The sequence below is a fragment of the Magallana gigas genome, chromosome 9 (genome assembly GCF_963853765.1).
Source record: "Magallana gigas chromosome 9, xbMagGiga1.1, whole genome shotgun sequence".
NCBI lineage: Eukaryota > Metazoa > Mollusca > Bivalvia > Ostreida > Ostreidae > Magallana > Magallana gigas.
In genome coordinates, this window is record NC_088861.1 from 12,145,470 (window position 1) to 12,289,648 (window position 144,179).

The window sequence follows — 144,179 nt, forward strand, 5'->3', positions numbered from 1 at the left end:
AAACAAACCGATACGATAACAACAAATAGGTTAACAATCGGCTTTTTCAGCAGTATATACGTCATGCACTTGTAATCTTGACAGACATTTCATATACCCAACCCGTGTACATTTTACCTATATTCATAGTTCCAACAAAGTTTTAGTGTCATTTATCAAATTATAAGAGAGTTACAGAGCTCACACATCTTTACTGTTTTTCAGCAAGACTAGCGACGTGTTTTATCTTATCTCTTAAAAGCATTTAGTCTGTAGAATGAATCATTATAATACCATAATGTTGTTGCTTGTTTCCTTTTTGGTGATTTTACCAGACAATGAATAATCGTAAACTATAAATAATAAGCATGTTCTTTATTTCATGATATATTAAATAGATGTATATGATTCTACACTTTCTGATAACTGATATTTTGTTATCACGTTACATGGTATAATGAAATGCAAAGATAAAATGGTTGTTTACAAATGTTATCATAAAAGAAAAAAAATAAAGATAATAAATCAGGCTATTGAGTCTTAGATGCTTTCATTTGTACAGGTTAGTGATCACCAATGGATTTTTCTGTTTAAAATGCCCCTTGAAATACTTTTATTAGGCGACTGATGGCTTTCTTGATCTTTTTAACTTTTTTGGCTAATCTGCAAAAATTGAAAGGAAATTTGGACATATGATATGACAATAACATTTTCGGTTATCAAACGAAGCATATTACACCCCTCCAACTTTCAAAAAAGAAGAAAAGAACGTTTTAGCGTAAGTTAATTTTCTACCTTTCACTTGACAGTTGATCAACCTCCATACTCCATTGTTGATGCAGTAGCAAAGAAAGCCTGACTCCGGGCAATTTGGTAGTGTCTTTTCGTGACCGGGCTATTTCTGAATCTGTATTCACAAGTTTCAAAGTATTATATTGTTGTTGACTTTTTATATTTTATCATAAGAATCAAATGTGTAATATTTAAACATTCCTATAAAGAGACACAAAAACCAATAGACTATAAATACATAGTATTGCAGCTTTCATCCAAAGGATTGTTATTTCTAAAAATGAACATTGAACTAAAATTACGTTTTAAAACTTACTTTTTCCATATGTCTTCTTGACAGCCTTTTGAGATGTATTTTTATTGGGACATGGCTCGGATTCCACTTTGAAGATATCTTCTGTATTCAAGAACGTTGGTACTTTTTAGAATTTGCGGAATTGCAAACACGCACACATGCACAAACACGTGCACACTCACACACACACACACACATATGGATAACTACTAGTGTACAGTTACACTTAATACTTGCGTTTATATTTTAAGTAAATTTCAAATCAATTTAATTATCTGCGTTGTACCATGCATTTCCATTCCATTTGTAGTAAAAAAGTTTTGAATTTGTATTAACATTCAAAAACTATATGCTTGACTCAATACTCACCTCCACAACAGCCAACTTCCTGATCATCTTGGTATCTTTCGTGAACACCTGAGTTTTTGCAGCAAATGTGTGTTATGTTGCGTTCAGCCTCTTCGCTGCTTTCTTTTTCTTAAAGGTCATATGAAACAAATTTTAACACTGTGATTTTCTTTCATAATTATATAAAGCTTGGTATAAACAAATGTTAAAATACGTGTAGTAAGATTTTTTGCCTTTAACCGTGAAAACACAGCACCTGAAAAAATTCTTCCCCGCTTATCGTTCTTCATTTTGTGGATGTATGACGTCACAGAGACCCAACAATGTAAACAATGCATTAAATCTTCGTAGTACAGATGACTTAGTTTTAATTGGTCGTTAATTTAATGAACGAAATGCACCAATAATAACAGCTAATTAATGAATTATCCTAATCCTTTTGAAACAGACACATCCTTCTTCTTGACTGAGTTACATTTAAAGAAGATTAAAATTTTTCAGTTGATTTGATTTATTTTGTCATATGAAAAAGTAAAAGACAGGACAATGAAAATGTTTGAGGCATTGTGTACAGTTTGGATTTTAAAGCTGCTATAAAATACCGCAAAAATATTCTTATTAATTTTAAAAATTAGATTGACAAATTCTAATTAATCTGGCCTAAATAGTTCTGACTTGTTGATATATGTTGTGTACACGTGTATTTACATATCGCGGAAATATGGCATTTAAGGATTTGAAAATGTACTGGTAAAATAAATCGGTTTGAGAAAAATCAAATGTGAAAAAATGCGTAGATAATCAACAGATTTATTAATTAAGAAAACGCATCAATAAATATAATAAAAGAACGAAAGCAAACGTTAAGGAAGAAAGTGAGATAAAAGGAATCTGTGAGTAAACACCGAACATACACGTTGTAAGATTAAAACACCGCACATACAAATACACGTTTTAAAATCAAAACATTCAAAGAAATTAATAATTAAATGGTATTATGTTTCTGAATTTTAAAACAAAACAAACAATTCAATCTTGAAGTGAATGAGGCAGCATTTGTTGCCTATAACATGTGTAGAAAAAAAATCATAATGAATTGCATGAAACTGCAAATGAGAAAAAAACCCCGATCAGTTCTTTCTGAGTTTGACAATTTCATTAAAATTAATTGAAACACGACATATATACATGTACATAAAGATATTAAAATCAAATTATAAATACATGTAAATCTATGAAGAAAATCATTCATTCTCGAGTCTCTAATATAAACAAAATATATACACACTATTAAATATAAACGCAAACGATTTAATTTATTGAGAAGAAATACTGTCATGGTTGATTATTGTATGATTTTATAAGATTTTATGTAAAATAATATTTTTTCTTTTAAAATACTGGAAAATGACATGGATATTTGTATTCACTACAGAGCTTTATATTAAGCAAGGGAGGTAAGCCGCGTTAGTCAATGTTCCTTTTCCCGATTGAGTGATGTTGATAGACCGTAGCGCTAAAAGTATTATTATACGTTTTATCATTGTTTTTTTGGACATTCATTCATTTTTGTTTGCAGTTAATAATTCTAAGCATTGTAATTTATATCTTACCCCCACAACAGTCCATTTCCTTGCCTTGCTGAAATTTTTCATGGACTCCTGATTTTCGACAGCAGATCTGTGTTTCCGGGTCAAACTTTGCTTCTGAGATTGTGTCCTTTTCTGTATACACGCACTTTAAATCTACGATAACTAAAAACACTTCTAAAGTTATCATATGTTTACAAATAGTTTTTGTTTAAATTTCATACCTATATCAAATTCTTTAACCACCTTTTGCAATAATTGTCTTGCTGAGAGATGCGACTATCATCAAATAAAAAACGTTCATCTTGAGGACTTGTAGACTTATCAAATGTTGCTTCAAGCTGATAGCGCCAAGGCCCTTGGAATTGGTTATGTTCAAAACAAGATTGAGATGTGATTTTTAAAGCAGTATAAATCGGGGTTTTCCTAGGTATTGTTTGCTTGATGAGTGTGGGCGAAAAACTTTCATGATAACAGAAATGTGCATACTATTCAAAATCATTCTTTCATTTACGTTAACCACGTGCACATCTCCTTGCTTTTTTTTTTTTATATAAAACACTTTTCAGTTTATACTTGCAAGTAATTAAGCCTATATGTTAGGAATATATTGTTACTAAATGATAGTAATTGAGAACCTGTTCTACAAAAATTATCGATGATACTTAGGTTTTTGTGATTCTTGACAATTATTTCTTTTAACTTATGGTCAACCAAGGAAGGTTATATATCTCACATTACTGATTGTAAAGCTTTACGATTAGGAATACTGTTGTTGAAATTGATATTTTAAGAGCATTTTTAAAATGTTTAAAGACACAATACTGGAAGGATTGCATACTCTTTGTATTAAAAATGGATTATATCGGGCTACATATCAACAACCTATTGTAGATTATAATTTTAACTGTAAAAATGATATTCATCCAATATTGTCGTATATAAATTGAAAATTTCAAATTTGACAAAATGCGCCATGTCCCTATTAGCACAAACAATTTAAGGACTTTTGAGGGGGAAGCACGGAAAACCATCGAAAAGTTCCACTTTTTATTTATCAGATTTTTTTCTGTGACAATATCTGCATAGATAAATACATTTGTCGGTCAAACACCTACGTTTTTTTCTTATTTTAGATAAAACTCATGGCTGTTTTGGTATCAGCAAAATTATTATTTAACTTAGTAGATACATAAACTATATGAAATGTATAATTTGACCATAAAAAATACTACTGCTTAATTCTAATATACAATTTGACATCTATATCGGGAATGGGAGGGATTGGTTAGAAAGAAACTTGCATCAACATATTTTGTGATAATTCTAGTTCTATACGTTTACAAAATTCAACTATTAAAAACACCTAGCATGCTGAATTGTCGAATTGCTGAATTTCACATATATAAGGTAAAATGAAAAATCATAACTGCAAGAAGTGAATAATTGTCAGCATCTTTTTTTGTTTTTTTTTACTTTATTGTCCTTTTTAATTTTAAACAATATTTTGATTGATTCATTGGTTTTAGTGCGCACTGAGGGCTTTCACACCTATTATTAAAAATAATCCCCGCCCTCACCTGAGGTTTAACACCCGGTGAATCTCAAATTTTAAGTTGTTAGGATGATTATTTAAGTATCAATAAATCATCAACTAAAGCATGCGATTTCTAAAATTACGATAACAGTGTGTCTTGTGATTCGGCGCTGTTGAGTGAAAAATATTGACTTAAAGCTCAAAATATAACATATGTGATTTCAGTAGCATTAAGTAAATAATATTGAAAAAAACCAGTCAAAAGCCGTACAGTGGATATCAGGGGCATGCACAGGGGTATACAATGGCTTACAGGGGATGACAGTGGCGTACAGGGGGTGACAGGGGCTTACAGTGGCACACAGGGGTTGTGTACAGGGGCGCACAGGGGATGACAGGGTATACAGGGGCTCTGTACAGTGGCACACAGGGGATGTACAGGGGATGACAGTGAAAACACAGGGGGTGACAGGGGAAGACAGGGGATTTTCATACGGACAGGGGTTTTTAAAGCCAGTAGTGTAAATCAATGATTAATTCCATTTGTATTTCAAATCTAATCTAATATCTTATTCAGATGTCCTAGAATTAGATATATATAATCTCGCATCCACAATCCCTTGTTGCTACATATATGAAAGCTTTTTACATCGAAATGCATTTTTTGATTTTATACTGGTTCACCAAGCGTATGGGTAAACGTCATTGAAGCTGTCTTACAAATAGAATACTTGACTCTGAAGCAAGAATATCTTCATTTCCAACAACTATACAATTAAACTTTTCTTCGTATTATAGGTATAGTTATACAAAAAGTATTGTCACATTTATATTATCATTATCAAATGTTAACTGCAAGATATAGTATATATTTAACATTTCTAGTTTAAACTGTAATTTCAAGGAAATTAATATATCAATTCTCTGTGAAATCTATGAGATGGGTGAATCTTGAAAACCATTTACTTAAGCCAGTACAGCAATTATCTTAATTAGTTTTCATCTTGCTACCTACGCGGAAATAGACACTGGTAACAAATCCACTATCAAGCAAAGCAAGCAGTTTCAAATGAATTGCTCGGTACCACAACCTTGTTCTCCTTCTAACAACTCTCCTGAAACTTTTGAAAAGTATTGCTATAGAGGTTACAAAAAAGGTCACCACTAACCGAAGGAGGGAATTTCCACTTTATGTTCGATGCTCTCCGGCCAACTGTTCATCGCTAGCCAGGGGAGTGTTGCATGTGCATCTAGTTTTAACTCTTACATGAATAACAATAACGTCATTCAGGAAGCCGTCGAAGCAGCAATTGAAAAACAAACCGATACGATAACAACAAATAGGTTAACAATCGGCTTTTTCAGCAGTATATACGTCATGCACTTGTAATCTTGACAGACATTTCATATACCCAACCCGTGTACATTTTACCTATATTCATAGTTCCAACAAAGTTTTAGTGTCATTTATCAAATTATAAGAGAGTTACAGAGCTCACACATCTTTACTGTTTTTCAGCAAGACTAGCGACGTGTTTTATCTTATCTCTTAAAAGCATTTAGTCTGTAGAATGAATCATTATAATACCATAATGTTGTTGCTTGTTTCCTTTTTGGTGATTTTACCAGACAATGAATAATCGTAAACTATAAATAATAAGCATGTTCTTTATTTCATGATATATTAAATAGATGTATATGATTCTACACTTTCTGATAACTGATATTTTGTTATCACGTTACATGGTATAATGAAATGCAAAGATAAAATGGTTGTTTACAAATGTTATCATAAAAGAAAAAAAATAAAGATAATAAATCAGGCTATTGAGTCTTAGATGCTTTCATTTGTACAGGTTAGTGATCACCAATGGATTTTTCTGTTTAAAATGCCCCTTGAAATACTTTTATTAGGCGACTGATGGCTTTCTTGATCTTTTTAACTTTTTTGGCTAATCTGCAAAAATTGAAAGGAAATTTGGACATATGATATGACAATAACATTTTCGGTTATCAAACGAAGCATATTACACCCCTCCAACTTTCAAAAAAGAAGAAAAGAACGTTTTAGCGTAAGTTAATTTTCTACCTTTCACTTGACAGTTGATCAACCTCCATACTCCATTGTTGATGCAGTAGCAAAGAAAGCCTGACTCCGGGCAATTTGGTAGTGTCTTTTCGTGACCGGGCTATTTCTGAATCTGTATTCACAAGTTTCAAAGTATTATATTGTTGTTGACTTTTTATATTTTATCATAAGAATCAAATGTGTAATATTTAAACATTCCTATAAAGAGACACAAAAACCAATAGACTATAAATACATAGTATTGCAGCTTTCATCCAAAGGATTGTTATTTCTAAAAATGAACATTGAACTAAAATTACGTTTTAAAACTTACTTTTTCCATATGTCTTCTTGACAGCCTTTTGAGATGTATTTTTATTGGGACATGGCTCGGATTCCACTTTGAAGATATCTTCTGTATTCAAGAACGTTGGTACTTTTTAGAATTTGCGGAATTGCAAACACGCACACATGCACAAACACGTGCACACTCACACACACACACACACATATGGATAACTACTAGTGTACAGTTACACTTAATACTTGCGTTTATATTTTAAGTAAATTTCAAATCAATTTAATTATCTGCGTTGTACCATGCATTTCCATTCCATTTGTAGTAAAAAAGTTTTGAATTTGTATTAACATTCAAAAACTATATGCTTGACTCAATACTCACCTCCACAACAGCCAACTTCCTGATCATCTTGGTATCTTTCGTGAACACCTGAGTTTTTGCAGCAAATGTGTGTTATGTTGCGTTCAGCCTCTTCGCTGCTTTCTTTTTCTTAAAGGTCATATGAAACAAATTTTAACACTGTGATTTTCTTTCATAATTATATAAAGCTTGGTATAAACAAATGTTAAAATACGTGTAGTAAGATTTTTTGCCTTTAACCGTGAAAACACAGCACCTGAAAAAATTCTTCCCCGCTTATCGTTCTTCATTTTGTGGATGTATGACGTCACAGAGACCCAACAATGTAAACAATGCATTAAATCTTCGTAGTACAGATGACTTAGTTTTAATTGGTCGTTAATTTAATGAACGAAATGCACCAATAATAACAGCTAATTAATGAATTATCCTAATCCTTTTGAAACAGACACATCCTTCTTCTTGACTGAGTTACATTTAAAGAAGATTAAAATTTTTCAGTTGATTTGATTTATTTTGTCATATGAAAAAGTAAAAGACAGGACAATGAAAATGTTTGAGGCATTGTGTACAGTTTGGATTTTAAAGCTGCTATAAAATACCGCAAAAATATTCTTATTAATTTTAAAAATTAGATTGACAAATTCTAATTAATCTGGCCTAAATAGTTCTGACTTGTTGATATATGTTGTGTACACGTGTATTTACATATCGCGGAAATATGGCATTTAAGGATTTGAAAATGTACTGGTAAAATAAATCGGTTTGAGAAAAATCAAATGTGAAAAAATGCGTAGATAATCAACAGATTTATTAATTAAGAAAACGCATCAATAAATATAATAAAAGAACGAAAGCAAACGTTAAGGAAGAAAGTGAGATAAAAGGAATCTGTGAGTAAACACCGAACATACACGTTGTAAGATTAAAACACCGCACATACAAATACACGTTTTAAAATCAAAACATTCAAAGAAATTAATAATTAAATGGTATTATGTTTCTGAATTTTAAAACAAAACAAACAATTCAATCTTGAAGTGAATGAGGCAGCATTTGTTGCCTATAACATGTGTAGAAAAAAAATCATAATGAATTGCATGAAACTGCAAATGAGAAAAAAACCCCGATCAGTTCTTTCTGAGTTTGACAATTTCATTAAAATTAATTGAAACACGACATATATACATGTACATAAAGATATTAAAATCAAATTATAAATACATGTAAATCTATGAAGAAAATCATTCATTCTCGAGTCTCTAATATAAACAAAATATATACACACTATTAAATATAAACGCAAACGATTTAATTTATTGAGAAGAAATACTGTCATGGTTGATTATTGTATGATTTTATAAGATTTTATATAAAATAATATTTTTTCTTTTAAAATACTGGAAAATGACATGGATATTTGTATTCACTACAGAGCTTTATATTAAGCAAGGGAGGTAAGCCGCGTTAGTCAATGTTCCTTTTCCCGATTGAGTGATGTTGATAGACCGTAGCGCTAAAAGTATTATTATACGTTTTATCATTGTTTTTTTGGACATTCATTCATTTTTGTTTGCAGTTAATAATTCTAAGCATTGTAATTTATATCTTACCCCCACAACAGTCCATTTCCTTGCCTTGCTGAAATTTTTCATGGACTCCTGATTTTCGACAGCAGATCTGTGTTTCCGGGTCAAACTTTGCTTCTGAGATTGTGTCCTTTTCTGTATACACGCACTTTAAATCTACGATAACTAAAAACACTTCTAAAGTTATCATATGTTTACAAATAGTTTTTGTTTAAATTTCATACCTATATCAAATTCTTTAACCACCTTTTGCAATAATTGTCTTGCTGAGAGATGCGACTATCATCAAATAAAAAACGTTCATCTTGAGGACTTGTAGACTTATCAAATGTTGCTTCAAGCTGATAGCGCCAAGGCCCTTGGAATTGGTTATGTTCAAAACAAGATTGAGATGTGATTTTTAAAGCAGTATAAATCGGGGTTTTCCTAGGTATTGTTTGCTTGATGAGTGTGGGCGAAAAACTTTCATGATAACAGAAATGTGCATACTATTCAAAATCATTCTTTCATTTACGTTAACCACGTGCACATCTCCTTGCTTTTTTTTTTTTATATAAAACACTTTTCAGTTTATACTTGCAAGTAATTAAGCCTATATGTTAGGAATATATTGTTACTAAATGATAGTAATTGAGAACCTGTTCTACAAAAATTATCGATGATACTTAGGTTTTTGTGATTCTTGACAATTATTTCTTTTAACTTATGGTCAACCAAGGAAGGTTATATATCTCACATTACTGATTGTAAAGCTTTACGATTAGGAATACTGTTGTTGAAATTGATATTTTAAGAGCATTTTTAAAATGTTTAAAGACACAATACTGGAAGGATTGCATACTCTTTGTATTAAAAATGGATTATATCGGGCTACATATCAACAACCTATTGTAGATTATAATTTTAACTGTAAAAATGATATTCATCCAATATTGTCGTATATAAATTGAAAATTTCAAATTTGACAAAATGCGCCATGTCCCTATTAGCACAAACAATTTAAGGACTTTTGAGGGGGAAGCACGGAAAACCATCGAAAAGTTCCACTTTTTATTTATCAGATTTTTTTCTGTGACAATATCTGCATAGATAAATACATTTGTCGGTCAAACACCTACGTTTTTTTCTTATTTTAGATAAAACTCATGGCTGTTTTGGTATCAGCAAAATTATTATTTAACTTAGTAGATACATAAACTATATGAAATGTATAATTTGACCATAAAAAATACTACTGCTTAATTCTAATATACAATTTGACATCTATATCGGGAATGGGAGGGATTGGTTAGAAAGAAACTTGCATCAACATATTTTGTGATAATTCTAGTTCTATACGTTTACAAAATTCAACTATTAAAAAGACCTAGCATGCTGAATTGTCGAATTGCTGAATTTCACATATATAAGGTAAAATGAAAAATCATAACTGCAAGAAGTGAATAATTGTCAGCATCTTTTTTTGTTTTTTTTTACTTTATTGTCCTTTTTAATTTTAAACAATATTTTTATTTACGTTTTTGCTACACTGTTTAAACTTTTGGTTAAACACAAGGTATTCATTGGATATTTCAAGCCAGTCAATTAAGTTTGAATAAAGAAAAATACATCATTTCATGCAAATTTAACAGAATGTTTGTTATCGCTAAAACATTATCTTTGTGGAAGAAAACAATACGGTTGTACAAATTTAGGAAAATTTGTTTACTTTCAAATTGACCAGATTAACTGGTAGTAGTGTGGTATGTTGATGACCACGATTTTCAATTGTGACTTGACTAACGAATATGATTAGTTTTTTGTGAATTTTTCACACTGTTTTTGCGAAATCAGCTAAACACAGATTAACAAAACACGAATTAATGTGATAATGATTATATTTAATGAATTATCAATCAAAAGTTGGTAAGCTATGTCTAATATTGCAATGGTTGTTCTTTAAAATAATGTAAACCTACATTATCTCATGGATATTGTATTTCGGCAGTTTAACATGCCAAAGTTTATTTTTTCATTCATGGCTCTCTGTTAATGCAGATAAAACTTTAAAGAAGGAGATTATCTCATCGCATATTTCATGATTTTTTGAGGGGGAGAAAGGTTAAAAAAATTGAAATTTTGATGGAGTTTTAGAGATGCCAATCAGTAGATTGGAGAGTTCTATCTACTTCTTTAATGCATATAGTAAATATACCTACAAAACAATATAATGTGACATGTGAAAAATTTAAAATCTTTATGATCCATTAAAACAGCGTAGCCCGCTTTACAAAATTTTTGTGGGGTTTTGAATGAAGTTTATGCATTTAAAAAATAGAATAAAAGTTGGTATTTTTAAATTATCCTTCAAAACATTACATGTGCTACGAATAAAGACACTAAATATCCATTCACCTATATACGTGCCTTTTAAATGTTTTTTGGACATGTCATCAGTTTTGCTTACGATCAAATTATAATTTTATCTGCGCATTCCAAAAATCGTGACGGTATTTGAAGCCATTCTTTAAACGTATGTTAAATGGTTCAGCAATCACTTGTAGTGAGGTTAAATAAGGATTTTGTCGGGAGATTTTGAAATTTAACTCGGAATTCTCTAAGAACTGGTAGAAACTAATAAATACAATTATGATTCGTTAACAACTAACAAGCGTGCCTTAACCATTTTCAAACTTTATCAGCAAATATTGTATAAAAGGGCGACTTGTTATTTATTAAATTTAATTTTTATTGCAATAACAGTATTCTTTTAAAACAACCACATTTGAGAAAGATTCAATATATATGCAGATAATCAACATATCGATTGAAATATTTAGTTATTATAAACCTAAGCAAACAATACGTAATCAATGATGTCATAAAATGTCAGCAAAGTTCTACGGTCAGGAGATGTTTATTACTAAGAAAATATTTTAGTATTTGTATGTGCATTGTTTATAAGATCAATACCACGCAATGTAAAAAGACTTTCCTATATTGGTTGTTTTTGCTACATTTTGTAATTGACATGTATTTATAAGTTGCATTCGGATTTGTTGGAATACAGAAGATATAAGATATTATCGGATCATATAATTGCATTCAATATTATTGATCAAAATGGTGATTGAAAGAATTGTCTACTAAAGTATCCATGTCTTCTGATAAAAAGCTGAAAGGTTCAAAAGGTATTTCTGTCCTTGTATTATTGAAAAAAACTACCAAAATATTTTAGTTTGATATCTTAGACAGTCTATACTTTGATTATATACAATGCCTCTATCTGCCAAAGTAAATACCAGTGTGAAGGCTGCAGACCACGCCAGAAATGCAGTAAAAAATAAGAAGCAAATCAAAACGCATGTTCTTCAAAGAATGATAGTATTCTGACTCATGTTTTGAATGTCCAAGGCATGACAATGTTTTGGCAGTCATCATCGACAGAGTCACTTTACAAGGATGTGTGATGGGGAGAATCGGACCAGAAATAGAACGTTCCGCTATTTTTATACATGTTTAATGCACTTTATGTCCCAAATATATCAAAAATTCTAAACATTTCTGCTATACACTAGTATAAATGTACCTGCATATGTTAAAACGTATATCGGTCAAGGTTAGCGTGTTCTTTCCCATAAATTTAAAGTTATCGTGTCAGCTAAACACTAATGGCGGCTGCGTATATATTTTTTTTTACAAGCAATTCTTATATTTGGTTTTGACAAAAGTTGAAGAAGGTAATACATATATACTTTAAATGTATCCACAAATATCAATGACTCTCACTTAAAAACATTGCAGGAACCAATACAATGCAGGAGAGAGAGAGAGAGAGAGAGAGAGAGAGAGAGAGAGAGAGAGAGAGAGAGAGAGAGAGAGAGAGAGAGAGAGAGATTAGTTACATTAGATATAAATTAATGTCTTGGTTGAAGCTCATGGATCGAATTTGTTCGAGAAAACTTTATCAAAAAGAATGTAACTAATATATGCAAACAATTTTATATAAAAAAGTAGGTCAGGACATCCCCAAGTCATCAAGTCCAGTTTATTTTCGTATTCGTCATTTTTAGATGCGTTTTCAATAAACATTGAAAATCAATTCACAACCATTTTTACATAACATTAAAATCTTAATTATTTTTTGTCTGATGTAAATATACGCGATAAAATAAGAATGGACCTTTCAGTTTTAAACTCTTTATGTTGTATAGGAAAATGATATCAGTCCAACAGACTTGTAAGACAAACATTACTGCTAGTGTCAACACTTAAATACATTAAGATATTTACAATTTTTAACTGTCTTTGATAATATTACGAATCATTTTTTGAAGCTTATACCCTAATAATGTTTTAAAGATGAGTGGCACAAAAAGGGGGATGTCTGATAGCAAAACGTAAAAAAAAAAAACCGTACTGACTGCGCCATATAGTAATACAAAGCATTTGGATACTATATATGAGGTGATAATTTCGGTCGAACCGTGGTCACATCTATCATAAAGCCACTCTGGCTCTATTATATTTGACCATCTACCGACCAAAAGCATCACCTCATAATACTCAAAGAATGATTCCTTGTTCCTTAAATAAATTAAATTAAAACAAAAAACATTATATGTATGGTTGAGCTTTGTCCTTTAATACTTGAATTATTTTGATGACACATTACGGTTAAAAAAGATTGATTATCTGTTTGCGTAAACCAGGACAGTTTTATAAATTCAGTCACCTGTTAAGGTATGTTTAAATACCGTCCTTGAAAAGAACATGCAGGTGTCTTGTTGAAAAGATTACGCGTGTGTTATGTACTACGGTGTAATGCCTGTCATATATCAATGAAGTGTTTAGTGAATCATTTGACATGGATTTGTTTTAGAGCACAAAAGGATTGTTTGGTGAAATATCAAAAGTAGGATTGTAAAAACATTAGGTGATTCTAAGAGTAATGCAGGTTTTCTCTCTTTTCGCGTATGAGCTCGAGACAAGAATCATCACACAAACACTTAATAAGATCAATATATTATTTAATATAAATTACAACACTTAAAGGAAGTCAGTTCTGATCTTTGATTTTTATGTTTGACAAAAACGAACACGCTTGTGTAGAACCAATCGCTTTCGTTCTTTAAAATCTAGAGAATTATTGAGTATGTAAAACTGCAAAAACTAAATACAAAGCTCCTGATTCATTTTTTACCATCTGTACTGAATATGGCTTTTAACAAATGCTGGCGTTCATTTTTTTCTTCCACATATTGTACCGATCATGTTTAATTTAGGCTTTAGTAAATATTCGATTCATTTCTATCATTTGCCATTCAGAATATGATATTTCTGACAAAAGTGGCAATCGTTTTTTTAGAATTCAGGTAAAGTAAAGTGGTTAAATACATTTTTGCTGATATTGTTATGTGAAGAGAATTTATATCAAGTTGCAAATATTTTTACCCGATGTAAACCTATTAAATATTAAAACCATTTATTTCTGTGTGAACTTTTGAATGACTCAAAATGATTTCCGCACGCGCTGATCGTTTTATGGTTGTATTATAATGAATATAAAATCACGGTTATATTTATAACTCTGAACGAATAGCCTTTCTCAAACGTAAATAAAAGTAATAAACAACAGGGTTAAAAAGTTCACTAGTTAAACTTGGTCAGTACGTGGTCAAATCTTCTGGAAAACTTTTCGAGCTTTAGAGGATTGATCAATAAACAATAAACAAGTTCATATTCCGGTAAACTTTTTAATATTGCTACTTATTTTTCAAATACTTTCTTTTACCAATATTGTGACGCAAAACAAATGTGATATGTATACAAAATAGTTCACACATTCAATTTAAATTAATTTTATTTGAATATGAAAAAACTCATTCAAAGCCAATATGTAAGGACAAAAACTATTTAGGGATATTTTAAGTCTCAATAGAAATTAATATCAAAACGTACGAAATCACTCAATGTAAGTTCTAAAATTTTATCATTGGTTACAGTAAAATTATCATCAACAGTGTCTTTTTCACTTTCGATTTTCCTAGCAAAGATCTCAAATCTAAAATACTCTGAATCTCCTTTCGTCTCTTGTTGCATCTACAAGAAGAATTTTTTGTTAAAAAAAACATAGACTTTGCAGAAGTTATCTTAAAACATATATTTCTTTCAGCTGCTTACATATTTGAAAAAAAGAGAGATTTGCAAACTAAATACCTTTTTGATAAAAGTTTAGTAGTGGTACAACAGTTTTGATGCAATGTCGATTTAGTTTTGTCTTTGCACAACTTTACAGTGCTTTTCCTCTTTTCCAAGAGATCCGTCCCTGAAAAACCCAACATATTTAAAAATGTAGATTATTTGTTTTCCTACTTTAAAAAAAACTAATGAAGTATTTAATACTATTTTTTAAATCAATCTATCTAATATACAAACACAATCCCTGGTAAATGAGATATTATACAAATCAAACGACTAATTCAAATCATTTTAACGTAAAATTGAATTAAAAGGACTAACAACAACAGCTACATGTACACATATTCATAATTACATTTTTTACTGTAGCATTATAGAAATAGCTAGATTATATCGACACATTACATTTACCACAATGACATGTAAAATGTCGAGATTCGTTGCTACTTATCATGTTTTTAATATGTCAAGAATAACTAGCAGAGCATTAAAGCTTTCAATGGCTTCGCCACTTGGGCACCAACCTGGGCTTTGCTCTTGACCAACTGGGGACCCTAAGGCGGTTCCAACCCCCCTTTTTAGTTTTTTTTTATCTCTGTATATTTATTAACTATATTCCCGTTGACATTTCCATTGCTGAGTTATCTTTCGTTGCTCTCTTACTATAAACTTTCCAAACGTTCACTTAACTATCAAATAAATGTTTGAATAACAACATGTAATGTATTATATTGATTCAAAACATCCAAATCCATGGTGATTTGATTACCTATATATGATTCAGATGCGTTCAAAATATTTCCGTGCGTGTTACAATTCAAGTCGTGATTTCAAAGCCAAGATTGCAGTACGAGAAATAATGAGATATAAACGATAAACAAAATAAATGATTGTATATATCAAAATTGAAAACTCATTTAAGGTAGACTTCAGGAAAAAAATTGCACTTTAGAGGGAAAGCTAATGTAAATTTAGGGGTTCGTGTATTTCATTGTATTAAAAACGACCTAGAATTAGTTTTCGGTTATTTTCAATGTTTTTTACAACTTTAAATTTAAAATATGACAATACAGCAATTATATTAGAGGGAAAAAATTCAAATTTGCTCACAAATCAAAGACAATAACTAATAAAGGTTGATTGTTTTATATAATCTGCAACTATAAATCATCTTTAAATGTGGAAATAAACAAAAGATCATAAAATGTTTTTGATACACTTACGTTTGTCACAGGTTTTCATTATTATATCCATCATAAGTACTTTGTTGTTGCAGCAGAGATCCACTCCTAATCTGTATATTCCTTCTTCAATTGAAATAAATGGTTCAAAATGAAGTATTGTAGAATTGACTAGGTTAGAAGCAAACAATTAGAGCCTGAACGTGTTTTATTTTTTTTCTTTGAATATTTGCATTTGTTGTTAATATTACACTTTTAACAATGATACAATTTTTAAAATTAATTGTCTCATTAAAATCTATCTTTTAGAGTGAAATTGGAGAAAATATTTTTGTAAAATATGTACGCTTATTTTTACCTCCACAACAGTCTACTTCCTGTCCTTGCTGATACCTGTCGTGAACCCCTGATCTTGAGCAGCAGATCTGTGTCGTGTTATCAAATTCTGTTGAATCTATTGTATCGTTCTGTGTGAAAACGCATTCTCCACCTACAACTAGACGGCATTTAACGTATATTATACAGCATTTATAGAAAATTATTTTTATGAGATTTTTGAAATAAGTATGTATGGAAATTTGCTATTACCTTTGGCGACAGCTTTACCGTAGAGGACCCCCAGTATCAGCAAAATGCAGGCTGACATTTTCAGAGTACAATTCATTCCTTAATTATTATATATAGACCTCTTCAGCAAAATTCAAAATGGGCTATATGTGAGCGCTGTTTTATATATAACATGGAAAAGCAGAAAGACCAGATATCAGCCCCCATATTCTTTTTTGAACCAGGATCATTCGGTATGTGTAGATCTTCGGGGTTTTTAAAAAAATGCTTTGTGCTATTTAATGCTATTGATCTTGCATATGATACCTGATTTTTTTTTTTACTTATTTATGACGATTTAAATTTGAAGTAGAAAAATAGCTACTATTTCATTCAATTATTTTGATTACGTTTTTGACATGCTTTTTAAAAAAAAAAAGAATAATTTTTATGTAATCATCTACGTCGTGGTAATTAGTGCCTTTTAATTCGTGAATCCATTGATATAGTTTGTTCTGAGATTTAAACATTATCAAGCATACGTTTGCATGCATTTTCTTTTGAAATTTTGCACTGTTGATATTGTATTGGCATTTTAGCATTAAGTGGTGATGACATTTTTATGTCTGATACAATCTAAATTATATATTTAGTTCAAGGTATTGATTTCACTCTAAACTTAATTTTGATATTAATCAGAAAAAGCTGCATCTATCAACATGCACATGCATGCTTTTGATCATTCGCTGTGTACATTCTGTTTTTGAAAAAAAAACCTTTTCAAACTTCTTCAATTATTAAGGAAATGCAATTTCTTTTTATAGGTACTAGCATTAAGATCTAAAATAGTTTACGTGGGAGCCTAGCAAAACCTATTAATTGTTCCATAAAAATGTAGTGCTATTAGTTTGTATATTTATCAGACAATATTTAAATTTATTATGGTAAACTCCTGCATATTCTAATGACCAAAAAAGTATTAATGTATGTGACAAAATATATTTTGGTATTTCAAGCAGACCTTTCCCATATTACTGAACCGTTTATTACCTGATATTAATCGGAACAGACTGCATTCATTGACCTACTTACAATTGATTTGTTCTGTGCAGATATTAATCTATCATGTGGCCAGGATATATACATGTATTAATGTGCACAGTTTTCAATACTTATTAATAAGTTATTGTTGGAATATTCATAGGAGTGGGTTCGTAGAAGTTTGAAATAATAAGTCACAATGCGCAAAGAAATAATTTTGTCAGGCATATCTTTGGAATGTTTTGTAATTAAAGGAACCATTAATCTGTATCGAAAACCCTAGGTTAAAAAAATTAGTTGTGTTGTTTGTGCCCAGACTCGCTGTATAACTTCACACAATTAAAGGAGCATAGTCGCGATACATGTATTAGTTATTTTGTTTTAAAGCTTTCAATACTTCAGTAGGGCATTTCTACATGTAATAGACAACCATAAGGTTGAGTGTCAGTCGTTGAGTCATAAGCTAGTTAAATAGCCCTTAATTCGTTGTTATTCTATGTAAAGCAAATCATTTTATGCTTGAGTCGAATAAGTAGATAGACAAATCAGCTTGAAAAAGATTGCTTGCTGGTATATTTATCCTGTGTAATAAAAAAAGAGATTATTTACATGACAAAGAATTATGATTCCTGTATCGAGCTTATAACTCTACAACTGATTTTAAAATTTCATTTGATCATTATCAATGCATTTTTAAAGCATTGCAAAAAATAAAAATACAATTTGATCACAATCGTGACGTGGCCTTTTTTTTTTAATTTAAATGTTTTTTTTTCAAAAATGTAACAAAATACATGTATGTTTCATAAATCGTTTAGTTTCTTGTTTGCACTAGTTGTTTACATCCACAATTGTTTTGCCTCGGACTAGAATGTCGCGACGTCATTGGATGAAACGCGTCACGTGGCTGCCTTACAAATTTCTTTAAAAGGCAAGCGTTAAAATTTATAGCGCAACATGGCGGACATAACGTTATTTGAACTGATTTTCTACACAAACGTTTGTTTACATATCAAACTTTAGGACCTCGACAAAACAAAACACTTATTAGGTTTGTTACTGACTGTTTAAAGAAATTTATGGGGTCGGTAAAGTCCATAGAAGGCTCGGCTCCGCCAGCAACGGACAATTTTACTCTATAATCTTTTCAGTTTGTGTGTGCTGAATATTAACTTTAGGTTGAGGAAAATGATACACCGTATAAAAATTTCATTTACATTTTGGCTGCACCGTGTCATTTAAATTTCAGCTTAAACACAATGGGCATTTAAAGCTTATTGGTTCAATTTCAATGAGGAATATCACTGTATAGAAAAGTGCAAATTTAACAGAGGTTTTCTTGCAGTAACAGGTAAATATTATATTTGTGAAAAGAAAACAAAGACGTTTGTATAAATGTAGGACAAACGGATTAGCATAAAGATGGCCATGCACATTTTTTATAATTGGTAGTAGTATAGTATGTTGAATACCAATATTTTCAATTGTGAATATGACCAACGAATATAATCAATTTTTGTGATATTTTGCATGCTGGGTTTTTTATAATCAGCTAAACACATATTTCCCAAACACAGCGTTATTCAAACAGGCCCTAAAAACATGCTAGAATTCATTTTTTCATTCACGGCTATCTGTTAAATGCATTATCTGCTCACAAAAAGGTATTAGAAGTAATGATATTCAAAACAGACGTAAAATTTTACAGTGTCATTTTGATTAAGTCATTATTAAAGCACCTATTTGAATGCCCATTTATGTAACATACATTTAAAGTACGTATCATTTTAATCACGAAAATAGATTCATATTATGACAGTTTAATTTCACAATAAATTCCAAGGCATTCTCCATAAAGATGCCGCATACCTACTATTTAAAAGATTTACTGCTTGACACATCCTAGGGGTTTTCCAAACTGGGGCGAGGAAATACGGAAACGCGATGGGTAGTTCAGGGTACATGTACTTTAAACTCTTAACTTCTGAATTTTATCAGACAAAATTAAAATACCGCATGCTTTAGATTGTGTAAAATGTAAAATACTGCGTTTTGCATTTATCTGTCCGTGTATATTTTTATGTATTTAAAGTATATTTCATCTTACATGTTAACTATTAATATCGAATACATTCAAATTATAAATCTAAAAACAAAAAGCATTCATTTAAATGGAGCAAATAAGGTTCTTAACCATGTGTATATATTGTTTTTTTTTTTTGGGTGTTGTTGTTGTTGAAATTGAAATTGTTGTGTTGTTCTAGAGACACATGTACCAATACATGTAAGTAGTTAAGAGATCTCTGACTACTTATTTACTGTTTGGAATATATATACTTAAAAACTGATGTAGAATGACCTGAAAAAATTCAACTCTTGATGATTCATTATTTCAGCTTTGCTCGGTGTGGTAAATACTTGTGATTTTTATGAATAAAGCTTGTGCATTTTAAGAGCAAAATAAAATTTGATATTTTTAACTACCCTTCTATATTACCTGAAAGACTCTGAATATCCATTCACCTATGTATGTGTCATTTAAATTCTTCTCTGTAGATCTCACCATTTTTGCTTACGATCAAAATATGCGTAATGAAAAAAATCAAGACGGTATTCAGAACGATTTTTAATCGAATTGAGAAAACGCCTGCATGTTTTTTCGCGGCTTCTTGGATTTATAAATCAATCAGCACTTTATAATTATAAGATTGTATTTCCAGAACAAGCACATTTGCAACATATTTATTATTTCTGCTTCTATATATATTTATCATATGTTTATCTCAATATTTGATAGATGTCACTCCTGGAATACATTTTTGATATTCAACTGTGTGTTCCTACGCCACGTGACATCATAATTAAACATTACGTAACTTTAGGCAGATTATGGACGTAGGATGAAAAAGTAACAAAATAATTCCGTTGAAAAGCGTAGATTTATAAATGTGTAGAATTTAATGCTGTTTCAGGTTTTTTTTTAATAAATTGATAAAATACCAGGAAATGACATGTTTGTTTGTTAATCTTCAGATATAATATATATATATATATATATATATATATATATATATATATATATATATATATATATATATATATATATATATATATATATATATATATATATATATATATATATATATAACACAATCAATCATGCTTTATTACAGGCAGTGGGAGTTAGTAGCTAAAATACGTTGTCAGTTAATGCACTTATGCTGTTGATAAGATCATAATTAAATAATTTAATTCAAAAGTTATAAGACTTTACTTATTTATTGTTTTTACTACTTTATGTAATTGATATAAATTCATAAGTTGTATACGTATTCGGAATTGTTGGAATATAAATGGATTGGATTATATCGGATCGATCATACGCATTAAATATTATTACTCGTAATAATTATCAAACGAGTGATCTATTCATTTCTCTTTCTCATTGCATTAATTAAAAAAATCCATAATTCTTAATTTTATGCTTTCGACTTAAAATATCTACAATGACTCTATCTGCCAAAGTAATTGTGGGCTGCAAACCATGTCATCAATCCTATAAAATGATTATATAAATAAAGGCAAAGTAAAACGTTTGTACTTAAAAAAAAGATAGTATTTTGAATATACAAGGTATTACAAGTTTTTGACAAAGTCATTTTACAAGGAGATATGAACAAGTTCAGACAAGGCATAGAAAGTAACGTTTTTTTGTGCCTATATTATAAACCTAATATTTAAAAACAGCCAAATGCGATGTATTTATTAACTGTGTATGTCAAAAAACGTATATCGTTCAGAGTTCACGAACTTTTTCCCATAAATTTAAAGTTATTTATTGTGACAGCTAAACTGCTTCGTCCGACGCCAAATCTCATCGTACTCGGGAAATATGAAAGAAAAGTTTAACAACTGCATTCGGGTAATGATTAGATTTCCCAAAAAAAAAATGTCATTGAAAAACATTTATTAAAAATTTTCATATTTAAATTCTAAATGTTGATTTTTACGACATACTTAAATACAAATAGAAACAACAACGTAAACTGTGTCTTAATATTTTTATTAGCTCCAAATCAAACTCTTATAAAAAAGGAGTTGCCACTGAGTATGGATATTAAAATATGTTTTTTGTTCATAGATTTCGTTGTCCGTAGTTTCCAGATGCAAAACAAATTTTTAGAGTTGCGTGGATATTTCTTTCTGCACCTACGTACAAAAATACACCATGATTTTCAAGACAAGTTTTATAAAATTACTTTAAATCTTTTAAAGCTTGGAAATTGTCTATTGTATATTCAAATTGAAACATTCATGAAAATATTTACTTTTACCTTTTCTCCAAACTGTTCAACTCTTTCCAACGGTTTTGACGAGTCCGTGGTGAGTAACCCTTAGCTGCACCAGATTTTATTCTATTCTCGTCCTTCTCAAAAGTTGATTTTCCTATTAAATGAAAAATAGATGACAAAAGAATTTTTAATTTTTATCATGATGATCCGAAAAAGAGACTAAAGAGATATTTTTCAAAGCACGAAGATTAAATCTAAACAATAATTCGTTTTATTATGTATTCATTTTCGATTTCTTCCTTTAAAATGAAGCAATTTAATGTTTTGGAATATACCCATGATATATTCTTGACAAACTTTATTTACTAGTCAATTTTTACTGTATTTAAAAGTTATTTTCTTGTCAAAGGCTAATTTGAATGTATAAAATCTAGTGTTTGAAACGACAAGAGTATATAATGCATTATAAAAGGATTACTTACCACACTTACAATCACAGTTTGTTTGCAGGTCCTTTACATACACTTGCTCGTTACAACACAACTCTATTTGAGGTTTGTAAATTCCCTCTGAAATCAACAACCAACGACTTCAATTCACATGGGATAACATAACAGAAAATAGTACGACTATAATGTTTTCTTGCATAAGTTTAAAGCAAAAAATCTGTCATATTCTCTCTTTCCCTTTTTCATATTCGTGAAAAGTAGTCCGTATATAAACAAAATTTTGAGTTGTTTGAACACTTATTAAAAACTTGCCACCACAACAATCAATTTCCATTTCCTCTTGATATCTCGCATGGACACCGGATCTCCGGCAACAAATCTGTGTTGTTTGATTAATCTTTGCGCTGGTAATTTGGTCAATCTTTGAATATACACATTCTCCATCTACAACTACATGTACATTCCAGGTCAAGCAATCTGCATTTGCAAATAGTGTATTGGTCTAAATTTTCAAAGGTTTTTATACGTATGTATGTACCAGTACATACCTTTTAAATCCGTAGAGTTTACGACCGTTATTATGAGACGAAAACTTAGCATCAGGAATGTAAACGCCTTCATATTCTTCTTGAAAAATATTGATCCCAAGGTCTCTGGACTTCTTTGCTCAAGAATCGGGCAGTGTGTATTTGTTTAATATGATATATTAGAGTATATCATAGCATACTCCTTCATATTCGGAATTTCCTTGCATATATCAACCCACGGGTTTTATCTTCTTTTGGATAGAACTTGGGATTTGTCATTTTGGATTTTCCGCTATGTTTAATTGGCCACTAATCTGTGTCCGATAAAATGCATATTGTCAGGTAGTTGTTAATTTTATCATCGTTTGATGGAATGTACATTGGGCAGCAACATTTAATATTTTCATGTACTTTATTAATTTGACTGGTTAAAATGGACTGAGTCTGTATGATTTCATAATCTTCATATATAAAGATATCAATTTTTTTGTTTTATAATAAAGGATCATATTTAACATTCAAACAATTGAATCGAAGAACGTTTGGAACAACACACGACGACAAAACAACACATATCAAAGCAATGAAACAAATGGCAATTTTGTTGCAAAGTGTAAGTCAGAATTTAATGATTGTTTTATATTTATTAAAATTCCAATGCTATATTTGTTATGTAATGGTACAGGACATAAAATGTGAAACATATTAGTTAAACAAACAACCAAGAAAACGCTATAGTGAGGATTAAATATACAGTGCGCAAAAATATGTGAACGGTTCATTCATGAAAGTCCAATCCTACGAAAAAGATATCGTTGAAATCATTAATTTAAAGAGCATTTATAAAGTATTTGCTTGTCATAAATACTGAATGAAAAATTTATAGGACAAACTGTAAATACAAATCTGGCATGATACACTTAAAAAGAATGCTGAGGTTATAATTACCTTGACTTTTTTTATGACACATTTGTGTGCATTGAAATCCGGTATCTAAAAACGCGTATCAGCAATTATATATCAATGAGGCTTTAGAACACGATCAAAGCTCGTTTTGAAAACATTTTTTGCCTCACATCGATTAATTTATCATATTTATCTACACTGATTAAATTACGAAAAAAAGGCTGGAGTTGGAAAATCTTCTTTAATCATAAGGGATTATAATTATTTAAGAATATATTTAGATGGTTGTGAAAAAGAAATAAGTACATGTACCTACAAAACCCTTTTAAGTTTAAATAGGTTATCTTCAAGAAAAACTGCGCCAGTTTGGATTACTTGTAAGCATTCTCTAGATTTCTACCCTCATTCATATATCGTCTCAAATGATGAAAAAATCTAGCATTTCAAAAGAAAAATATTTGCGTATTTCTTACGTTTTTTTAAGTTAAAGGTGGAAATAAATTGCAATGAACAAATTTGAATTGAAAATTTGTTCAGCACATCTATATTTATACTTGATATCCACTAGATCTAAACTATTACCCAAGAAAATATGAAATGAAATTAATTTTTAAAATTTTCAGCTTTATGATGCAGACGATCACTAACAATATTACACAATTCAAGATCAATGTCCCCTTATCTTGTCAGATAAAAAATGTAATAAAAAAACCTTTGTTGTTTCTAGTAGGCAAATGGCTTAAATATGCAATTTTAAATTAAACTTCTAGTTAAAACTGTTAAGCTTTAATATGCTGACGATCACTAACAATATCACACATTTCAAGATCGATGAATCCTTATCTTGTCAGATAAAAAATGAATTAACCAATTGCCGTTGATATGTCAAATGCATTACTTTGGGTAGCTGTGGGTATCTACAACATTGACGAAGCCTGCATGTATTCATAACCTTAATGGTGAGTTGATATTTTGATGACACTGCGTATCGGAAACGCCACTGGGCCATATATTGTTAAGTAAGACACTTGTTTGAAATTTAAAGACTTAAATTTATCAATCTTGGTCATACTTTGATAAATAAGGAAAAAAATATTTACTCCACCAAGAAAGTACCTTTTCCCCATGGTTCTTATAATTAAGGTTACTATTTTAAGCTCCTTCAAGTTGTCTTAAATGTTGCGCGACCTACTGCTGCATTATTTACGTTTATATATAATGTTACTTATATTTTGAAATGAAATAGAATGTACGCACTACTTGCAAATCTGTAAGTCTAACAAACAACACAGATTAGGTTACTTCGAGGATTACCCCAGGGCGCAAAACTATGTCAATGATTTAATTCACAAAAGTTCGTTACGACAATTCATACCTACATGAAAGGTATCTTTTCAATCATAAATTTAAATAGCAATTACAATGCATTGCTCATTACAGTTACTTAATAAAAAGTTTCACATGGCAAACTGAGATTTAAAATCTGGCATTATACATAAATAAAGAACAATGTGGTTTACCTTGACATTTTGCAAAGTTAAGTGCATTCGTTTGATTATTTGTTGGGTATATTGAACAAAAGTATCTAAAAAGGCGAATCAAAAGTTGTATATAAATGAATCTTTAAAACACGATCAAAGTTCCTTTTTAATGCTTCCTTCACATTAAATAGAATATTCTATCATATTATCTGCATTGATTAAATTAGGGCAAAAAGGATGGTATCGGACACTTTGTCTTGAATCATAGGGTTTTTTTTAAAACTTATATTTGGATGTTTGTACAAAAAGTGAATATCTGTCAAAACCCTTTTAATTTGAAATAAGTTATCGTCAAGAAAAACTGTGTCAGTGTGGATCACTCATATGCATTCTCCAGATCTATACCTTCATTAATGCACCGGATCAAATGTTAAAAAATCAAGCATTCCAAATGAAAAAAAAATATGCTTATTCCTTATATATATTTTTTTTTGGGGGGGGGGGGGGTAAAGGCAGAAGATAATTTACAATGGACAAATTTCAATTGAAAAAAAATTCAGCATATCTATATTTATCCTTGATATCCACTAAATCTAAAACAATACCCGTGAAAATATGACATAAATTTTTAAGCTTTTTCATGCAGACGATATCTAACAATTTTAAATGTGATTCATGCCTACAGGAATGGTATCTTTTCAATCATGAATTTAAAAAAGGTTGGTAATTTTTTGTCTGTTTTGTTCTTTCAATAATACGATATCTCAAAAAATGCACAAATTATTTTCGATTTAAAAAAAATTATTGATACCATGCATAGAAGATCAAATGGTCTTCTACAGGAAAGAATTACATTTTTAAGTCAGTATAGAAACTTATTCGTTCGGCTGTTAAATATAAGTTTGTCCAAAAATCTTTACCCTTGTTTTCGTACAAAATTAATGTCTAACCCATCAATATTAAGACTTACAGATATTTATAAATAAGCTTTTTAAAATCTCTGTATTATATAATAATCAAATATTAAATGGGCATGGTCACGATCTAGTCATTTTTTATATTGTTTATTGTTAAATTGCTTTCGTCATCCTCTTCTAAACAACCAAAACGTGGATGTCAATTAAAGAGTGATAAGCAAACATATATCTCACAATAGCTCGTGCCATATTTTTGTGTTACATTAGTTCAATAAACCAGTAAAAATTATATTTCAAGCTGATTTTTCTGTCTGCTAAATCGTTTTGAACAAAAATAAACGGTTTCAAGCATATCCATTTTAGGTCTAAACCTTACATATTCTTGTCAACATTCAAAGGAAAAAACCATACAGACATGGCCTAAACTTTGTTTATATACTAAACACTTATGACTCCTGTATCTCTCTTAAATCTCGTCGACTGCCACTCAAATTGTGATTGATTTGAACGGCTTACCAAAGCATTGTGACCATGCCAAGTTACAACTGAGGTTCTGGTCACTAATGAATTAAGTACTTGGATGCGTTATTAAATTTCTAAATAAACCAATGCCTTTATTGATAGGAATTTGAAAGAGTCAAATTCATTTATTTATTTTACAATAGAAATACTAACATTTTTCACTTGCCAAAATTATCACTTGTTTAAAATTAGAATTTTCTAAACATTATCTGAAAGAAACGTTTTGGCCGTTTGCTTGCTAACAAGTTGAATGGGTTATCTAATGGACTAGCTACAACGGGTTCATGTCTTTATCGTGCTCATTGTATAATCTGCGCTTGAAAATGAGGACATTCTGCCTATATACACTTCTTTTGCTATATAAATACACCCATTACACACACCATTAAATTGGCTGAATAAACTGGATTCTAAAAATATGTAAATTATGTATTCAGAGTTCTGTGTGTTATTTTATGAGTTCACTTGGATTTAATTTAGGACTCGGAAAAAATTTTTGGGGGGCGATTAAAGAGAGAGGTGTGGAAATCCATTGGGCAGTTCAGAAAGCAATTAACTTTTTTTTACCACACTTCAACACAAATACGCTAAACTTGAAAAAAAAATCATTATCTTGGAGCTATTAATTGTAACGTTCATACATGTAATGTAATATATTTGACATAAAGCTAAAACCCTGATTGAAGAGCACATACAAAGATTGATAAAAATACTTAAATGTTGATATTGAGTCAAGAAAAGAAATGTTCACACTTAATTGAACTCAGTTCATAATTATAATTACTAAAATAAGCATAATCATTTACATGCACAATTTATATCAACGCGTGAACATTTATGCAACTTTTTTAATTTATGATAAAAAATCGCAAACTTTTTACGCATTTCAAATCGATTTTTTTTAGTATTAACAGTTTAATAAAATTTTATAAATAATGATATCAAGATATCAGCCTAGATGTTTCAACGTCTGTAAATTACAAATGCATTTTGTATGTTGTCTATTATTTTGTACTGAACGTCAACTACACAACATAATTTTGACAAAAATCAGTATTTTATTTTACATAAATACAAGTAGTATATACATTGTAAATGCTGCTCTTTTAATCATGTAATAAGAATCGGTAGCTTTTAAATACCTTTGAATAATACACGATATTACTTTACGACACTTCAACATTCTTGCTCTGGTTTTCAATGTCTCCAGAATCGGACATAAACATTTTAATTTTTTTGGCCAAACAAAGAAAGTATTAGTCAGCTGTGAGGGGGATGCATGGAAACCCAATGGAAAGTTTCAACTTATTTATTGAACTTTTTTACACTAAGCCTCATGTAAGGCGTTTAAGAAAGATCTCGGTCAAATAGCAACAAGCTTTCCAAAAAAAATGTGTCAGCAAATAAAGGTTTTTCTCCTTGCCATTTCTGTCACATTTTATTTGCATCATATATACGTTGTAAACAAGAACCATGGATTTTATGGATTGACTACCATTAGGACATTCCTTATTATGCAAAGAATAAATAGCTGAAATATTCGTGTTTTCATTTTGTCGTATATAATTGCACTGGTGTGCTCTCAAGCATTTAAACTATGATTAATAACTCAATTTTAACAAGACTACTTTTCTTTCGTATAACATAGTTTAACAGCCCTGAAAGCATTTGCTGCTTCACAGGTAAATGTAACTTTACCCACCATATCCCTGTTATGCGTTTAGAATTCAAATGAGACAAATAAGTAGCATCAGTTTATCTGTCAAATCTATATTTATATACCAAGAACTAAAATAGATCCTCTGCATGTGGTAATTAGACATTTGGACTAAATGCTTGCTAATAAAAAGGTTAGTAAGATTTAGAGAGCACAATTCAGGCACGATTAACATCGTTTTTGAAAGGGTGGGAGAGACTGATCCAAAATTGTGACAAGCCAAATAACAAAAAATTAAAGGGGGGTGGGGGCAACTCTCTCTTTTTATACGTATTTTTAAGACAAATGTTTCCTGGGGGAAAGCGGGGCCCAGTCGTTAACTCACATATATTGATTTAGAAGTATTTAATTTAGCAGATCAGTAAAAGCATGCGTTCTATATAAATATTGTTTTATAAAATGAGTAATGCTATATAATTCTTGTAGTTTCCTAAAACTATTCATAGGAAACATTTTCGGTGTAATATTCTGTTTCACATTAAATCTTGGTGATGAGAACAATGATGAGTTTGCAAAATACGACTTGCAAAATATCTCTGAGTAGATCACATAACTCTTGCTGGAAATTTTCAAAATAGCATAAAAATAAATAAGGCTTTTAAAGAAACAAAGCATGACTTGTATCGTGATTAAAAAAGTATTCGTTTTTGTTAACTGAACTTTATCTTTAAAAATTTAATAGACAAATTTTACAACTTATTTACCTTTGCGTTATTTATATTCTCTGTGATGTTGGAATAGTTTATTCGGTCTGCCAAGATTAGCTGTGGTATTTCCAACAAAGAGTAGTTGAAACCACGTTAATATTTCTCATACTGTGACGGATGTTAGTATAAGGTGGGGGGCATTAACGTTGCCGGAAGCGAGAGCAACAGGCGAGAACTCACGTGTCCATGCGGGCGACTATCATTACCTTTCATATACAACTACTGTCTATCAAAGGGAAATGCCTTGGGTTGCAGGGATTGTATTGTCCTATATTGACACTCAGTCATAATTCCATGAGATATTCATTTAATTATATATGAATAAAAATATACTTAAAATATCAAAGCTGATTATAAATCAAGAAAGTTAAATAAGTACTCTTGCTTTAAAATTTAATTTTTTCAGGATGACAATAACTTGACAGTCACTGTTGAAAATGCAAAAAAACTGTGTCATCTTTCATGATGATATGTAGTTGTTCTTATGTATCACGTTTTTACAACATGTCTCCGATAAAGAGTTCAAAACAATTATGGGTCAATAATATTCTTTCCCATAATTAAAAGATATACCCTGTGTCAGATAAGCCAGTAATACTGAAGTCTTGTGGGTTTTTTTATGAATGAAGTTTATCCATTTAAAGAGCAGAATAAAAAAAGATATCCTTTAATATAAACTTAAAATTATCTGTGCTACGAATAAAGACTCTGAATACCCATTCACCTATATATGTGTCATTTAAATTCTTTTCTGTAGATCTCATTAGTTTAGCTAACGATACAAATTCTGTATGCATAATCAAAAAATCAAGACGGTATTTGGAGCAATTCTTTAACGAATTAAAAACATAACAAGCAAATTTGCAACACATTCATTACAACTGTTTATACAAAATTAACAGACTGAGTAAAGGCTTTGTTTTTATGCCTGTTAGCAAATATTACGAAATCAATGATGTTATTTTACAGTCAGTGGATGTTTATAGCTAAGAAACATTGTCAGTTAAGCGTTTATAAAAAAATACGATGTTGATAAGATTTTAATTAAATTAATTAATCTTAACGAATGATTTATTTGATTCTCTTTCTAAATGCATTATAAATCCCCAATAATTCTTCATATCATGTCTTAGACAGACTCAAACTTTTTACAATGAATCTATCTGCCAAAGTAAATGTAGGCTGCAAACCATATCAGCCATGCTATAAAATGATTATATAAAAAAACTAAAACGGTTGTACTTCGCGCAACAAAGTATTCTAACTCATATTTTGAATATCCAAGGTACATGTATCATAATATTTTGTAATCTTTACCGACAACGTCCTTTTACCAAGAGTCATGAAGGCGAAGATCCGATTAGACATAGAACGTTAGGTTGTTTATATGCGTATTTTATCTTCCAAATATTTCAAACCTTTCAGCTATGTGTGATGTTTTAAATGTGTTTGTCAAAAACGCATATCGTTCAGTGTTCAGGTTCTCTTTACCATTATTTAAAAGTTACTCACTGTATCAGATAAACCGCCTCACCCGACACCAAATATCAACGTATATTTTTGAGACAGCAAAACATTACATTTAAAGAATAACGTATTTTCTAAAGAAAAGGTAAACAACTGCATTCCGGTAATGATTAGATTTTCCAAATAAAAGTCTTTGAAAAACTTTTATTCAAATTTTCATAGATTTAAAATGTTGATTTTTACGATTTAATTAAATACAAATACACACAGTTGAACAACGTAAAATGAATCTTCATATTTTTATTGGCTCATAATTAAACTCTTATAAAAAAGGATTTGCCACTAAGTATGGATATTAAGATATGTTTGATGTTTTTAGATTTCGTTTTCCGTAACTTCCAGATGCAAAACAAAATTTTAGAGTTGCTTCGATATTTCTTTCTGCACCTACGAAAATATATATTGACATGAATTTTAAGACAAATTCATTATAATTACTCTAAATCTTTTACAGCTTTAAAATCAATCTATCGCATATTCAAATTGACACATTTATAAAAATTTTTACTTTTACCTTTCTCTCAAACTGTTCAACTCTTTCCAACGGTTATGACGAGTCCGCAGTGAGCCAACTTTAGGCACACCTGATTTCACTCTGTTCTCGTCCTTCTCAAAATTTGATTTTCCTATAAAATGAAAAAATAGAATGACAAATCAAATTAAGATTTTTTAACATGATAATCCGAAAGAAGCCTTAAGGGATATTTTTGGAGAGAATAAAGATTAAATGTAAACAATAATTCTTTTTATTTGATATTCATTTTTGTTTTCCTTTTTTTGAAATGATGCAATTAAATTTGTAAAAAGAAATAACCTCAACAAACTTTACGTGCTAGTCAATTTTTACAGTGTTTGAAAGCTATTTTCTTCGTCAAATACTAATTAAATGTAGAAAATCAAATATATACACTGTTTGAAACGACAAGAGTTATATACTGCATGATAAAAGGATAAACTTACCACACTTGCAATCACAGTTTGTTTGCATTTCCTTTACGTACACTTGATCGTTGTAACACAATTCTATTTGAAGTTTGTAAATTCCTTCTGAAATCAGCAATCAACAATTTCAATTCACATAAGATAAAATTACAACAAAAATATAGTACAAAAATATTTTTTCTTCCATAAGTTAAAAGCCAAAAATCTTTTGAATATTCTATCTTTCCTTTTTTTCAAATTGCGATTTGCTCACGTGAAAATTATTCCTTATATAGACAAAATTTCGAGTTGTTCAAACATTGTTTTAATACTTACCACCACAACAACCAATTTCCATTTCCTCTCGATATCTCGCATGGACACCTGACCGACAACAAATCTGTGTTGTTTTATTGAACTTTGCGTTGAGAATTTGGTCAATCTTCGAGTACACACATTCATCGCCTACAACTGCAAATACATTCCAGGTCAAGCAATTTCCATTTGCAAATTAAGTGTATTGGTCTAAATTTTCAAAGATTTTCATACGTATTAATGTACCTGTATAACCTCTTGAATTCGTAGAGTCTGCAATCGTTATTATGAGGGAAAAATATAACATCCAGAGTGTAAGTGCCTTCATCTTCTACTTCCAAATGCTCAAAGTCAAAGACTGAACTTCTTCGCTGAAGCATCGGACAGGGTATATTTGTATAATATGTTACATTAGATTATATTATAGCTTACTCCTTCATATTTGGGCTGTCCTTGCATAATTATATCAACCCTCGGGCTGTTTATTTCGGATAGAACTTGTGTTTTGTCATTTTGGACTTTCCACTAATGTGTGTCCAATAAGCTACGTTTAGTCAGGCAGTTCTCTACTATATCATCTTTGATGGAATGTACATCGGGTATCAACATTTAACATTTTCATGTATTTTATTATATTACTGGTTAATATTCATTACTTTTGGGCATCTCCAACACTGACGCGCCCTGTAAGCATTTATAGCATTTAAAATTGATTTGATATTTGATGACTCTGCGAACCAAAACACAACTGAGCCATATCCTGTCAGGCATTGCTATAAAATTCAAGACTTAAATCTTTTTATCTTGCTAATGCTTCTAACAATAATAAAAATAAGAAATAATCACTTACATGTACAACACCGATAAAGTATTTTTTCCCATAGTTCTAATCTTTAAGGTTACTTGAAGCCCATACAAGTTATTTAAACGTTGTAGGACCCACTGCTGCATTACCAACGTGTATACAAAGATATTCATTTTTAATTGTTTTTTATTAACGTATTATGCTTTACATTTGAACAGTTGAATCGAAGAAATTTGGAACAACCTACAATACAACCACAAAACATATCATAGCCATAATAAGACATTAGTGAATTTTGTTTTAAATTCTTACTCAAAAATTATTGGTAGTTTAATTTTCATTTCAATTTCAATGTTATGTTGTTTTTGTAATGTTACAAGACTTATATTATAAAATGAAGTTTAATGTGTTCACTACTTACAATCTGTAAGTCAAACAAACAGTCTAGAATATGCTACCTTGAAGATTACTCATCCAGGGCGCAAAACTATGTCAATGATTCATTCATAAAAGTCCGTCACGGCAATTCATACCAACATGAAATGTATTTTTTCAATCATAAAGTTAAAGAGCAATTACAATGCATTTGCTCATTACAATTACTTCATAAATAATTTTCACACAATGTGGTTTACTTTGATATTTTTTTATATTACTGGTTAATATGCATTACTTTTGGGCATCTCCAACACTGACGCGCCCTGTAAGCATTTATAGCATTTAAAATTGATTTGATATTTGATGACTCTGCGAACCAAACCACAACTGAGCCATATCCTGTCAGGCATTGCTATAAAATTCAAGACTTAAATCTTTTTATCTTGCTAATGCTTCTAACAATAATAAAAATAAGAAATAATCACTTACATGTACAACACCGATAAAGTATTTTTCCCCATAGTTCTAATCTTTAACACTACTGTAATGAAAAAGCCCTGAGAGTATCAAAAAACCCTGAGGAAACCCTGAGTGGCACTGAGAAAACCCTGAGAGACCCTGAGGTTGGCACTGAAGGTACTGAGGAAACCCTGAGAGACCCTGAGGTTTGCCCTGAGGGTACTGAGGAAACCCTGAGAGACCCTGAGGTTTGCACTGAGGGTACTGAGGAAGCCCTGAGAGACCCTGAGGTTGGCACTGAGGGTACTGAGGAAGCCCTGAGAGACCCTGAGGTCGGCACTGAGGGTACTGAGGGAACCCTGAGAGACCCTGAGGTCACTTTTAATAGGAAAACGATATAAATTAGTTGATTAAAATAAAATGATACAAGCTAATAAAATTAATTTTTATAATGACTATTTTGATTTTGTCGAAATTTCTTTTTAGCAACTCTGAGCTCTAAGTCAGAAAAAGAAATCATGTTCGCGTATGAACCGTATTATATTGTCTGATTATAGTAACGTTTTATTTTCAAACAAAGTGCTTATTTTTTTGTTCAAACTACAACAAAGATATTTTTCTTTTACAATAAGCATGCGTAAAAAATAATATCTAATTTAAATATTACATTTATTTCAAATTGACATCTGATTAAAATAGAACTTCCCCTGTACTGTTTTTCTTAAATACTGCATATAACTTTCTACTAAAACTTCCTTTGTGTATATCAGTTGTCAATTCTTTTGTTTGCCCATGATCAGAAAAACACTGGAACTAACACAGAATATACAAGATAAACACACGCGAGTTCGCTGCATGTAATGAGCAGGTGCCCGAGGCAATATTTGAAATATATAACAGGTGTGAAATTGTCGTGGATTGATTCAACTAAAATGTCAGTTATGTATATCAATATGTAATTAATTATTGTGAAAGAAAAACTATAAAGTAGCAAACAATATCAAAGTTTTAACACAACAGGTTGTTAAATGTAGTGTACCAGGTACCCGGGACGATGTTTGAACTATTTTACTTTTTTAAAATAAGATGTTTTTAATTTCATTTACATGCATTTAGTTACATCTAATTAAGATACATGCACACATTTAATGATGTTTATTAGCTAAAATGTGTTTGTTGAATTAGGATTATCTAGCTTCAAAAAGTAAATAAGCGAATGGGTTACATGTACTTTATATTGTATAGTTTTTATGTAAAGTAGTATATCTATTTTGAAAATGTACGCCACCCCTCCCATATATAGAGACATGTATAGATATAATTTTTTAACGATTTTGAGAAGTTGTTTAATTCTCTATATTATGAAGATTTTTTGGATAAGTTTGCCCCCCCCCCTTTCAAAACGATGTTACGTGCACCCTATTTCTTATTGAAAAAGATAAACAGCTTTTCTCGACTACACATCCAGCACCAATTATAAAACTTGGCATTGGTTTATTTTTTAAGATCCATGCGAGTTGAAATTCAGAAGTTGTTTTTTTTAAAATATTGAACTTTTCGAATTAGAAATATTTTCCACCCGATTGAATTTTGATATTTCATGTTACCGGAAATGCCGAGAAAGGGGAAGGGGAATTCTGAGGTTTGCCTGTCTTGTATAATTTTAATTAAAGGTCAAGTTAATGAATTTAATTGTAACGCTAAATTGTTGTCCTTTGTTTTTTGACAAGAACATAACTTCAAATGAAATGTGAAATTAAAAAGCAACAGTGAATACGTGCATGATCTAACACATGAACATCTTTATGTAATAAAAGGCGCTTTCAATAAGCAAATGATTTCTTACTCTTTCTCTCTTTCAAACTAAGAAATCTTTATTATATTTTAACATGAAACAAACACTCTCTCTCTCTCTCTCTCTCTCTCTCTCTCTCTCTCTCTCTCTCTCTCTCTCTCTCTCTCTCTCTCTCTCTCTCTCTCTTTACAGATACTTTATATGTGTTCAGAACTACTAGTATGCGGTGATGTGACAAATGTTTAAAATCATGCATAAAAAATCCCGTTATACCCCCCTCTCTCTCTCTCTTTCTCTAAGAGAGATAGAGATACTTTTTTTTTATTTCAATCCTTTCTGGTTTAAGTTCAATCTATTGTTAGTTACGGTATTTTTGACGAGGTTAATTTCACAAAGTTATAGTTTTCCGTTACTGTACTACATGTATTTTATAATCAAAATGAATTTCGACAAGAGTTAAAAATTATCTGATCCTGAGAATTCACCGAGATGCTACAGCTGTTTTGAACCTTTCCACAAGAGAATTTGTATTAATCAGCACGTTATTCACGGATATCTATTTTTGGATTTTATTATGCGCAACAGAGACTGAGAAGTTGAATCAAAATTTATGCTTATATCCATGCATATAAACTCCTCTAATTAATTGTGTATGTCCTTAAACGGAAACAAACCTGATGTAGATTGATTTCGCTTTTCCTATAGTATCATCAATTTAAATAAGTGACAATAATACAAAGTAACTTTGAATTAAGAAAAATTGGACACATCGTAAAATATCTTCATGTCAAGTCAAGTTCGGTTCACAACCCCCCCCCCCCCTTTCCTCCTCCGTCATCGACCAAATAAATCGCCGCCCAAATGCTACCTTCCGACACACACTCTCTCTCTCTTTCTCTCTCTCTCTTTTCTCTTCTCTCTCTCATGTACAAATACTTTGTACATCAACTTTTATTGATCATTGAAAAACGTACCGTGTATGATAGACGATGTACTGTCTCCTTTGTGTACAAGTTTTGAACACATTCTTTTGTTTGTCTGGGATCAAGAAAAACCTCGGAACTAACAGACAAGGCCCAGACTATACACGCGACAGAGTGACCGCGGCGAGGTGTGAATATTGGCCACCTGTGTATTTGTCTTGTAGCATCAAAATAAACAGCTACAAACGGCGGAGAATTACACCATATACCAAAAGAGTTTGATCCGGGTCTGCATGGAAATCAAAACATAGTAAATTTTATTGAATATATACTACATCATTTATAAAGTGATCGCTCAAAATCGGGATTTACAGCAAATATGTATAGCGATCAAAATCGGTTTATTTTATATTTAACTCAGGGCTTGTAAATAAAATTCTAATTGTAATGTTCTGTTTCGTTTTCCTTACCTACGGAGGGAGAGAGAGAGAGAAAGAGAGAGAGAGAGAACATGGAGTTTTATAACCTTCCACCACTTTACTGTCTAAGCATTAAAAAAGTTTACCGATCTATATGTGCACAAGAAGAATTTTTACGTATGGGATATATCATCCTTTGGTTAAATGCCCATACTAGCTAGTGCTTAAATATATTGTCCCAGTATGTTATTGCTATTTCATACTGTGCGAGAATATGCTATATGATAAAGCAAAATAGATCTACATTTGTTTAAAATTAGAAATACCGGTAATTGATTCTGCGAATGTTCACTAATCAAATATGTTTTGTTAGGGCAACTAAAATAATTAATTAAATGAATAAAAGTGAACATGATTATTTATTTTAAAAACATTACATTTTACGAGCGACTTGTATTTCATTTCGGAAGAATACTAGTACTTTAAATGTTAACGGGTTTTTTTTAAATATGAATAATAGATTACGTAAAACATGTGGCCTCTCGCTTGTCACATGTATAACCAGTATACAATGTACATATAATAAGTACAGAATACATACTTTTCCTTTGTGTTTCTGTATTTTCCCTTTACAATTTATTAAAGATGCTGTTTAAATGAGAAAGTCTGATCATATGCAGTAAAATAAATTTATACCAATGCATTGTTACTCTATTTATATTTAAGAGTACGCCAATCGTTAAATAATTATGGAGTTTTTAATTTTTCGTATTAAGTGCCGACCTCAGGGTCTCTCAGGGTTTTCTCAGTACACTCAGTGCAGACCTCAGGGTCTCTCAGGGTTTCCTCAGTACCCTCAGTGCAGACCTCAGGGTCTCTCAGGGTTTCCTCAGTACCCTCAGTGCAGACCTCAGGGTCTCTCAGGGCTTCCTCAGTACCCTCAGTGCTAACCTCAGGGCCACTCAGGGTTTTCTCAGTATCCTCAGTGCTAACCTCAGGGTCTCTCAGGGTTTCCTCAGAACCCTCAGTGCCAACCTCAGGGTCTCTCAGGGTTTTTTCTCAGTGCCACTCAGGGTTTCCTCAGGGTTTTTTGATAGTCTCAGGGTTTTTTCATTACAGTAGTGTTAGGTTACTTGAAGCCCATACACGTTATTTAAACGTTGTAGGACCCACTGCTGCATTACCAACGTGTATACAAAGATATTCATTTTTAATTGTTTTTTATTAACGTATTATGCTTTACATTTGAACAGTTGAATCGAAGAAATTTGGAACAACCTACAATACAACCACAAAACATATCATAGCCATAATAAGACATTAGTGAATTTTGTTTTAAATTCTTACTCAAAAATTATTGGTAGTTTAATTTTCATTTCAATTTCAATGTTATGTTGTTTTTGTAATGTTACAAGACTTATATTATAAAATGAAGTTTAATGTGTTCACTACTTACAATCTGTAAGTCAAACAAACAGTCTAGAATATGCTACCTTGAAGATTACTCATCCAGGGCGCAAAACTATGTCAATGATTCATTCATAAAAGTCCGTCACGGCAATTCATACCAACATGAAATGTATTTTTGCAATCATAAAGTTAAAGAGCAATTACAATGCATTTGCTCATTACAATTACTTCATAAATAATTTTCACACAATGTGGTTTACCTTGATATTTTTTTATATTACTGGTTAATATGCATTACTTTTGGGCATCTCCAACACTGACGCGCCCTGTAAGCATTTATAGCATTTAAAATTGATTTGATATTTGATGACTCTGCGAACCAAACCACAACTGAGCCATATCCTGTCAGGCATTGCTATAAAATTCAAGACTTAAATCTTTTTTATCTTGCTAATGCTTCTAACAATAATAAAAATAAGAAATAATCACTTACATGTACAACACCGATAAAGTATTTTTTCCCATAATCTTTAAGGTTACTTGAAGCCCATACACGTTATTTAAACGTTGTAGGACCCACTGCTGCATTACCAACGTGTATACAAAGATATTCATTTTTAATTGTTTTTTATTAACGTATTATGCTTTACATTTGAACAGTTGAATCGAAGAAATTTGGAACAACCTACAATACAACCACAAAACATATCATAGCCATAATAAGACATTAGTGAATTTTGTTTTAAATTCTTACTCAAAAATTATTGGTAGTTTAATTTTCATTTCAATTTCAATGTTATGTTGTTTTTGTAATGTTACAAGACTTATATTATAAAATGAAGTTTAATGTGTTCACTACTTACAATCTGTAAGTCAAACAAACAGTCTAGAATATGCTACCTTGAAGATTACTCATCCAGGGCGCAAAACTATGTCAATGATTCATTCATAAAAGTCCGTCACGGCAATTCATACCAACATGAAATGTATTTTTGCAATCATAAAGTTAAAGAGCAATTACAATGCATCTGCTCATTACAATTACTTCATAAATAATTTTCACACAATGTGGTTTACCTTGACATTTTTTTTAAAGTTAAGTGCATTCGTTTGATTATTTGTTGGGTATATTGGACAAAAGTATCTAAAATCGCGAACCATCAATTGTATATCAATGAATCTTTAAAACACGACCAAAGATCCTTTTGAATGCATTCTTCACATTAAATCCAATATTCTATCATATTATCTTTATTGATTAAAGTAGAGCAAAAAGGGTAGAGTTGGACAATTCTTTTTGAATCATAGGGGGTTTTATTTTTTTTTTAAACCCTAATATTTGGATGTTTGTACAAAAAAAGTGCATGTATATCTGTCAAAACCCTTATAATATTAGATAAGTTATCGTCAAGAACAACTGTGCCAGTTTGGATCACACATATGCATTATCCAGATATGTATCTTCATTCATGAACCGGATCAAATGTTTAAAAAATCTAACATTCCAAATTAAAAAAAATACTTATTCATTTTTTGTGTAAAAGCAAATAACCTACTTAAGCTCATTTAAGTTAATCAATAATATCTGCAATTATTTAATAAGGACCAAAATCGTAAATTTGTTTTTTTTTTTTGCATTTTATGGAGATTAAGCGTTTGGCCTTTGTATGAAATTTTTTACTATTAACCAATGCTTATAATATATAATGAAAATACATGTACAGGACTATCAACAAAAGTAGGAAATAAGGTTCAAAGCAATCAAAATAAATATATCTATTGTGAATTTCATTTTGACATTTTAATAGCATCCAATCTTAGATGGTTATGGCAAAACACTTACAACAGACGTTATCTTTTCCAAAACATTTGCCATCTTGGATTAAAAACAAACAACAATTCTTTCTTTTTGTACCGTTATGCAAAAGAGTTCTGGATATGATTTATTAAAATCGACTATTTCTTTGCGATTTTTAAAAAAGAAATCGATACATTTGTCTTGGAAGAACAACAAAAAGACAATTTCGAATAATTCATTTCAAAAATCACACGAATCGTTTGTTGCAGATTTTCTAGCCACTGATGCGCTCATTCTTGCCATTGGAAATTCTGTGCCTGCTTTGTTCTTTTTATTAATACGATATCTCAAAAAATGCGTAAATAATTTTCAAAAATTTATCTATAATACATTTTTTAGATACCCTATTAGATGAAATTGTCTTCACCAAGAAAAAACTTACATGTAAAAGTCAGTTTAGAAATTTGTCTACACTTTTTTATACCTAAATTTATTATTTGTTTGGCTGTTTTTAATTTTTGTTTGCCCAACAATCTTTACCATTTATTTAAAATATAATCAGTGACCTGTAGACATACAATATCTGGACTGATAAAAATAAACGAATAAGCTTTTTTAAATATCTGTATTATATAATTATCAATGTATTTAAAGAGACATGGTCACGATTTGGTAACATTTTATTTTTTGGTTATTATTGTTTATTATGCTTTGGTCATGCTTTTCTAATAAACCATAATTTGAGTGTCAGTCAAAGAGATACATGTAAGATATAGAGCTCACACTGGCTCGTGTCATGTTGTCTTTACATCGGTTCAATTTACCGGTAGAAATTCTTTTTCAAGCTGATTTTTCTGTCTGCTTTTTCGTTTGAACCTAAATACACGGTTTCTAGTCTATCAATTTTAAGTCTAAACCTTGCATTTTCTAGTCAACATTAAAATGTAAAAAAAAAAAGACCTGTTCTTTATTTACATTCCAAAGTCTTATGACCTCTGAAAAGTGCTTATAACTCGACAACCGACACTTAAATTTATGTTGACTATTGGAAATGCCTTACTAAAGCATCAGAAACAATAAAAAAGAAAAAAAAATACAGAAATCGTGACCATGCCTTTTTAAAACTGAGATTCTGGTTATATACGATTCATGTACGTGAATGCGTTTTTCAATTTTTAAATAAATAAATGGCTTCATCATACGGAATAAAGACAAAAATCAGATTAATTTATTTATTTTACAATGTGAATACTTACGTTCGACCTTCAATTGTCAAAACTATAGATTGTTTACACTAAGAGTTTAAATGTTTTTTTCTAACACAATAATAACATTCTACGGGATCATGTTTCTACTGTGTCCTGTATCTATTTTGAAGTTTACAGTTGATAAAAAATTGTGAACGCTAAATAGTAAGGATTGTTAAAGAACTTGATGGCCTTAACTTATTATATATATCATCGTCTGTAAAACATTACAACAAATCGTATAGGTATACATCGGTATTACTAGTATCTATTCATATGAATCCAGACAGCTGATCTTCATTCACTTGTATTAGTCTATTTAACGAGGCCGAGTACAGAACGAGTACGCACGCTTTCGCGCAGCGTTTCATTTGGATTGTGACGTCATCGTTTTGCTTGGTTGACGCCATGGCGTGATAGTTTCAACTGCAGATATTCAGCGAAATTTGTTGAAAATAGCTCGTTTGATGCGTAAAATTAATGTTATACTGTGGAATAAACATATATGTCTCGAAGTATAAGTATATTTGGGCTCGGGTCGAAAACATGAAGAGGATTCAGCAAGCCTAGCCCTCTGTCACGTTTTCTTAACCCGCATAAATATAGCTTAATCCATATATTTCAAGACAGTAACCATGTATTTTATACTAATGACCCTTAATATGTGATGTTATGTATCTTTTTATTACTTAAATATGTCTAAATGTTTTAATAATACTATATAGATCACCTTTTCCGCCTTTGTCAAATAAAAAATAGCCATTATCTGACGAATCTGGGAAATTGGGCATACAAAAATCAACTTTGATAAGACCCCTGAAACAAACCAGCAGGTAAAAGGTTTTTTTTATTTGACCATTTGATGCCTTTTAGCAATAACTTTAATATGTAGAACAGAAAAAGAAATCCCTAGGGCAGAAGTTTAAAAAAAAATGTAAAAAATGTGCAAAATTGATACATTTCATGCAAAATCCCATAGGGGCCTATGTTAAAGATTAAAAAAATTTGAGATGACCCCCTAAACAAACGGTGTGGTAAATGTCTTATTTTTTAATCTTAAAATAATAATTATATCAGTAGAAATTCATGTAAAAAATTTCATCCAAAAATCTAGGGCAGAACAAATTAGACCCGGCCTCGTTAAATACATGCACAGTCATTACACACATCATAAACCCGACTTTCAAATACTGAGTGCGTTCCGCATTCAGCGTTTAATATTTATTCATCATATGAGTTCACTTGGACGGATTTCTTTTCGCATTTGAGATAAAGGTATTTGGGGGCGATTACAGTGGGAGGTAAGAAAATCCAATGGGCAATTCCTAAAGCATTAACATTGTCTTGTGAATCAGCTGCATTGAATTCCATATTGTTTTTTGCTAAATCTGCAAAACATTCATAAAAAGTAAATACGGATTATAAAAACTGAAAAACATTGAGACAGTAAGCTTTTATTGAAACCATATGTTTTTGATACACTTTCTCACAAACAACATTCTTTCAGATTTTAGCCGGGCTCTGCTGAAAGCAGAGTCCTGGCTATAGGCAGGCAAATCGCCAATGTTACTATAAATATCACAAATAAACAAAAAACCAAACAGCGTCAAGGTAAAGCTTCCGCTATACCAAATAGTTACACAAAGAGCCATGTTTTGTCAAAAGTGTTGGCATTTTGTTTCTTTTTTTTAAATTTCGAATGAATTGTCTATCTTTTTTAGTTTTCTTATTAATAACGTGCTTATAAAACATCACTATGCATTTTGGACACATACAATGCGCATGAATTTCCATGAATTACTTTGCTGCGCGATGAAGAAACGGGGATTGAATATACATGTATAATGATTGTTGCAAAATTCAAGGCAGCAACTGATAAACTTTTTAACTTCTACTAGACAGACATATTTTTTGTTTATAGCCGCTTACAAAATTTGGTCGCTCTCTGATGCTTTGAGAGAGAGAGAGAGAGAGAGAGAGAGAGAGAGAGAGAGATTTTTGAGTCCTTACTACACAATATGCATAAAGACACATTAAAAGAGCCCGGCTTTCAGTACTTCAGTACTTTGATTTAATAGTGTCCTTAAACGTTTCCTTTTTGAAACTTAAATCATAATACTTTATAAAGCGTTTTCAAATTGGCTATCTTTTATGTAATGTACACTTGACTTAAAATAGTTAACGTTGTTAAAACATTTGTTTTAAAACAGTGTTTTTTTCTTTGTCTTATAACATTCATAACACCAGACCGAATTTGTACACTAGGTATCATCTACACTTGAAAATTCTACCTTCATAGACTTCTTTTTACTATATAAATCCTCCCATTACACATACCATGAAAACGGAATTTCAAAAATGCAGAAATTATGTATTCAGCGTCTCGTGTATTTTTTATGAGTTCACTTGGATTAAGGCTAGGGCTCGGAAAAAATTTTTTGAGGTCGATTAATGGAGGAGGTAAGGAAATTCTATGGGCAATTCCAATAGCAAATAACAGTTTATTTATCATACTTAAACACATATACATTATTTATTTAATTTTGTCGATTTATTTCAAAACTGCAAAACATTCGTAAAAAGTTACTAACTTATATAAAAACTGCAAAGATATACACATACAAGCAATCATTTCTTTGCAAGCTTTTAATTGTAACGTGCATAAAGTAATATATTTGATATAAAAAGAATTTAGTCAGTAGTTATAATAACCCTGGTTTGGTAAACATGTCATATCACGCTAATTATAAAATAAATTGGAAATCTTTTAATAATTGGTCAATTCATTTCATTAATCTCAAATCATTTACAACCCATACATGTTACATGATACAAATATGAGTAATTTCTTAGAGAAAATCTCAAAAATATCATCATTATGTATATTAAACTTACGTAAAACAATAGCAAAATTTGCACTAGACGTCAACAACACAAAATGATGTTTGACAAAATTCAAAACTTTTTTCAAAAGTCTCCGGTATGCATCATATTCAAACTGTAGCCGATAATCTTGGTTTTTATGGATTTGACAACCTCATTATGCAAAGAATGAAAAACGGAAATATTTTTGTTCCCATTTCGCCGCATAGAATTTTACTGATGTGCATTTCAGACATTTAAACTTTGACAATAACTCAATTTTAACAAGATTTATATAGTATCCAGATAAGGCTACTTCTCTATCGTACAAAAAGGTTTAACAGTGCTGAAAGCATTTGCTCTAGCACAGGTAGATGTAACTTTACCCATCAATTTCCTATGCGTTAAAGCCAGTACATAATTCAAATGAGAAAAATATTTAAGTATAATTTTATCTGTTTAATCTATCTTTAAATACCAAATACCAAACTAGCTCTGTGTGTTGAAAAAAGAGACAATGATATAAAAGTTAGGCAAAATGCTTGCTTACTCATTTAATCAGTTTTATGCCATGTCTACACTTTTGGAATCTACCTGTGATATTCAACATCCCATTTGGAAATTAGTCAACCAGAAAATTTGTGTCGGTTGGATTACTCGCGTATTTCACAGATTTCTTCTTTTACGACACTGTTTTATTTTTTTACAATGCTCGAGGAATGCATTTTTAATAACCATATACAATTTGAGAGTCAGTCGTAGGGTTATATGCAAGATAAAGAGCTCACAATTCTTTGTCATGTAAACAAGGCACGTGACATGTGTTTGTTTATATATGATCAATAAACTATTAAACAATCTTTGTAAAGCTGATTTGTCTAGATCTCCCTATTCATTTTAAGCATAAATAAACAGTTCTTAACGTTTAACACTTTCATTTTAGGTCTAAAACTGAAATTGTTACAGTATACGTCAACATTCAAAATGTGAACAAAAGATTTGTTTACACAACAAAGAATTGTAAACTCTGTAACTCACTTAAAACTCAACAAAGGACCCTCAAATTTTGGTTGCCTATTTAAGATGCCCTACTGAAACCTTGTAAACATTAAAGTTGGAAAATAATTTTTGACAAAAATCGTAACCATGCTCCTATAAATGCCCCTTTTTACAAACAAAGCGTTATAATTGTATCGAAGGGGTACAATAATTAAACGCCCTTGTTTATGGCATATTTTTTTATTATGACAGTCGATTTCAATTTGAGCAAAAACAAAAGCCTTTTATAAAAGGTGATTTAATTATTATTTTAGAATTGATTCATGTGTATCATCCAACAGGACTCTTTTCTCTTAAGAAACAGAACATGTAAACAGTGGTCTAAATTTTGTCGATTAACAAAACCTCATTCTGGTTAAAACCATCCCCTTCCTTCTTACATTGGTCAAAATAAAGTGAAAAACGAAACACATATTTGATGTGTTTGAATTAACTGTAAAAGTATTCTTCATTGTAAAAGTAACATCAGCAGTGACCTATTCAGTTTCGATCTTCCTAGCAACGATTTCAGATTCATTACATTCTGTTTATTATTTTCGTTTTGCTACCCCTTTAAACAACCACCTGTGTGCACTACAGAATGTGATGAAAAAAAGTAGTTAATTAGCTGAATATCGTCAAATGTAATGAATGAATAGATCGCTGCCTAAAACGTATGACCGCATTTTTAAAATCCCATCTGTACATTTAAAAGGTCAGTGTTAAGACAATGCTTACTATGCAGTGAAAAATAATGGCAGGACGCGGTTTTTTAGAACTCTAGAAGCAAGACAGAATGCTCAACGCTCGAAAAACTGGATAATCACTCAAAACAAGACTTGCAATCGAAACGTCTTAACCCTTGACTGTAATGCGCAACGCGCTGTCATTGTAAGTAAAAACATAATTATATTTAATCTATTAATTAGAAAAGGATATGCTACTTCTTTTTCACTTTTCTATTACTAGTCAATTGCCAAAGAAAAAGTTAACTTGGGAGATGTTAAATGATGTTCATTATAGGGGGCCATTTTAGGCCCATATCATTTATATTCCTTTTCAATGTTTTTCTCTCACAATTTAATGACTCTTGTTTTTAAACATTTTATTAAGGAATATTAATAGAAAGCAAACTGTAGGTCGTTGACATGAAAAGTCCGCTATATTTACTTAAATTTACATAATGTGCAATATTTTCTCAAAAATCCACCTTATCTTAACTTTTAATTTTGATATATATACAATCATTTTATTTGTTGAGCGTTTTATATATCAACTCCCGTCGCATCAACATTTGTCTTGTAAAACAATTCTGTTTATGTAATTACGAGTTAAACAATATCCGGCATGGAAAAAAAATAACGTATCTAATTGATACACGTAAATGATCAATGCATAATTGAATCCCACCGATTTTTCTTTCAACATTTTAAACGTAGTTAGGTGTCATTTATTTAATGAGTATGTTTCTTACAAATGAAATGTACAAATATAGTGACCTCAGATTGTGTTTTGACAAAAGAAATTTTACTTTTGAACATTTCCTGGATAGTTAAGTTATTGTCTAAAAAGAAAATAGTAAGAGAGCAACGAATAATAATTCATCAATGGAAATTTATGGCTATGGTGAAAATCATAAAAACATATTTAATGATCATAAATAAGTGTGGTTGATGTTCCTTTTATTATCAGAAAATTGATTTTATGATTTATGATGAAACGAATGAAGTTTAAATAATTACTATTAATATTCAGTTGATTTGTATATATATATGATATACTTTTCCATGGATTTTGTTTAATATTTGCTGAAATGATTTAATGAAAAATTCTTTATGATCAAAATTTTTAAAGATACATGTATTATGGGATGTTTTTTTTCTTTGCAGAGACGGAGTTCTTGGAAAAGTGGAAAAGCATTGTGTATAGTTGTGCAAAAACAAAACTTGTGGCTCTTTGACTAAACTTTTATCAAAGAAGTATATCTTTTGTGAATCTATTTTTATATCCGCACTTTCTAAAGAAAGTTCGGGTATATTGTTGTTACCCTGTTCCGTCCCTGATTTGGAGTTTGATTTGGGGTGTCATGTTGTTTTGTAAAAAGGTTTCAAAAATTCTCTGGTAGTCCTGGGGGTCAAATAATTGATAAAAATTACGGTTTTTTTTTACCAGAAACAACTTCTTCCTCGAACTCCTCCTACATTTTCAACAGTAGACAAATCATCTTTTGAAATATGTTTTAGGGTATCCTATAGATGCGCAATAAAGTTTTGGAATTTTTAGTTTTGTTTTCGGGGTCATTTTATGGCTGAAAAATTACGGTTTTTAATAACAAAAAACTGGTCTCAACAACGTCATTTTTTGCAGTAGCCAACTGATCTTCTAGAATATAATTGATGGCGTTATATTAAAGTGCGATCAGGTTCAAGAAAAAAAGTATGTCTACCAGAACCCCTGAAGTTTAAAACGTTAAGTACCATTTTTACAGTAGAATCATAGCCAAATTCAGCACTGATGTTGTAAAATGTGAACCGGAAGCATTATGTTTAGTGTGCAATTATACAATCACAAGAAATCTGTAATTCACCTAAGGATAATACCTTCTCTTAAAAGCATTTAGTCTGTAGAATGAATCATTATAATACCATAATGTTGTTGCTTGTTTCCTCTTTGGTGATTCTTTGATGATACCGGTTAGTTATGCACAAATTGTTCATTTTTAGCTCACCTGACCCGGACACAAGCTCATTTTGGCAGGATCAAGGTCACTGGTAGGAAAAGTGCAAAATTTGTGTCCGGTCCATATATCTTTTTTTTATAAAGAAACATTGGAAGCTGTTACTTGACACAAACATTGCTTATGACCTGATCGTCTGTAATGACCCGGACACAAGCTCATTTTGGCAAGATCAAGGTCACTGGTAGGAAAAGTGCAAAATTTGTGTCCGGTCCATATATCTTTTTTTTATAAAGAAACATTGGAAGCTGTTACTTGACACAAACATTGCTTATGACCTGATCGTCTGTAATGACCCGGACACAAGCTCATTTTGGCAAGATCAAGGTCACTGGTAGGAAAAGTGCAAAATTTGTGTCCGGTCCATATATCTTTTTTTTATAAAGAAACATTGGAAGCAGTTACTTGACACAAACATTGCTTATGGCCTGATCGTCTGTAATGACCCGGACACATGCTCATTAGGGCAAGACCAAGGTCACTGGTAGGAAAAGTGCAAAATTTGTGTCCGGTCAATATATATTTTTTATAAAGAAACATTGGAAGTTGCAACCTTACACAAAGATTGTTTATGTCATGAGGGTATGCATTTTTCCCGAGGTTCTTTGGGCAGGTTAAAGGTTTATAGTGTTTTTATGGTGAAACATCGGAAGGTTTAATTTCTCATAGAGTTTGCTTATGAAACGAGAATTTGTCATGAACTTGACCCAGGGTCAGTTATATTAAAAAAAATGCTTAATTCTCGTTTGAGCTATTTCTTGTAATTGAAAATGATTAAAAGCTAAAAGGACTATGTGCGGTATGGTCAAATATCTGCCCCCGATTTCAACCAATTTTTAAATAGTATCGTATGAAAATGAAATCTTCACAAATCATTGTAAAGAGGATGCCTATAACTTTAATCTTGATTTTAGTCATCATTGCTCACTCGCTGTTTATCTATGACGTCACTTAAATGACCTAATTCCCGCAAATTTGCAAACAAATGAAGATGTTTTTCGTCAGATAGTTATACATATTATACTAAAAAATGGTACTTGAGCAAGCCTGCGCTCGATGTTTCCCAGTCGAAAAACCATCGGAAAACACCCATATTTTGCTACAAAACATCAATTTATCAAAATAATGCAATATTCATGACGTCATTTCTACATTATGACGTCACTGTGGTGATAACCTTTTACACCTTTATTTCCAATATGATTTTAATTATCTTTCACCTTATTTTATAGCTTTTTCTAGAACTTTGATTTTGGGGGGCAAAAATTGCATAAAACCGCACTTAGTCCTTTTAAACAAAGATTGTTTTGACCTGTAAATGTGTTTTTACTTTAGCTTTGGTCTTTTTTGCAAGTTCAATATCACTATAAGAAAAAGAAGCAACTATTATTTTCTAATAGGAAGGTGCTTTAGTTTCCATACTTTCTTAGCGGGGAATATCATATGTTAAATGATAAACCCTGGAGTTAAAATTAATTGTATACATTAGTCTTGTAAATATGTTTTATAAAGTCTTTTCAAACAAATTCGACAGTGTTTTTACTCCAATCGTCGATTCATATTTAAGAGTGACAAGTACAAAGATGCATCGTATACAATCACTTACGGGAAAACTATAACATCTTTCCAGTTAATTTTATAATATTAATTTCGTTAATCTTTGATTTTATATGAATATGTTTTAAAAGGAAATTTCCACTTATTTGTTTTGATATTTATTTCTTAGAACCTTTCTTTTAAAAAGTTAAATCTTCGTAATGCGTATCGGAAAAAATAATTTATTTCGTTTTGATTTTTTATTAACATTAAGAAATTTGATGAAACCAAATTATACCTGTATAAATCAATAATTTATTCCATTTAGATTTCAAATCTAATATCTTATTCAAATGTCCTAGAATTAGATATATTTAATCTCGCATCCACAATCCCTTGTTGCTATATTTTAGAAAGCTTTTTACATCGAAAATGCATTTTTAGATTTTATACTGGTTCACCAAGCGTATGGGTAATTGAAGCTGTCTTACAAATAGAATACTTGACTCTGAAGCAAGAATATCTTCATTTCCAACAACTATACAATTAAACTTTTCTTCGTATTATAGGTAGAAATACATAAAAAATATTGTCACATTTATATTATCATTATCAAATGTTAACTGCAAGATATAGTATATATTTAACATTTCTTGTTTAAACTGTAATTTCAAGGAAATTAATATATCAATTCTCTGTGAAATTACTGAGATCGGTGAATCTTGAAACCCATTTACTTAAGCCAGTACAGCAATTATCTTTATTAGTTTTTATCTTGCCACCTACACAGAAATAGACACTGGTAACAAATCCACTATCAAGCAAAACAAGCAATTTCAAATGAATTGCTCGGTACCACAACCTTGTTCTCCTTCTAACAACTCTCCTGAAACTTTTGAAAAGTATTGCTATAGAGGTTACGAAAAAGGTCACCGCTTACCAAAGGAGGGAATTTCCACCTTATGTTCGATGCTCTCCGGCCAACTGTTCATCGCTAGCCAGGGGAGTGTTGTATGTGCATCTACTATTAACTCTTACATGAATAACAATAACGTTATTCAGGAAGCCGTCGAAGCAGCAATTGAAAAACAAACCGATATGATAACAACAAATAGGTTAACAATCGGCTTTTTCAGCGGTGTATACGACATGCACTTGTAATCTTGACAGACATTTCATATACCCAACCCGTGTACATTTTACTTATATTCATAGTTCCAACAAAGTTTTAGTGTCCGTTGTCAAATTGTAAGAGAGTTACAGAGCTTGTTTCCTCTTTGGTGTTTTTACCAGACAATGAATAATTTTAAACCATATATAATAAGCATGTTCTTTATTTCATGACATAAAAAATAGATGTAATACTATATGATTCTACACTTTTTGATAAGGGATATTTTGTTATGACGTTACATGATATATTAAAATGCAAAAATAAAATGCTTGAATACAAATGTTATCATAAAAGAAACAAAATAAAGGTAATAAATCAGGCTATTGAGTCTTAGATGCTTTCATTTGGACAGGTTAGTGAACACTAATGGATTTTTCTGTTTAAAATGCCCCTTGAAATACTTTCATAAGGCGACTGATGGCTTTCTTGATCTTTTTAACTTTTTTGGCTAATCTACAAAAATTGAAAGGAAATTTGGAAATATGATATGACAATAACATTTTCAGTTATCACACGAAGTATATTACACCCCTCCAACTTTCAAAAAAGAAAAAAAAGAACGTTTTAGCGTAAGTTAATTTTTTACCTTTCATTTGAAAGTTGATCAGCCTCCATACTCCATTGTTGATGCAGTAGCAAAGAATCCCTGATTCCAGGCAATTTGGTTGTGTCTTTTCGTGACTGGGATATTTCTGAATCTGTATTCACAAGTTTCAAAGTATAATATTGTTGTTGACTTTTTATATTTTATCATAAGAATCAAAATATGTAATATTTAAACATTGCTATAAAGAGACACAAAAACCAATAGACTATAAATACAAAGCATGCAGCTGTCATCCAAAGGATTCTTATTTCTAGAAATGAACATTGAACTAAAATTACGTTTTAAAACTTACTTTTTCCATATGTCTTCTTGACATCCTTTTTTAGTGTTTTTTTATCTGGACATGGCTCAGATTCCACTTTGCAGATATATTCTGTATTCAAGAACGTTGTTATTCTTTAGAATTTGCCGAATTGCAAACACGCACACACCCACCCAAGCACCCACCCACACACACACACACATATGGATAACTACTTGTATGTACAGTTACACTTAATACTTGCGTTTATATTTTAAGTAAACTTCAAATCAATTCAATTATCTGCGTTGTACCATGCATTTCGATTTCATTTGTAGTAAAAAAGCTTTAAATTTGTATTAACATTCAAAAACTATATACTTGATCCAATACTCACCTCCACAACATCCAACTTCCTGATTGTCTTGGTATCTTTCGTGAACACCTGAGTTTCTGCAGCAAATGTGTGTTATGTTGCGTTCAGCCTCTTCGTTACTTTCTTTTTCTTAAAGGTCATATGAAACAAATTTTAACACTGTGATTTTCTTTTATAATGATAAAAAGCTTGGTATAAATAAATGTTAAAATACGTGTAGTAAGATTTTTTGCCTTTAACCGTAAAAACACAGCACCTGAAAAAATTCTTCCCCGCTTATCGTACTTGATTTTGTGGATGTATGACGTCACAGAGACCCAACGATGTAAACAATGCATTAAAACTTCGTAGTATAGATGACTTAGTTTTAATTGGTCGTTAATTTAATGAAAGAAATGCAATAGTAACAGCTGATTAATGAATTATTCTAATCCTTTTGAAACAGACACATCTTTCTTCTACGATACGTATGAAGACTGAGTTACATTTAAAAAAGATTAAATTTCTTTAGCTGATTTGATTTATTTTGTCACATGAAAAAGTATAAGACAGGTCAATGAAAATGTTTGAGGCATTGTGTACAGTTTGGATTTAAAAGCTGCTATAAAATACCGCAAAAATATTCTCATTAATTTTAAAAATTAGATTGGCAAATTCTAATTAATCTGGCCTAAATAGTTCTGATTTATTGATATATACATGTATATACATGTAGCAATACCTTTAGAAAATACTTTGTGTACACGTGTATTTACAGATCGCGGAAACATGGCATTTAAGGATTTGAAAATGTACCGGTAAAATAAAACGGTTGTTTGAGAAAAATCAAATTTGAAAGAATGCGTAATCAAATGTGAAAGAATGCGTAGTTAATCAACAGAATTATAAATGAAAAACAAGCATCAATAAATATAATAAAGGAACGAAAGCAAACATTAAGGAAGAAAGTGAGATAAAAGGAATCATTGAGTAAACACCGAACATATACGCTGTAAGAACAAAACACCGAACATACAAATACACGTTTTAAAATCAAAACATTCGAAGGAATTTTCTAAGACTAAAAATAATTAAATGGTATTATATTTCTAACTTTAAAACAAAACTAACAATTCAATTTTGAAGTGAATGAGACAGCATATGTTGCTTATAACATGTGTAAAAAAAATCATGAATTGCATGAAACTGGAAATGAGAAAAAAAACCCGATCAGTTCTTTCTGAATTTGACAATTTTATCAAAATTAATTGAAACACAACATATATACATGTACATGCATATATTAAAGTTATATTATAAATACATGTAAATCTATGAAGAAAATCATTGATTCTCGAGTCTCTAATATAAATTTAATATATACACAATATTAAATATAAACGCACACGATTTAATTTCTTGAGAAGATATACTGTAATGGTTGATTATTGTATGATTTTATAAGTTTTTATGTAAAATAGCATTTTTTTCTTTTAAAATACTGCAAACGACATGGATATTTGAATTCACTATAGAGCTTTATAAGACCATTGGGTCTTACTGGCGTATTAAACAAGGGAGGTAAGCCGCGTTAGTCAATGTTCCTTTTCCCGATTAAGTGATTTTGATAGACCGTGGCGCTAAAATTTAGCATAAAAAAAAAACAAAAACAATGCCAGTCTTATTGAATAAGCACTTATGAACTCATTCCCGTGTATAACTCATTATTGTCAGGATATCGTTTCATATGACCTTTGATAAATGTAAGAACATATGTATATCATTAAAGTTTTGTGTTTGCGTTAGTTGCTTACATCCACAAATAAAAGTATTATGCTACGTTTTATCATTGTTTTTTTGGACATTCATTCATTTTTGTTCACAGTGAATAATTCTAAGCATTGTAATATATTTCTTACCCCCACAACAGTCCATTTCCTTGCCTTGCTGAAATCTTTCATGGACTCCTGATTTTTGACAGCAGATCTGTGTTGCCGGGTCAAACTTTGCATCTGAGAGTGTGTCCTTTTCTGTATACACGCACTTTAAATCTACGATAACTGAAAACACTTCTAAAGTTATCATATGTTGACAAATAGTTTTTGTTTAAATTTCATACCTATATCAAATTCGTTAACCACCTTTTGCAATAATTGTCTTGCCGAGAGATGCGACTATCATCAAACAAAAAAAGTTCATCTTGAGGACCTGTATACTTATCAAATGTTGCTTCAAGCTTATAGCGCCAAGGCCCTTGGAATTGGTTATGTTCAAAACAAGATTGTGATGTGATTTTTAAAGCAGTATAAATCGGGGTTTTCCTAGGTATTGTTTGCTTGATGAGTGTGGGCGAAAAACTTTCATGATAACAGAAATGTGCATACTATTCAAAATCATTCTTTCATTTACGTTAACCACGTGCACATCTCCTTGCTTTTTTTTTTTTTTATATAAAACACTTTTCAGTTTATACTTGCAAGTAATTAAGCCTATATGTTACTAAATGATAGTAATTGAGAACCTGTTCTACGAAAATTATCGATGATACTTATGTTTTTGTGATTCTTGACAATTATTTCTTTTAACTTATGGTCAACCAAGGAAGGTTATATATCTCACATTACTGATTGTAAAGCTTTACGATTTGGAATACTGTTGTTGAAATTGATATCTTAAGAGCATTTTTAAAATGTTTAAAGACACAATACTGGAAGGATTGCATACTCTTTGTATTAAAAATGGATTATATCGGGCAACATATCAACAACCTATTGTAGATTATAATTTCAACTGTAAAAATGATATTCATCCAATATTGTCGTATATAAATTGAAAATTTCAAATTTGACAAAATGCGCCATGTCCCTATTAGCACAAACAATTTAAGGACTTTTGAGGGGGAAGCACGGAAAACCATCGAAAAATTCCACTTTTTATTTATCAGATTTTTTTTCTGTGACAATATCTGCATAGATAAATACATTTGTCGGTCAAACACCTACGTTTTTTTCTTATTTTAGATAAAACTCATGGCTGTTTTGGTATCAGCAAAATTATTATTTAACTTAGTAGATACATTAACTATATGAAATGTATAATTTGACCATAACAAATACTACTGCTTAATTCTAATATACAATTTGACATGTATATCGGGAATGGGAGGGATTGGTTAGAATGAAACTTGCAACAAAATATTTTGTGATAATTCTAGTTCTCTACGTTTACAAAATTCAAACATTAAAAGCACCTAGCATGCTGAATTATTTCACATATAAAATGTAAAATGAAAAATCATAACCGCATGAAGTGAATAATTGTCAGCATCGATTTTTTTAAATTTATTGTCCTTTTTAATTTTAAACAATATTTGTATTTACGTTTTTGCTACACTGTTTAATCTTTTGGTTAAACACAAGGTATTCATTGGATATTTCAAGCCAGTCAATTAAGTTTCAATAAAGAAAAATACACCATTTCATGCCAATATAACATAATTTTTGTTATCGCTAAAACATTATCTTTGTGGAAGAAAAAAAGACGGTTGTACAAATCTAGGACAATTTGTTTACTTTCAAATTGACCAGATTAATTGGTAGAAGTGTGGTATGTTAATGACCACGATTTTCAATTGTGACTTGACTAACGAATATGATTAGTTTTTGTGACTTTTTCACGCTGTTTATGCGAAATCAGCTAAACACGGATTAACAAAACACGAATAAATGTGATTATGATTATATTTAATGAATTATCAATTAAAAATTGGTTAGCTATATCTAATATTGCAATGATTGTTCTTTAAAATAATGTAAACCTAAAGTATCTTAATGATATTGTATTTCGGCAGTTTAACATGCCAAAGTTTATTTTTTTTCATTCATGGCTCTCTGTTAATGCAGATAAAACTTTAATGAAGGAGATTATCTAATCGCCTATTTTATGATTTTATGAGGGGGAGAATGGTTGAAAAAGTTGAAATTTTGATGGGGTATTAGAGATACCAATCAGTAGATTGGAGAGTTTTATCTACTTCTTTAGTGCATATAGTAAATATACCTACAAAACAATATAATGTGACATATGAAATATTTAAAATCTTTATGATCCATTAATACAGCTTAGCCCGCTTTAGACAATTTTTGTGGGTCTTTTTTATGAATGAAGTTTTAAATAGTCCTTCTAAACATTACATGTGCCACGAATAAAGACACTAAATATCCATTCATCTATTTACGTGCCTTTTAAATTTTTTTTGAAGATGTCATCAGTTTTGCTTACGATCGAATTATGATTTTATATACGCATTCTAAAAATCGCGACGATATTTGAAGCCATTCTTTAAACGTATGGTAAATGGTTCAGCAATCACTTGTAGTGAGGTTAAATAAGGATTTTGTCGGGTGATTTTGAAACTTAACTTGGAATTCTCTAAGAACTGGTAGAAACTAATAAACAACCACATTTGAGAAAGATTCAATATATCTGGAGATAATCAACATATCGATTAAAATATTTAGTTATTATACTCCTTAGCAAATAATACGTAATCAATGTTGTCATAAAATGTCAATCAAAATGGCGATTGAAAGAATTATCTACTATAATATTCATGTCTTCTGATAAAAAGCTAAAATGTTCAAAAGATATTTCTGTCCTTGTAGTATTGAAAAAATCTACCAAAATATTTTAGTTTGATATCTCAGACAGTCTATACTTTTATTATATACAATGACTCTATCTGCCAAAGTAAATACCATTGTGAAGGCTGCAAACCACGCCAGGAATGCTATAAAAAAGCAAATCAAAACGCATGTACTTCAAAGAATGATAGTATTCTGACTCATGCTTTGAATGTCCAACGCATGGCAAAGTTTTTGAAGTCATCATCGACAGAGTCACTTTACAAGGATGTGTGATGGGGAGAATCCGACAAGAAATAGAACGTTCCGCTATTTTTACACATGTTTAAAACACTTTATGTTCTAAATATTTAAAAAATGCTAAACATCCCCGCTGTATAAATACCTGCATATGTTTAAAACGTATATCGTTCAAGGTTAGCGTGTTCTTTCCCATAAATTTAAAATTCTTTATTGTGTCAGCTAAACACAAAGGGAAGCTGGGTATATATTTTTTTTTATAAAAGCAATTATCAAAGTGTTTGTACATCAAATTTGGCTTTGACAAAAGTTTGGGAAAGTAATAAATATATACCTGAAATGTATGCTACAATATCGAGTATTTAATTTATTTGATAAGTTATATAAAATTATATTAGAGCTTACGCCTTCGTATTTGGTATTTTCTGGAATATATCAACCTACATGCTATTTATTTTGGTTTTACCTTGCAATTTGTCATTTTGGACTTTCTGCTGTTTGTGGTCAGCCACTTATTTGTGTCCCTTAAAAAACGCTTAATCAGACAGTTCTCATGTAAATCATCTGTCGATCTATGATGCATCGGATAGCGCCACATTTAACAGTTCATGTATTTTATCATGTTAAAGGTTTAAATGCAACTATGTTGGATATTCAAAACATCGATGCGGCCTGTATGAGTTCATCACTTTAAATTTGACTTGAGATTTTGGAGACCCTGTGTACCAATGACAACAATGGGGTATACATGTATCGCATTAGATAAGTCACTGCTACGGAATTTAAAACTCAATGATTTTTTATGATACTTTCATCATCAATTCAAAACACTGAAACAATCGCTTTCACTACCGAGAACGTACATTTCCCCAATGGTTCTAATACTCTAATGTGACTTTTTCAAGCTCTTACAAGTTTTTGTAAACATTGCAGGAACAATTGAAATAAGAGAGAATAGCTTACACTACCAAGAAAATACCATTTCCCATGGTTTTATTACTTTAAGGTGTCGTTATCAAGTTCCACACGAATATCACACGTTGCAGGTGTATTTAAAACATTCATTTTAATGTTTTAATTTAAAAGATTATTTTCAACATTTGTCAAATAAGAACTTTAGAGCAGCATCGGACACAAAAAGTCAACACTTTTTAAAGTAATGAAAAAATTATGATTGTCTCAAATTGTAAAAACAAAAATAACTAATAGCTTAATCCTACATCAAATTTCATTTTTCATTAGTTATACAGTACTGCAAGGCAGACATTGTAAAACTAGGTCAATTGAATGTACGCACCAGTTACAATCTGTAAGTATAAAAGCAGTAAAAAAAAACTGCTACACTACAATTAATGGCGCAAAATTATGTCATTAATTCATTTCTTAAAGCCCATGAATGTGATGCATACATGTACCTATATGAAAAATATCGTTTCAAACATAAATTTAAAGAGCAATCTCATAGCGTTTGCTTATCACAAGTACTTATTTTAATTTTTTAGAGTGCAAATTGAGATAACATATCTGGAACGATATAAAACCAAGTTCGTTTGCCTTGACATTCTCTTATAAATGTTGAGTACATTTTATTCAACTTTTATCTGAAAACACATATCAGTAAATATACAGTTGATGTCATTGAAACAAGGCATTTACCGAATAATTTATCATTTTATCACTGTAGTATCAGTTACGTTTTCACTCTTTACCATTGCATTTAATTAATGCTAAAATACACGACAATCCACACTAGTAGAAAATAATGTGAATAACAGGCAAAATCAATCTGCTATTTTAGAATTTTTAATGTCATATTTGATTGCACTCAAATAGTTGTTGTTGAATGCAAAACAAGAATTGCAAACTCCATCTGTTGTAAAGCAAGTATTTGTTTTAGTTCATTACAAACAATTATGACTCCTACATATAGTGTTCTGCACATGTATTTCGACCATACAAACTAAGTATTCACATATATAATTGATACATTAATGTGAATAACAGTTTAAAGGTACCATTTTTGGTTTATGCTACTTGTCGTTGAAAGGGATTAAAACAATTGTTCAGGTTCTTGGGAAGATCTTTTTCCCTTTGGGGGAACAGGAATACGTCTTTGACGTCGAAATACAGAAAAAATGCCAATATCAGGTTCCAGTCGTTGATTTGCAAGTTGTGCGTTCCCACTAGGGACATGTGGCATCTGTGTAAAAAAGAAAGACATCGATCTGCATGAACTGTTTATAATTAAAAAGGAAGATGACGTTATACAGAAAAAAAAATATTTATCAAGAAAATCCCGCTTAAAACAACACTGTCACATCTGTTCACACTGAATGCACATTTTCTCTGCATGAGTTATATTGTTCTTTGTAAAGACATTTTGCACAATTTTCATTATTACATGTAATTTGAATCAAATGTATTATACGTTACCTGGCTTACATTTCTCATACTTCTGAGAAAGACCCCTAGAGCCTAAAAACAACATTTTGTGTAAGGTAAAACTGCCATATACAATATATAATGGTTTACAAAGTTGTATATTACAAGTATACATATTTTCATAAAATCAGTATGCATTTACATATAACATTATGCCGAAATACATATAATATATGGTGACTTACTTGTTCTTGCATATAGCCTTACAAATAGCCATGTACCGACAAAGATTACAACTGCTATTGAAACCACGGATATAACACCGATTCGGATGACATAGGCACTGTCATTTGGCCTGAAAACATTGCATTTAAGTATTAAAAAAGCATAAAAAAATAAAAAATATTTGGCCTGTTTAATCGACGACAAGATAACGCATTTTCAGAGTAAATGACGACACAATCTCAAAGTGTTGTAAAAAAAAAAAAGCAGTTAAACACAGTAGATATCAGATATGCTAGAGCATATACATTCCATTAAGAGCTTTTGGTTTTGAATTCAGTTGAAAACATAGAATATGTATCAACATCTCAAAGTAAACCTTGAAAATGACAAGCTTTGAAAAAGTTATACCGAATGTAGCAAAGGTAATAATAATGTAAACAATAATCATTGTACTTCATTAGTTTTATCTATGATGTGACTTTTTATTATTAAGTACAGTGTATCTATTACATAATTAACATTCCTGTACTGAATTATGCAATATAATGTGAAACAATCTGTCAAGAATATTCTTTTAGATAAGGTATTAATCAATAATGAGGGTATTTCCTTACTGTATATCATTGATTATCTGTGTCATGAAAGTTGGAGTTGGGGGATTGATAATAAGGCTGCTTACTCTAACCTTTTATTTTTTTCCAAACTTTTAGACGTGTTGTTCAGGTTGTCAAGTTGGGACGGGACCTTTGTTGACTTTTCAAATATGTGATTTTTTACAAGGTCATAGCAGCCAGTATCTAAGAAAATAAACATTATGTCAACAGTTTATGCATTCTAAAAAAAGAGATTGTTTAATATTCAAATCAAATTGTGTTGAAAATTTATTTTTCATTTTTATTGTTTAAAATGCTGGTGTAACGTAAATGTATTGTTAAAGCAAACTTTGAATGTCGACTATAAGGTAACAGAAGAGGAATGGTGCCAACTATTATAACTGTTTACAGCCGTTCTATCTATATTGGTTAGAAAATCATCCAAATCAGAATATCATGATTGTTTGTTTTTAGGTATCTGTAAGTTTTAAACATACTTAAATATTGCCTAATGTTTGAATGAACACTATAATACACGTATTATACTTGATCCAGCAACCAAGATGATATTGTACATGTAAGATCTAGACCTGTGTACAAAACAACAATTGTGCCCTTTGTATCTCACCTGAAAATTGGTAAATGATATTTAACTTTTGATTGACCATTACAAATATCATTCTTATGCATTTTTTCGTTGCAAATGAAATAGTTACTTCTCAGATTGTAAAAATGTCACTTTCACTAAATAAAACACAAATTTGATTTTGACGTCCAGTTGAAATGTAAAAATGTAATTATGCGCAAATAAAAAGACTAAAATGATAATTTTTCTCGAGTTATGAAAAATATTTTAATATATGTTGTAAAACATAGAAACTTGTTTTTTAACTCAGATAATTGAATATTTTAATTTTATATCAATAAAATAGTTGCAATTATAACTCGGTCATTGACCCGTCAATATTTAAGAATTAACCGTTGAGTTGTTGTAATAGCGTTAAGATTTAATTCATAACAGTTAAAAGTGCACATTTATCTGTTTTCACTTACAGAGATAGGCATCAGTAGATATATATCGAGCTGCACAAGGTGGATCTACGTTGCTGCATTTCAAGCGATAATGTGGTTGAATTACAGCCCCATATGTATTATACTCTGTGCAAAATCCTGTAAATATTTTGAATTTTATAATATATAAGCATCGTAAAGCTTATTTTGCATTCATTACGATCGAGATAAGGTTTTTAAATTTAAAGTTTTCTGCTGAGAAAATCATTTCAAACAATACAAAGCTGGAATATGAACATTTTTGTGTTCAATATCATTTGGCTGATATTTCGCTAAACCTATGATCGAGTAAAAACTTAATTTTTGCATGTTCGAAAACTTTAAACCTTATCTTAACATTTATTGAAGAACTTCAAACGTAGAAAATATTTCATACTGACAGTAAACGTACTTTTAGTTTATTAACTATGTGTTTTATCATATTTCAGGTCGGCAAATATTCTCAGGATTTAATATTTCATACTATATTTAAACATTATTTCGATGTAACGTAAGAAAGTATCAATGACGTTTACTAAGAAATTATTTTCATGATTTATACTTTAAAACCATTTTTGATTTTTTTTTAGCAACTTACATGTAACAACGGAGTCTACAAAAACTGATCATGTTCAACAAGTAACAATGAAAACAAACACCAACGCGTGTGAATATATGCTTTAATCGATTACATCTTTACTGATTTGTACCGGCATCTTCAATAATCAGAAATGAACCATATTGTAGACGAAAATAGGTCATTTACTGACTACGATATACCTTTTTTTTTAAGCACAGAAACGTTTGAAAACAACTATTTATTTTAACGGATTGTGTTTTCGTGCCATAAAGGTATTTGAAGGTTATGAATCTTTCGAATGGTATTACATGTAGTTTATGATATTAACAGTTTTATTATTGTTAATTGTTGATCACCGATTTACTTAACATATTTTTTAAGAAATATATACCATAAAACGTACCAAATATGTAAAATGAAGGTGCACATACTTCAACGAAGGCATTTTGAAATTCATTCATGACACAGTGATATTTGAATATATCTGGCGTTGAACAATTCTGAATTGCCGCCAATGATGTACAGTTCTTCAGGGTTGCCCGTTTTGCCACCTCTGACCTCGTTTTTGGACAGGAATTGACAACATCTAGCGTATGATTTGACCAGACACAATACCTGCTATCTGAAATCTAATTTAAAAACTACTAAGATCTAGTGGTTTCTACGCTTACCTGAGCAGCAATGCCTAAACTGACCTAACATTAAATTTAGTACATCCCATTAGGAAATGCAACGAACAAAGCAGTGACAGGAGTACAACAATTTTATATAATACACTTCTTCATATTGATCAACTGTAATTAAACGCATTTTATTTTAAGAAAAAATATATGTTTGAATTTTAGACCCCATTGAATTGTCATTCCTGTACTTCTCATGGATTTCATCAAAAATACGTTTAATACCTATTTCTTTCGGAATCTAGGCAGTCAATATTTAAACAATCTGTGTTTATCATTTTCTTTCCATACATTTTTTTCAATGTTTTACTAATTTCTTTTATTCTTTCGGAGTAAAGGCAGTTCATATTTAAGTAATATTCCTTGTATTAGATTTTTTTTCTGTTTTTTAGCTAATAAAAATGGCTGATAAATGCTATTACAGTTCCATTTAGTAAGTGAAGAATCCCATATGACTACATTTCGAAACTTTCCATTTGTATTGCATCTGTGTTGTTTTCACGTTCTCCAATTCTTTCAGAGTGTGTTTCTTGTAATATTGTACAAACTCGGTTTTAGAACCCTATGAATTCCATGGGACCAGAAAAACATTTAGGCCAACATGTATTCCTCCTTCGATAACTGTTGAAATCAAAAACCATATAATATAAACTTTTACAATGTATGTAAATATTGTTTTCCTCTAATGGATTTAATTTTTATCCTTGGACTGTTTAATTCTACAATCAATTTATTTGAATATTTATTTTGCTCTTCAAGTAAGTTTTAAAACATCATTTTCCTTATTCATCCTAACCTACAATTAGGTATGTTTCTCAAAACCCTATGATGCTATGTTTAACTTTTAGTTGAAATTTTTTAAGTGGTTATCGGGAAAAAACGCGATTCAAAGGTGATCAAAAGTTACCTTAGGTTATAAATAGTTTAATGGCATATAAAAGTTTTTAAAACATAATTTGTCTAGTCATCATAGAGTAATATGAACTTAAAAAATACATTGCTCCGTACTGATTTATTGTCATATCAGATATATGAGCATGTGCAGATCTGTTACAATAAACATATTAAGTCATTATAGTTATCTGTTTATAAATATCTTAGTTCAAAAAATCAAAGACAATTGAAAATGCTGAACATATATTTGCATTCTTCAAAATTTTGCAATTAACCTCGATTAATTCTGATGATATATACATAAATTAACGACAAGTTGTTACTGACCATTGTGCATTCCGTCCAGATAATAAAAGAAACTGTGATGGTTGCTTTGTAACCCATTATCCACATAAAACGTATGTATAATTCCTGGTATTTAAGCCTTTGCCTACAAAATAGAAGAAAAAAACCCATTAAACATCCTATAAACTAATATCACTTAAAATAATCCATTAAGTTCACTTTTTAAATTTTGGTATTTTCTTTTTTTTTATACATAGTGCTCTTTTTATAAGGCAAATGAATACAAGGGATAGGAAATCAATCCAAATCAATACGACCATCGAGCTCGATTAAGAACAGCAAAAAATAGATGCAAGACTATTTTCTCCCAAACAAATTTTCAAAAATTTAAAAATAGTATGTACAGCAAATCTTGTGATTTTTTAATGTACAATCGTCTTTAGTATGAGGACCATTCTTTTATCTAAAATCATAATGTAGGCTAAGCAGTTTATTATCTATAAATACCAAATGAAAATGTTTATATACACACTTAATTCTAATTCTATTGTTATGTTACGTTCATTACTACACACCCTTTAAAAAAGGCCAAGATAACTACTCCTGCTTCACCACATTCAGTTATTACATTTACCCAAAAACGTTATATTTGACGAAAAGTCATGTAAAAACTCGTTTTGTATATTGTATGACAACCACTGAACTGGTAAGGGAATCAAAGCAAAATGCCAGGTCATTGTAGAACGTATTATGTGTCATACATGTAATGTTATATTTTTATTGCATCAACGGAGTATGAGTTCCTCTATTTCGAACGGAAACTTGTAACTCATAGGTCTGAATAACCTCATAGGACTGAAATTCAGACGCTCCGTTTATCGATTGGTCGAAACCGACAGCAACCTACGAAAAATCAGGGACTGCACAAAATAATCACAATGATGTCAGACTCAAATTCTCATAGAAGACGATTTGACTGTTTCGTTTAGCTAATGGACTGATATACATTTGCGGTAAACTATTTATTTTTTCATATTTTTACAATCAATACATTTATTGTGAAAAGAAAAGAAAGATGTCCCGCATGAATCACTAAAGAAAGCATTGAGCTGTTCAAATATTTACACCCAGTGAGTATTGTCTTCTATGTCTTAGAATAATCGATTGTAATTTAAACATACATGACACGACAAAAACATATAGATGCGGCGTAGGAATAATTGGTTTTTTCTGGATATTTATAACTCGATGAAACTGTTCAGGTTGTTATGGGAAGCAAATAAAAAGTGTAAACAATTTAAATACAGAGAGACAGGCAGGCAGAAAGACTGCAGGTAATATTTTTTAAAATAGAAAAAACAGGCTTTATACAGCAATAGTTTACTTCAATCGAATATAGTGTCCATATTATGTTCCTTATTATGAATTCGGACTGTGTTTATAGAGCTACTGAACAAAATCAAGTTACAATCACACCCGAGTATTTGTACTTTTGCTGTTAACTTTCTCGGAGTTATTTCTTAATTAATCGAATAAAAGGTAAATTGAGAGCACGAAATCCACAGATTTGCAGACTGGCCTCAGACTTTCAAAGAAGCTACAGTTACTATGATAGCCTTCACGTATATAGAGAATTGACAAATCGGAAGACATAAAATGTTGTATTAAGCAACATTAAAAATATTACGATTTAATTTATAGAACTACTTTACAATATGCCAAAAACTTACTCTCTGATGTCACATTTATTGGTAAATGACCTTGAATTTTTTAATTCAATTACAAAAGAAAACTTTATTAAACTAATGAAGCCTAGTTAATATATTCGACTCTCAGTACCCTGTATCTAAAAAAAAATAGACTATAAACACTAGGCAATCTTTCCCAAGAGTTCAAAACAAACAAAATTAACAAATTTAAGTAACTATTTAAACTGCAGAGATGGCATGAATTGTGTAAAGCTATGTATTGAGGCAGATCAAACGATCTTGCTCGTCGTAAATTTCAAGATTTTCTATTTTTGATAATTTGAAGTTCTGTGGCATGTAACTCAAATACTCGCATAGAGCAATGGATCTGCAAAAGTGCAACATGAACTAGTTTCAATTTCAATAGACCTTCCAACTTGATTATTTGTGCAGATCTTTTAAAACGTTTGGAAGACAGTAAAAATAATTCAATACAGGTCAATTACAAGCATATACGTCTAAAAGATAGAAAAAACGTGTTTTAATACTTACAATTCTCAAAGTTAAAAATCTGGCAACTAGTATCTGGCGCATTTAACAAATAACTAAGTTGCATAATGACACGTAGGCATACTGGTGCTACTGGTGTCCAACTTTTGAAATCCTGTCTATTTACCTACCTTTCAATAAGCCTGAGCTTGTCACCTTTTACGCGCCATTTAAATAAAAGCCTTTGTCTTTAATTAACAATCACACTGACATGTGGGGTACAGGACAAAGAAAGAAAGATAATCTTCAAACAAGTCCTTTAATGTGGCTTAAATTTGACTTAAAAAGAAGCCTTTAAGTCGTATTTGATCAAACTAAACAGTTTCATGTTAAACACATAAAATTATATCTAAGATATTCAGGTGTTGTAGGGGAGGCACAGTATGACTGATACTTTAGCTTCTCGGGAGGGTGCAATGCGGTGTCTTTTGCAAACTGAGTTTACAGGTCGTCGCTCCATGAAACACAGATGGCAGTTATCGATTTTGCCGCCCTGTTCCTACGTCCTTGAGTCTGGCTCCCGATCCTCCTCTCTTAAGATACCCACGTTAAATCACAGGGCGAAAAACCATCTTTAAGCAAGTCCTTAAAGGTGGCTTAAAGGTGACTTAAAGGAGCTTAAAGGCTATACAACCTTTAAGCCGTCTTTAAGTCACCTTTAAGCAAGTGCTTATAGGTCCTTAATGTCCAAACTTCTTTAAGCCACCTTTAAGCCACCTTTAAGCCATCTTTAAGCATCTTTAAGTGGCATTTACGCTCTCTTTACACTGCCTTTACACTGTCTTTAAGTGGCCTTTAAGTCAATATTGATCAAGCTGAACAATAAAAACATATATTAAATGCAAAAGCTCTTTTATAGAGATGGGAGGGGGTCATCCGAGTGATAATATAATTTCCAAGGAAGGGGGGGGGGTGTGTTCAAGGCGGTTTTAATCGTCGCTCCATTAAACACAGATCGCTATCATCAGCACCGCTCCGATGGACACAGATTGCCGTTATAAAATTCTTTATAATTTTTGGGGGGTTTCAAAATTATTGTAGGGATGAGCGCAGTCTCTGTATCTTAATATGTGCATAAAACTAATTAAAGTATGTTTGTTTCCTATTATAAATTAATCGGTGAAAAAAATCTCTCTCTCTCTCTCTCTCTCTCTCTCTCTCTCTCTCTCTCTCTCTCTCTCTCTCTCTCTCTCTCTCTCTCTCTGTTCCTCCGGTTATTAAACAAAATAAAGATAATGAACCAAAAATGCATGATTTAATTAGATAATCGGTTTAAGGTTTGTATTTTGTTTTTCAATTTTCATTATTTCTAACTCTAGATCTGCTAGATACATGTTAAAGATGAAAGACCCTCAACTGCCTTTGTTATATCAGGCAGGATATTACTGCTTTGTTTGTCTAGACATAGTTTTGTTCGTTTGTGTATATCTAATTAGAGTCTATTGTTTGTCCAACTTAAGAAAACCCCTGGAACTAACACAGAATATACAAGATATACACAACAGTTGTGTCGTGTGCCCAGGTGCATGTTTGTGTATATCTAATTAAAGTCTATTGTTTGTCCAACTTAAGAAAACCCCTGGAACTAACACAGAATATACAAGATATACACAACAGGTGTGTCGTGTGCCCAGGTGCACGTCAGGGTTTCTAAAGACATTGAATCATAGTATGTACGAGTATACGATAAGTCTAGTGAATAAAAGTTAATTTACATTTGTAATTCATTTTCAAAGTATTATTTCCTAGCTCTAGGTTTCAAAGATGTTACGTCTACAAATTAACGATACATGTATGTAAGAGTAAAATCTTGAGGCTAATTAATTAATGTACCGGTGATTATAAATAGGGGTTGATTATTTAAATATATGTATAAGGGTAAATATGTCAAATATACCCGGCCTGGCTCATCATACAATTGTATATACAAGTCATTTGCAATTGCCACATGCAGTAAATACGTCACCGGTAATTGGTAATTTTGTTTGTTATAGAATTGATAGTTTAAAAATCATGTACATACAATTACATGTAAATATTTAAACATATTGGAACGGCGCCGCGATCATGAAAACCGGGAAATTGCGGGAGATTGAACAAATACCCTAATAGTATCAATGCATTTCATACAAGAAATGATTTCATTTTCTTTCTTACAATTTTATAGCTATAAATTAGATGAACGTATATCTACTCGGTTTAAATTTATGAACTAAGAAAGCCTACTATAGTGAACCTAACGGTTTCCATTTAGGTATAACATATTTTTGTTCACTGAAGACCAAGTTCCGTATTTCATTCTAAATACACGCATGCATGTAATCTATAAATTAGATATAATTGATTGTTACAAACTGAATGGTTTGTCAAAATCTTTTCAAGTAAACACATTCAATACAGTGATTCAATATCCACTCATATATAGGATACAAAAACGCTAATATATATGTAAGTTGCCGTGGCGCAGAGGAAGTGTGGTGATGCTAGTAAACTGAGGGTCCCGGGTTCAATTCTCGCTGTGGCCGGTTTTTTTTTTGTGTTTTTTTTTTCATTTTTCTTTCTAGAACAAAAACCGTTTTAATACCTTTTCTTTTATAAAGTTAATACATTTTGTTGGAAATTAAGCACAATATTGAAATAAAATTTTTTTAATGGCTTAAAGGTAGCTTAAAGGTGGCTTAAAGGTGGCTTAAAGAAGTTTGGACATTAAGGACCTATAAGTTGTCCTTAAAGGTGGCTTAAAGGTGGCTTAAAGATAGTCTTTAAGCTGCCTTTAAGCCATCTTTACGCCTTCTTTAAGCCATCTTTAAGCAACATATATAGCTTAAAGGTAGCTTAAAGGTGGCTTAAAGATCGTCTTTAAGCTACCTTTAAGCATCTTTAAGCTATCTTTAAGGAGAACTTAAAGATGGTCATTCATCCTGTGAATAATATTTACTGTTTTTATGATCTCTCTCTCTCTCTCGCTCGCTCTCTCTCTCTCTTTTTTTTTTTAAATGTTGTACATCTCAAACTGATTTAAACAATGTTACATGACTAAAAACAAAATTATATACTTTTACCTTCTATTTAAACTGGTCACCTCTTTTCTCTGAATTTTAATTTCTTTGAGGGTAAAGAGGGTACACAAAGAGGGCACAACTGTAGTAAATACATTTAAATCGGTTCTTATGATGATTTTATTACATGTTTAAATGTACCTATTTCGATATAGTATGGATTGTTAATTTGTAACACTAAATGTCCATCGTTTTTTTGATTTTTCATAATGTGATACTGGTATATGTACATATTGTTTTATTAAATATTTTGTATAAATTATGTTAAATAAATTATATCAATTTCATTATAACAAAATATGCATATTTAAAGGAAGTAAATTATTTTATTTATTTGACTGTCTGAAGGTCATTTAAAATTATTTAGTTGCGAAGACTGATTTAAAAATACTGATGTCAGTTCTAAAACGCGCAGATAACTTTTACATTCATATTGTATGACCAATCGCTTTCTGGTGATCAGTGAAATAAAAGAATATTCGTTGTTTGGCTGCAATTCAATCTGAACACTATTTGTGAAAAATTATTAAGCATTACTTGCCTTTATAAACCTCTTCTAGGCGACAGTCAGGAAAGATGAAGCAAATAAGACCTAAAATTCAAGAATAGGACCACACAAGTCTACTTAAAATACAAGTTTTTGTTACAATCAAATATTTAGATCTGTCTAGCTCAATGTGTTTTTGTTGTATTGTGTCAAACGCATAACAACCCTATCATCAATCTACACAAATTCCATTTGCACATTACACATCAAGCCGAGGGTGAAGCATTATCTGCGTTGTGTTCATATCTTTTTTTGTGATCGGCTTCCGCCGATCACTATTGTGTCCATATGAGGCATCCGGAAACTGCTTCCACTTGCGCACACATTCCGCTTGCATAAGTAGTTCTTATAAAAACTTTGGTTTAGTATTTATATACCATTTTACTCAGTTTTATTTCAATTCATTTACCTTAGGAAATGCAAACATACATAAAATACAGTTCGACCTTTGAAGTCAAAAATACACATTTTGTCTCACGCGTAAGAATTTCGATCGAAAGATTCATTCAGTAATGCAGTTGACCTCGATGAACTGACCTCAATCATAAGACGATGCCCCATGAACTGACCTCGATCTATTGATGTTGCATAATAGAAGCTAGGAAGCCGGCTTGATTTTTAAACAAGGTCTCGTTATAATGCGACCTAAATAGCAAGTTAAGATGGCATTCAATGTATTTCAGTCGCATTAAATTATTTCAATACAACTCATTCTTTCTATACGTGTTAATGCTCTTTGAAGAGCCCTACTCAGTATTCTAAAGAAGAAGAAGATAAAATACATATATATATATATATATATATGTATTTTATTATGTGTCTATGCATTACTTACATTTTATGCTTAACTGCATTGATAAAGTTTACGCCATCGCTACCTTGATGTACATTGTGACGTCATAATAAACTTTGAAAACACGACGTCATTGACGACGTTACAAACAACGGGTTTTTTTTTAATTTTTTATAACTAACAGTAAACAATTTATTTAATTTGGACTGTCGCATTCTGTTTTATTTATTTAAGTATTTTATGCTGTACCAAGGCTTTATATATATATATATATATATATATATATATATATATATATATATATATATATATATATATATATATATATATATTTATATATATATATATATATATATATATATATATATATATATATATATATATATATATATATATATATATATATTTATATATATATATATATATATATATATATATATATATATATATATATATATATATATATATATATATATATATATATATATATTTCGCATGCGCCCGTGGTGTATCATTGATGCCTGCACTGGGGTTTTTTCAAAGAAAAGTGTTAATTGATTACTCATTGGACCAATCACTCAGGTCAGATATGAAATTCAATTCACAGGATGTATAACAGACACATTTTTAAAATTAATTAAAAAATAAAATTAGAACGTTTAATAGTACATGTAATGTATTGAAATGAACTCTACACGTGCAATGGATGCCTTACAAAAGTTAAATTGTCATTCTGTCACTTTTAATCCACATACAAAAGAGTGAATACATCTGAGAACACTGTTGACCGTTTATCTAATTACCATTCTTACCTTCCAAACCTAACAAGCCGTGTAACAACCCTTACATATATTCAGTAGATACTGTTGATAGTCCTGTTTTATCAACTTCATACGTAGATCATAGCATTGCGTATCGAATTAACTGAGAGACAAAATCTACATATGCAGGTGATGATTAATAATGAATATGATTTTAATGGGTAATATCTACATGGGTCAACATAGATATTTATCTTTCTACCGGCCTCAAATGATTGGTGCTATAGCCTGAGACAAAGACAAATACAAGTGGGTTTAGAAAACTTAGATATTCAAAACAAATATTTTTATAAAACCAAAGGTGCCAAGCCCGTTTTAACATTAATTTCAATGTAACCATAAATAAAGAAAGGGGTCGAATTCTGACCCAAATAAAAAAACTACCAGCTCGCTTCAAAAGCCTAATAAATCAATTAATTTTTAAAACACTCGCAACATGCATGTATTTTTCATAAAAGTAATGTCTGAGATACACTCATGCCGAATTTCAAGTTGATGGGTCTTAAAATAGCGGAGATATACGTCATTATTCTCTCGAAGTCGCCAGTTTATTTTTACTAGGACATTTACCGGTCCAGGGCTCACGATGGGATTTTGCCTCTGACAACAGCAGTATTGCAACAAGTCGAGAAACATACGCACTAATCTTTGTAAATCTCATCAACTTCTGACCAGACCGACCATTTTAACGTCTTCGAGAAAGACTGATTCTGATTGGACCATCAGGCATATTAACCAATGAAATTGAGTTAAACATTAGCTATCACAATGGCCGGTCTGGTCAGAAGTTGATGTGGCTGCAGAATAAAAGTTCATTATGGAGAGTATTTAAGGAATTTTATCGGAGTTTTTGTATGTAAGTAGCGTGCATAAGAAGATGAAGTTATATATCTCTTTGGTGCAATATTATCTTTTAGAGACGATTGTGGCAAAACTTAACGAAAATCACTGCAAAAATTATACATCATATTTATATGATAATTTATTGTATTCATTAAAAGTTACTTTGCAAATATAACGTTAAGTTGTAGATGTAGTTCAATGTGTGTATGCAAAGAATAAACAGATCTTTAGTGCAACGTTTGGTTATAACACCCATATTTGTTGCCAAAAATCAGGAGTCATGGAAAGAATTCAACAGGGACAGGAAGTGCATGGCTGTGAAGGAAAATATTGATAAGCATTTCTTTATATACGTTCTTTTCTATGTAATACATAGAGAAACAATCACACTGTTTATAAAAATTCTGCACAGGAAATATAATTGGGAAACTTTAAAATACCTTTGATAATCAATACCTTTTATGATCAATATTTTAAATTTTGGATGCAAAATGATGTTTAAGATTTTTAACTGCCACTTTTGTTAATAATGTTAAAAAGATTTTTATATTTCTTTTCTATATTTAGAGTGAATTTTGAATCATGTTGCTACTAAACTGCAATAAAAATGCAAAAAAACAACAACAACTGCGCAATGCTTTTATAATACGTTTAATGTTTGGGCAATGAATCAATAATCCTGCAATGATCAATGATCCTGCAGTTAATGACGGATGCAACATTCGTCAGTAATTGATAATTTTACTTTATAGATTATTTCTTTATTTGCATTAAAACCTGTTTCGGAGTTAGAATATTATGAATGTTTCATGTAATTGCATAAAATATGCAATAAGATGCCTTTCAGTTCACTTATTGTAGGCACAGAAACTGTTTGATAATAAAGAAAATTCAACAAATGTCCTACATATCAGTGTATTCGTCATAGGAACATATTACACTTAGATTCTTAAAAATTCAGAAAAATCTAATTTAGACAAATTTTTTTCAATTTTTTTCTCTTTTATTATTACAAAAAAAAGATACGTTTTAAACTGATACAGTTAGTCACATTTGTTCCGTGAAAGTTGCACTGAGATTGTTTTGTTTTTTAACCTTCATAATGTTAATAATGCAGTCAATAAAGGTATTGGCTAGACAATCTGTCATTTGCAGTTATATTTGGGGTTAATCATTGATATGAGTAAAGTGTGCTCTTTATTTATATCAGGTCATATATAAAGAGAATTGTCATGAATACTTATGAATTCATGTTTTTTTTCGCTGGCCAGAATGGCCCAAGATATTCGAAATCGCGGGAAAAGTTTTTTAAACCCGATGTAATTGTGTAATTGCCCCCTATTTGTTGTTGAATGGGGATCAAATGCCTAAAACGAATAAAACTTTGATATATTTAATTGGAATTTTCGGATAGATATGCACGCATGGGTATTTTTCAAGTGGCAAACATTTCTTGTGACTATAATATAGTAAGCTTAAGGACAATGCAAACACTTAAATAGAAAGCGTCAATATTTCCTTCGAGTTGATGTATTAACATGTTTGGTTCTTTTCGGTTGTTTGGTTCTTTTTGGTTGAAAAACACAAAAATAATATGAGAAGTTCTGATTCATCATGTGATGAAGCTACATACTTTTATGCTGTAATAGATTATTTTTGAGACCATTGTTGCAAATTGTTAGGAAATATCTCTGCATAGGTATGTATGTTAATACACTGAATTAAGTATTCATAACTATGGTTATTTCTGCTCATTTAAAACTGGCATTATACATATTAAATGTGTGGTTGTAGATGAAGTGGAATGTATACTTACCAATGATGGACAAATCCTTGGTGCCTACATCAATATTTGCTGTTTAAAATCAGGAGGTCGCAAAAAAAATTCAACAGACACAGAGTGTAAATTGTTGTAGAGGCAAACATTGATGTCTTTGGATTTATCAAAGCCAATATTCGGAAATCTGCCACAATATAAACACTAACTTTCATTCCGACGTTATTTATTTTCCTACCTGAAATAAAATGTTTGTTTTTAAACTGTGAATAATGCAAGCACATAGAGTCAAAATTCTTTATCTGGAATGAGACGGGACTGTTTAAAAACTTGGAGATATCCGAGTATTCGAGATATCGAGGGTAAAATACTTAAAAATAAGAAATTGAGACTTACAAATCACTTCGACATATTCATTGTATTCAAGATATCAGTGTTCGCGATATCAAAGTTCAACTGTATAGAACAGATTTTTAATCATTTTGCGTTATCAATTTGCAGACAATATCGTTAGAACAAATATTAAGCAATGCTATTTCATGTAAAAGCTTTCTGGCAGTTAAAAGTGATTTTTTTAAAAAAAATCAATTTGTTCTTCATTCTATTTCTGAGTTTGGTGATGCGGTCCGTAAATTCATCATCTTCGCTAGACAAGGATTTTCGGTCCACTCCTCTTCCCATAAACCCTCGGCAGATCTCATTCCGAAAACTCGGTGACAAGCTTCGTTTTATGACAGGCTGCAGCTGCAAGATGCTAATTCAAACACATCATTTGAAACACGCGCTTGTAAATAAACTTTAAAAAAACATGTGTGATATTTGATAAACCTTCGGTGTTTTTAACAAGTTTAGAAACAAGTTTTGAAGTTCAGTGCTTCCCAGCCAATGGTCTAACCAGATCGCTATACAAACGATACATTTTGATTGGATTGAAACTATAAACAAACTTGTCAAGGCTTACGTATGGAAAGTAAACATTGCAAATTTATCTTGTGAATAGATGTATACACTCTGCCTATGATCATTGCTATTAAACGTCTGCATGAACTTTATCTAATTGTATTAAACAATTTAATATAAACTCAATAATTCATTTTGTCTGCAATATTCACGACAACAATACCTGGGTTAAAACATCACCGACTTTTACAATCCCGGAATAAGTTCTTACAAACACTATCAATAAACCATCCTGGCTTTTTCTAAGCTTTATCTTAAGTCCTATTTGAAAGCATCGCTAGTTATGTTCCGACACTCACTAGTCAATATGCTTTCAACTTGTATATATGCCGTTGCATGTTAATAATCTTGTTTCATTTGATTTAAATGTAATTATGCAAAGGGCGCATCTCAATTTGTTCGCTAGATGGCGCCACTGAATCACCTGGTTTTAGTTATGAGATTTGCCAGGGGCTGCTTATGGGGAGCGGAGTGGACCGAAAACCTTTGGCTAGCAAAGATGTAAATTCATTATATCCGAATTCGTTATACAAATGTAACCATAAGAATTTGCAAGGAATTCTTAAGAATTTCTCGGGGGGGGGGGGGGGTGTCCACAATACTTAGCCTATTTGAGATTTCGCTACATCAATGATCATTATAAACAAGTTTTAATGCATATAAGTGAAATACATGTAGAGGCAATTTTTCAATGCGTATTGGTTCAACCAAATTTCATTCCGTAAATCAATTTTAATCAATAGTCCCAGAGGGATTCAAGCTCTTGATCTGCGGTTCACAAACCTATAAGTAGTGACAAAGTGTCTTAAAAAGACTTGATGTAGTACATGAGGTACCTAATAGATGCGTTGGACTATCATGACATTGAATAATCATGTTTTCATTTTTTTAAATACAAGGGTTAATTTAAAAATACATTAATTTTTTTATATTTCACGATATGATTTTTATAAGTAATGCTTTTTAATATTTGACCTAATGATTTATCTTTATATTGGTTTATTTAAGCAATCTTTAAATTGCATAAGTCTCGTTAACCCGTCAAATATATGTGCTTCTCGATTTGAGAAATGAGTAATTTTCCGTTCGATACCAGTAGATGTGTTTTTATTAGCTCACCTGAGTCGAAAGCTCAGGCTAGCAATTCTGATCCCATTTTATCTGTCTGTCCGTGCGTTTGTGCGTCTGTTTGTAAACTTTTAACATTTCCAACATCTTCTCCAAAACAACTTGGCTAATTTCAACCAAACTTGGCACAAATAATTCTTAGGCTAAGATAATTCAAAGTTGTGAAAATTAAGATCCACTCCCTTTTACGAGGGGAAATAACTAGGAATTATTGACAAATTTTGAGAAATTTTCAAAGATCTTCTCAACTACAAGAAAGCAATTCAAATATTCACAAAACCTTAATGTTATCATATATACTTACTTATATACAAACATTTTGACATATTGTTGGGGCTTTAAAACAGTTTAGACGTTGGCCCCTGGACGGTTCTCGGGGGTCACAAGAGGTTCAGAGTTTGATGTGTATTTACATCCCATATACAAACAATTGTTTAGGATCTTGTTGAGAACTGTAATGCTTAACATGTGATTTGACTATAAAAATTCCTGTTAGAAAGGGGATTTGAATATAATATGAGAATATCCGGGGGTGGGTTTTTATTTATACAAGATACACATGTATACATGTTACTTACTACAATATCCAGATATTTTGTATAGTGGCTCCTTTAAGCTGATTTAATTATAGCTATTGTTGCTCAGGTGAGCAATGTGGCCCATGTGCCCCTTTTCTTGTACGCTATCAAACAATCATTGTCTTTATACATTCTATCAATATTTTCATGAGAGTAAGTTGTGTTAACATCTGTGTATTCAGTCATTTAGTAATCATATTGACAGTACAATTAAAATGTGGGGTTGGTGTTTTTATTTAATCACTGTCGTTTAAAATCAATTACGTAAAATGTGATCGAACTTTTCCTTGATCATACCATGATATCAGTTGAGTGGGTTGAGAAATATCAACATACATTGAAATACCCTTTCATTTCCAAAACCGGATGAAAACCATCTTTAGCAATGGTAAACAATGATGTACATTTACATCACAAAGTACATGTATGATCCTTCCATTTCTTAAGGAAATTAATTGTAATTCACGGCTATTTTGTAATCTGACCAGTTTATCTGTCGGTCGAAATTTTCCGTAACCTAAGAAAAATTATAAAATGAACAAAATAATCTTGATAATGCCATCTTCAAATTTCCATGTAAGACGACTTAGCTATTTTTTTAAATTCGTACTCGTGTAAATCAACAATAACTGTTACTCTTTCTTTCCAAAAATGGAACGATTTGTTAAAAGGACGATCTAAATATAAACAATAAATTGCTCTCTTTGATAAACCATGTGGGTAATGAAGACATCGATAATTGTCGTAAAATTAATATAAAACCCTTGCGCAGATAATGTATTTTTTTTTATAATTGTCGCTACCTTCATACTCTGCATGAATTTATTGTTGAATGATCTGCATGATCTGCTTTTATGATTTTGTAAAAATTTGGCTCTTTAAAAATATAAAGACTTTCAACAAATCTAAGGGTTAATCTAATCAAGTGATTTTGTATATATTCCTCATACAATTTTATGATAATTAAGCAAGCATACCGTTTAAAATCTGTTAAAAAAAAGGAAAAAAACAGTAATTTTCATTGCCAATCTTTCAAAACACAATACCAATGTTGTTTAGTCAATCTGAGACGTAAAAAATATAATTACGCAACTTTTAATATTTTTTAAAACTTGTCCTATAAGACATATTAAACCTTGCAAGTAATTGATAACGGAAACATGGGGGTCGGTATTGGACAAAAAGGGGAGATTTTTTTCAACGCCCTAGCAAAGTAATACTATATAAGCAAGAAAGTCCCAAGTACCTGTATTTTAACAAATAATAATTTCCTCTTACAGATATGCTGATATTATTATTGCTGATTTTTGGACTACTGTGCAAAACAGCTGCATTAGGTAAGATAAGGGTATAGATAAATATGTTTTTAAAACAAAAGAAACATTCTGAGATTTTGAACTGATATGTCAATGGATATAACGTGAAAACTGATACAGTTGTAGATGACGAGTGTGTGTACACAAAGAATGGTGAAATTCAGTATGCAAAATTTAATGAGACAACACAGATTTGCTGCCCCAGATCTGGTGTTCACGACAAATGCCAGAAGGAACAGGAAGTACAATGTTGTGGGGGTAAGTGCAAATTAAAGATATTATTCCCAAACATGTACCAATCATAACTAAAGACTTCTTCTTTTACCAGTGTAATATCTTTAATAAAATTCAATGGGCAACTTGCGAAGATGCATTAAAATTGATAATTCTTGTTCATTGCTTTCCTTTTTTTTTTATAATGAGTGTTATTTTGGTATAAAAACACGACATTTTATTACATGGTTACTTTGCTGATATATTTTTTTGATTTCATTTTACTTTACTTTTGACGTTAAATAGGTGAAATTAAGTATTGTTTGTTAATTAATGAACCAAAATTGTAAACTTTGACCTGTGGAAAAAGAAACAACAAGGTCATGATGTCTTTTGTTACAAGAAAATCAGACCTTTCTAATTGATTCACTTTTGTTTTTATTTAACTAATTATAGATCAAATAATTATAGATAAAATTTACAGACCAAATAAGGAGATTTGCTGTGAAAATAAACCTTACTCATCACAACACTATAGATGCAGTGGAAACATGGTTACAAGTTTAACAGAAAGGTATATAAAAGTGTAAGATACAGAAATTATCAAGCATAGTAATAAGGCTTCCCAGGTTTGGTCTTGTAACATAATGGACATTTTTCTGTAACCTTGTAGATGCGGCAGCAAGAGAGGAAGGGGCATTATGCGCTTTACAAGACACATTTGGAAATCGTGGCTAAGAAAATCAAGGCGAGGGAAATCAATCTTAATGATAATACTCCGTTGAAAAAAAAAATAGCTTAGTGTCGTGCAAGTTTTGTATGCAAATTTCTAATTGTGAAATAAATTTTGTAAAATATTAATAAATTTATAACTTCTCAAATTTTGTGGTAAATTTTTGTTTAGAAAATGTATCTTCCCTTTAGATCTTTGAAAAAAATCTCTGTTACAATTTTGTTTTATAGCTTTAATTATTAATAACAACCAAATATTTGTGTTTATATCAGTACATATCAATTTACATTTAAAATATATTTTGGAATTTGCTGCCAATTTGTAGTCAGCTTCGCTGAAGATAATTTTCACGACAACAATATTACTAGATAGCAAGAAAAAAAGAACTACTTAGGGAATATCTAATAGGGTAATAAAAAAGTTGTGCTCCTTGTCAAAAACAAACTCAGCGCAAGATTTTGCCGACATTAGCTTGAGTAAACATAAAATATCACATGGACTTTTTTTTCGGAACATTAATATTTCAACTGTTGATACACACCTATCCCATTGCATTTGGTAATAAAATGTGTATTGTCGGCTGTGTGAGTTAACCGTTGATGACTAATCGATGCTAAACACAAAAAAATATTGAAAACAATGTTTACGTGGCATTTTATTTAACATGAAGGGTATTACCGGAGAATGTCCTATTTTCACCTGGCAGATATTAAAATAGCCTGTATGAATATACATTTAAATGTCGTGTTCTGTCCAAACATCGAAGGAAAACCACTTAGGCTAGTTCTCGGTATTGTAAGCGGCAGTGTATTTTACAAATTCTAGAGGGTTCCCCTGTTAACATTTATTGATAAATTGACATTTTTATGGAAACAAAATAAAATTTATTCAACCTATGTTTTTGTGATCGGTTCGGTCGATCACTGTTGTGTCCATATGAGGCATCCGGCAAATGCTTCCACGTGCACACACATTCCGCTTGCATAAGTAGTTCTTATAAAAACTTTGGTTTAGTATTTATATACCATTTTACTCAGTTTTATTTCAATTCATTTACCTTAGGAGATGCAAACATACATAAAATACAGTTTGACCTGTTAATTCAAGAATGCACACATTTTGTCTCACGCGTAAGAATTTCGATCGAAAGATTCATTCAGTAATGCAGTTGACCTCGATGAATTAACCTCAACCATAAGAAGATGCCCCATGAACTGACCTCGATCTATTGATGTTGCATAATAGTAGCTAGGAAGACGGCTTGATTTATAAACAAGGTTACGTTATAATGCGACCTCAACAGCAAGTTATGATGGCATTCAATGTTTTTCAGTCGCATTAAATTATCTTAATACAACTCTTTCTTTGTATACGTGTTAATGCTCTTTGAAGAGCCCTACTCAGTATTCTGAAGAAGAAGGAGATACATTTACATTTAATAATTACGTTAAAAATATAAAACTAGACAAGGAGTTTACGAACGGCTTTCCCCAACTTTATTTCAAAATTAAGTTTGTTGACGGTTTATAATGATGAAGTTATGGTGTACAGATTCAAAATATTCTATATTTTGTAAAAATACAGTACTTTGTTTAATTATTTTACATCAAACTGATCATGTTGATTGCTTCTAGCTATCAATATATCATTACTGCCGATCATTCCTTTAAAAGGAATACTTTTGGGGTTTTTAAAATCTTTTTGTTAATTTAAATTCATTAAAATGAGTATGTGTACGTATCATAAGATGAACATACAGTGTATTATTGCAATACATTTTCCATGCGCTGACACGTAGAAACCAAATTGTTTTATAGTAACATTGAAATACAGGGCATAACCATCTAAATACATGTCATTTTGCATTTAAACAGGAAACACCTATATATAAATAAATGTTAATAAAATCCTTTACGTAGTTGTGTCTATATATAGATGCGTTATGGGTTTCCCCTTTCGGATAAGGAAATAAATCTGCGTATCTGAAAAACCTTCTTTGGTACAACACTCTGAATTATTATATAAAAAAGTTAAATTACTTTTTATCATTACTAGAGAAAACAGTACATATACTACCCCGATATACCGTTTCATTCTTCGTTTCTAAATCATCCCAATAATATTATAAAGTAGAAACACTTGTTTGATATATTAAGATAAAGCAATGTAACCTAGAAAAATATGGTATTTATCACACCTAAGAAAGTGTATGTTAGACTTTAGAAGTAAATTTTTCAACAATAGTTTTCATTTTATAAATTTATAGATTGAATTTATCGATTCCTTGATGTCTAAATTTCAATAATATCTTAATTCACATAATAAATCTCTCTTGTTTTCAACTTTTGTTTGATAAATACCCTAGATACATTACACGTACTCTGTCTTTAAACGTTACCAGTAAATTGTGTAATTTTAATAAAATATATATATATAGTAATTATAAATATGAACATTATTCTTTTAAATGAAATAAAATTTATTATTTTCTGTTACATATATTTTAAAAGACAAAACCTAAAACTAGAATTCAATAAAAATAAACTGAATGCATAATAAATAAATAGTGTTCATGGCAGAGAGGCAATTAAAGCGAACTTGAAAAGTACGGAATTGTACACAGCATTTAGTGTTCATCTGTATTCAGGTTTTCGATCTAATCGAAAATGCAATCATTTATGGTTTCATGTAGATCTTTTTTTTATTTCGTACATTTTTTTCCTGAAAAGTCTGATTAGTTTTTATGCTCGTACTCTGGCTGATATGACATATTTAAAACAATAATTCATCGAGATAACAGATAAAAGACCCATGGACACATTTAAAAGACTCAATAGTAAAGTAAATGACTCAAACGAACATTTTAAACATAAGATCCGTATTCCCTTAAATGAATCGGCTTTTTACAATGTAGGTTACAATATAAATAAAAAAATGTCGGATACTGGGCCAAATTGGGAGATTTTGAATGTCCTACAAAAGTAGTATGTATAAGCCGAGTAGTGCATGCATATATTTACATTCTCCTTGCCACAGAAAAGGAAAAATGTTCTTTATAATTTTGATAATATTTGGTGTTCTTTGTATAACGATTTTTGTAAATTGTGGAACGAATATTGGTATGTTTTCTTTATTTGTTAAACCAAATACAAAAACTTCAAACATTTAGCAGAAATGTTATATTGAATAATATTACAGCTGTAGAAAATGAGTGTGTGTACAAAAAGCATGATGAAATTATGGGTGAAAAGTTTAATTCAACGATTCAGATTTCTTGTAAGGGGTCAGGAGTATACGATAAATATCAACTGGGACATAAAGTAGAATGTTGTGGAGGTAAGGAATTTTGATGAAAAGTCATGATATGTTGTACTTTTGTACGATAACGACACATCTTTTTTAGGATTTATCCAAACAAACGGCCATTCAAAACAATGAGTTTTACCTATCATATACATAAAAACAACTATTAGTTAAACTCAGTGGTTCTATTCCATACTTGCAATTCAATATTCTTTTAAGTTTAAAAAAGAAAGGATGGATTTGACCGTACCAGCTTTTCTTTTTTGACGTAAAGCTTAAATTGACTTTGTTTTGAATTAATTATTAACTCTTATTTAAAGTGAAACAACACCGGTCACTTGAGGTTCTCAATTACAGATTAAGATATTTCACAGCGTTTCTTAAACTTATCTTTATGTGTTCAACATCCTCTAACAAACGTGAGTTCAAATTTTTGATTCAGAAACAATTAACAGTAAACAAAAAGAGATGTTTTGCAACGGACAAGTCCATTAAAAAAAACCTGCAAACATAGTTAGTATTCTAGAGTTATTTTATTTGAGACGTTACTTTAAGGTTTTAATCTAAGTTCGGACACGAATATGAACAATTATCAGTTTTGAAATAATCATGATAAACTGGTTGAGATTTATATATTTTAAAGAATATAACGCCTCAAGGATAACAGTTAAACCGTAATAAATAGAATAATTTTTATCGTTCCAAGTCCTTCTGTAATGAGAAAATGTTCTCCCGAAATTTACTTTGGGGCGACAGATAATTTATTTATCATGGGTTTCATCAGCAAAGTTAAGTATCGTGATAGCTTCGATAATATTATCTCTCCCACCAGCAAATCAACAAATGATTAATATATCCCCGATATCCTTTTTCATTGTACCTTAGTTTATAATTCTTTATCCTATGCTTGTTTTTACTTCAAAGGATTATAGAAATCCATTAAAGATATAAACAATCGTTTTAATTGTCATTAATATCAATTATATCACTAACAAGAATGCTCTGGTTTAGATGGTTTTGTTAACACAATTTTAAATTGGTTGTCAGTTACCTAAATGTGTATGTTTGACATTAGGTCCTATTTAATTTTACTTAAGATCAGAGATTTATTTTAAAATACATCCATTTCCACCTCATGGATGCAAAAACTACTATAAGGTTCTAAAATAATTATCAAATGTCAGTTAAAAATTATTACTGAAAAGAAAAATGGGGCGTTTTGTTAATGACTAGGCTTTGGTTTTTTCATTAATGAAAACATATGTTTTAATTATAATACATTTACATTACACAAGAACACAAACCTTCGACAATCGGAAAGTCACTTGATAATCTTCACTCTAACAATTTATCTCTTATTTATCTCTTATTTCAATCAATAGTAGTTTTCTTTTAAATAAAGTATTCGGTCATACTGCAAGAAAAAGTAACACATACCTATGTTTGACAATCTGTAATCGAGAATATAATGGTAAAAAGCATTGTCCGATTCTAAGTGAGAATAACGAATCGGACATTTGGCTACAGAGGATGAGGAAAATGTAATACGTCCTAAATGATGATATTGCATCTTCATAATATGCAATATTCATGCATATTCATAATTTCGATTAACAGGCATTTGAATTCATTAAGACATATTATGCAGCAGATTCTAAATAGCTGCAGGTCTGTAGGTCTTGGTCACTAATGAGACGATATCATTAGTAAATTTCATAAAGAGTTTAATGGTACTCTTTGTTTTCACAGAATTAGTGTATAAAATGTTAATTAATCCAAAACTAGCGCACGTCTGTGTGCGCAATGAATACACATTTCTTCAATGGGTAGCGCTGTAGCTCCCAGGTCGTCTATCCATTTTTTTAGACCGGGGCTACAGACCTGCAGCTAGATTCCATAAATTATAGTTTTTGCATGATGGGGTTTGGAGTGATACCATCTCCATCATGCATCTGAAACACAGGAACACAATTTTGGGAATGGATTTATGATCTATAAAAGTTTCCTCAGTAAATGTGATCTTATGTTTACAAATGTCTATTGGCATTGAGTGGAGTGTTCCTGACATTACTTTTAAAGGAAACTTAAGAGTATAAATGTTTAACAACTAAATTCTAAAACTTTATCATCAAATCAATGTGTTTTTCTGTAACTGTTTATATCAATAAAGGCGTTTTTTTTACCTTTATTCGAAAGATGGAGACAAAGTTTAATAGAAAAAGATTGTCAATACGTTATCAAATTAAGTTACGATAATTCATTGTCACTTTGGTTTTTAACATTAAAATGCTGGATTTTATTATGAAAATAATGCAAAATCATGCACATCTTAAACATGCAAACTCATTTCCGAAGGGAATGGGTTCAGGTCCTAAGCCCATTCCCTTGGGAAATGTGGTCCCATGTTTAAAGTTGCATGGCGAAGTAGCTAGGATGTTACTCCGCCATACAAACACAATATAAGTTCAACGGCATTATATATCTACAGGAATGTAAATGCCAATGAATTCACATTATGGAAATTTCAATTAACATGAGCAATAACATCATATCTGACGTTTGATAATTTTTCTGTGAATGTTTGATTGTAAATTGTCAATAGTTGAAATGTACTGCATTTTCGTGCAATATTAATAAAACTGCTTTATCTGAGATAAAATTTCTATTGATTTAAACTCAATGTTTGTTAATGTTAATTTAGTTAACATTCTTTGAATTGAAAGTAGAATTGCGTAGCGTTAAAGAGTTAAAATTTACAAATACCTACCTGTGTTATATAGATGTACAGGTGAATGTATCTGAAAGACCTTCTACAAACAGTAAGTTTTATGACCTTGGATGTTATGCAATCATAAAAGATCATCATATAATATAATTGTGATTTTTTTTTTCGTTTGGTTTTGCACCTGTTTCATGTTTGCATTTTTAATTTTTTTAAATTTTAATGAATATTCTTTTTTGTTTCATAAAAAATAGAAAAAAAATTTGAGACAGAGAGAGCGATTGACCAATTGTTTGGGGAGAGGGGGGGGGGGTATTTGGGGTTTTGGGGCGCTTTTCTGCGTATTTAAAAAAATTCTAAAAAGGGATCATAAACTAAAATTTGCTTTGCTCAAAGTGGATTTCTTATTCAGAATACATGACAAATTATGATTTAAGCTCGTTGATAGTGTTAAAAGATTAAATTATATGGGAGTTTTTATTGCAAAACGGTTTAATGCTATAAACAATTATAAGTAACAAATAAAATACAATAAAGATTGCAGAAAAGCTCATTGATAATGAACGTATGAGAGAGAGAGAGAGAGAGAGAGAGAGAGAGAGAGAGAGATTTTAAAAGTTTACATATTAAGTAATGTATATAACAAATGTTATTTTGTATTTAGTTCTAAAGATTTCTAAAGATTTGATTCATCTTAATCGACTCATTTTACGCAAAGTTAATCAAATGTCATAGGTTTGATCCTCATTGTTGGCATAAGTTAAGTGAAATGTATTAACATTAATAATAGAAATTAAATGCCTAGACTTTTCGGGTACTTCAACGAAACGAAGTTTTTCATTAAGTTATCATTTTAAGAAATGTGTATGTATATTTTTACATGTATCTACATGTACAAGCTTGTAAATTGCTAAGTACCCATAAGAAACAACATTTAGTATTTTTTATTTGCTTTCTTAAAACAAATATTTTTATTTTTTCTACAGCTTGAAATCTTTTAATACAAAAGTAAGTGGGCGGCAGATATTTTGATCACAAAACAATTATAAGAATTCTTTATTTCAAGTGCATATTATTATAAAAAACGATGATGTACAAAAACTATAAAACATGAAGTGTGTATTTGACAATCCAAAACTGTAGTGATAAAGATTTCGGCAGAAAAAGAAAGACAACCTAAAGAATAACATTAAAAAAGAATAAATTAAATTTAAACTCAACAGAAAATCACTGTCACTATTATATACTTCATTTATAAGGACTCAGTTATAATATGCATCTGATGTATGGGGCGGATGTTCTATTAATGATTCTGACAAATTAGAAAAAATACAATTGATTGCAGCAAGATTTGGTACAGATTTGCCTATTTTTACATCTCGGGAATCGCTTTACTTTGAAACAGGGTGGGAAACGCTTTATAGTAGAAGGAAAATATCCAGGCTAAAAATTTATCATGAAATCAATGAGTTTATCTGTAACTATTTAGATCAATAAAGGTTTTTATTTTCCTTTATTCGAAAGATGAACACAAAGCTTAATAGAAAAAAGTGTCAATACGTAATCAAATAAAGTTACTATAATTCATTGTCACTTTGGTTTATAGCATTAACATTCTGGATTTCATTATGAAAATAATGCAAAATCATGCACATCTAAAACATGCGAACTCATTTCCGAATGGAATGGGTTCAGGTACTAAGCCCATTCCCTTGGGAAATGTGGTCCCATGTTTAAAGTTGCATGGCGAAGTAGCTAGGATGTTACTCCGCCATACAAACACAATATAAGTTCAACGGCATTATATATCTACAGGAATGTAAATGCCACTGAATCCACATTATGGAAATTTCAATTAACATGAGCAATAACATCATATCTGACGTTTGATAATTTTTCTGTGAATGTTTGATAGTAAATTGTCAATAGTTGAAATGTACTGCATTTTCGTGCAATATTAATAAAACTGCTTTATCTGAGATAAAATTTCTATTGATTTAAACTCAATGTTTGTTAATGTTAATTTAGTTAACATTCTTTGAATTGAAAGTAGAATTGCGTAGCGTTAAAGAATTAAAATTTACAAATACCTATATAGATGTACAGGTGAATGTATCTGAAAGACCTTCTACAAACAGTAAGTTTTATGACCTTGGATGTTATGCAATCATAAAAGATCATCATATAATATAATTGTGATTTTTTTTTTCGTTTGGTTTTGCACCTGTTTCATGTTTGCATTTTTAATTTTTTTTAATTTTAATGAATATTCTTTTTTGTTTCATAAAAAATAAAAAAAAAAATTAGAGACAGAGAGAGCGATTGACCAATTGTTTGGGGAGGGGGGGGGGTATTTGGGGTTTTGGGGCGCTTTTCTGCGTATTTAAAAAAATTCTAAAAAGGGATCATAAACTAAAATTTGCTTTGCTCAAAGTGGATTTCTTATTCAGAATACATGACAAATTATGATTTAAGCTCGTTGATAATGTTAAAAGATTAAATTATATGGGAGTTTTTATTGCAAAACGGTTTAATGCTATAAACAATTATAAGTAACAAATAAAATACAATAAAGATTGCAGAAAAGCTCATTGATAATGAACGTATGAGAGAGAGAGAGAGAGAGAGAGAGAGAGAGAGAGAGAGAGAGAGAGAGAGAGAGAGATTTTAAAAGTTTACATATTAAGTAATGTATATTACAAATGTTATTTTGTATTTAGTTCTAAAGATTTCTAAAGATTTGATTCATCTTAATCGACTCATTTTACGCAAAGTTAATCAAATGTCATAGGTTTGATCCTCATTGTTGGCATAAGTTAAGTGAAATGTATTAACATTAATAATAGAAATTAAATGCCTAGACTTTTCGGGTACTTCAACGAAACGAAGTTTTTCATTAAGTTATCATTTTAAGAAATGTGTATGTATATTTTTACATGTATCTACATGTACAAGCTTGTAAATTGCTAAGTACCCATAAGAAACAACATTTAGTATTTTTTATTTGCTTTCTTAAAACAAATATTTTTATTTTTTCTACAGCTTGAAATCTTTTAATACAAAAGTAAGTGGGCGGCAGATATTTTGATCACAAAACAATTATAAGAATTCTTTATTTCAAGTGCATATTATTATAAAAAACGATGATGTACAAAAACTATAAAACATGAAGTGTGTATTTGACAATCCAAAACTGTAGTGATAAAGATTTCGGCAGAAAAAGAAAGACAACCTAAAGAATAACATTAAAAAAGAATAAATTAAATTAAAACTCAACAGAAAATCACTGTCACTATTATATACTTCATTTATAAGGCCTCGGTTATAATATGCATCTGATGTATGGGGCGGATGTTCTATTAATGATTCTGACAAATTAGAAAAAATACAATTGATTGCAGCAAGAATTGGTACAGATTTGCCTATTTTTACATCTCGGGAATCGCTTTACTTTGAAACAGGGTGGGAAACGCTTTATAGTAAAGGAAAATATCCAGGCTAAAAACAATGTATAAAATTGACCGAAACCTTTTACCCAGTTATGTAATGGATATTTTTCCAAATAAGAGTGCTAATGTATCTGACTATTCTACCAGAAATGCACATAATTAATCTATACCAAAATGTCGTTTGGAATTGTATAAATCTTCGTTTGTTCCTACTGTTTTTGATGAATGGAATGCGCTTTCAACGGATGTCCGTGGAAGCGACTCTGTTCGCATTTTTAAGGAAAAAATACATGTTTCTGTCAAAAATGAAAATGTGCTTACATGTAGAACTAGACATAATTTTTGTTTTACATATGGGGATAGATTTTTGAATATTATTCATACTAGACTTCGTCACAATTGTGCAATAAATAATGATTTATTTCGACGTAATATTATCAACAGTCCACTCTGTCCGTGTGGTAAGCTCGAAGATACTAACCATTATTTTTTCATATGTAATAAATATAAAGATGCCTCAAATGTTCTATTTAATGACGTTTTTCAAATTGTAAATCTTAACATTGTCAATACTCATGTTTTACTTTGGGGTGACAGTGCAATAACTAACAATGAAAACAAGCATTCATTTACATTAGTTTATAATTTTATCAAAAATACTGAAAGATTTAACTGATCTTATAACTACTAGTACACCGTTGTTAATTATATACATGTCAATTGCATATATGTATACGTCCACTGACCTTTATTTATGCTGTGTACACATATATTGTATTATATCTTTGTATTGGGAGAGGGCGGTCTAAGTTATGGAACTTGTGCCCAATCCCAATTGTATTTTTGTACAATTAATAAATGTTCAAATCAAGTCAGAATAACATTAAACCAATTCGAATTAAAAGTACACGTTCGTATGGCTAAAATATGCTATGTAGCAAAAATATTCAACTTGCAATCTACACATATAGGTACGCGTAGAAGTTTTTGTGTATCCTCTGTAATAACATGTTATAAGATAAGAGGTTTATTCATATATAGGTTATTTACACCGATTAGTTTTGAACTTTTTTTCAACAACTTCGTTCATGGTTGATGTAATATTTTACTGTGTGGATAGAATTTTGTTTTTTAGAATTGTGTTTTAGTTATCAAAGACCTTATATAAGTATATTTTCAACAACACAAGTGTTTATGAACTGATTTATTAAGTTGGCAGGTAATGTCCACAGTGGTCAAAAAATTGTTATTCATATATAGGTTATTTACACCGATTAGTTTTGAACTTTTTTTCAACAACTTCGTTCATGGTTGATGTAATATTTTACTGTGTGGATAGAATTTTGTTTTTTAGAATTGTGTTTTAGTTGTATACGCTAGCACAATTCACAATTCCCACAACAATTTGTACATTCAGCTTGATGAAGAGATCGATAATAATAGAATTAAAGTAAACAATGTGCTAAGATTTAGCTGCTTAGCAACTTTATATTGAAGTTTTTGGAATGTTACAAATGTTAGTAATGGATGATATAGCTCTTTTAAAAAGTGACGATTGTACCCTAAAATCACTATAACCGAAGTCTTAGGACATGCTCTGCAAAATGCAATGAATGTATCATGTCTTTACAATAGACTTTCAAGGGGTCGGTTTTGTTTGTGCCTCATCTGAAAACTTCTCGTCAACCTTTCATATGAAGTTGTATTTTATTAAATAATATTTATTATGTATTAACTCCCATATAATTTCCAAGAATAACACAACCAAAAAATCAGTCTTTGATGTGGACGTGCTTTTATTTGAAAGTAAACAGTTTTAACCTTTACTGTTTGCGATTTAAAGTTTTATTGCTATGATATTACGACAAGTTGTGTGCTATTAATATATTAAATAACAATTATGAAAAGAGCCAATGAATTGATAGTACGTTTAAAAATAACTATTTACTAATGAAGTGTTATTAGGTGATCTTCATGAAATCCCCACATTTATTTTTAAATATTTCATAATGGATCAGGTCATCAACATTGTGTTATTCTATTTCTCTATTCAATATATATACATATATTGTTATATCAATCTTAAAGTTAGCTAAAACTGATGATTACGACTACCGACGGAAAATTTACAAAAATCTAACATAGAGTAGAGTACATATTATTACAAAGAGGTCGAAACATATATTCCTTAAAAGTACAAACAAGCACAAATCAACCCATTGGGAGGAGGGGGGGGGGGCAAAACACTTATTTGCAATAAATATATGTAATTAAACAAATGTCATATTCTGCTTTTAAAACACAAATAAATCATAAGATATGAGTCAGTTTGCAATGGAGACAATTAAAATCATGAAGATTATTTTCCTTGGTGCAGAATTATTCATCTATTTCCAATATAAAAATTAAATCCACCAACACCAGCTTGGTTTTGTTTTTATTTTTGTATTATATTTTTCACAGCAGTTGCAAAGTTGCATCTATAATTTTTTCTGGTTCTTTTTTGGAGTTGATTTTTAATCAACTCTCCTATGCAGTCACTCGGACAAACCGAAAGTGAAACAGTGTTTGGACCTCAGCACAAATCATTGCTCCTGACAAGACTTAGTTCTTGAAAAATAATTGATGAATTCGATGAAATGTATGCTAAAGCATTGTTTTTCAAGGAAACTTATTTACAAATACCTTAAAAATAGTCAGATTTTAAATAGTACGAACAATTTAAATGTTTTTTGTAGTCGTATGTATTCCTACGCCAGAGTTCAATATAGTCTCGTTCAACTCGACACTCGGCTGTCTCCGTAAACCCTTGTCGGAGATTTACAGTGTCAGCCGAGCGTTTGGTTGAACGAGACTAGAGTTAATATTGCTTGGATCCATACAATTTTCGAGAAATATATCTACCACTGATACATACTTTGATTGAATTCATTTTATCTTTAAATATTATTTAACATGATTCATATGAAGGTTTCTCGATATTCTAGTCGAAAAAGTTCAAAAATTCATATTATAAAAATATGCGTAATTTAAGTTAGAAACTACGTATACATATACTTGTCATGCAAAATAACATATCATTGATTTTAAAATAAATAAACATCGACTAAATCAACTCCCGTCAGTTCTTCAGTACTTTGATTTAATGATGTTATGGTCCTTTTGGAATGATAATTCTATTAATAAGTTTCACTTCATTGTTTTTCAATATGTCTTTACTTTTAAAATCTATTGCATGTTCTTTTTTTCTTTCTAAAATAAGCAGAATGAAATTATACTCGTTTGAAAGGATGCAAATGCAATAATTATCTTAAAGAGCAGCCAAAGGTATATTACTTAGACTAAGCAGAACGGTTAGTTGTCTCGTCTGTAATTCACTCTACACAATATAATTTACATGTACATGATTGATAATGGCAAGCGTTTGACACAGAACATTGATATATTTTCTATATTTTCGTAAATCATGTGGCGTGGCATTACTTATCTGTTCTAATGTACCCTGCAACAGAAAAGCATATTGTTGTGCACAATTTTGGATTTAAATACACAGTTTGTAAATATGATTCAACATTCATAGGTATTACCTTGAACTTAACTGGCGTCAGATAAAATATACGCCCTGTTAATGAATAATAACAGGATGGGGTATACATTAACGAGAATGTTCAAAGCAAGAACGTTCTTTCTTTCATTTGCATTTTTTTAATTGCCAAAAATAACATTAGGTATATTAAAGTGTTAATTTGTTGCATTAAATATTTAAAATCAAGGTAATGAACCGGTGTGGTTTGAAAAGGCACAGATCCATTTCAGTAATCTGTTACGCCTTTTGCTTTGTAATTTAATAACATTATTTTTTATTGTATATCGATTACTTTTTCTTATATAGACATATGAATTAATAAGTAAGGAAAGGTACACGTGGGTGCACATTTCTAAATTCTCAAGATTTCATTGCTGAATAACTCTGACCGAGTTTATTTTTACATTTTTTTTATTTAAACTTAGATAAATACATAAGTAAATGGTTAATGATAGATGAATTTGTCTAAATGAAAAATAATGACGATTTTATTCACATAAATGAAGATAAGTAATCATATGCTCATCTATCAATGGACCTATAAAGGAACCAATGTGGACGGTGACCCGTGCTGGAAGTCATCTTAAATTCATTATTTTTAAGTATTTTTGGAAATTGAAATTACATAGCCTGTTGTAAAAGGGAAAAAAAATGACCACCGCCTTTTAAGTTTTCTTGAGTAACTCTTGAGGTGAGGATTCATTGGCTTAACATTACGTGTATAAACATCGTAGTGCAGTTTTATCAAACCTAAACCCTGAATAAAACTCTGTCATTCAGTCATTTCAAATAAATGTTCACTGAAATTACTAGAAAGTGACTGAATGACATAGCCATACCATTCAATCACATTTCATAAATATTCAGTCATTTTTCAATTAACTGAACCACACAGCTTCATCATGTTAAAGCCTTGCTTGCCCAGCGTTGCAATACTTTCAAATGTTAAGCAATTGTATTTAAATGAACTGAAATTTTGGATCTCAAATCTAATTTCTCGTTTTTAGCGATTGTGGTGTAACTCATCTTTAAACATTCGACGATAAAAATGCCGAATTTCCATGGTTAATAAATACATGTATTAAAACCTGTAAAAAAAAGATTACTATCTCGACAAATATTAACGTTCGACATGGTATTTAGAAATGAATAACATTGATATATTTTTGAGACTGCGTTTTACTCTTTCTTGTTTAAGCTTGAGAAATGTGGATCACGGTGCTCTACTTTATATGTGTACAGACAAATTGAAAACAATAATTCAAGACATATGTTCTTATGGTATTGCACACGCATACAATGATAATGTAATATATATTCGGATCTCGTGAAAATTCAATATAATTACTACAGCCTGTATATATCATACTTTATTAGTTTATGATGATTTTTTTTATTATTTAAATACAAATTTAACGTAATTAACTGTAATAGACCAAAGAAAAATTGGAGAAACCATTAAAGCGTGATTCTCTTTTTTATAATTATAAATCATAAATAGATATCAAGTCTGTAATTTTTAGTTTCAATTGTCATATAATTCATTTTAATTTAAAATAGTTATATGACTGGTATTATTTGTTTCGATTTACCCTACAAAAATTTGCTTATACATGTATAATCAGTATAACATTACATGCATGTTAACACCTCATAATGGAAATAGAAAATATTACTTGAATGCTGATTGGTCAGAAAGTGATCATCAGATTCACCTTATTAGTATGTTCCCTACATCTTTGTAAAAACCGCCTCTCCTTATGGTGATTCATATAGTCTAAAAATGGCCACGACTTTCCAAACTTCATAGATATGTTTTCCCCCAAATATTTGTGATACAGTACAGGCATGAAAAAAGTTTAAAAACAATATGTAATTATAAAGATAATCAACAAAAAGGTTTGAGTTTATATATAAAATGATTTTATTACCACTCAAAGGGAAAAGACGAGCATTCTAAGTCTTTGCGCCTTATTTTTTGTTCGTGTACATGTCGCAAACAAAGTAGCAAATCGTATTATGATTATTAATTGATCAAATATGGCGCCTTGCTACGCTATGATAAATCTTGTCTATTTCTTGACCCAGTAACTGTGTTATGATTAATCATAGTGAAGAATGTCCCGCATCTTATCAACTCAGCGAAAAAGTTAGCTGAGTCATTTACAACTCGCCCTTTTTATTGTTTATTAATATGCATCGGGTGACAAAGGGAAATTCAGGATCAAAACCCAAAATGCATTTTGTAACTTGTCGAAGATGAATTGGGGTACTTCATTAGACATTGCGGGATCTAGTGATGCAAATTTTTAGACTAACGTGTGCTACAAACTTTTTTCTTAAGTTTAAAATTGAATGACTCAACATAAATAGCCTTCTTTGACTCACTAAAATTCCCTTAGTAAGCACTAAAATTCACTGTAGTATCACCGGAGAAAATAAGGTGTTTCTATATATCCGGCAACAATACATGTAAAACTAAAATGCTCTAGATGGTAAAAAGCACTTTATTTGGACTTTAGGTCGGTATGGGTTATTTCTGGGAATCCAAAAACTACACCCGGACAATCCGAAACTTAATTCCTCTCTCCCGACAATGGTGTATAACACAATATAAATAAGAATTGAAAACAATACAAATAAGCACTTAAGCACGAGTGACATATGTCATAAAGTAAAACTTCAATATGAGTGAGTCATTTAAATCAAAGGTGAGATGTAAGAGTTAATAAAATAATTAAGCAATTATAACTGAAGTGAATTATTGTCTTGTAAAAAGGGAACGGTATATTTATGAATAGATAACAGTTACTCAAATTTCACTCCATGATAATTTCCTTGCGCTTCGAAAAATTAGACGTCCTTGTCTAGAAGATCACCGGAATGATTTGTAGGGAATGTGCGGTCTGTTTCTCAGCGTCGTTTGCTTAGGTCTTGGCCGGAATATGCAAAATGTGTTCTACATTGCGGAGGTCCACAACTGCAACACTGCATTCTGGGCTGAACCATATTTAAAACGAACCTTTGTCGTCGGACGCCACACCAGGAAAATTTTCCTAGGATTCGAATGCAATAGATCGGTCGCTTAGAAGAACATATTAGCATAATAGCAAAGAATTCACACACGAAACACACAGAACGAGAACACGTGTTCGCAGGGTGACGTCGTCCCGCTCTTGTTACATGCTGGATGGAATCCAGGCGTAGAGTATGTCCGTGCAAGTCCTGGGATGTCCAAAACTCGAAAAGCAGCGACGTTGGTATATGGTCGTAACAAGCGGTTGAATCTGCTCTTGGGTTGCAATATCAACGTGTGTTGATGCTCTTGGAAAACTCGCTCGGTTGCTGGTACGCAGGATCTAACTGCTACAAAGTATATGTAGCAGCCCCAGCTAAAATACCCTTAGGATATCTCCACCAAACTATCACCGGGGAAAATAGGGTGTTTCTATGTATCCGCTGACAATAAGACTAAAATGCTCTAGATGGTAAAAAAGCACTTTCTTTGAACTTTAGGTCGGTATGGGTGATTTCTGGAAATTCAAAAACTACACCCGGACAATCCGAAACTTAATTCCTCTCTCCCGACAATGGTGTATAACACAATATAAATAAAAATTGAAAACAATAGAAATAAGCACGAGTGACATATGTCATAGAGTAAAACTTCAATATGAGTGAGTCAATTAAATCAAAGGTGCGGTGTAAGAGTTTATAAAATAATTAAGCAATTATAACTGAAGTGAATTATTGTCTTGTACAAAGGGAACGATATATTTATGAATAGATAACAGTTACTCAAATTTCACTCCATGATAGTAGTGAAAGCATCATGCCTTCAAATCATGCAAAAGTATTTTAAACCTCATGATTATGATAACACATTATCATGTAATTTGGTATACGAAACAAAGAACATGGAACAATCTTTTGACCACTAAGAATTTTTTTCAGATTCTTTTCCGTTGATGCAGGGTAATTTGTTTTTTTTTTTAATTTAATTTCTTTTATTCATTGACGTTCATTGCCACGCACGTGCAATATAAGTTACAATGCTAATCAATTTCGTTATCATGTCTGTATGTTCAACATGTTAACTTGTGTAAATGCATGTGATATATTTTTATTTACGATTTTTTTTATTAACTTTGTTTCAAACTACTTAATACGAACACACCGATTAATTTCCTAATAGATATGTACTTGTAAGCGATTGTGCCATCGTAGTCCAGCATACTTTATTTAGTTTTGAAATCCAATAATCATACCTCACCTTTAGTGATATGGTATTTATTTTTAGTGATTGCACTATTGGGAGAGACGCAAACTAATTGAAAATGCGTTAATCTTTCCAAGCATGTATTTTGTCAACGAGGAGGAAACATGCTCTCATAATATGCATTTATTACTTGGATCGTGACCGAATACTTTGTTTCGGGAACTAAAACTATTTGTATGGATTGCACATCATTTTATACAATATCGAGAACAACATAAACAGTAGGTTCGAAGACAGTACATACAATATATCGTACAAAAAATTCAGACACCAACATTCAAAACGTTCTGTGGTTTCCCCCAATGGTTTTTCTGCACATTTTAAGCGTTTTTCTTTTGAGACTCATTTATATTACAAAAAGCCAAAGACCATATTTCAACCAATATTGTTTTTTTCTGTCCTACTGTCGACATATCAGTTAGGAATTTTTTTAAATTTCATATCATTTTATTGTATGATTTTTCAAATTATTCTATTTTCAGAGTATACACTTGGAAGTGTTGTAGTATATGAAATATATATGTAGTATACTAGGAAATGCCTTTTAAAAAAAAATAAAACTGATAAGGCATTAAAAAATTAAGTGTTAACAGTATTTTCTTAAAAAATGAATTAATCCGTATTCCTCAAATCACAACGGCAGTTCGGAAATAACTAAAACATTGAATATTAATCCCAAAAAATAAAGATTAACCATGATTGCAAGTTCACCTAAAAGTAAATTAAGATACCGATTTTTATTAACGTGATAAGTTTGAAGTTAATGACATCATTGCATCTTTCCAGGTAAGATGACAAACTAGCTAGCATTCAGTGACTCGGAACAGCCACAAACTTATTGCAACTTCATTTTAACGCGTCTCCTTGCACCTATGTTTTACGACCCTACAAACGAACGAAAAATATGGGTTATTCCCTCCCAGTTTTTCATCTGTTATTTTGATCTTAAGATGGTAACATTTACATATTCTCACCATTCCTGATAGTTTGTTTTTAAAGATTCGAAATAATTCTACCCAAACGTCAATTTTCTGTAAAATCAATCTTAGAGTACATATTTTAGAATTGTTGAAATCAGTTTGTTCGTAAAAAAGTACTTTATATGTTGTCCCTTTCTTTTAATTCTAGTAAAACAAGCAGTAAACATCGATAAACTGAAACTGTTAACTTCTTTTCCATTGTGGATGGGGTTTTTTTTGCAATTACTTGGCCTTAAAAAGCCTTCTTTCGAAATTCCCACCAATTGTATGTATATTCGCTGTGCTGCCTTAAATATAAATAAATATAAATAAACGTTTGCTGTAGAATTTCTTGGGTAGACTTATTAAAACGGAATTTATGCGAACAATTTTTGACGCAAGATTTATCATTTAATGAATTTTGAAATTTGCTGAGTGCGGTACCAAGTTATTAAATTAAATTCATTTTCTTAATCCGTGATCATTTTAATTTTAGATACAGATTTTGTGTATACGGTGAATAATACATTTCGTTTTATAATTTGACAAAGCATGTAGAATCTGAATTAATTTGTCTGCGATGTAAAGACGCGATGAAATAAAATTTTGTAATTGTCAAATGTAAATGAAAGTATACCTACCCAAACCTAAGCTCTAACTCAAAAAACAGGTAAGACTTTCATTTAGAGAATGTATTCTTTTTTTAAATTGTTTGATCATATTTTTGTCGTATACAAATTTGAGGGATGAAATGAGATTTGTTGATTAGTAGGGAAATCAAAGCGATATCTAGCAGGAAAATACATTTACTATCTGTATGATATATCTAAACATGCTCCATTTACAAAAACATAATTACAATATATACGTTATGCATCTTTCTTTATTTGCTTCTTCTTTTTTTTTTCAAAATTAGCAATTTGTGTTGTCGCTGAGGCAATCAGTGTTTTTTTTATTTTTCTCTTAATGTTTTATCGTCGTTCAAAGCGTCTGATTTCATTCATTAAAATGAATATCTAAATATACACTGTGGTTTACATTGATTTTTCGTGTGAATCAGGACAGTTTTATATATTCAGTTACCTGTTCGGGTATTTTAAATACAATCCTTGTACAGTACATTTAGATGGCACGATAAATAAAAAATTATCCACGCATTCTGTACTATAGGGTGAATTATTTGAATGTGTCACGTATTAATGAAATGCATGGTGAATGGATCTCTTTATAATTCTAAAAGGTTGTTTAGGGGAATTTTAAGTGTAGAATTTTAAAATCATTGAGTAATTCAAAGAGCAATACACGTTTTTATCGTGTTTATCTAGCAGACAAAAAAAATTACACGTATACTGAATTAATGAGATTAATATAACGTTAACATCATAATACAACAGCTAAATGAAGTGTACTTTAATTTTCATTTTTATTTTCAATGTCTGGGCAATTATTGTATAACCAGCCAGTGTCATCCCAAGGCAATCTACAGAATTCTTGAGTTTGTATAACTTTGATTTATAAACTGAAAACAAAAAGCTCCTGATTAGTGAATTGCATCAAATGTGTTTGATTTAATCTGGAGTAAATATTCGATTCATTTCGAGCCTTTTACAATCAGAACATATAAAAAAATATTGTCAAAATCATCGTTTATTTTTTTAGATATCGCTGTAAGTTAAAGCGGATAAATACCTTTTTGCTGATATTTGGACGTTAAGTAAATGTGCTATACGATGACAATATAAGTTTCATCTGAAACATTCTTAAAACATTTTTTTTGTTTATGTAAAACACTATAACTGTAGTTTATGTTGAAATGAAATTAGAGTTGCTTTCAAATAGTATTCAAGTCTCAACGAGATATTAATACAATAAATAAGAATAGATCAACAGATCAATTTTTGGTCTAGAATCATTTGAAAAAATTTTACAGTAATAAAAGATGTACCTTTTTGAAAAAAAAGTTTAGTCACAATGCCAAGACAGAACAAGTTTTGATGCAATATCGAGTAAGTTTTGTCTTGGCACAATATTACAACTTTTTTTTTTTAATAAGGGGTTAATGTAAGATTAATGTTAGAGCTTATAAGGCTTACTCGCAAAGTAAATTGACTCGCAAGATTTCTACCTAATCCCCCCTGGCGAAACCTGTACAATCGATAGCATCCTAAAATATTCAGCTATTGTGTGATTTTGATGAATTGCTTAAACTGATTTACTGATTGTTATTAGGGATTAAACACACAATAAAAGCTATTTTAAATTCAGAATGGGATTGTCGACTTTAATCAATGAAAGTCATGTTTAAGAGATTTCAGATTTGTATCACCAAAACAAGTATGAGATCATCACGTTACATTTGTTAACACCCACATTAAACATATATCTTTTACTGAGAAAAAATTAATGATGCTGAGTTTTAAAAACAGATACAAAACAGCACAAAAGAACAGAAAAAAACTGTTTATGAACCTTTTTAAAAACATTTCTTTTTGCATAATTTTGAATATTTATCGTTAATTTCACATGGTTTTTTTTTATCTCTATGCTGGTAAAAGAAATTCCATGAAAAAAATTTTGGATGCAAGTAGATGGGGAATCACCCTTTCATTTTAAAGATACATGTACTGTCATTATAAAAATAGTTACTGTATGATCTATACAGCTACTTAAACATCAATTAAAAAAATCTTGATTATGTCATCTACACAGCTCTTCTTTACCCCAAAAGCTTTGCCAGAAATTACTGACTGATTTTAGACGGGATTGCCACGAGCCTTCCGGTTTTTAGACATCTAAGCCTTTATTTCAGAGAAGAATGTTAATTCTTTCGCTTTATGATATGATTAAAGTCAGATGTGTCATCCCGTAAAGTCTCTTCGTTTACGCCCTTTCTAAAACTTTGGACGAAATTACATTCTTGTTCGCCATACTTAATATGCATTAAAACAGTTGTATATTTGTGCAATTGTCATTTTTTTTTGTCAAACATAAGTCATTATAATTAAAAATGTTATTCTATTTGATTTAGATAAGGTTATTTAAAGACGTTTCTTTATTCTTATGCCGGTAAACACACTTTGGTACAAAGAGAGCAGCTGCTTAATATACTATATATATATATATATATATATATATATATATATATATATATATATATATATATATATATATATATATATATATATATATATATATATATATATATATTTATGGGTGTATATATGTTACATGCTGTAGACCTGAAGATCGGTATTTTAAATATCACTATGTTCGCACTTTTTCATTTTTTTCGCCAACATCAAGCAAAGATTAAATAGAGAAACATCAAACGATGTCACTAGCAAATCAAAACGATATTTGACGGATATTTTTCTTACGGGTGACGATTACTCAGAACGGAAAAATAAGGATATGGAATGTTATTGCATAAATTGTTTATTTTCCATATTTTTAAGTTGATAAGTTTTAACTACTCATGACATTGAACTTTATTGCAATTTAAATTCTAAAAATCCATTCCAACATTAAAACATTTTTCTAGTAAGATATCTAAATATGAAAGGGATTATTCAGACTCTCTAGTGTCTTTTATATCAAGTTGACTGGGATATATCCAGTTGATGTAAGAATGGAAGTAACAATAATTATTGTTTATTGATACTTTGTCGTCAATATATTTCAATTTTTGAGTTGAAGAAATCAGCAGGTGATTTCATTGTTTTGCATGTACAAGTCTTTGCTTCATACGAATATAGAAATAGGTCTGTCTACAAAGGAGCTAACAATTAAATTTAATACTTATGAGACTTTTTCTTATTCAGTGTTTTTACTCCAAAGTGTACTTGACATATATTTATATATTGTATCCAGAGTTGTTGTAATATACATGGAATTTGTTAATATCAGATCATACATGAAAAATAATCTAAACAAAGTCTTTAGAATTTTTACCGACAAATAAACGTTACAGTGAGTTGTCAAGAGAAAGATCGGACGAGACATAGAAAGTTACGTTGTATTTATGCGTACATGTACGTTATCTTCCAAATATTTCAAATATTCGCATTATTCGTGATGTATTTATATCTATATGACATATAGGTACATTGTACGTCAATTTCACCGTATGTCGTTCAAATTAAAGGGTGTATTCCTTTTCCCGTGAGTTTAAATCGCTTCGTTTAGGTCAACTAAACACTAAAGGCAGCTAGGTAAATGTGTTATTTTTACAAGCAATTATTAAGGTCTTCCGTTTTCAACGGAAGACCTTGTACTGATTCTGTTGGTAATTCTTTTTATTCTTTTTTTTCTTCTAGACGTTTTTTAAAACTCAAATATCTTGCTTGTTTGTTGTCCTATAAAGTTCAAATTTGCAGAGCTTATTGGTAGTTACTATTTCTCAATATCTATGGAAAATCGTTGATATCGACACTTCCGGTACCGAGTTATTCCCCTTTTTCCCCAAAATATAGGCATTCTTGTGCACGCAAAGGCTCTGAAACCGCTCACAGCCTGTGTTACAAAGTCACAAATCTTCAAAATAGAGAGTTTGAACGTTGTCCTCCGAGTTTTGTTTTTACAATTTTCCTCCTTTAAAGTTTCAAAAAATTAATTTGAATTTGTGTTTCAAAAAATGCTGATTTTTTGTTGTGTTTTTGTTATGTAGCTCTTTAGTTTAAAATTTTCTCTAAACACATATAGAACAAAATATGTGCAAAATGTCAAGGGCTTTCACTTGACACCATTGAAAAAGGGCTGGTGCCTTAAATTAGGGGTCTAGAGCACTTAAAAGTCTTCGCTTTATAACTCAAAAATGGTTAATATTTCGCTATAGCTGTCGATAGAAAAGTTGTTCATTATTGTGTTATCAATGTCGTTACAAAACTATTTTGTACCGGTAATGCGTATTATGAGTGCAAAAAGCTTGTCTTGTTAACATGTACCTGTATTCATTTGGCAAGTAAGCGAATCGTCTTCGTGCGTATAACGTACATATATTAACAGCTGAAAGTGTTCCAGCATATACGGGATGCTTTGATTCATTTGAAAAAAGTGTCTAAAAAGTATACGTGTACATGTTTTTCTTACAGCCTTTTTTTTTTGGAGTAACCTCTGTTTAGGTCCTATAGTGGACAACCGTTAAGAAAAACAAAAACGAGAAAATATAAACGTTCTTTTTCTTATCTAGTGAGATACATAAACTAGATTTTAAACAAAAATAACTTCCATGAAATGGATTTGAGTCATTTTACTGCAAGCATTTCAAATCGACCTAAATTCTTAGTTGTGTGCGTCATTACATAACCCATCTCGCCCGCGGCCGAGAAATTCGATCGCCAAGGTCGCGGCTGGACTACCTAGCGGTCAGCGGTTATCTAATACACAAGAATCGCGTCTGTCATATGTGATTTTACTTAGCAGCAAACACAAGAATCGTACACAATGACATTAAAGCTTACTCTTCTTAATTTGAATTAAACGATAGAATAAGAAATCGTTCTGTTTAATCATAAACTCGAACTGAAGCAGTATCAGACAGATAGATCAACTGTGGGATTAAAGGGGGAAAAAACTTATATTAATTAGAATTTATTCATCATACTGCAAACATTGTAAATCTTCCTGGGTTCTGAGCTTTTTATGTGTGTTTTAACTTTACGTAAGTTATCCGATCCCTCGTCCGCGGCCGAGGAAATCGGTCGCGGCTGCACTACCTAGAGGTCAGCGGTTATCTAATAACAAGATATATATACAAGAACTGTTTCAATTTTATGTTCTTTTTGTTCACCTTCAATTTATTGAATGAAACATTAGAATGTGAATTGAGAAGCCCCTCTAAAAATTGATAAAAGCGATATTGTTCCAAATCAGAAACATCATCAGACATAAATCAATAGTGAATTTGTAATTCTAAAATGTTCTAAAAACTATACATGTACTAATAATGTTATAGATAAACAACGAAAAACCACAAAGATTAAACCTTCAAATGATCACCCCTAGAACATAGCCAAGGAGATCCCGCGCGAGTGGACAAGTGATCCGCGGTAGCTCGTGTTCTTCTGCATGTACTTGATCACACGTGCATGTTTATTGATATTTTGTACGATTCCAACTATTTGTTTATTCGAGATTTTGACCGGTACATGTAAGATTGACTTGTGTTTCAATTTAAGATTTTTTTTATTTACCCACGAATATTTCCGCTAGATACTGCTAAGAGGTTTTATAGATATCGTAGAAAGTAGTTGACGTCTTCATAAGGTTGCACATAAAATGAGAGAGAAGGAGAGAGAGAGAGAGCGCGCTCAAAATTGGAAGCATTATTTAGCCGAATTAAGAAAATGAAACAGTCTCCAAGCGTTCAAGGCAGGATAAAAAAAATCAAATATCAAATTAACACATGCGGTAGAGGCAATTGCAACTTCTCTGGCCTTTCTGGCAAGTTTGGAAAAACACCTCGAATGTATTAACATCACCGGTTGTTAGAATATTATACAAAATGGAGTCGCTTCCCATTAAAATAAGTATCGGCAAGAAGTTTTGTATGTCGTTTCTGTGTTATATTTTAGTGTATATTGATACCTTTAATGAAATATAGCTCACATCTCAACAGATCATAAAATGTGTTGTAATTATATCAAGTTTTAAAAAAAGGGGGGGTCGTCATGGACGCCTAGGTAATACATTCGAAGTGTTTTTCCGAGCTTGCCAGAAAGGCCCGAGAAGTTGCGATTGGCGGTAGAGGCTGACACGATAGAATTGAGGGATTTAGTGATTATTTTTAGAATGTTCACATGAGTTTTTAAACAAGATTTGTTTAGATTTTATCGGTTTCATGATCACAGTGCAAGGGATTTTTTTTTCAAAATGTGGCGAAGACCCATTTTTGGCGACTGCTTAACATGTGTACATTTTTCTCCTCAATGTATGTCACCTTCCCACCCGTGTGTTTATTCGGTCAGTCTATGCTAAGTCAAATGAATCCGCTCCACGTGCGACCGAAAATCTCGTGTCGCGTCAGCGCACATAGCCTAGAATATTGCCCCTGGGCTGCAGATCAGCAATTGATAAATAATTGAGTAACATTTGGAAGGATGCTTTCAATGCAGCGGTCAATTGTTAAACAATAAGTGTTTAAATATTCGATGTCAATCAACCTCACATTAAAGGTGCGATATCGTAATCTGAGAATGTGGCTAAAAAATTAACCTGTTGAACACGCTAAACTTCTATAGTTATGAACAGAATAAAATATATATTATCAGAGACTTAAATAACTTAATAAGTTATTTATGTCTCTGGTTTTATAAGTTAACAGTTTTAAGTCAAATATTAAATAAAATTTGTTCTCAGGATTAGAAGTAATGATATACGACTACATTAAGCAATAAAGTCGGTCGATCGTCATTAAATCATCAGAGTACTGCAAGTGTCGACAGTTTCTTATTTCTTTGAAATAATTGTAGTAGTTCAATTGACTTGCAGACTATAATATAGCGACTTTTCTGCCTCCCAAAAATGTATGCATTTAATTGCGATAGATATTTGTTCTTGGGGATTTTACTTATTGTTATATGCACATTGATAAAAAAAATCATTGAAGTTGTGTAATATGAGGTTGTAATGCAGATTAAAACTCAGCTGAATATTTTATTTTTAATCTAGCTTGTCAAAATGGGAGATTGTTAACTTGTTGCTTGTTAACTCTGAAAAAGTCTAGAACAGAAGAAATAAAGTCTTTATAGCTTTCGCTACATCTTCTTATTTATGTGTACGCGTACATAAAGCTATTTTAGATTTTTTTTTTACTGTATAAAAAAGTGTTGTTTTTCCTAACCTTAAATTTAAATCTATAGAAATTCAATATCTACATGTAACATCTCAATAGCTTTGATAGCTTATTACCGCTTGGAAATCATTTAGTGATGCAAATTGACAAATGCCCATGAAAAGACATTATTGGACCCCAAGGGTTTCTTATCCTTTCCGACGATGATGAGAAGAACTCAAATGTGCATACAAATCATACATTTACATGTATATTTATATGTGATATGATAGAAATAATTGAAAAATATAGGTCTTTTTTGTGCCGCACAAAACGGGCGAAAAAGATTTTTAAACCCCACGAAAAAAAATTGAAGGGGGGGGGGTTAAATAAAAATCACCTTGTCCGTCCGTACGTCGTGTCCGGTCTATATCTTTCTGATGGAGAAACATTGGAAGTGTTCTTACTTCATACAAATAATGCTCATTAACTGACGAAGCTTCATGACCTAAACCCAAGGTCATTTGGACAAAGTAAAGGTCACTGGCAGGAAAAGTGCAAAATTTGTTTCCGGTCCACTTTGGAATTTCTTACTTCACACAAAGATTGCTTATGACCTGAGGGTGTGTAATGATTTGTTCCTAAGTCATTTAAGGAGAAACATTGGGAGTTTCTATTTCATGTAAAGATTCCTGATGACCGATGATGTGTCATGAACTTGACCCAGGGTCAGTTGCGCAAGTTCAAAGTCATATTAAACATGTGTCATATCTTGTATTAATGGAAATGAGTAAAAGCTAGAGTTTGTCATAAAGATTACTTGTGACCTGTAAATATACCCTGCCTTGTCTGACTCACTTATTAAAGAAAACGAACCATCCATTATTCTCTAATAGAGAAATACGTGAGTAATGACTTCTTTCTTAGCGGGGATATCATTTGTGAGCTTGCTAACAGTACCTTTTCGATGGTCCAGTGGGAGCAATGCCCCCTTTCTCTCAACCAAAATTTCCCTTAAGTTAACGCTTAGAAAATTGATTTTTGGGTCATTTCCCCCACCGCCACATCCACACTTTTATTATAATTAAATTAATTATATACATGTACATAAATGATGTACTTTTTAAAGTTATCCTAAACTTGAAGTAAGTTAAACGAAGAACTTGCCTGGTATGAAAATAATACTTTGAAATTGAGTCTCGTTTTCGATTTCTTGAACTTACTATTATCATATTGATAATCCAGTATAATTAAAAACCATTTCCCTTCTCCTTACACTCGCCAGGTTCTGATAGACCTGTATCAATAACAGACTATACCCACTTGACCTCCACATTTGCATACAAATTAAATAAACACCTACTTACCAAAGATATGCCTTTATCTGTTTAATGAGTAGTGCAATACTCAATCTAGAGGTTACATAGAAAACAGGTATGAATTAATTTTTTTGTCTCCATTTGAAGAGTTCCAATCAATTTTCTAAAGCTCTAATTCGTAAGAAGAAATTGTCATGTAAAGATGACCTTTTATCAATACAGGGTCTGTCAGGCTCTGACAAGTGTAAGGAGAAGGAGGTATTTTAATGAGACTGATGGACAATCCTTTCGCGACACGAAGTTGCGACGGAAGACCTACTCGTTGCTTTGCAACGAGCTCGGCTCTAGTTCAAATGTATGTTTGGCTCTGGCAAGATTTTGTGAAGGTACAATGTAATATATATGACTTCAATGTGTGCACAAACATTTACGACTTTCAATTTAAAACGTCCTCTTGAGTTCTACAAACTTGTACTGCTAATATATAAGAGTAACAAGAATAAGGTTAACCAGTGATACTATTAAACACACCAAATTGTGGGACTAAACTCAAAAGTTGTGTCTTTTTCTTGCTATCAAAGACCTTATATTAGTATATTTTCAATAACACAAGTGTTTTTTAACTGATTTATTAAGTTGGCAGGTAATGTCCACAGTGGTCAAAAAATTGTAACAACAATGGGGTAGCCGACAACATGGCAAACCCCCTATATTAACATTGTATGCCCTCCCTGCTGGGAAAAGTAGCACACTTGGTTGACCGCAATCGTGCTACGGACACAATTCAACACAAATGTGATGATATATTTGTATTACATAATTTTGATTTTTTGATAATTTTTTCTTTACTCAAATGTCTTTTTAGTTCACACGATATATCTATACACATCAACATCAACCACAACAAACTCACTAATTACTATGAACAGTTCGATGGTTGAATTGATGGTGACAATTACGCCACATGGGCAATTTTGGGCACCGCCACCTCGTGGGGCTAGGCAACTTCAATTTAACACCACTGTGGACTTGTTTGTAAGGACTCTAGAATTTAATTCACTGGAAAAACCACTCCCTCCTTGTTTTTGTCAAAGTATTCCAATGCCCCCTGTAGGTTATTTAGATAAATGTCGTTCACGAGACCTGACAGATGTTTCCCCATCCCGGTTGTACAGTTATTTAAGTTTTCCTAAAAACTGTGTATGCCTAAGAAGCCTCCACCACAACCTCGGATTTCTTTGGCTGCTGCCCTGTTGACCCTGTTTCGTGTCTGTGCCGTTGCCCTAATGTTTGAGTAACGCCATGCTACCCTGGGCAGCAAGAACGACCAAACTAGATTTGTGCTTGGGAAGATAGAAGCAATTAAACGTAAATCCCACCTTACACTATCTAACAGCTTTTGAGTTTTTACTTGCCCTATGTCATTGGCACCATAATAGATAACTATAACATTAGGTGGGTTCTCAAACTGGGCTAACCATTTGAGCTTGCAGGCAAGATCAACAAATCGCAACCCCCATAACCCTGCCGCCAAATGTCAGTCCCTTTTGTCTGGAGTCCTAAACCCTGTCCCCCTGGACTGCTTAAGGCTGCAATTCCTGCATATCTTACAATGGAGGATCATACTATCCAGACTGAACATCTTATCCCTGCAAAATTTATTTGGAACATGTAAGTGGAGACCTGATATAAGTTTAAAATGCACTTGACTTCCATCTCCCTGAAAACTTTATTTCCTCATCTGATAAACCTTTCTCAGCTGCAGCAGTAGCTGCACCTATCCTAAAGGAATGGGTTGTATATAACTTACTATTATAACCCAACACTGCCAAAGCTTTACCCATTACTGCTGAAAACTGATACCTAGTATTGGTTTGCCATCAAAATGACAATACATTGGGTCTGATTTTTTTTTTCGGCGAATATGCATGTAATCAATCAAACAATGCACTGGACATGTAATGCCTGCATGACTATTTAATACAATTGTTATCCCCTTGTTAAACTGACCAGTCTTGGAATGCCTTAACACTATTTGTAATTTTTTTTTTAATCTTGGCATCTTGAATCCCTAATATAACTTCTGAATTGTTACCTTTTGAAAAAGTCAGTTCCCCAACTCTTAGAAATGCAAAAAGAAAATGTTAAGGTATAGGCAGACGAAAACGAAATGGCTTCATACTTGTTTCGGCATATGCTAGTCAGCAAGGGAATCAATTGAGCAAGCATGTGCTCAGTCAAAGGTAATCTTCCGTCCACCCTATTTCTAACACGCTTAAAACTCTGAAGAGTTTTGCTACAATAAACCTATTTGTATTATCCATTAAACCCTCAATCTTGCATTGTACCCAATAGCTGATATGTAAGCTCTAGCTGTTGCATCTGAATAGCCATTTAGGGACAGGTATGCTATGAAATTTACTAACTGATCAAGAGGAGGGAGCCAGGTAACTGACAACTGGGTTAGAACTCTGAAATTTTCAAAGACATAAATTCCAGTGATGTATGTAAATTTGGTGTCAACTGCATTTGCTGCATTTAACAATCTAGTGGCCTCACTTCCAAGATCAAGCTGTGAAACCTTGCTGAAATTGGATCTGGGTCTTTTCTGGCTACAAGAGAAAAGTTCCGAAAACGCCTCCACTGCTTACGAGAAATTGCATCTGCTATACTGTTATCTAGACCAGCTATATGCTTAGCTTTAAATGTAATAAAATATTTCATAACAAATAAAACCAGTTGCCTTAACAAACACATAATTCTTGGTGACTTTAATGACTGTGAGTTCAGGATTCCAACTAAAGCCATATTATCTGTATGAAATTGCAACTTTTTTCCACTTAATGCCTCCCCCAAACTATCACTGACAAACCATAGGCACTAGCTCTAGAAACGTTGTGTCTCTCATAATAGCCTGACTATTCCAACAACAAGGTCATTGATAATACATCCCTCTACCCCCAAAATAACACCCACATCCCAGTCCTGCTGAGCAAGCACTATCTTTAAACAACTGAAGAACCCTTGAACTAGTCCATTCCCTCTGGGGGAAATAAGCTTTTCCATTAAAATCAAGCAAGAAACTTAGCCACATTGTCATATCCTGTTTGACAGCTGAATTGAGTCGAATATAAAAAATCTGGATTTGAAATCTGAGTTTTCATCTGCAGCCCACTCTAAGAATGTTGAAAACTTTTCAAAAATGGAACAGGATAATGAACAGCCCATTGGAAAAACATTTATCATAGTAATATTTTCCTTGAAATTAAAACCCTAACAGCTCTAATCCCCAGGATAATAAATTTGAAGGAACCTAAAAGCATTTTTAATGTCAACTTTGCCCAGTTCTGCACCCTGTCCCAACTCTGCAATCACATCCACAACAGAATCAAAAGATTAATATTTTACTGAACATAATTGAGGATCTATAAATGCATTGATACCAAGAGAAGGAGGGTAAGACAGATGTGGGATCATCCTCCAGCGTCCATTTGATTTTGGTACTAAACCTAATGGGAAAAAGTGCATATTTGGTATTGGTGAATTAGAAAATCGACCTATAACCCGACCCGCATCAACTTTTCTTGTAACTGAACCTTGAGCTCATTTGCTGACACAAGATTTCTAGAAAAACTACCTAATCTTGGCCCCACATAATTAAATTTAATCCCCTTTGATAAACCCTCAAGTAATTCCTTTGCAGCTTCCCTTACTGGATAGTCTTGTAAAATTCGAGAGATTTTATCAACGCTGATTTGTGAATGCCCTAGGTCCCAAATTCCTGTACCCCGAGAATTGCTGAGCTGGTCTGGTGGTGGAGAGTGATTGAGGCCCCGCTTGTCTTAACCTTTGAGGAGAGTCATATCCTGATGGGCGAGGCAGGCGTTGGCTGTCGAGAATATTTCTTTTGAATTATTTACATGTACGATCATTTTCTAATTCATGACAATTAACATCAAAGTTTACTAGAGAAATGCAACAACAAAAATCACAAAGATTTTAATTTCTCGGATAAAACAGAGTTGCTTTGATATTTCTTACTGTTGCTACACATGTATAAAGCTTGATCTTCAAGACCATAAAATTCAAAAAATTACAATTTGATAATTGATTTATCACATATTTAAAACTCCTTTAAACTTCTAGGGCTGAATTCGAAAAAACAAAAAAAAATTATCTTTCTTTTAAACCTTTGACCTCTTTTCTACAGCGCTGTCGTGTCTGCAGTAAGTTATCTTCAGCTACATCATTCTGTTCTTATCCTTCTCTAAATTTGATTTTCCTATAGGATAAATAATAAAAGGACATTTCTACCTCGTGGAACTGAACAATAACAGTTAAATCGGCTTTCATTCAAATCTACATACAAATCATAACTCTCTCTTTTCATCAAACAGTCTCACGTTCCTTATTAGTAGTATTTCTTTGTGGAGACCGATTTAAAATGCTGATGCAATATGAAAATCAAAATAAGAAACAATTTGATTCGATATTTTTTTCTCCTGCAAAGGTTAAAAAAATTATTGAAGTTATAATATCGGTACTTTCTTTCATTTTTCAAATCATATATAGGTCTTGCAAAACCAAAGTACAATTCATAAATTCTATTCAAACAAATTGTTTTATGTTTCTAATCCTCTTGATATCTCGCATAAACACTTGACCGAGAAGAAAAAATGTAATGTTGCACTCAGCTTGGCGCCGAGAATTTCGTTCCTCGTTGAGTACACACATTCATCATTTACAACTATATTCCAGGCCAAACATTTTGCATTTTGCATATATTAATGTACAAATGAATTTCAATACCTGGAACACTGCTATCTCGTCGCATTAATAAACTTAAATAGCAAAACAGTGTGTGCTTATCACAAATGTTCAATTTAATCATTTATATGGTAATATAAGATTACAAACTGACGTGACATAAAAAACACATTATGGTTTACTTTGACATTTTTAACGTTACCTCGATTAAAGTTATAGCGAGCGCAGCTCGCCGGCGCGCAGCGCCGGCGCGAAGCGAGCTCTACCGGCAAGGCGTGTGTGAATAGAAAATTCGGACTAGTTGCACATTCATTCAACGGATTTTTTTGGCGTCAGTAAATCGGACCAGTAATGCATCGTTTTAATCGTCCCAGTAGTTCCCTGTAATCATGGCAATTTTTATCACTTCACACTCTCACGAGAATCAGCAAGACAAATTTAGACAGTAAAAACAATAACGATGTAAGCGACATACAGTCAATGTTACCTCTAAAGTTCACCTCAGTACACTTTCAATCAAAAATAATCGTGTGACGTCACAAACGTTTACACATTGATCCGATATATTTTTTCGGAGTCAGTAAATTTTGACCCACAATTCATAGTACCAATGGTTTCCAACCTCACGTTCCAACATCACGTTCTCCCGAGAATCAAAGTAAAACCTTTGAAAAGCTTATAAGATGTGTAATTTTAAGAACATCATGCTTTTTAAGTAAATAAAACAGTATACTTCGCATACTTTTATTTCTCAGGGGAGTTTTAAAGAGTAAGACGACACTTAATCAACGTCATCTTTGACGTCACAATAAGCACTGATAAGGGGAAATTACTCTAATTGAAGTTATTGTAAATCTGCTGAAATGACCAAAATCCTCTTAAAATCTTGCAAAGGCTAAGATAAAGAACAGCTGACGAATAAGGACATTTCTTCAGATACAGGAAACGGTTGTAAATTGCACTAATTTGGATGAATGCTCACAAATATTTTATTCACTATAATTACGGTAATTTCCTGAAACGTAACGTTATACGTAGTGCTCAGCGCCTTTTTTTAAAGGGGGTGGGTGGGTGGATGGCAGCCTCATCCAAAAAATCTTTGCAAGCAAAAAGAAAAATAAATCATGAACATTCTGATCCTTCAGCTCTTTAGCAGTTCAATGGTTTCTTTATTTTCACTTCCATTTATTACATGCGGGGGGGGGGGGGGGGGGGACAACATCATGTTCTTTTAACATGATAAGCAAATATTTTTAAGCGTAAATTAAAAATAAAATTAAACATTAATTATTTTTTTTTAAGTGGAGGGGCAAATCCATGGTAAGTCGATTTTCTATGTATAAATTGACAAAAATGAAAAAAATTTTAGCATGGGGGGAGCTCTATGATGAGTCAAGTTGTATATGTAAGTTTAAGAAAAAATGTCTACTGCAAAAAAAAGGGGGGAAATCAATCAATCAATCAATCATAATCACAATCACTTTAAAAGAGGAGATGCAGTGCAATGAATATTTATATATTAAAATCTTTATTATTTAACAACATTGTATCTGAGATTAAACTATTGTTCAACATATATATAAATAAACTAGAGCAGAGCTCGTGGCAAAGCCACGAGTAGGTCTTCCGTTGTTGCTGTGGGGTTGAAAATATATTTGATATGGTGTCAAACGATTATAATGACTAAACTTTCAGTTCTGCTTTTGTTATAAAAACGTTTTGTGATTGAAAGCCTGTATATAAAACATGTTTTGAAAAAGAAAGGAAAAAAATGTTTTAGGAAAACTATTTGTCGAACACAGTTTGTGTAATCGTTTCAAAAATTCTTTAAAAAATGAGATGTTAAATGGTGAGTTAAATTTTCAAAGGGTAGCAAGCATTGTTATAAACAGTATGTACTCATGATTCATGTCAGGAATTGTATTTTTGTTTAAACCGAACACGCCTACAAAACACGTAACCTTTTCTCTAAGATAACTTCTTTATTTAAATCTTTCTAAATTTTTGATGACTATGTGCAAGTTTAGAATTGTTACGTGCTGAAAAAATTTAGTAATTAGTCAAAATTGATGGCATCTCTGAACTTTTCTATAGGGAAATGTGTGTCGTCTGATATCATTTAATGATAAGAGTAGACTTGGACATTTAAAATAAAATATAATCAGCTAAAAAAAGATCAGCGGGAGAATTTATGCAAAAGCGAGCATCTAAATTTTACACCAGATGGTGCTGTTTCATAGAGACACCGCTATGTAACGTGAATTAAATAAGGAAAAAGGACTCACTTTTTGAGTATTATGAGGTGATAATTTTGGTTGGGGCGTGATCAAATCCAATAAAGCCCGATACGCCTTTACCTCCTCACCTACAGCCATACAAATGAAGGTGCAACCTTCATATACACGTGCATAGTATTATAGTTCTGGAAACTATTTATCTTGTTTTTTAATATATTGGGTATTCATTGTTCACCTAAAATTAGTATCCCACTGGCTGTAGCTAACCTTGTAAGTAAATTAAGTTGCATTACAAACTCATAATACACAACTTTAATTAAAAGGTTGTAACATTTTCTCCTCAACGTGTCAAAGTTTGACTTCCAACTTTCAATTATAATATATTATGAATTATTCTGTTCATAACTATAGAAGTTTAGCGTGGTCAACAGGTTAATTTATTAGCCACATTCTCAGGTTACGATTCACATCTTTAATGTGAAGATGATTGACTTCGAATAATAGTCTTATTGATAATAAAAGCACCTTCCAACTGTTACTTAATTAAATATGTTCTGAGTTGTGTGCGCCAAAGCGACACAAGATTTTCGGTCGCACGTGGCGATTGAATTAACACAGACTGACCGAATAAACAAACGGGTGGGAAAGTGAAACACGTTGAGGAAAAAATGTTACACATAAGAAGAAGTCACCAAAACTGATTGTCGACAGATCTGGATATCTTTTCGCCAATTTAAAAAAAAATCGAGGGCGAGCACTTGTCAGCGGGGCGGGAAGGGGGGGGGGGGGTGGCGCAGCAATGAGTTCGCTTCCACACTCAAACGAACAACCATGTATTAGAAAAACTACAGAGTGATCAATATGTGACCGATAGAATCTTATCTTATGTTGTTTAAAACTCATGTGAATATTCTTTCAAATAATCATCAAATGTCTCAACTCAGGACAATTCAGGATATTCTTTTATCGTGCTAGCACCTACCGCAAACATGTAACATGGAACTTTGATTATAATTTGAGTTGATTTTTAAAACTACCTTGTACGCTATAGTCTAATTAAATCAATGCTTAATCAGCTGTACAAGTAAAATAAATTTATCTTTTCATCTTAAACCTGAATAATAGTTGAAAACGTAATAAATATAGTTCTGTCCGTGCAAAATATGAAACATGAACGCGTGATATGGTACATGTAGAAGAACACGAGCCGACCGCGGATCACTTGTCCACTCGCGCTATATCTCCTCGGCCATGTGCAAGGGATGATCATCATTTAATATTTGTGGGGGGGGGGGGGGGTTAAAATTTTTTAGATAAACAAACCAACCATTAATTTATGTCTGACGATATTTCCGATTTGGAGTAATATCGGTCATTAATATTCATTTTCACTCAAATGTTTAATCAAATAAATACAAGATGGACAAACTTTTATAACATAAAATTTAAACAGTTCTTGTATTTACGACTATGTAAACTCAAACACGTTCATATTCATCTAAGTGTGCGTCGCGGTGTGCGAATCTTGTGTATTAGATAACCGCTTAATTACCGCTAGGTAGTGCAGCCGTGGCTGATCTCCTCGGCCGTGGACGAAGGATAAATTACGTAAAGGTACAACGCACAGACACGCACAGCTCGGAACCCAGGACGAATTGAAAAGTTTGCAGTAAAATGATGATATTCTATCAAATAAAAGTTCTTTATTTTAAACTTAAAACCCACAATTGATCTATGTCTGATATTGCTTTAGATTGAGAATGACATTGCTTTTATTAATTAACTGAACAATTTCTTAATTGACACCGTTTTTGCCAGGAGTGGGTAATTTGCGCGCCTGCTGCCTTCCTTGGATGTGGTAGCCGTTTCTCATGCTCCCTCTCCGGAATCGAACCCTGATTCACCGAAACGTTAAATTTAGTCGATAAACTTTTATGTGGAATCAAAACTAAAACAATTCTTGAGTTCGCGGCTAAATAAACTCGTATATGAGAGACGCAACTCTCGTGTATTAGATAACCGCTGACCGCTAGGTAGCCCAGCCGCGACCATGGTGACGGATTTTCTCGGCCGCGGGCGAGGGAGAGTTTCGTTAACTTGGCCAAATTGCCGCGGTACTGGTCAACACGTATTACTTTTTCCCTCACATTATGCAATACCCGAACACAAAAACAGTTTTATGAGATCAATAAAGTCACAAACAACATTTTTTGCAGCGACGCCCATATCGAAAAATTTACCGTTTTAGAGTTATGAAGCAAAGACGTTTAAGGGCTCTAGACCCCTCATTTTAGGGGCTAGCCCCTTTTTTATGGTATCAAATGAAAGCTCTTAATATTCTGCACAACTTTTGTTCTATATGTGTCTAGAAAAAAATTACAACTAAAAAGTTATTGAGCAAAGATATAAGCAAAATTTGACATTTTTTGAAACATAAATTTCGATGTAATTTTTTAAGAAGTATACGTGGGTTAATCAGACATTTAAAACTAGGAGGACAACGTTCAAGATGTCTACATTAAAGATTTGTAAATTAAAACTACTTGCTACGAATCAACTCGGAGCCTTTGCAGGTACACGAGACCCACTAAAAAAATATTCAAAGGGGAATAACTCAAAACCGGAAGTAGCGATTTCACAATTGTTTGTGCTGTAGTAAGCTTTTGTCATTTTCAATAAACCCTGAAAATTTGAATAAAATCTAATGAAAAACAAGCGAGATATTACAGTTTAAAGAAACGTCTAGAAGAAAAAGAAGAAGAAAAATAATAATGAAGAATTTCCAACAGAATCAGTACAAGGTCTTCCGTTGGAAACGGAAGACCTTAATTATAACAAGTCTTATAAACTATGAATAATGAAAATTTACTGAAAAATAGGTATGTTTTATTTTTTGGCATTCAAATTTCACGTTGTTAATTTTATTTTAATAATTTATTATAATTCATTGTTTGATCACATGCTGTGCTCGCCCCAACGGTCGCACCGTAAAACATATTATCATACCGGTAATAGTTTTCACAATATATACAATGGTTCTTCGGAAATTATTTAGACATCCCTACTATTTTCCTTTCTAAGTTACAGATACCAATAAAAATTGGCGTAGACATTGAACAAATTGCAATTAATAATATACCGTAGTGATATTTAAAAATATCGATGATTTTGTATTTTACCGTCGATGATCGGAGTACCCGGCGCAGACATACCCCAGGCAGTTATAAAACTTTATCCAATACTAAATACTAAATATGTACATAATGACTGCAACAGACGTAATTTGACTTTCGAATGACAATAACTTAACTTTTGACCCCCCCCCCCCTCCCCTCCAAAAAAAGAATGGAGACAAAATGTAAATGTTTGTTTTTTACATGAATCAAATAAATAGGAAATGAAAAATATTCATGTTTTCTTTTGATCTGAAAGTTATCTAAAATATAGGCGTGACGTAAGGCGTTAATATGACGTTGTGATACGTTTGAGGTTGCCGGCTCACTGGACGTAGGGAAGTTTGTCAGCTTACTTAGGACAATCAAAAGTTGCCATGGACTAGAACATTTTTACACCTAAAGGTTTTATCCTAGTGTTCTTTCTAGAAAAAATTTCAAGAGTTTAACTATTTTTTTCAAAGGAATAAGATTTAGTGTAATTTTTTTTTAATAATTTCCTAACAACCTTAGTAGAGGGGAGACATTTTCTTAAATCATTTTTTTTTCTCTTGACAGAACTCACGGAGGAAATGTTTTTGTTAGATATTTTATCAGCTACATGTACATGTAAAAAGGGCACACGGTACGGCATTTTCTCAAAATATCTTGCTCCAAAAAGGTCTAGCCTCCAAACCACGTGCTTTTCATCTATATATTAAACGATGCACACTCCCCAGGAATCTGCTGCATGTGCCCTGAAAGAAATAGTCCCTCTGAAAAAATATCTTTATCTGACAAAAGAAACATAAACTGTCCATCTCAGTGGTTCAATTTTTTTTAAACTAAATAAAGGAGAACTAAGAAATGCAGTCAATTAAAAATAGTTCTGGATTTATGTGGAACTACAATTGACTGAGGTCGCTGAGGTGTGATACCCTAATATATCATGGTATCTAATATTATTTGCAATTATTAAATTAGGTCAAGAGAGTTGAGTTAATAGAAACAACTTGTTTTTGAATCATGGATTATTAAAAAAATAATAACTCTGTAGATATTAGAGAGGTTTAGCAGAACAACGGGTACGCGTATTTCTACGTGTAGGTTACAAGTTAAAACTACACGTACCAGTTCACTTAAGTGTTCTTGTTTAGCATTTATAACGTGTACTTGTACTTGTAAATGTTTTAAATGTAATTTTGATGTTCCTTCCTTTTAATCGGAATATTAATAGTCACAGTCGAAAACTGAAGGTCGCAAATGTTATTTTTAATAAACACCACCGTTTAATGTAATCATATATGCATGACGTTTTAATAACAGATACTTAAGAGTCATTGCATTGTTTGCAAGAATCGATCAGTGTAATAAAACTTCCTCTACAACACAATACATTTTAGTAAAAATTTATATTTCTTTATATCAGTCGTCGCATTAAATATTAAATCTTTACAAATGTAAACACACTTGTTCATATTTATAGTCAACATGTAAATATATGCTACAAGTTCGACCTTACATGTACTTTGAAATCTACACGTATGTTCATTCATGCTCATACGTGTTGAATTTTATCATTACAAAAACTGATGATGTAACGGACATATTTTCCTTTCTACACGTTCACGTACGCGTACACGTTGGTTTACTAAACCTACCTACTGATGAAAAGAGAGGAGAATGTCTGTTGAACGCAAGTGATATTTTTTTGTAATATTCAAGCAATCAAAAAATGTCAGCTCCATTTGGCCTTTGTATATACTTTGCAACTCTTAACAGCAGTTTATAATATGAAATGCAAATACAAGACTATCAACACAAACAAAAAATATAGTTCTACATATACCGTTATGAATATCGCTTTACTCTAAATATATCCAAATTATGGATTTCTGTATATCTAAATGTTTCTCATTAACGAATAATTATCACCATGAACAATAAAAATGCAAAATCTAAAAAATTGTTTAAAAACAAAACACATATATCTTCATGTTTACTCATCAGATCGTTACTCACATCCATCCGAAATTCCATGCTAATTGTTTCCTTTTAATGATGCGATATCTGAATAAATGCATAAAGTATTTTAAAACAATTTTATTGTAAAAGTTTGTTTAATTGATATCATTTAAGTTGAAATGACTTTTTGTCCGAAGAATTGTATGTTTTATGTTGGCTTATATAACGACAAACATTGTTAATGCTTTAATAAAAAATGATCATTTGTTTGATGGATTGTATCATGTTTATCCAATAATCTTTACCATTGTTTTCTCACAAAGCCAATGGTGTCATAACCAAAAATAATAAAATTATTGACATACATAAATGGAATTTTAATTTCTATAGTACAATGTACATATTCACCAATGCATTGAAATCGGGGAAAATTTTAATACATTTCATTATCTTAAATTATGAATACTTATCTTGGTGGTGGTTTTCTTGCTTACAAACCAAGCTCCCAGTAAATAATATGCTATCTAACAGACAAACAGCAGCATATTAATTTTCATCGTGCCACTTTAATTTACTCTGTTGTTATGTTTAAGATATATATTTAATATAAAACTAAATATATATAAAAATCATTATGTGAAAGTACCATATTTCACAGATCATATAAACACACATTGGTACTATCAGTATCTCTACTATAGTTGACATTCATTTACTTGAATTTATCTATTTAAATGCTTTCATTGCACACCTCATAAACCTAAATTTTGATATTGTGCACATTGTGAAGCGTTTAAGGTCTTGTATATCTTATTAAAAAGGTTCAATGGTATTCGCTCTTTTAGACTGAATTGATTATGGAAGAAAAGCTCTATATAAAAATTAAGAAGTTGAAATTTACAAATGCTATCTTTGGTAAATAATAGTTTATGATACACGCACGCACTCACATACGCTCTCTCTTTCTCTCTCTCTCTCTCTCTCTCTCTCTCTCTCTCTCTCTCTCTCTCTCTCTCTGAATTGTTTATTCCACTCCAAATACTTATTTTGAAATACAATAAACATGTATGTAACTATGCCAGCCCTATAGCCTTCTCTCTCTCTCTCTCTCTCTCTCCCTCTCTCTTCCATCTCTCTCTCTCTCTTTCTCTCTCTCTCTCTCTCTCTCTCACAGATTAATCAAGCAACCAAGATTACAGGCCATTTTGCTCCAAACCAAGGTCAACTCAGCAGCCAAATTCCATTGACAGCCAAAACAAAAATAGCCTTTGGTCTCTGGGTTGCGCACCCAATATCAGCCAGTCAACGTTCAGATATTATGCAAGCACAAAATTCTACGGAGGTAGAGAAAGCCTTATGGCAGCCCTTTTTTACAACCACCTTTGCCAAACACTCATGTCTCGTCAAAAGGTGCAGTTTCCAAAAGCGACGGCCGTTAGAAAACGTTTATCTCAACTATTGTCGCCAAGAAGAATCACATACTTAGACCCCCAGAAATAGCACAGTAACTTAAATTTCCTTTGACATAGTCGTAAATATCATTAGGAAATTAGGAATCGGGGCCTTGAAAGTAACAGAAGATACGAAAAACGCTTTGAGGCTAATACCCGTATACCCTGGGAATTTTTAATTGCTCGGACTTAATTTTGGGCCTATTACATCGATAATTTTCCTATTCCATTTCGTGTAAACGTTTTCAAACCTTGTCTACATTTGTCGAATGGTTGGTCAGAAGACAGTCTGGTTTAGAAACCACCCACCATTACCTAGACGATTTTATTTTGCAGGAAGGTCTGACACTAACCTAACGAAATGCTAGTCGACACATTCCATAGTCTATGTACAGATATGAGGGTTCCACGTACTAAGGATAAAGCACAGGGGCCTACAACATCACTAGTTTTCTTGGGTCTGGTGATAGATACAAATCAAGTGCAAATTTGCATTCCAGAAACAACGTTTCAAAAAAACATTGTCAATTCTCAAACATCATATTCAGAGAAGAACAATTACCATCAATATCCACTGCAGTGCATTGTAGGCAAACTTGTTATCATTGCTTGGGACATACCAGAAAGTCGAGCATATAAAAGATTTTTTTTAAATAGATGATAATGCTATGATCGGTAAAATCCACATTACAATGTTAACATTACCTTTTTAATGATTAAGATCTGGGTCGACCTCCTGACCAATTTCAAGGGTGTAGTATATTTCCCGGATTCCAAATGGAGTTCTTTTCACAGATAGCTCGGGGACAGCGTCGTTTTGATGTGGTTTATATTTTCAAGGGCAGTGCGCCTATCGCCACAGGCCATATTCATGGGCAAACAAACCAATCATTCACGACATTACATTTTTATAATTAGTCCCCAGTAAGAAGATGGGGGAATAAGATGGTGCAAATGCCCAATTCGGTTTAGTAGTGAAATACAATTTTAAATTTATTTTTCCCCAATTAAATCTATTCAAATATATTATAATACAACTTTGCAAAAGCAAAATTTCTAACTATAGTCAGTTTTTAATATATTTAACAAAAAATAAGAAAAAACAATATTGTCGGAAATTTCGGTGGTATCGAACCCGTAACATAAAAACCATAGATATATACGGTTAGCTTATGCCGGGTACTCTAACCACTGAGCCATTTCAGACACAACAAAGGCGGCTTTTTAAATATTATGTGTGACTAAGGTCACGAATTACCGGACTTGTATTATTTTTTCAATACGTTCAGTTGTTGGGATACAAAATGATATTTTTAATGAATAGTGGGTCATCTCTCCACGTTTTTGTTGATTGAAATCGGTTTGTTTTCCATTAGACCTCCTTAATTAGACTATGAGAAAAATATGGAGCACAGACCCACTCTATAAAAGAAAATGCCTTGAAGTTCTAAAAAATGACAATATTTGCAGGTTTTGATACGTATGCGCCTGTTTGAATCAACATATTCCAAGTATTGAACATACCTACAGGTTACAAATCAATGATTCGTTAAATATATATTGTTTTAAATGATTAAAATAAAACCATCAGATTTGTTGATACTTTAATTTTTTAGTAGCCTGTCCGACCGCGTATGGGCATTTTACACGCCTTATCCACCCATCTTCAAAATTGGATAAAGCACTTCAAAACAAAAACAAAATAATCGCGCATATAGACAATATGATCCTCTATCCTTCCCAGGATAACATGGCGCTACTCCATAAACACCAAAGTCATGAACCAAACCCGAACCCGAGTTGACCGGCTAAAACCATGGTGAGCCTTGGATGGACCTACATGTACATTAAACAACCTCAAATTAAAATTATTCAGAATGAACTTTTTCATAGACACGTTATCCGCTTGTTCAAGTTAAGGATTGATCTTCTTCTCAAAAATTTACAAGGGACTATTGAACACATGGGGGGGGGGGGGGGGGGTTAACATTTACAAACCCAAGTAGGTGCAAGACCATTCTCATTGACATTGGTCGGCGGTTACTATTTGAGGTGGGGATATGACACCGTACCAATATGAAGGAACTTTGATGGCGGGTGCATATTCATGAATGTGGCGTTTTCATCAAATCCTACTTCAAATGGAACAGTGTTTTCTAAACCGTGTATCATTTTTTGGCGCAAACACCACTTTTCTTTATTGCAGATTTAATACATGCAAATTAGTATGTGCTTAATCATACATCTGTGTATTGAATGGCATATTGACCCATTTTACCTTATTGCACTTTAATGCAACTTTGATTGGGGTTTTTGTTTACCTCTTATTAAACTTTGAACTTTGACCAATATTGTATTTTGAGTGGTGCTGTACATGTATGACTTACCCAGTGCACAATTTAGTCCATATTGGGGTCGCCACATTTGTTTGTTTATTCTTGGGGTGACGACTCGGCAGCCGATCCTAAAATTGTGTTCTTTATACCACCGCGACCAAATAACTTAATCATATTAAGATAAATCTCATCTAAATCTTTGTTTTTTTATATCTGTGATGAAATGATATAAAATTCAATACAAAAGACCAAATTTGTTCTCTTCTTCGATTGTGAATCAGGATATTCTGCCTACATTGTATCTTTTTGTCTATATTTAGAATTACTTTCATTACATACACACGCCATAAACTTTGCTGATTTAAACTGGATTTAATACTGTTTAAATTATGTATTCAGCGTTTTTTGTGTCATTTTACAAATGTATGAGTTCATTTTGATTTCATTTCGAACTCGGAAAAAAAGATTTTGAGGGCAATTAAAGAGGTTGTTCGCAAAATCCATGGGTAATTCTAAAAGCAAACAATATTCATCTATCATAATTAAACACAAATACCTTTAATCGCAGAGCAAGTAAATACCCGTTATACACATGACAATATATAGACTTCGAAAAAAATCATTACTTTGCAAGCTATTAATTGTTACGTACATAATGTAATATATTTGATATAAAGAGAAAATTGATAATAAAAGGATGTTATTGTAAAACTGGTTGGTAAAAGTACAAAAAACAAATATTAATAAAAATACTGAATATTTCGATACTGAATCATTAAAAAGAGATCAAAGTTATTACGCTCAGTTGAGCTCAGTGCATGATTACAAGTTATAAGTAATCATCAACATTTTTACGTACTTTTTAGATCAGCGCCTGAATGTAAATCTTAAGATATATGAAAAAAAAATCGCAGAGTTTTTACACATTATAAAATGCGATAAACATGTCTCAATTATCATTTTGAAAAAGTTAACAAATAGCAATATCAAGACGTCAGCTTAGATATTTAAACGTCTGAAGGTAAAAGTACAGGGTCTATTGACACATTTAAGTTGCATGTCATTGCATATCGAGTACAGAGTATAGGTAACCTCGTTGTATCGTCAATCAATTTTCTTCTTATTACCAAAAAAAAAACAGCTTACTCGAATGTTTGAAAAAAAACCAGGGTTTTTCATTAAAGGTATTCATTTTATTGTAATGGTTTGTTGTTTTTTTTTTCAAGTAATTTAATGAATATAATTAGCATATCATATCATATGCATGCTATTTAAAAAAAAACATCCCGGAAATATCTTACTAACAATGACAATTATTAAAAAGAATTTCACTCAATTTCAACACATACATGTAACATGTGATAAAATGAGTAGTATTTTGGATGTATCAAACATACATAAAACAACTGCGAATGGTATTTGTTTTCAACTAAACGTTACCTACGAAAAACTATGTTTGACAAAATTAATCTTATTTGTCATATGTATTTTCTAAATGATATATTGCTATCAATTATAAGAGTAAGTAACTCTTCAATACATGGACCTGGCAGATTTTTTTTTGGCAACACAGAAAACTATTTATTCTCTTGCTTGTGTTATTTAGAATATCATAAAATAAATGATTTTTCTTTAAGAAACAACGCATATGAATTTATCGTGACAAAAAAGCATTTGTTTTTCTTAAACTAAACTTTATTTTACAACCATTGACATACAAAATCTAAAAGTATATACGAAGTTTGTCCAAAACATTCGGGGACACATGTAATTTATGTTACAATAACTGCGCCATTTTTAAGAAAGTATAATAATATTTTAATATAGAGTATAATAATGTATATGTATGGAAAGTCAGAGCAATGTACATTTTGTATTGGAGTTACCAATGTATATACATTGCGTTACATTCCGCACGGTCCAGTCATTACGTTGAGTTATAACGACATTTTATAACTCCGTAGTCCTGGGTTTACCCAAGAGATTTATAGTGCATTCACCGACTGGCCAGAGGGTTCAATTGCAGGCCCTATCGACAAATCGCTTTTGTAACTTGTAGGTACATGTAAGTAAATCGAATCATTTAGACTTTCCCTGTTTTATTCATCAATTGTATCATCATCCGCTTTTTTGACATGTTCTTGTCGTCATATTTTTAACAGTCCGCTGCTATTTTAAAAAAGGCTGCAAATGACATATTAAAATGACGTACATCATACAATTTACATCGCATTAGAAAAATTATGAAGTTTTGACAGGTTTCATAAAAACTGTAAATATTCATATCTAAAAACTCAGTTGCAGAGTTTAAACATTAAAAACCACTAAAGTTTTATTTGAAATATTATTACAAATACTTTGATTTTATTTTTTGAACAGTTCTCGTACCCTGCATAATTTGGATTCTCTGTGATGGTGGAATAATCGATTCTGTCTGCCAAGATTAGCACTCGTATGTCCGACAAAAAGTTGTTACATGTAAAACCCCGCTAATATCCCCTCATATTGGCACGGATGTTAGCGGAAAAAAGATGGTCCATTGACGTTAAAGAAAAAGAGAATAACTGGCGAACACCCACGTGTCCAAGCGGGCGACCATCAAACACTTCCATGTACAACAATTGTTTATCAAAGAAAATACATCGGGTTGTAGCGGTGAGAAAGTAATGTATTGTCCTACAATGATACCCATACATTATTTTAATGAAAATATTTATCTAGTTATAAATCATTAAAGTTTTTTTGCATAGACATTGTTGGCTCCAGAATGTTAATATCTTTGCAACATTTTGGCAGTCATTGTCGAAAATGAAAAAAAAAAATGTAAAAATCCTTTCTTAGGGGAAAGCGAGGAAACCCTTTGGAAAGTTTTGTAATATCATTCAATACATTTATATTCAAAACGCATCTCCGATAAAGAGCTAAACAAAATGGCTCAAACACTCCTATACACTCCCAAAATATTAAAGATCCTTCATGTATCAACAAAAATAACTAAATAAAAATATTAAAAATATTATTCATATAATACGTATGTTTTTATGGGTGATACCTTTATGAGTCAAAACGATACCATCTTTTTACCGGCTTCAAATATATGGTTGTAACAACATGATAAAGACAATGAACGCAAGTGGGTGGAGAAATTTTAGGGATATTCCGAACAAGTATGTATATAAAAATACTTTTTAAAGGAAACCTAACATTCTTATTTATTATTTTGAAGAGGTCTTATTTTAAGATTAAAAGATGAAGTTATTTATCTGTTTGGTGTTATATATTCTTTCAGAGAAGATTGTGGCAAAACCTACAGAAAATCACATCAAAGGTACTTTTGACAATATTATGATTTACTTATTTTGTTCTAATAACATTCTTTAGATGTTCATTAAAACTTACTTTGCAAATTTAATGTTAAGTTGTAGGTGAAGTTCAGTGTGTGTATACAAAGAATGAAGAAATCGTATTTGCAACGTTTGATAATAATACCCAGATTTGTTGCCGAGAATCAGGAGTCCTGAAAAGATTTGAACAGGGACATGAAGTGGATTGTTGTGGAGGCAAACATTTATAAGCATTTCGTTAAACAATCACATTTTTAATAAGAATTCTGCACAAGAAATAAAATATGGAGACTGCAAAATAAGTTTGAACATTAAAAATTATTTTTCTTTTCAATATTTCAAAGGTTGAATGTAAACAAGTTTAAGATTTTAAACGGTCACTTCTGTCATAATAATGCTAAAAAGATAATAATTAAATCATTTTTGTATTTATTTAGGTAAATTCAAAATCATGTTGCTATGGAAGGGTAATAGAATTGCAAAAAACTGAGCATTTCTTTTATAATCCATTCATCTTTATTACAATGAAGATTAGAGAATACAGATTCAAACGGAACTTTTGTTTAAAAAAATATTTACGATTGGAAATGTTAGATATTCCTATAGTGATACAAGTAGTCAATGCAAATTTTAATGATTTTGCAGTTAAACTAACATTTTAAATGAATCTTTTTTTGAAATTCATTATGAAATCAATTTTGGTCAAAAAGTAGGAAAAGGTGTATGTTTCATAAATTTAATAATTTGCATGGCTATTTTTTGGGAACCTCTGAATTAACAATGACAACTTTAAGCAATAGGTTTTTTTTATAATGAATGTACATATTTGTTTGAGATTCCCCTATCTTATTATATGGTTACATTGATTATATTTGTGGATTTCATTTTACCTTACTTTTAATTTCAAAGAAAAATTGAAAATATGTTTCTTAAATAGAAAACAGAAATTATGGATTTAAAACTTAGAAAGAAAATGGCAAGTTCGTCTGTTTGGTACAAGGAAACCAGAGGTTAATGATTAGTTTTGTCACTGTTATTTTTAACCTATTATAGATACAATCTACATACCAAGTATAGAGCTGTGTTGCGACGGACGAGTACATGTAATCACTGAAAAAATGACAAGCTGTGATAAAGGTGCGTACATTTTTATGTACTTCATAATGATATTATATACAATATACAATTGGGGTTGAGATTAATATTTAATTTCATTCTTTAGCCTTAATGTCCACCACGGTAACTCCATATTTGCAAAAGTATGTAATGATAGAAGAAATACGGTACTGATTTCAACTTATATTAATAAACTTAAATTTTATTGAAGATTGAAGAAAGAATATTTGGTGTCAAACTTTTTAAGATCTAAGATAATGATAAACTTAGGCACATTTTCGCATAAACAATTCGTACTTTTTTTTGAAGTGCAAAATCTAATTAGTTAGAAACCTGTTCATCTAACTTAATTTTATTGTCAACATTGTCAATGAACGCAAGTGATAAGTGAAACTTGGACATATTCAAAATACACATGTATATAAAAAGAAAGCATATCCTTCATGCTTATTATTTTGGAGAATTCCTATTTTAAGATTAAAAGATGAAGTGATTTATCTATTGGGGGTAATATTTTCTTTCAGAGAGGATTGTGACTAAATCCAAAGAAAATCACGGCGAAGGTACCTATAATAATTTTATGATTAACTTAATTTTTATAATTAACAATCTTTATATGTTCATTAAAACTTACTTTGCAAATTTAATGTTAAGTTGTAGGTGAAGTTCAGTGTGTGTATACAAAGAATGGAGAAATCCTATTTGCAACTTTTGATAAAAATACCCAGATTTGTTGCCCAGAATCAGGAGTCCTGAAAAGTTTTGAACAGGGACATGAAGTGGATTGTTGTGGAGGCAAGTATTAATAAAGATTCTTTGTATACATCTTTTTCTACAGTTTTAGCCAAGTAAATCAAAGAAAATGAATCACACTTTTTATATGAATTCTGCAAAGGAAAATACAATTTGGAGACCGTAATATGCTTTTATAATACATTTTTCTTTTGGACAATAAAGATTAGAGAATTTAGTTTCAAACGAACTTGTGTTCAAAGACAAAGTTTTAAAAAAAATACTTGATGGAAAATGTTTGATATTCCCTGAGTGTATTCTATCTCCATGCCTTCCATTGATGATACATGTAGCCAATGCACATCTCAAAGATTCTGTAGTTAAACGATCATTTCCAATCATTTTTCCTTTAAACTTCATTTCCTCATTTGAATATAAATTTTAGTCAAACATATCAAGAGGTATATATCTGATAAATTATTGATAATACAGATAGTACAGATTAATGATAAGAACATATACTTATGAATTTAGATGCAATTATTAATTTCAAGAGACTTAAATATATGTTACGCCTTGATTTATTGGAGTTTTTGAATATTTACATTGGCTAAATTTTGTCCTTTACTGCAAAGTTTTTTTTCATAAACACCCATAATTTGACTTCTTTACGTTCCAGCTCGAAGGAAAAAAATGAAAACAAATATAGAAAATGAGTTGAATACTTGTCAAAATTGTTAAACTAATGTTTTAATAATTTGCGTGCCTGATTTGACAATGTTTGAATTAGCATTAATAAATTGAGCAATAGTTTTTAATTTTGTTTTTATGATGAATATATGTATATTTGTTTCCTTTTTTTTGGAGAGTCTCCCAACGTTGGTTACGTTGTTGTATATGTATTGACATCGTTTTACTTAGCGTTTGATTTCAAAGAAAAATGGAAAATATGGTTCTTAATGAACAGAAATTACGGATTTTAACTTGAGAAAAACGTGTATTATTTAATCCCATCTATTTGTTTGGTACAAGGACATCAGAAATAAGTAATAAGTTTTAATTATGTTTTTGTTTTGTTTAACTTATTATAGATACAATCTACACACTAAATAAACAGATGTGTTGCAACGGACAAGTACATGTAATTGATGGAAAAATGAAAAGCTGTGAAGAAGGTGCGTGGATATGAAATTACTTTTTCATTATAACAAATTATTGGGGGGTTTTTCTGTTAAGTTTATTCCTCAGTCTAAATTCACATTAAGGTTACTCCATACTTGCAAACTTCTTTGATGACAGTGGAAAAACATAACTGATTTCAACTAAAAAGACTGAAGTCTAACAAAGGAAACGATAATTTCGTGTTCATTATTATGGAGAAAATGTATTTTAAAATCAGAAGAAAAGTGTTATTGATCACTTTGGTTTATATCTTTTTTTCAGAGGAGATTGTTGTAAAACTTAAAGAAAATCACGGCAAAGGTACGCATGATAATTTGATAATTGGTTGAGTATTTATTACTATCATTCTTTAGATGTTCATTAAAACTTACTTTGTAAATCTAATGTTAAGTTGTAGATGGAGTTCAGTGTGTGTATACAAAGAATGATGAAATCCTATTTGCAACGTTTGATAATAATACCCAAATTTGTTGTCCAGAATCAGGAGTCATGGAGAGATTTCAACAGGGACAGGAAGTGGATTGTTGTGGAGGCAAATATTAATAAACATTCTTCATTTACATCTTTTTTCTATAGTTTAAGCCAAGTAAAACAAAGAAAATGAATTACACTATTTATATGAATTCTGCAAAGGAAAATAAAATTTGGAGACTCTAATATGTTTTTATAATACATTTTTCTTTTGGACAATAAAGACTAAAGAATTCAGTTTCAAACGAAACATGTGTTCAAAGATAAATTTTTAAAAAATAGTTGCGATTGAATATGTTTGATATTGCCTGAGTGTATTTTATCTCCACACCTTCCTTTAATGATACATGTAGCCAATGCACATCTTAATGATTCTGTAGTTAAACGATCATTTCCAATCAGTTTTCCTGCAAAGTTATTTGAATATCGATTTTAGTCAAAACCACAAAGAGGTATATATCTGATAAATTATCGATAATACAGGTTAATGATAGGGAAATGGGCTCATGGTTCAGAGGATGTGTTGGTCTCTTTTGACAATTGCATATACATATACTTATGAATTGAGATGCAATTATTAATTTCAAGAGACTTTGATATTTTACGCTTTGATTTATTGGGTTTTTTTCAATATTTACGTTGTCCTATACTGCAAGGTTTTTTTTCAGAAACACTCAAAATTTGACCTCTTTACGTTCCAAACTCAAAGGAAAAAAATCAAAAATATAGAAAATGATTTGAATATTGGTCAAAATTGCAAAACTAATGTTTTAATAATTTGCGTGCCTTTTTTTGAATGTTTGAATTAGCATTGATAACTTGAGGAATAGTTTTTAATTTTGATTTTTATAATGAATGTACATATTTTTTAGATTCCCCCATTTTATTTATTTTTTTTTTTTTTTGGCAACGTTGATCATATTTGTTGACATCGTTTTACTTAACCTTTAATTTCAAAGAAAAATAGAAAATATGTTTGTTAACGGACAGAAACTACTGATTTTCAACTGAGAAAAAATGGTAAATTATCTAATTATATCTATTTGTTTAGTACAAGGAAATAAGAAATTGGTAATAAGTTTTAATTTTGTTTTTTTCTTTTGTTTAATTTATTATAGATACAATCTACACACTAAATAAACAGATGTGTTGCAACGGACAAGTACATGTAATTGATGGACAAATGAAAAGCTGTGAAGAAGGTGCGTGCATTTGAAGTTACTTCATAATAAAGAATTACTGTTTTTCTGTTTAGTTTTTTCATTAGTCTAAATTCACTTTTAAGGATAATCCATACTAGCAAAATTCTTGGATGACAAATGATGGAAAAACATAACTGATTTCAACAAAATAGACTAAAATCCAACAAAGGAAACGTTAAATTCATGTTCATTATTATGGAGAAAATGTATTTCAAAATCAAAAGATAAGTGTTATTTATTATTTTGGTGTTGTATCTTCTTTCAGAGGAGATTGTGGCAAAACCTATAGAAAATCACGGCAAAGGTACGCATGACAATTTGATAATTGGTTGAGTATTTATTACTATCATTCTTTAGATGTTCATTAAAACTTACTTTGTAAATCTAATGATAAGTTGTAGATGGAGTTCAGTGTGTGTATACAAAGAATGATGAAATCCTATTTGCAACGTTTGATAATAATACCCAGATTTGTTGCCGAGAATCAGGAGTCATGGAGAGATTTCAACAGGGACAGGAAGTGGATTGTTGTGGAGGCAAATATTAATAAACATTCTTCATTTACATCTGTTTTCTATAGTTTAAGCCAAGTAAAACAAAGAAATGAATCACACTATTCATATGAATTCTGCAAAGGAAAATAAAATTTGGAGACTCTAATATGCTTTTATAATACATTTTTCTTTTGGACAATAAAGATTAAAGAATTCAGTTTCAAACGAAACATGTGTTCAAAGATAGAATTTTATAAAATACTTACGATTGAATATGTTTGATATTGCCTGAGTGTATTTTATCTCCACGCCTTCATTTTATGATACATGTAGCCAATGCACATCTCAATGATTCTGTAGTTAAACGATCATTTCCAATCAGTTTTTCTGCAAAGTTATTTGAATATCGATTTTAGTCAAAACCACAAAGAGGTATATATCTGATAAATTATTGGTAATGCAGGTTAATGATAGGGACAAATGGGCTCATGGTTCAGAGGATGTGTTGGTCTCTTTTGACAATGGCATATACATATACTTATGAATTGAGATGCAATTATTAATTTCAAGACTTTGATATTTTACGCCTTGATTTATTGGTTTTTTTTTAATATTTACGTTGTCCTATACTGCAAGGTTTTTTTTCAGAAACACTCAAAATTTGACCTCTTTACGTTCCAAACTCAAAGAAAAAAATCAAAAATATAGAAAATGATGTGAATATTGGTCAAAATTGTAAAACTAATGTTTTAATAATTTGCGTGCCTTTTTTTGAATGTTCGAATTAGCATTGATAACTTGAGGAATAGTTTTTAATTTTGATTTTTGTGATAAATGTACATTTCTTTTTAGATTCCCCCATTTTATTTTATTTTATTTCATTTTGGTAACGTTGATCATATTTGTTGACATCGTTTTACTTAACCTTTAATTTCAAAGAAAAATAGAAAATATGCTTGTTAATGAACAGAAACTACTGATTTTCAACTGAGAAAAAAATGGTAAATTATCTAATTTCATCTGTTTACTACAAGGAAATAAGAAATTGGTAATAAGTTTTAATTTTGATTTTTCTTTTGTTTAATTTATTAAAGATACAATCTACACACTAAATAAACAGATGTGTTGCAACGGACAAGTACATGTAATTGATGGAAAAATGAAAAGCTGTGAAGAAGGTGCGTGCATTTGAAGTTAATTGAAGTTCAAAACGAATTTTTGGGTTTTTTCTGTTAAGTTTATTCCTCAGTCTAAATTCACATTAAGGTATTTCCATACTTGCAAAATTCTGTGATGAGAAAAAAAGGAAAAACAGAACTGTTTTCAACAAAATAGACTATATCAAACAAAGGAAACGTTAAATTCATGTTCATTATTATGGAGAAAATATATTTTAAAATCAGAAGAAAAGTGTGATTTATTATTTTGGTATTATATCTTTTTATCAGAGGAGATTGTTGTAAAACCTAAAGAAAAGCAAGTCAAAGGTACGTATGACAATTTCATAATTAATTTAGTTTTCATTACTAACATTCTTTTGATGTTCATTAAAACTTACTTTGTAAATCTAATGTTCAGTTGTAGATGCAGTTCAATGTGTGTATACAAAGAATGATGAAATCCTATCTGCACCGTTTGATTATAGTACCCAGATTTGTTGCCGAAAATCAGGAGTCCTGGATAGATTTCAACAGGGACAGGAAGTGGATTGTTGTGGAGGCAATTATTAATTAAATAACATTCTTTATATTCATTTCTTCTATAGTTTTAGCCACATGGGCCAAGCCCGTTTTAACATTTATTTCAATGTAACCATTGAACAATTGTTTTAATGATATATTTATCTTTTGAACAATGTAGATAAGAGAAATCAGATTGAAACATAACTGTGTTATGTCAGCTGTGTCAATGCACATCTCAATGATTCTGCAACAATAATTTCAAATCATTCTTCCTTGAAAATTCATTTGAATATCAATTTTGGTCAAAACTTACAAAGAGGTGTATATCTGATAAATTACATAAATTACTGATAATACAAATTAAAGATAAGAACAAATGTGATCATGTGAAGCAGAGGATGTAGTGGTCTGTAATGACAATGGTATATACATTTACTATTCATTTAGATGCAATGAATAACTTCAAGATACTGATATATTAAGCCTTTATTCAAGTTCTTGAATATTTACGTTTGCCTAATTTTGTTTTATACTGCAAGGGGGCTTTTTTCGTTGACAATCAAAATTTTACCTTAAGTAAAAAGGATGTTTTGTTTTCGTTTTTTTAATACAGAAAATGATATGAATATTGGTCAAAATGCAAAATTGTTAAACTAAAGTTTTGATAATTTGATGACTGTTTTGGCAACGTCTGAATTAGCATTGACAACTTTAGCAATAGTTTACTATTTGTTTCTGATGATGAATGTATATTTTATTTTTGGTTCAGATTCCCATTTTATTATATAGTTAATATGGTTTATCATTTCGTTTTACTTTTCCTTTTTAGGTGAAATTAAAAATATGTTTATTAAATAATGAAAAGAAATTATGGATTTTTAACCGAGAAAAAAAAGTACTAAGGCCCTCCATTTACACCTATTATTTTGTTACAAGGAATGCTGATGTTACTGATTAGTTTTAACTTTGTTGTTGTTGTTTTTAACCTTTTATAGATACAATCTACAGACCAAATATACAGATGTGTTGCGAGGGACGAGTTCATGTAATTAATGAAGAAATGACAAGCTGTGAAAAAGGTGCGTGCATTTGAATTAGCTTTATAATTAGGTATATAATTGGGGTTTAATTTAGTTATTCTTTAGCCTAAATTCTTACATAAGTAACTCCACACTCGCAAAATTATGTGATAAAAGAAGAAAACGGAACTGATTTTAACTAAATAGACTTAAAATTATATCTATGATTTGATAAACTAGACTTGTTATCACACTTTTTCAGATCTTAGATTTAGATAAACTTAAGCACATCGTACTTTTGTTAAGCGGAAAAAGTCAGAAAAATTAGTTTTAAAACAATTTTGATTTTATATTAAATAACATTTACCCGATTAAGGAAAAAGGGCGGGGAGAGCGATCTGACTTAGAATTACGCCCCTTTTTATTGGCTTGTCAACAGTTCTGCGTCAATAAGACGTTAACGCTCTTACGTTTAGGATTTCTTAGCTGTCAATCAAAAAGTGACGCCGCTTTGAATTTAGAGAAATTCTTAACGATTAGAAATATCACTTAAGACAATATTTAGCGACTGCTGATTGGATGAAAAAGTTGTATGTTTTTAGTTATACTTTATGGAGATTTCTACAATTACACTTACATTCATTAAATTCATTTTGATTATTCACAGTAACATGGGGCACGGATAATCAAACAGATAAGGTCTGTGGAAATAAACCTTACTCATCGCAACACCACCATTGTTGCAGTAACGTGGTTACAAGTTTAACAGAAAGGTAAATATAGCGTTTGTTACAGAGAATAACAATTATGTTAATGAAACATATCTGCTAAGTTTTTGAAACATTGTGCATAATGGCTTTTATTTTTGTAGATGCCGCAGCAAGCAAGTAAATGTCATCCTGCGGGTTGTAAGACGCGTTTTGAAATCATTGGCTAAGAAAATCGAGGCAGGGAAAATAAATATTATTTGATGACAAGTTCTTTTGAATTAAAGGAAATATTCATATTGCCATGCCATGTCTTGTGATTATTAGAACAATCTTTGATTCCCAATTCCTTCACCTAAAATTGCTACAAAACGGTGGGGGGGGGGGGGGGGGCTTATATTTATTCTTTGTTACCTGAGCTAAGTTTCATCTACTTCAAAATCTGAAACAGGACTATGTTTCTAAAAAGTCTTCTTCTTTTTTTTTAAATGTAGTACCGGACTAACTAAAGTCTGAAAGTTTATTTTCAAACCGATTACATTTGAAATTTAAAAACTGACTGTATATATAAAAAGTGATGAATGTGAAATTTCTGGGGGTAAAACAAGCAACGTATTGTGGCAAAAACTTATGTTCGTGGTATTTCTTTGTCGGAGATCAAACTAAGTAAACATTTCAGATTTTGTCGTGATATTAGTCAAACTATAAAGCATGCAAAAATACAACTGTCATATATTTTTGTCGGGCATCAGAAGTTTTTTTAAACAAACATTTGAGAATTGAATATTAAATGTCGGTGAGACATTAATATACTGAAAAGCAACATACATTTATATTTGCCTACCTGTAGATAATCACAAAATTGCTCCTATTCATAAAAACCATTTTAATACCGAAATGAAACTTTAAAATATTTTTTTAATAGGTAGACTAAATATTTTTCTTTTCAACAAAAAAAAAATATAAAAAAACAGGCCCTAAGATCATGAAGCAGTCGAATGTCTTGCAATAGACAACATAAAAAATGAAAAGATATTGAAAAGTGTTTCTATACTATGTGGATAGTTACAAATGTTAGGAGTAATTATATGACATATCTTAATTCTAAGAAAGATTGAAATTTAGCGTCGTTACCATCAGGCCAGGTTAATACGTAAGGGTCTTCATTATATAAGCATTATTTAAAGTTTATTATGATCACTCAATTTGATAATAAGACCAAAAAAACACCCAATAATTATATATCAGCTATCGTCTTTTTGTCGCCATTGTTAAATGGGTTATGTATAGACTAACAGACAATGTCACACTGCCAGTTACCCCCAAGGTCAAATTTTTACGTCCATACTTTCAGCTTGAAAAACGAAAGTGATAACGTAGAATTTTTAACCGAGGTATTCACTTAAGAACTTACCGTTATCAACGAGAGTAAAGGAAAGAAGAGACTCTTCAATTTAATGTTGAAACACCTCTGTACATGTTATTTTCATTGATGAAGTTAAAGTATTAAATCTACATCCGTGCTATCATTTCTATCGAAATGAATCAACTAAATTTGTATTGTCTAAATTGAAAACAATAAAGTAAACAAGAAAAAATCATTTAATAAATGGAAAATTAATTTGCAAAGGTAAGGTTAAAAACCGCCACAACTTAAAGACCTTGGTCTTTAGGGACTCGTTGAAAACACTGGAGCATGTACCTGTACCTGAAATTGTTAATAACAAACAGATTATATAAAAAATAATCTTCATAAGGTTGATCACTACACCTTGAAAGCGTTTCGCAAATTAGCAGAAAATTACTTAATTATGATACACTACGTATCATGATGCATAGGAAGTACATGTACTGGTTTATAAGTCAAATATGTGAGTAAAAAAATAATAATGACATACATACGCAACATTTGATTTCAAACTGAATTTAAAAATTTGAATTCAATAATAATGAACAAAATTTTTCAGGCGTATTATGATTTGCGATTCATAAGTGGAATATTTTAACCGATGAGTTTTGATGATATATAACCAAATGATTGATACAAATAGTTTTTAACATTTAATCGCCACCTTGTGACAAAGTGTCTTTTAAAAGTATGTCTTGATCTAGTGAGGTACCTTAAAATGATTAAATAAGACAAGAACGAGTAATGATCGTAAAGTTTCTGAAATGAGCCTTAACATTATGGCATAGCAAGCTTTGTTGACCACAACCAAAACGTATAAATAGTTTTAAAATATTTTGCTTATAAAACGAAAAATAGATAAGAGCATCCCTTGTTGACCACTGTTTTAGAGAATGAACATACAACCACTTAAATAAACGTTTTGATAGGGCAAACCCTGTTAACCTATATCGAATTATACGTCGAACAATTAGCCGATAAATTTGAAAACCTTTCTAGGATTTTAATACAAAGAACACTTTTGTATATAATTCTTAGTGACAGAAACATAGCAAGCCTTGTTGACCTTAATGAAACATTCAACATTACATTCAAATAAGAAAAATTAAAAATACTTCTATACATATAATAAAATATAATACAGAGCAAGCCTTGTTGATCTTTTTCAACGACTCTGCATTTTCTTCTTGTCACATGCTTTCAGATAGAGCAAGCCTTGTTGACCGTTGAGCTCTATGCAGATTCCTATATACTTAATGTTAAAAGAACGAATTTTGTACACATAAATATAAAGTATAAGTATAACTATAAATAAAAAAAAACAGCTAATAATGAGCTTGCCTAAGTATACTGAAAGTAATAAATTGTTGATACAAAGAGCACATGGATTTTGTGCAGTAGACGAAATGCTTATATTAAATCATACAAATTTGATTAATGACTGCCTAGTCAAACATTTTTATTCTGTGCACCCTACAAAAAATTGAATCAAAAGACCAATAGCCATGTAAAAACTAAATTGTTTTGACATTGCACATATGTTGTAAGTATATCAGTTTATTGACGAATGGACTGAAATTGATTGTTTTAAACAACCTGGTGAAATTTTAATTTAAAACAAATTGATTTTATAGTTGCTCATAACTTTTGGCAACTGCTGAGTCAAATGTACATAGCTGTCAGCCCAAATTTTCATTCATATTTAAACCCAGAGGTTATGATACCAAGTGATGTATTGTCATTAACTATAGTCTCTGGATTTTTTTATTGCCATTGCTGAAGTTTTTAGAGTATTGGTGGTTGGCCTAGGTTCCAGGTAGGGAAACTGATGTTTGAAGGTGTTCTTGCATCCCTGTATCTGCTCTAAGCTGAGAAATAATCAATTATGCTATATAATATGTAGCAGAAACTTTACGACTACCGATCCGTCCAGTCACCAGTTGGTTCTGCGCTGCAGGGATGTCAAATTTTAGTCTGATCTCGCTTATTTAACCCTTGACACTGGTGTCGAGCTGCTTGTCACAGTGGAGAACCAAGCCCTTCTGCTTTGTTTAGGTATCTCTTTTCTTTGATGTACTGAAAATATATATATATAAATACGCAGTAATGATGCTAAATACACCAACTTGAAATTAAAACATCCTTAAATACTCAATGGGAATATTTTTTCCCAGTGTAAAAACATAAATAAAAACATTGAATGATGATATTTATGCACCAGTTGAAAGTAATACAGCCTAGTGTTTTATCCATTCATTGTAATGTAATTTTATTTACATTTTAAATAAAATTCTACTTGTATCAAGTGATAACCAATCACATTTTAAAAAGATCACCATAGAGCTCAATGTGTAAATAATATAAAATACTAGATCTACATGCAATGCCCATGGACTGAATTCAAACTAAAACAAAAACAACATGTGTACAATGTTGCAGGATGATCCAAATATAATCAGTCATACACATGAGATCCAAATTGCAACAGATTTGCATAACAATGCACTAAACTTAGTTGCACAAAACTTTAGATGCTAACCCATGAAAAAGAAACTGAGACTGTAATACAAATCATAATAACAATAATGTGAGCTAACAACCTAATGATGGATACATTAATCTTACCCAAATTTGTTCTATCTTGCTATATATGAACGAGTTATCCTCTTATAAGTGCATCTTGTTGATTATGGGTTAAACTTTTGTAAGCGTATCTAGTTGGTTATGGCGTACCATGCACACTTAAAATAACAAAGATTTTGATAGATTTGGTTTTTACAAATGAAAGTATTTTTTCTAAAAGTTTATTCCAACTACACAACTAATTTTCAAACAACTCTTACACAATGTAAATGGCGCAATCGGAACTTCCCAGGCCTTTTTGATGGCGCTTGGGGTAAAAATACCTAGAACGTATAAACATCACCATACGTTGGCATCTTATACAAAGTGGAGTCATTCCACACCAATAAAGTTATCGGCTAGACAATGTCTAATCTTCGGGTATATTTTTGGGTTTATTACTGATATACATGACGTTTGCTCTGTATTTATATCTAGTTTTTAGCTTAAGTTTTATATACAGAAGGTTGTCTTGAATGACGAGAACGTGTTTCGCCAGTTTAAATGGTTCGAGAAGTTCCAAATCAGGTGACAAGTGTTCCCAATCGAATCTTGTACAGTGTATGTCGAATCTTAAATCTCGAATAAGCCTTATAGGCTTTCGTATATTAAGGACAATACAAACATTTAGATGGAGAGCGCCAACACCTCTTTCCAGTTGATGTATTAACATGCTTGCTTCTTTTCTTTTGAAGAAGAAGTAATTAATGTGAGAAGTTCTGATTAATCAGAAGAAGATGCTACTTACCTTTATAATAGAATAGTTTTTAGACGATTGTTGCAAATTGTTAGGAACATCTCTGTATAGGAATGTATGTTAATATACATGTACTTAATTAATTATTTACTACCAATTGAAAGTTATTTCTGTTCATTAAATATAGACAGGTATTATATTTATTTGATGTGTAGTTGAAAATGATTTATATCAAGAATTTTTTCTTATAGTTTACTTTAATGATTTTTATTTATGCAGTCTTTATATTGCACAGGTTTGCGTAAACTCTTCGCATATATGTATTTATTTGCATTCGCTACTCAAAATTAGTTATTTTCCGTTCGATATGTTTGTTATAATCTTGTACACTATCGAACACGTAATGTCTTTACACATAAAAAATTACATGAGAGTAAGTTTTGTTAACATCAGTTGTTCAGTAATGATATTGAGAGTACAATTAAAAAGTAGGCATTTTTCAGTGTTTTTATTAAACAACCATCGTTTAAAATCAATTGCGTAAAATGCGAACAAATGTTTCCTTGGTCATGATATCAGTTGAGTGGGTAAAACACGAGAAATATCAACATTTAAATGCCCTTTTCATTTCCAAATAACCGAAAGAAAACCCCTTTTATATTATACACTATACATTTACATCACTGAGTATGATTCCTTCTATTTCTTAAGAAAATTAATTGTAATTCACAGCTCTTTAGAAACTAACAGGACTGAAATATGACCAGTTTATCGATCGACGACGATTATAAGACCACTTAGCTTTTTTTATCCAACGTACTGGTGTATATTCATAATAACTAAGTCACTCTATCAATCAACTCATTAATTTGTTAAAAGAGAGATGAAAATAAAAAGAATACAAATGCTCTCTTTGATAATCCATGTGGATTATGAAGAAAGATACCATTGCAGAAGAAATTAACATAACCCGGTAACGCGTGTTAAGTGTTTTTCTCTGTTGTCGCTACTTTCATATCCCGGATGAATTTATTGTTGAAATATGTGCACCAGCTCGATTTGCTTTTATGTTTTTGTGAAAATTTGGCAATCTAAATATATTTAGAGAACAAGTAGGAAGCTTAATGTAAACAAGTGACTTTGTATTTGTTATTCCTCATATAATTTTATGATAATTAAGCAAGCATACCGTTTAAAATCTGTTGAAAAGAATAAAAACAAATAATTGTCATTACAAATCTTTCTTTCAAGATACAATACCAGTGTTGTTTACTCAATCTGAGACGTTACACAACTTTTAATGTTCCTAAAATCGTGTCCCATATGACATATTATACCTTGCAAGTAATAACGGAAACATGGGGGTTGATATTGGACAAAATAGGGGAGATTTTCAACGCCCAAGCAAAGCAATACTATAAAAGCAAGACAGTCCTAAGTACCTGTATTTTATTTTGACAAATAATAATTTCCTCTCAACAAATATGTTTATTTTATTATTACTAACTTTTGGACTCCAGTGCAAAACAGCTGCAGTAAAGAATGATAGGAGCATAGGTATTCATTTTAAAAAAAATCCTGAGATTTTTAACTGATATGGCAATGGGTATAACATGAAAAATGATACAGTTGTAGATGACGAGTGTGTGTACACACAGAATGGTGAAATTCAGTATGCAAAATTTAATGAAACAACACAAATTTGCTGCCCCAGATCTGGTGTTCACGACAAATGTCAGCAGGAACAGGAAGTACAATGTTGCGGGGGTAAGTGGAAATTAAAGATATTATTTCCATAGCAATCATAAATTTAGACGTCTTAGTTTTTTACCAGTGTAACATTCCTAATAAAACTCAATATGCAACGTCCGAAGATGAATTGAAATCGATAATTTCATTTTATTACTTTTCTATCTGCTAATATAAGAATGTCTGTTTTAGTTTGAAAACCCTTAGTTTTTTTATTTTTATATATCTTGATTTCATTTCACTTTATTTTTGATGTTGAAAAAAGTAAAATTAAGAAATGTATTTAATTAATGAACCGAGATTGTAAATCGTTGCCTAAAGGCAAAAGAATAAGTAAGGTTATGATGAATTTGATACAAGAAAATAAGGCCTATCTGATTAGTTTTCGAGTTTTTTTTTTATTTTTCTACCAATTATAGATAAAATTTACAGACCAAGTAAAGAGATTTGCTGTGAAGATAAGTCATACTCATCACAACACCACAGATGCTGTGGAAACATAATAACAAGTTTAAGAGAAAGGTAAATAAAGCGTTTGCTACAGAAAACAACAAGTATGGTATAGAACATGTCAGCTTTATTTCTGAAACGATATGGACATTTTTCTGTAACCTTGTAGATGTGGCAACAAGAAAGGAAGGGGCATTCTGCGCTTTACAAGACGCATTTGGAAATCCTGGCTAAGAAAATCGAGGCGGGGGAAATCAATATTGATGATGATATTCCTTTGCAAAAAATAGCTTAATGTCGTGCAAGTTTTGTATGCACTAGCATCTGGCAAATTTTTAATTGTGAAATAAATTTTGTAAAATATTTATCTTTTTTGTTGATATTTACAGTCAAATTGTTAAATGTCTTGTCTTGTTAATTGTTGTCAATTTCCCTCTCGTCTAGAGCGTTGAAAAAAGAAGACGAATTTTCACAGCTTGGTTTCATAGCTTTAATAACAAACGAAAACCAAGTTTTTGTGTTTATACCAACACATTTTAATATACAAATAAAATATATATCTGGATTATGCCAATTTGTGGTCAGCTTTGCTAAATATAAATTTCACAATAGCAAGGTAACTGGATGGAAAGACCAAAATTTACTTTTGGAATATCTGAAAGGGAAAAAACGTGTTATTGTCGAGAAACAAATGTAACGCAGGTTTTTGTTGTTTTTTGTTTTGTTTTGTTTTTTGGGGGGGGGGGGTTGCGACATTAGCTTAAGTATACATGTACTGTTAAAAGGATTTTTGTAATAACAGAACAATACACGTTTTCCAAATCCATCACATAAATTTTATATAAATTCTATAAGTTCTGAGTGTACAGTTGTTGCATGTACGTAAATGAATTATATGAAATACAAACAAATTCAACAACCATCCTTAGTGTATTTGTTTTTGGGTCAGACAAATCTTGGATTCTTTAAAACTCAGAAGAAACTACAGCATGGAATCAACAGACTAACACTAATAAAGTTGATTTAAAGACTTAAAGATTTAAAGGTAAAACGAAACCAAAAACTTTTGACAAACTTGTCAGAAAATGAACATAAATTCAATGCATCAAATAATTGTGGGGGAGGGGGTAAATTAGGACTAAAACCTTGTTTATATATTGATTTTTCGGAACGTTTTAATTGTGGATGGAAAAATGACAATAACAAACCGTCAACCATCTCAAAAATCCATAAAACGAAAACAAATTCAAAGCAGTGCAACACGGACATCCAAAAAGATAGAGGTAGGATCAGGTGTTTAGGAGGAGTAAGTATCCTGCTTACTGTTCATACCCGTCGTGTGCTCTTTGTCGTACTGGGGGGGGGGGAGGAAAAGTCCGTAGACAATTAGGTACATGTAATTAATTATGATTTAACAATTAGTATGAAAAACGTCGGTCAGCATGCGACCCAGTGGAAGATTGTATTTGCTGACAAAAAGGTGACTTCAAACGGGACTTTTGATTGTCCTGTTTTATCAACTTGTTTGTCAGTAGCTTGCCTCGCCTTAGATATTGTTCATACGAAGAGCATGGCCTTGTGTATCGAATTGATTGAGAGACAAAAACACCATATGTAGGTATATAGGTATATTGCTACATAAGTAAGGAAAGTTGACTATATAAAAATTGAAGACATTGCGTTTATCCTAAAGTTTTGTTGTTAGATTACCATCCATTTGCAGTAAAATATCCAAAAATGAAACAGATGACGCAGACTCTGTGGATACACACATAACCCATTACATTTGTTAATAAAGGTGTATTATCAGCAGTGTGTGTTAACTGTTGATGACTAATCGATGCTAAACACAAAAAATATTGAAAACAATGTTTACGTGGCATTTTTTAAATTTTGAAACATGAAGGACATTAGCGTAGAATGCCCCACTTTCTCCCGGCAGATATAAAAATAGCCTGTATGAACATACATTTAAATTTCCTGTTCTGTCCAAACATCGGAGGAAACCCCCTTAGGCAAGTTCTCGGTATTGTAAGCTGCAAAGTATTCTACGAATTTAAGAGGGTTCTCATGTTAACATTTATTGATGAATGACATTTTTAAGGTAACAAAACAAAACTATGTGACCTCCTTCAATCTTTACATTTAATTTACATTAATTTAAATATGTATATGTATCATCAGATGAAGAGACAGTGTATTATTGCAATACATTTTCCCTGCGCTGACAAGTAGAAATCAAATTATCTTATAGTAAAATTGAAAAACAGTGCATAACACAATCTAAAGTGATCGCCTTGATAAATGCATAGGTTTACTTTGCATTTAAACAGGAGACACCTATAAATAAATAAATGTAGACAAGATCCTCCACGTAGTTGTGTCTAGATATAGATGCGTTATGCCCCCCCCCCCTCCCCCTCTCAGATAAGGAAATAAACCTTCATTTCTGAAAAACCTTCTCTGGTTCAACACTCTAAACTTGTTTATATAAAGAAAGGTCCTTAACTATTTATTGTTTTTTATGGAAACAGTACAAACCCAAAATGTCAATTTATCTAAATTACAAAATCATTATAACCATATTATAAATGTATAAAAAATTGTTTAATATATAAAGATAAGGCAATGCAACTTAGTAAAATATGGTATTATTCACACTTAAAAAGGTGTACTTTAAGCTCAAATATAAGATTCAACCTATCGATTTCTTGACAATGTCAAAATTGCAACAATCTTTAAATTCAAATATTCTATCTCTCTTGTATACAATATTTGCTTGATAAAGAATAAGAGACAGTATACGCAAACTGTCTTTTAACCAGACCTCTAAATTGCGTATATTTTATAAAATATATATGGTTATTATACAAATTAATATAATTCTTCCAAATGAATTTAAATCTATTATTTTTTTGGAGGGATATTTTAAAAGACGAACCTTACAAATTGTTAATTAGAGGTTAAAAAAATGTAAAATGTATGCAAAATAAATGAATAATGTTCAGGGCAGAGAAGCAAGTAAGTGATCTTGTAAAGTGCTAATTGGAAGCACCATTCAGTATTCAGCTATATTAAGGTTTTCAGTCTAATCGAAAATGTAATGGTTTAATGTATATCTTTTTAAATTTCTTATCATTTTCATTTCAAATAATCATGCTGTTGTTTGTGTTCGTACTCTGCCGGATATGGCATAATTAAAAAGAAGGATTCAATAAGACTTTAGATAAAGGACCAATGACATATTTAAAAGACTCAGGGGCAACGTAATTGACTCAAAAGAGGATTTGCGTCATAAGATCCGTATTTCTTTAAATGAATCAGCTTTTTTTACAATATTATTAACAATATGTACGAAAAAGAAAGATCGATACTGGGCCAAAACGGGAGATTTTGAACGTCCTACAAAAGTGGTATATATAAGCCGAGGAGTTGCATGCATAAAACTATATTAACCTTTCCACAGAATACGAAAAATGTTCAATATGATTTTTATATGTTTGGGAGTTTTTTGCATAATGATTTCAGTGAACTGTGAAAAGAAAATAGGTATGTTTTCT

General features: G+C 31.1%; 7 protein-coding genes and 5 long non-coding RNA genes across 20 annotated transcripts in view; 6 read left to right on the forward strand and 6 right to left on the reverse strand.

Annotated features, from left to right (window-relative positions):
• Positions 1 to 402: 402 nt before the first annotated feature.
• Positions 403 to 4,281, reverse strand: LOC117690668 (uncharacterized). The gene is made up of 6 exons (XM_034475115.2): positions 3,250 to 4,281; positions 3,028 to 3,168; positions 1,436 to 1,543; positions 1,088 to 1,168; positions 775 to 886; positions 403 to 642 (listed from the first exon to the last, which is right to left on the reverse strand). The coding sequence occupies exons 1-6, from the start codon at positions 3,305 to 3,307 to the stop codon at positions 570 to 572; spliced, it is 573 nt and encodes a 190-aa protein (XP_034331006.2). The 5' UTR covers positions 3,308 to 4,281; the 3' UTR covers positions 403 to 569.
• Positions 4,282 to 6,257: 1,976 nt separating this feature from the next.
• Positions 6,258 to 10,136, reverse strand: LOC105346142 (uncharacterized). Its single transcript, XM_066071925.1, has 6 exons — positions 9,105 to 10,136; positions 8,883 to 9,023; positions 7,291 to 7,398; positions 6,943 to 7,023; positions 6,630 to 6,741; positions 6,258 to 6,497 (listed from the first exon to the last, which is right to left on the reverse strand). Exons 1-6 carry the CDS (start codon positions 9,160 to 9,162, stop codon positions 6,425 to 6,427), a joined length of 573 nt encoding a protein of 190 aa, XP_065927997.1. The 5' UTR covers positions 9,163 to 10,136; the 3' UTR covers positions 6,258 to 6,424.
• Positions 10,137 to 14,836: 4,700 nt separating this feature from the next.
• LOC117690671 (uncharacterized) lies at positions 14,837 to 16,941 on the reverse strand. The gene is made up of 5 exons (XM_034475121.2): positions 16,808 to 16,941; positions 16,578 to 16,715; positions 16,262 to 16,345; positions 15,057 to 15,165; positions 14,837 to 14,939 (listed from the first exon to the last, which is right to left on the reverse strand). Exons 1-5 carry the CDS (start codon positions 16,881 to 16,883, stop codon positions 14,837 to 14,839), a joined length of 510 nt encoding a protein of 169 aa, XP_034331012.1. The 5' UTR covers positions 16,884 to 16,941.
• A 4,935-nt stretch (positions 16,942 to 21,876) lies between these two features.
• LOC136271803 (uncharacterized) lies at positions 21,877 to 23,558 on the reverse strand. The gene is made up of 5 exons (XM_066072326.1): positions 23,096 to 23,558; positions 22,860 to 22,997; positions 22,581 to 22,667; positions 22,141 to 22,252; positions 21,877 to 22,015 (listed from the first exon to the last, which is right to left on the reverse strand). The coding sequence occupies exons 1-5, from the start codon at positions 23,166 to 23,168 to the stop codon at positions 21,883 to 21,885; spliced, it is 543 nt and encodes a 180-aa protein (XP_065928398.1). The 5' UTR covers positions 23,169 to 23,558; the 3' UTR covers positions 21,877 to 21,882.
• A 7,547-nt stretch (positions 23,559 to 31,105) lies between these two features.
• Positions 31,106 to 32,259, reverse strand: LOC117690667 (uncharacterized). The gene is made up of 4 exons (XM_066070544.1): positions 32,109 to 32,259; positions 31,812 to 31,898; positions 31,366 to 31,477; positions 31,106 to 31,238 (listed from the first exon to the last, which is right to left on the reverse strand). The coding sequence occupies exons 1-4, from the start codon at positions 32,128 to 32,130 to the stop codon at positions 31,106 to 31,108; spliced, it is 354 nt and encodes a 117-aa protein (XP_065926616.1). The 5' UTR covers positions 32,131 to 32,259.
• An 18,589-nt stretch (positions 32,260 to 50,848) lies between these two features.
• On the reverse strand, positions 50,849 to 65,937 carry LOC105330645 (uncharacterized). 7 transcript variants are annotated; one of them, XR_010709520.1, is made up of 9 exons: positions 65,812 to 65,937; positions 63,486 to 63,588; positions 61,988 to 62,213; positions 61,008 to 61,124; positions 60,041 to 60,158; positions 59,382 to 59,491; positions 59,188 to 59,229; positions 58,770 to 58,954; positions 53,791 to 53,931 (listed from the first exon to the last, which is right to left on the reverse strand). XR_010709520.1 is itself a non-coding variant. In XM_034475169.2 (8 exons), the coding sequence occupies exons 2-8, from the start codon at positions 63,549 to 63,551 to the stop codon at positions 58,938 to 58,940; spliced, it is 696 nt and encodes a 231-aa protein (XP_034331060.2). In that variant the 5' UTR covers positions 63,552 to 63,588; positions 65,684 to 65,817; the 3' UTR covers positions 58,304 to 58,937. The 7 variants fall into 7 exon arrangements, 3 of the variants coding, with proteins under 3 accessions (XP_065927957.1, XP_011430798.4, XP_034331060.2); XR_010709521.1 differs by having other exon boundaries at positions 60,047 to 60,158; positions 65,684 to 65,817; XR_010709522.1 differs by having other exon boundaries at positions 59,197 to 59,229; positions 65,684 to 65,817.
• Positions 65,938 to 77,450: 11,513 nt separating this feature from the next.
• LOC109619043 (uncharacterized) lies at positions 77,451 to 78,526 on the forward strand. The gene is made up of 4 exons (XR_010709523.1): positions 77,451 to 77,523; positions 77,623 to 77,760; positions 78,187 to 78,289; positions 78,389 to 78,526. It is a non-coding gene; the product is annotated as an uncharacterized lncRNA (long non-coding RNA).
• Positions 78,527 to 129,705: 51,179 nt separating this feature from the next.
• LOC136271604 (uncharacterized) lies at positions 129,706 to 130,320 on the forward strand. The gene is made up of 3 exons (XR_010709545.1): positions 129,706 to 129,791; positions 130,057 to 130,095; positions 130,187 to 130,320. It is a non-coding gene; the product is annotated as an uncharacterized lncRNA (long non-coding RNA).
• A 1,057-nt stretch (positions 130,321 to 131,377) lies between these two features.
• Positions 131,378 to 131,998, forward strand: LOC117690693 (uncharacterized). The gene is made up of 3 exons (XR_004602602.2): positions 131,378 to 131,463; positions 131,734 to 131,772; positions 131,864 to 131,998. It is a non-coding gene; the product is annotated as an uncharacterized lncRNA (long non-coding RNA).
• Positions 131,999 to 132,912: 914 nt separating this feature from the next.
• On the forward strand, positions 132,913 to 133,964 carry LOC117690694 (uncharacterized). Its single transcript, XR_004602603.2, has 3 exons — positions 132,913 to 133,046; positions 133,654 to 133,759; positions 133,858 to 133,964. It is a non-coding gene; the product is annotated as an uncharacterized lncRNA (long non-coding RNA).
• A 2,851-nt stretch (positions 133,965 to 136,815) lies between these two features.
• On the forward strand, positions 136,816 to 140,958 carry LOC105330647 (uncharacterized). Of its 3 annotated transcripts, none has more exons than XR_010709758.1 (4): positions 136,816 to 136,917; positions 140,050 to 140,187; positions 140,589 to 140,691; positions 140,789 to 140,958. It is a non-coding gene; the product is annotated as an uncharacterized lncRNA (long non-coding RNA). The 3 variants fall into 3 exon arrangements; XR_010709757.1 differs by lacking the exon at positions 136,816 to 136,917 and adding an exon at positions 137,055 to 137,156; XR_010709756.1 differs by lacking the exon at positions 136,816 to 136,917 and adding an exon at positions 139,849 to 139,977.
• A 3,049-nt stretch (positions 140,959 to 144,007) lies between these two features.
• LOC105330648 (uncharacterized) overlaps positions 144,008 to 144,179 on the forward strand; it is a 2,367-nt gene continuing 2,195 nt past the window's right edge. The window contains exon 1 of the mRNA XM_011432499.4: positions 144,008 to 144,168. Coding sequence (XP_011430801.3) covers positions 144,096 to 144,168 — 73 coding nt within the window. The 5' untranslated portion in view covers positions 144,008 to 144,095. The remainder of the gene's footprint in view (positions 144,169 to 144,179) is intronic.

Coding starts and splice junctions, on each gene's coding strand:
- LOC117690668 (XM_034475115.2), bottom strand. CDS start 3,307: ATGAACGTTTTTTATTTGATGATAGTCGCATCTCTCAGCAAGACAATT. Junction 887..1,087: donor CAAGAAGACATATGGAAAAA/GTAAGTTTTAAA, acceptor TTGTGAATACAG/ATTCAGAAATAGCCCGGTCA. Junction 643..774: donor GATCAACTGTCAAGTGAAAG/GTAGAAAATTAA, acceptor CAATTTTTGCAG/ATTAGCCAAAAAAGTTAAAA.
- LOC105346142 (XM_066071925.1), bottom strand. CDS start 9,162: ATGAACGTTTTTTATTTGATGATAGTCGCATCTCTCAGCAAGACAATT. Junction 7,399..8,882: donor GGAAATGGACTGTTGTGGGG/GTAAGATATAAA, acceptor ATGACCTTTAAG/AAAAAGAAAGCAGCGAAGAG. Junction 6,498..6,629: donor GATCAACTGTCAAGTGAAAG/GTAGAAAATTAA, acceptor CAATTTTTGCAG/ATTAGCCAAAAAAGTTAAAA.
- LOC117690671 (XM_034475121.2), bottom strand. CDS start 16,883: ATGAATTGTACTCTGAAAATGTCAGCCTGCATTTTGCTGATACTGGGG. Junction 15,166..16,261: donor AATGAAAACCTGTGACAAAC/GTAAGTGTATCA, acceptor TGGGTTTTTCAG/GGACGGATCTCTTGGAAAAG. Junction 14,940..15,056: donor ACTAAACTTTTATCAAAAAG/GTATTTAGTTTG, acceptor TTCTTCTTGTAG/ATGCAACAAGAGACGAAAGG.
- LOC136271803 (XM_066072326.1), bottom strand. CDS start 23,168: ATGAAGGCGTTTACATTCCTGATGCTAAGTTTTCGTCTCATAATAACG. Junction 22,998..23,095: donor AAACTCTACGGATTTAAAAG/GTATGTACTGGT, acceptor ATGTACATGTAG/TTGTAGATGGAGAATGTGTA. Junction 22,253..22,580: donor AAACTGTGATTGTAAGTGTG/GTAAGTAATCCT, acceptor TTCATTTAATAG/GAAAATCAACTTTTGAGAAG.
- LOC117690667 (XM_066070544.1), bottom strand. CDS start 32,130: ATGGAAATTGGTTGTTGTGGTG. Junction 31,478..31,811: donor AAACTGTGATTGCAAGTGTG/GTAAGTTTATCC, acceptor TTCATTTTATAG/GAAAATCAAATTTTGAGAAG. Junction 31,239..31,365: donor TTGAACAGTTTGAGAGAAAG/GTAAAAGTAAAA, acceptor ATATTTTCGTAG/GTGCAGAAAGAAATATCGAA.
- LOC105330645 (XM_034475169.2), bottom strand. CDS start 63,551: ATGTGGATAATGGGTTACAAAGCAACCATCACAGTTTCTTTTATTATC. Junction 62,214..63,485: donor TCTGGACGGAATGCACAATG/GTCAGTAACAAC, acceptor TTTTTAAATTAG/ATTTCAGATAGCAGGTATTG. Junction 60,159..61,007: donor ATCTACTGATGCCTATCTCT/GTAAGTGAAAAC, acceptor TTATTTTCTTAG/ATACTGGCTGCTATGACCTT.